The 144,179-nt window shown below is 34.4% G+C and overlaps 1 protein-coding gene and 1 long non-coding RNA gene across 4 annotated transcripts; one reads left to right on the plus strand and one right to left on the minus strand.

Moving 5' to 3' along the window:
* Positions 1-2,146: 2,146 nt before the first annotated feature.
* Positions 2,147-60,412, minus strand: LOC139841763 (uncharacterized). The gene is made up of 3 exons (XM_071831968.1): positions 59,479-60,412; positions 3,488-3,700; positions 2,147-2,811 (listed from the first exon to the last, which is right to left on the minus strand). Exons 1-3 carry the CDS (start codon positions 60,410-60,412, stop codon positions 2,147-2,149), a joined length of 1,812 nt encoding a protein of 603 aa, XP_071688069.1.
* Positions 60,413-81,936: 21,524 nt separating this feature from the next.
* LOC139844069 (uncharacterized) lies at positions 81,937-86,330 on the plus strand. 3 transcript variants are annotated; one of them, XR_011757811.1, is made up of 4 exons: positions 81,937-82,130; positions 82,658-82,686; positions 84,473-84,560; positions 85,949-86,330. It is a non-coding gene; the product is annotated as an uncharacterized lncRNA (long non-coding RNA). The 3 variants fall into 3 exon arrangements; XR_011757812.1 differs by lacking the exon at positions 85,949-86,330 and adding an exon at positions 85,377-85,542; XR_011757810.1 differs by lacking the exon at positions 85,949-86,330 and having other exon boundaries at positions 84,473-84,629.
* Positions 86,331-144,179: the final 57,849 nt, after the last annotated feature.

The raw sequence follows: 144,179 nt of genomic DNA on the forward strand, positions 1-144,179 counted from the left end.
TACTTTGACTTTCAGTTGTCTGGAAGTGCATCTAGTTCCATGTACATAACCAATCTTCCTTTAGGTTGTAAGTTGTGGTATGAGTTCATGCGTCACTCCATAATATGAATTTACTCCATGTGAGTGGTTTTACTTTCCAAAACTTGAAGACCATCATATGAACTAAACTTTTATATGTCAATATACCTTCACTGACACAAACCTGCATTGTGAAACAAAATTCTTTCCTAAAATTAATAAAAGTCTAAATTAATAAATGGGTCAAGCTTACTACATGTAACAAATTATGTAGAGTCTACAATAGTACTTATCAATTGAATATTTCAAGTTACTATGTTGACATAGCTGATAGCCTATACACAATATTAGACAGTTGTAAGTTACAGGTATTCAAAAAGTATTCAACACAACTTAGCCTGATGTGTAACTTTTTATGCAATCTTATTATGAATAGGTATAGCAGTAAATAAAGTTAAGTCAAAATAGTAACAAATATCGATCCCACGAAAATGAAAAGCAACGCGATAACAAATATCAAATCCAAAGACTAAATGAATTATAAAATCCAAAGTTATGAGACAAAAGATATATAATAAAATCCATAAATATTACATTTTATAAGTCATAAAAGGTACAAAAGTTATATAACAGATATCATATTGGACTATATTTACACAGAAATATGATTCATCTATACAAAGATGAGATTAACACATATTTTGCTACCTCTAACTTCATACATTAGTAGGCTAATGTTGTTCATCAGGAGTCTGAACAGTGATTCCATATGGTAGTTTCTTTTATGTGTTGGTAACATATCCTGAAATTATGGTACCCAAAGTTAAAACCATAAAAGGAAACATTATATAACTGAAGTGGGGAAAAAACTAAAAAAAAGCATAAAATGAAATAGCATATAACTAAAGTTGGTAAAAAAAATTAATAGTTTAAGATCCAGTATATCAATATTGATAAATAGTTGGTATGAACAATCATATAAAAGTGCATATATATCATATATTTTATTAAGAGAAATAAAATGATTTCAAACCTATAATTCTCTAATCTTGGGGAGAAAATCTTTGTAAACAACATTTTTGGTACAGTGTTCTTCTCTATTTTTTTTTTTTGCTTTATCAATAGTTTTAGGCCCTCAGGGGATGTTGATCTTGAAAGGGCTACATATAATTGGTCATGACCAAAGACAGGATTTGGAAGATAGATGCCAATTTTGTTTAAAGATTGGCCTTGACTTTTGTTTATTGTCATGGCATACGATAACTTGATTGGAAATTGTTTTCTTTTTAGTTCAAACGGTAGGACTGGATCTTTATAAATCATATTTATTCTTGGAATTTATACCTTTTCTCCAACTCTTGTTCCTGTAATTATTTCTGCTTGTATAACTTTTGTACGCATTTGAACAATAATCATTTGAGTACCATTGCATAAGCCACCTGCGAGGTTGATATTTCTTAACAGGACTATTGGAGCTCCAAGTTTTAGCTGAAGTATATGAGGAGGTAAAGATGGATAATTTAGGTTATTTAGGTAATCGATAGGGTATAGTAATTTAGTTTCACCTCCATCATTAGCTCGTGGAGTTGCCAAATCTGAACTAAGGTAGGTTGTCTGTTGACATCTGAACATACATAAGATAGAATCGTTAATCTCATCTGCATCACTATTTTTAGGGCATACAATCACTTGTTGTTTCAAGAGTGATGCAGTTGGATTTTGTAATAATACATCATCGTATATGAATGATATAAGATTAGACATTCCATTTTCATTGTCTTTGATACAGTATTCGGGTGGAATATTTATCCAAGATGTGTTAGAAGGATCTTCTTCATCTGGGATACCTAGATTTCCATTACCTATGTCTAATATCCAAGATGAAAATGCCTGAATTTTGTTTTTCTCTTCGTCATTCAATCTAGGTCTATTTAATCGCATATTATGTGTTAAAACATATACCTTAAAGTAGGACCATAAATATGAGTTAACAATGGAGCTGTTGATTGTGTCTTCTTTTGATGCATTTCTTTTCACGGGCAACGTTTGTCTGAAATCGCCTCCAAAAATTATCAGATTTCCACTAAATGGAGTCTCATTATCATTCATTATATCTCGTAAAGTTCGGTTAACGTCGGTCATTCATAAGCGCTTCGTCCCATACAATGAGGCTAGTTTGTAACAACAAAGAACTGAGATGTGTTTTTTTCTTTATATTGCACATAGACTCGTCAGTTAAAACAATAGGAATTTTAAAGCGTGAATGTGTTGTTTGGTCTAAAGGTAGAAGTAGAGAAGCTATGCTGGAGGAGGCGACTGCAAGAACAATTTTTCCTTGTGATCTGATAGATGTAATGATTGATTTCCAAAGAAATGTTTTACCTATTCCTCCATGTCCGTATATGAATAATAAGATCTCTAATTCGTACAAAACATACGAATGCATTTCTGGATCATTTATGTGCAATTTTTCAATTCCAAAATAGGAAGCTATTTTAAGTGGAATGTCGTCGGACATTGATTTCCAATGGGTTTTAAAGAGTTTTGCAGGATTTATGACATCACAATACATAAGTATGTTTGAAAATCGATTACGTATTTGTGAAGACGTACCTGAAACGATAGCTTCTTGAAGGGCAATATCCCATTCACGGTCATTACCCAACAAACCTAACATTTCACACGCAGTTCTATAGCTTCTACAGATTCTGCCATTTACGCTTTTTATATCGAGGAATGAAGTACAACCGTGTTGATGACATAATAACATCCTTAAATAGAATAGCTCGCTAGCTGCAGGATGCACATATAATAACCTTCCAATAACTGTATCATTAGATCTCTGTCTACGGCTCCAAAACTTATTGGAGGCATACCAAACAAATTGTGAAGGAAATTCTTTGTAAGTAAGGTGGTAACCATTTGATGAATCTTTGTTATATGTTAACTACTCTGTTAAAGTAGTTTTCTTCTTTCCAGGATTATTAGCTATTGATTTCAATGATTCTCTTGCTCGAAAAGTTATTGATTGTAAGTTTTCTAAGTGTACTGCAAGTGTTAAGACCGCAGGTTCTCTATTGTGAATAGGGAAGTTAAATATGCGCCAACATGCTTCGAAAGGACATATAAATCTTGAGTCAATAAAATTCTTAATTTCATCTATCATTGGTTTGGGCAATAACTCGATCTGTGCCCTTTGAGATGTATTTGAACAAATATTTGATAAGCATCGTCCATCCACAAAATTCAATATTAATATGGGCGTTGAAGATTAGACATAAATGGCGATTATATGGTACTACATAGCTGTTGTCAAGAATAGTTCCAGATTTATTGACATTTATACCAGTATTACGCCTTCGATAATGAACGTATCCATCTTTATCAAAGAAAGTCTATTGATTAAAAGGTTTTGGGAATTTTTTTGAACATTTTAGTTCCATTACAGATGAGTTGGATTCTTTCATACATGGTGCATCTAGTTTGTCTAGGCCACATGGACCATGAATCATCAAGTCTGATACAACTTTATAACCCCAAGGATCAATATGTGGATCAGGTATTTCGGCAGATATGTACCTGTCAATATCATTTGGAGAAAGATTCGCCAATGGTAAATCTTTCCATATTAGTGTATGGCAATGAGGAAGGCCTCTTTTTTGAAATTCAACTGTGTAAAGAACTGCATATAAGTAAGTTAAAGGTTAGATGTAATAAAAATCAAATAAATATATATTAAAAATAATAAAAGTTAGATATTTTCCTGATATAGTTTAATATCAGTTCCAAAATATATTACATAAATGATTAATAAATTAGTAAATATATTTTAGAATTTCCACATGTGTAACAAATAATATATATATATATATATATATATATATATATATAGTGGTAGGATCAAGAGGGAAGTAACCATTCGGGGGGAAGCGGGGGGAAGTAAAAACTTTTTTTTTTTCGTTTTTTGAAAAAACTTTGTTCACGAACATTATAGATGAGATGAAAATATAAACATTTAGTAGAGACACTTTGTGATAAATGTTTTTATTTGGGCGGGAAAACGCTCGAAGAAGTAATATATAACAATTATTGTGTTTTTCGAGCGTATTTTGAGGTTTTAGCTATTGGGGTTTAGATATTAGGGTTTAGATGTTAGGGTTTATAGGGTTTAGATATTAGGGTTTAGATTAAGGGTTTAGATTTAGGATTTAGATTTAGGGTTTAGATTTAGAATTTAGATTGAGTTTTTAACATGAACGGTTTAGAGTTTAGGGTTTAGGGTTTAGGATTTAGGGTTTGGTGTTTTGGGTTTATGGAATAAACCCAAAACACCAAACCCTAAACCCTAAACCCTAAACTCTAAATCGGGCTAAATTTTACTTCACAAAACATGAAGAAAAAAAACGTTCATATTCTTCATGAACAATATTATCTTGAATGTTATTTTTGTCGATCGTTTTCCCGCCTAAATAATAACATTCATCACGAAGTGTGTCTCTTTTAAATGTTCATATTTTTGTGTGATCTTGATGCCGGAAAAAAAAAATGAAAAAATAATGAAAAAAAATAAAAATTTTGCTTCCCCCCGCTTCCCCCCGATTGGTTACTTCCTCATTGATCCTGCCCCTATATATATATATATATATATATATATATATATATATATATATATATATATATATATATATATATATATATATATATATATGATAATGCTAAAAACGAACATATATTTCATAGTATTATCCCTCAAGAAAGACAAGATTTTAGTTGCAACTGTTCTATTTACAAGTGATATTCGTTTAAATAATAAAAGGTGAAGACAAAAGACAGATTCGACGAATTGAAGACGCAAACGACCAAAAAGCTCAAAAGTACAAAGTACAATCAAAGAGGTTCCAATTAGTGATAAGAAACGTCTCAAAATTACAAGAGTACAAGAAGCAAAACGCAAAGTACAAGATATTAAATTATACGCAAGGACGTTCGAAAATCTGGAACCGGGACCAGAGTCAACTCTCAACGCTCGACGCAACGAACTAAAAATTACAAGTCAACTATGCACATGAATATAATATAATATATAATTAGTTCTTAAAATTAATATATATATTATATTATATTATAAAAACCGTCGGCAGAAGAAAACAACAACATGTGAGCCTCCCCCGCTGGCCATGCGATCGCATGACCTGGAGGAGCAAAACTCATGCGATCGCATGAGCCCCTTTTCCAGCCCACATTGCCTACAAAACTCGCATTTTTGGTGAACATCAAACACATCTTTTTCTCCTCATTCATCATACGATATATATATATATATATATATATATATATATATATATATATATATATATATATATATATATATATATATATATATTATATTTTTATTTTAATTTTTATTTTAATTTCTAATAATAAGGGTATGTTAGCGAATATTGTAAGGGTGTAAGTCGAAATTCTGTCCGTGTAAAGCTACGCTATTTTTAATCATTGTAAGTTATGTTCAACCTTTTTAATTTAATTTCTCGTAGCTAAGTTATTATTATGCTTATTTAATACCGAAGTGATCATGATGTTGGGCTAAAAATATTAAAATTGAGTAATTGGGCTTTGTACCATAATTGAGGTTTGGACAAAAGAACGACACTTGTGGAAATTAGACTATGGGCTATTAATGGGCTTTATATTTGTTTAACTAAATGATAGTTTGTTAATTTTAATATAAAGATTTACAATTGGACGTCCCTATAAATAACCATATACACTCGATCGGACACGATGGGCGGGATATTTGTATGTACGAATAATCGTTCATTTAACCGGACACGGGAATGGATTAATAGTCTATGTAATTATTAAAACAGGGGTGAAATTATGTACAAGGACACTTGGCATAATTGATAACAAAGTATTAAAACCTTGGGTTACACGCAGTCGATATTCTGGTGTAATTATTAAACAAAGTATTAAGACCTTGTTACAGTTTAAGTCCCCAATTAGTTGGAATATTTGACTTCGGATATAAGAATAATTTGGCGAGAACACTCGCACTTTATATTTATGACTGAAGGACTGTTATGGACAAAAACAGATGGACATATTAAATAATCCAGGACAAAGGACAATTAACCCATGGGAATAAACTAAAATCAACACGTCAAACATCATGATTATGGAAGTTTAAATAAGCATAATTCCTTTATTTTCATATTTAATTGCACTTCTAATTATTGCACTTTTATTTATTGTCATTGTATTTAATTGCACTTTTAATTTTCGTACTCTTTAATTATCGCAATTTTATTTCATCGCACTTTTATTTATTGCAATTTCATTATCGTTATTTATTTTACACTTTAAATTAAGTCTTTTATTTATTTAATATTTTACATTAGGTTTTAACTGCGACTAAAGTTTTAAAAATCGACAAACCGGTCATTAAACGGTAAAAAACCCCTTTTTTATAATAATAATATTACTTATATATATATATATATATATATATATATATATATATATATATATATATATATATATATATATATATATATATATATATATATATATATATATATATATATTTGTATTTTTATAAATTAAAACTAATATAGCGTTAAGCTTTGTTTAAAAGATTTCCCTGTGGAACGAACCGAACTTACTAAAAACTACACTACTGTACGATTAGGTACACTGCCTATAAGTGTTGTAGCAAGGTTTAGGTATATCCATTCTATAAATAAATAAATATCTTGTATAAAATTGTATCGTATTTAATAGTTTTTCCTAGTAAAATATATGCTATTTCATATACACCTCGCATAACATCAAGTATTTTTGGCGCCGCTGCCGGGGATCATTCTTGCTTAAACGCCGGAAGCGCAACGCTAATTTTATATAAAAAAAAGGATTTTTATTAATTTTTAGTTTACTTTTATAAAAATAAATTTTTTGTAAAAATACGTTTTAAATATTCAAAAATATAAAAAGAAAAACAAAAATATAAATATTTTTAAAAGTTTGTTAAATATATAAGTTCTATAAAAGTTTCTTTATCTTTATTTTATAAAAATATAAGTTTTATTTAATTTATATAAATATATTATAAATATATAAATTTAAAACAGAAAATTGAAGAAAAAAAATATTAAAACTCGAGGCCCGTACTGTAGCAGCCCGTAACCTGGCCCAAAACCCTGGCTCATGCGATCGCATGAGCCCGAAGGCAATTTCTCATGCGATCGCATAAGTGTGTCTGACACGCCAACAGTCAACCCTAATCAGCATTAATTACGGTGTATTATTTATTATTATTATTTAAACCCTAATTAGGTTTTTAGTTATTTATTATTTAGTTTAGTTTTTAGATTTAATTTATATATTTAGTTTAATTAGTTTTAATAAATTACAAAATTAATAGTTTTATAAAATAAATAATATAAAAATAATATTTTTATAAAAATTGTACTTTTTACAACTTTTAGTATATTTTTATATTTTGTCCCTTTTTATTCTTTTTAGCGTAATTTTTGTATTTTTCGCTCGTATTTAGTTTTAAGATATAGTTTTTACCATAGTTATTTTTACTTCTAGATTTTTAAGATTTGCCGTAAAATCCCTTAAGTGCTTTTTCTTTAGACTAAGATTTAGGTGCTTTAGAATTTTGCGACGCCTTTTTAAGTTTTAGTACCTTTTTAAGTTATTGCCATTTGGGATATAGTATTTCTTTTAAGCTTTAATATTTTTAGACTCAACTTTTAAGTTTTAGTTTTTAGTTTCTTTTTAAGTTTCGACGCGCTACTTTCTTATTTTTATTTTTCGACGCCTATTATTTTTCAATCTTTTATTTTTCGACGTTTTTCGACGCGCTCTTCTTTTTCTTTCTTATTTCTCGCCATTCTAGTTTTTAGGACATAGAATTTTCTATCTTCTTCTCTAAATTTCTTTAAATTACGAAAATTTATTTTAAGTGGTTAAATTGATAGACATCAAAATTTTTTGGTTCGTAGTAATAGTTGGATTTGTACGTGGACCGAGTTATTGGAGCCAAACAGTACTCAATTATATTGAGACCAAACGAATCCTGCCCCTCTGCTGCATCTTTTGGCTATTCGAAACGTGGGCAAAATCGGAAAAGTCTATTAATTTGATAACTTATATAATTTTTCTTATTTTTATAACTAATAGGATATTCAGTGAATGCACCGAGCAAAACGTTCACCACCTTTTGTACGTTCACCACCTGTAACTCGATCAAGACATCTAGCAAATATTGTAACGTTGATTTTTCTTTAGAATCGTCATCCAGCCGACCAAGTACTCCAATTCAAATTTCCGATAATCCATTTTTTGAAAACGACCTCACAATTGAGAATCCGGAGAATATTCAGGGACAATTCGTAGATCCTGAACCACTAATCTTTCCTCCGGAACCACCAATTATTCAAACAGAGATTGTTGAGGAACCTACCATTAAATCAGAATCCTATAGTGATTCAGATTCAACAAATTCAATCATGGAGAATCTAGAACCTCTAAGTATGGAAGACCGAATGAGAGCTAAACGCACTGGCCAAGGTCACGCAATTACTCAACCTGACATAAATGCGCCAGATTATGAAATCAAAGGACAAATTCTACACATGGTAACTAATCAATGCCAATTTAGTGGTGCACCGAAGGAAGATCCAAATGAACATCTTCGTACCTTTAATAGGATCTGCACACTATTTAAAATAAGAGAAGTGGAGGATGAACAGATATATCTCATGTTATTTCCCTGGACTATAAAGGGAGAAACCAAAGATTGGTTAGAATCGTTACCTGAAGGGGCGATTGATACATGAGACGTTTTAGTTGAAAAATTTCTTAAACAATTCTTTCCGGCATCTAAAGCCGTAAGACTTCAAGGAGAAATTGTTACGTTCACACAAAAGCCAAATGAAACTCTATATGAGGCATGGACCAGATTTGGAAAGTTATTGAGAGGATGTCGGCAACATGGTTTAGACACTTGTCAAATAGTACAAATATTCTACCAAGGATGCGACATCACTACAAGGAAAGACATAGACATAGCATCTGGTGGTTCCATTATGAAGAAAACAGAAACTGATGCTTATAAAATTATTGATAACACTGCTTCCCACTCACATGAGTGGCACCAAGAAAAAGATATCGTTAGATCATCTAAAGCAGCTAGATCCGATTCTAGCCATGACTTAGATTCTATTTTCGCAAAGATAGATGCTGTCGATAGACGAATGGAAAAGATGACTAAAGATATTCACTCAATACGAATTATTTGTGAGCAGTGTGGAGGACCACATTTGACAAAAGATTGTCTCAGTATTGAACTAACAATGGAACAAAGAGAGAATATTTCATACATAAACCAAAGGCCTGGAAATAATTATCAGAATAATTATCAACCGCCAAGACCGATTTACAACCAAAACCAGAATTATAACCGAAATGTTCCATACAACAACCAACAAGGTCCTAGCAATCAACAAGTATCCAATAATACTTACAATCAGCAAAGACCTAATTTTCAAAACAAACTACCACAAACCGATGATAAAAAGCCAAATTTAGAAGATATGATGACGAAGCTAGTTGAATCTCAAACTCAGTTTTTCACATCTCAGAAACAAACAAATGAAAAAAATGCTCAAGCATTTAGAAATCAACAAGCTTCTATTCAAAATTTGGAACAAGAAGTGAGCAACCTAGCAAGGTTAATAGGTGAAATAAAATCGGGAAGTTTACCTAGTGATACAAATGCTAACCCCCGGAATGAAACAGCTAAAGCCATTACCACAAGAAGTGGTATTACACTTAAACCACCTGAAATACCTGTATTTTCTGATGAAGCTATTCCTACTACACAAGAACCACAACCTGAACAAGATAAGAAAAAAGAACCGGTAGTTGAAAAGGTTAATGAAGATAACACAGTTAAGGCTAAACCTTATGTTAAACCATACCAACCACCACTTCCTTACCCGAGTAAAATGAGAAAAGAGAGACTTGAAGCCTAGAATCTAAATTCTTGGATATGTTTAAACAGATAAATGTAAATCTTCCTTTCATTGATGTGATTTCAGGAATGCCTAGATATGCTAAATTTCTGAAAGATCTAATCTCGAATAGAAAGAAAATGGAAGAACTCTCGGCTGTTACTATGAATGCTAATTGTTCTGCAGTGCTGTTGAATAAGATACCAGAAAAATTATCTGATCCAGGAAGTTTCACAATTCCATGTTTTCTGGGTAGTCTTAGTTCAATAGAAGCATTGGCAGACTTAGGTGCTAGTAAAAATTTAATGCCGTATTCACTATACGCTAAACTAGACCTTGGAGAATTGAAACCAACACGAATAAGCATACAACTAGCCTATAGATCAGTAAAATATCCTAGAGGGATAATGGAGAACATGCTAGTTAAAGTTGGTACTTTAGTATTTCTAGTAGATTTTGTTATCCTGGACATGGAAGAAGATTCTCAAGTACCTCACATATTAGGAAGACCATTCTTAAACTCGGCTAAAGCAATAATAGACGTGTTTGGTAAGAAATTGACCCTAAGTATAGAGGACGAGAGTGTTACCTTTTCAGTTGATAGAGCCATGCAACAACCGCAATCTGCATATGATACATGTTATTATATTCAAACTATAGAATCACATGCAGAATTGTTAGAAGAATTTCCAGAATTACAAGGAACAGGAGAATGTTCTTTAGGAGAAGGTACTGAACCAATTGATGAAACTGAAATGTTAGCTACACTTATGGCTAATGGATATGAACCAACAACAGAAGAAATTCAAATGCTAAAAGAAAAAGACAGATATCGATATAAATCATCGATAGAAGAACCACCGACATTAGAGTTAAAGCCACTTCCAAACCATTTGGAATATGCTTATTTACATGGTGAATCTGAATTACCTGTAATAATATCGTCTTCTCTTACTGAAAATGAAAAATCTCAACTCATTTCTGTGTTAAAAGCTCATAAACCAGCTATTGCATGGAAGATTCATGATATTAAAGGAATAAGTCCTTCGTATTGCACACATAAAATCCTTATGGAAGAAGGTCATAAAACGTATGTGCAACGCCAACGAAGACTAAATCCTAATATGCAAGATGTTGTTAAGAAAGAAATTATTAAACTGCTAGATGCAGGTTTAATTTATCCAATTTCTGATAGTCCATGGGTAAGCCCAGTTCAATGCGTACCTAAGAAGGGTAGCATGACTGTCATCACAAATGAGAATAATGAGCTTATTCCTACTAGGACTGTAACAGGATGGCGTGTTTGTATTGATTATAGAAAATTAAATGACGCCACCAGAAAAGATCACTATCCCTTACCTTTTATTGATCAAATGTTGGAAAGATTAGCCGAAAATAGTTACTATTGTTTCCTTGATGGTTTTTCCGGATATTTTCAAATTCCAATAGCACCCGAAGACCAAGAGAAAACCACGTTCATGTGCCCTTATGGTACTTTTGCTTACAAACGCATGCCATTTGGACTTTGCAATGCCCCTGCAACCTTTCAAAGGTGCATGATGGCGATTTTTCACGACATGATAGAAGAATGCATGGAAGTTTTCATGGATGACTTTTCAGTCTTCGGTGATACATTTGAATCATGTTTAGTTAATCTTGAACGAATGCTTATTAGATGCGAACAATCAAATCTAGTTCTTAATTGGGAGAAATGCCATTTCATGGTTAAAGAAGGCATCGTTCTTGGACATAAAATCTCAAAGGAAGGAATTGAAGTGGATAGAGCTAAAGTAGATGTAATTGCTAAACTTCCACATCCCACCAATGTTAGAGGAGTTAGGAGTTTTCTAGGGCATGCCGGTTTTTACCGACGTTTCATAAAAGATTTTTCTAAAATTGCCACTCCTATGAATAAACTCCTAGAAAAGGATGCTCCATTCATCTTTTCAGATGAATGTATCAAATCTTTTAATATTCTTAAAGAGAAACTCACTAATGCGCCGATTATGATAACTCCAAATTGGAATCTACCGTTTGAACTAATGTGCGATGCAAGTGATTTTGCAATGGGAGCCGTTTTAGGACAAAGGATTAAAAAACGATTTCAACCTATATACTATGCTAGTAAGATGTTACAAGAAGCACAAACAAATTACACAACTACTGAAAAAGAACTCCTTGCTATTGTCTTTGCTTTTGACAAATTTCGTTCATATCTCGTTCTAGCTAAAACAGTGGTCTATACTGACCATTCTGCTCTTAGATACCTATTTTCGAAACAAGATGCCAAACCACGATTAATCCGTTGGATCTTACTCTTACAAGAGTTTGATATTGAAATCCGAGATAAAAGAGGAGCAGAAAATCTCGCCGCTGATCATCTTTCTCGTCTTGAAAATCCCAAATTAGAAGTTCTAAATGAATTGGGCATACAAGACAACTTTCCTGATGAATATCTATTGAAGATAGATTATAGTGAAATTCCATGGTTTTCAGACTATGCAAACTACTTAGTATGTGGATTCCTTGAAAAAGGATTATCGTACCAAAAACGAAAGAAATTCTTTAGTGATATAAAACACTATTTCTGGGAGGATCCACATTTGTTTAAAAGTTGTCCCGATGGAATAATACGTCGATGTGTATTCGGAAATGAAGCTAGTCAAATCTTAAACCATTGTCACACAGGACCAACAGGAGGGCATTATGGGCCTCAACTAACAGCAAGAAAAGTTTACGATGCTGGATTCTATTAGCCTACAAATTTCAAAGACGCACACCTTCTTTGCAAATCCTATGATGCTTGTCAAAGGGCCGGAAAAATAAGTCAACGTGATGAAATGCCACAAAATGTCATTCAAGTATGTGAAGTATTTGACATTTGGGGTATTGACTTTATGGGTCCATTTCCAAAATCTCATAATAATCTCTACATTCTCGTAGCCATTGATTATGTATCTAAATGGCCGGAAGCACAAGATCTCCCAACTAAAGATGCACGAGTTGTAGTCAACTTTTTAAAACGTCTTTTTGCTAGGTTTGGAACACCGAAAGCTTTAATAAGTGATCGGGGAACTCATTTTTGTAATAATCAACTTGAGAAAGTTCTCAAAAGATATGGAGTAATTCATAAAATCTCCACCGCATATCATCCACAAACAAGTGAACAATTTGAAAATACCAACCGAGCTTTAAAACACATTCTGGAGAAAACCGTAGGATCAAATCCGAAGGAATGGTCCATAAAATTGGAGGATGCACTCTGGGCTTTTAGAACAGCCTACAAAACTCTAATTGGAACCACACCTTTTAGACTCGTTTACGGAAAAGTATGTCATCTTCCAGTAGAAATTGAACACAAAGCATTTTGGGCTTTGAAGACATGTAATCTTGATTTACATGAAGCTGGACGTCTACGGTTAAGTCAATTAAACGAATTAGAAGAATTAAGATATGAAGCATACAAAAATTCATTAATCTATAAAGAAAGAACGAAGAAATGGCATGATAAAAGAATCAGAAGTTCAAAAGAATTTAAAGAAGGAGACAGAGTTCTTCTTTTCAATTCACGATTTAAGCTATTTCCTGGAAAATTGAAATCAAGATGGCCTGGACCATTCATAGTCAAAAGAGTTTTCCCGCACGGAACAGTAGAATTAATAAATTCAAATGGGATTGAATTTAAGGTTAATGGTCACAGAGTTAAACATTACATAGATAGTCCGATGGAAGTTGACAACGAAGTTAATCACAATTTCGACACCACAGCTAACTAAGTGTGGGGAGAATCAAGTCTTTAAAGGATAATATGTATTTATGTTAGAGTTAGATTTTCTGTTTTCGTGTAGTTCTCGAAAATGGAACCCGAATGGTCTTTCCCTAGCAGACCCTAAAGAACTAGTCTTCTCCCCCCATTCTGAATTTTTATTTTTTTTAGGTTTTATGAAATGAAGACTTCCTGTGAACTAAACCATGGTCTAATGCAACACGCTTTGATCACTAAACGTAATAATGACACCCTTCCAAGTGAAATAGTATCATTAATCAGAAGTAAATTGGACGGAGTAAGAAAAGAATCCAGATGCGAAAATAATAAGTTACAATTTGGTAAAGGAAAATCAAAATCCGCAGCGAAAAGAAGAGCACGACACCTAGAAAGATGTTACAAATGCGGAAAATGGTCACACGAAGGAAAATGCTCGACGAATCAGATATATTCCAATACCGAGTTCGTTACTTTATGCAGAGATGGACCGTTTATATGTTTAGAAGAAAAAACGTTGAATGCTCGAGGTTACGCCTATGTAGCCATGAAAAATCAATTAGTCCGACAATCTTATGAGTGGGCTAGAGCATATCACTAAGAAATCTATTTCACAGGTGAAATGTCCCGTTCTTATTGATTAAAAACGTTCCATATTAATTGATTTCGTTGCGAGGTTTTGACCTCTATATGAGACGTTTTTCAAAGACTGCATTCATTTTAAAACAAACCATAACCTTTATTTCATCAATAAAGGTTTAAAAAGCTTTACGTAATTATCAAATAATGATAATCTAAAATATCCTGTTTACACACGACCATTACATAATGGTTTACAATACAAATATGTTACAACAAAATAAGTTTCTTGAATGCAGTTTTTACAAAATATCATACAAGCATGGACTCCAAATCTCGTCCTTATTTAAGTATGCGACAGCGGAAGCTCTTAATAATCACCTGAGAATAAACATGCTTAAAACGTCAATAAAAATGTTGGTGAGTTATAGGTTTAACCTATATATATCAAATCGTAACAATAGATCACAAGATTTCATATTTCAATACACATCCCATACATAGAGATAAAAATCATTCATATGGTGAACACCTGGTAACCGACATTAACAAGATGCATATATATAAGAATATCCCCATCATTCCGGGACACCCTTCGGATATGATATAAATTTCGAAGTACTAAAGCATCCGGTACTTTGGATGGGGTTTGTTAGGCCCAATAGATCTATCTTTAGGATTCGCGTCAATTAGGGTGTCTGTTCCCTAATTCTTAGATTACCAGACTTAATAAAAAGGGGCATATTCGATTTCGATAATTCAACCATAGAATGTAGTTTCACGTACTTGTGTCTATTTTGTAAATCATTTATAAAACCTGCATGTATTCTCATCCCAAAAATATTAGATTTTAAAAGTGGGACTATAACTCACATTCACAGATTTTTACTTCGTCGGGAAGTAAGACTTGGCCACTGGTTGATTCACGAACCTATAACAATATATACATATATATCAAAGTATGTTCAAAATATATTTACAACACTTTTAATATATTTTGATGTTTTAAGTTTATTAAGTCAGCTGTCCTCGTTAGTAACCTACAACTAGTTGTCCACAGTTAGATATACAGAAATAAATCGATAAATATTATCTTGAATCAATCCACGACCCAGTGTATACGTATCTCAGTATTGATCACAACTCAAACTATACATATTTTGGAATCAACCTCAACCCTGTATAGCTAACTCCAACATTCACATATAGAGTGTCTATGGTTGTTCCGAAATATATATAGATGTGTCGACATGATAGGTCGAAATATTGTATACGTGTCTATAGTATCTCAAGATTACATAATATACAATACAAGTTGATTAAGTTATGGTTGGAATATATTTGTTACCAATTTTCACGTAGCTAAAATGAGAAAAATTATCCAATCTTGTTTTACCCATAACTTCTTCATTTTAAATCCGTTTTGAGTGAATCAAATTGCTATGGTTTCATATTGAACTCTATTTTATGAATCTAAATAGAAAAAGTATAGGTTTATTGTCGGAAAAATAAGTTACAAGTTGTTTTTGTAAAGGTAGTCGTTTCAGTCGAAAGAACGACGTCTAGATGACCATTTTAGAAAACATACTTCCACTTTGAGTTTAACCATAATTTTTGGATATAGTTTCATGTTCATAATAAAAATCATTTTCTCAGAATAACAACTTTTAAATCAAAGTTTATCATAGTTTTTAATTAACTAACCCAAAACAGCCCGCGGTGTTACTACGACGGCGTAAATCCGGTTTTACGGTGTTTTTCGTGTTTCCGGGTTTTAAATCATTAAGTTAGCATATCATATAGATATAGAACATGTGTTTAGTTGATTTTAAAAGTCAAGTTAGAAGGATTAACTTTTGTTTGCGAACAAGTTTAGAATTAACTAAACTATGTTATAGTGATTACAAGTTTAAACCTTCGAATAAGATAGCTTTATATGTATGAATTGAATGATGTTATGAACATCATTACTACCTTAAGTTCCTTGGATAAACCTACTGGAAAAGAGAAAAATGGATCTAGCTTCAACGGATCCTTGGATGGCTCGAAGTTCTTGAAGCAGAATCATGACACGAAAACAAGTTCAAGTAAGATCATCACTTGAAATAAGATTGTTATAGTTATAGAAATTGAACCAAAGTTTGAATATGATTATTACCTTGTATTAGAATGATAACCTACTGTAAGAAACAAAGATTTCTTGAGGTTGGATGATCACCTTACAAGATTGGAAGTGAGCTAGCAAACTTGAAAGTATTCTTGATTTTATGTAACTAGAACTTGTAGAATATATGAAGAACACTTAGAACTTGAAGATAGAACTTGAGAGAGATCAATTAGATGAAGAAAATTGAAGAATGAAAGTGTTTGTAGGTGTTTTTGGTCGTTGGTGTATGGATTAGATATTAAGGATATGTAATTTTGTTTTCATGTAAATAAGTCATGAATGATTACTCATATTTTTGTAATTTTATGAGATATTTCATGCTAGTTGCCAAATGATGGTTCCCACATGTGTTAGGTGACTCACATGGGCTGCTAAGAGCTGATCATTGGAGTGTATATACCAATAGTACCTACATCTAAAAGCTGTGTATTGTACGAGTACGAATACGGATGCATACGAGTAGAATTGTTGATGAAACTGAACGAGGATGTAATTGTAAGCATTTTTGTTAAGTAGAAGTATTTTGATAAGTGTATTGAAGTCTTTCAAAAGTGTATAAATACATATTAAAACACTACATGTATATACATTTTAACTGAGTCGTTAAGTCATCGTTAGTCGTTACATGTAAGTGTTGTTTTGAAACTTTTAGGTTAACGATCTTGTTAAATGTTGTTAACCCAATGTTTATAATATCAAATGAGATTTTAAATTATTATATTATCATGATATTATCATGTATGAATATCTCTTAATATGATATATATACATTAAATGTCTTTACAACGATAATCGTTACATATATGTCTCGTTTAAAAATCATTAAGTTAGTAGTCTTGTTTTTACATATGTAGTTCATTGTTAATATACTTAATGATATGTTTACTTATCATAGTATCATGTTAACTATATATATATCCATATATATGTCATCATATAGTTTTTACAAGTTTTAACGTTCGTGAATCACCGGTCAACTTGGTGGTCAATTGTCTATATGAAACATATTTCAATTAATCAAGTCTTAACAAGTTTGATTGCTTAACATGTTGAAAACATTTAATCATGTAAATATCAATCTCAATTAATATATATAAACATGGAAAAGTTCGGGTCACTACAACAGGTAAGTATGTACAGTTTTTATTTTTATTTTTATTTTTAACCTTTTGATAATAAACGCTAAATTGTTCGCTATAAAGTATTAAATTGGTATTCAATAAAATTAGGTCTTGCGACCAAAATTATTGATATCATACAAAAATTTATTACATCACTGTGAAATTTACCGTTTATTCTTAAGGTATAAATATCTTTAATCAATCAACCAAAATATTTCAAAAATTCGTCATGAGTTAAATTAGGTCGTTGAACCGAAATTACTTTACCAAAAAGAGGGGCGTATATTTTTGATAATATTTGATTGATTAAAGTGGGATAAAAGACCAAAAAGATTTTTAATTTTATTTTTACTTTGTTTTTAAAATTAATATTAAAATAATATTGTAAACTTTTTAAATCAATATATTTAAAATTGTAAATATTTGAAAAATTAATATTTTTAATATAAGTTTGTATGTATAAAAACAAAAATATAATTTAAGTTTGGTGTAAATTTTTAATATGAATTTTTAATTTTATGCATTTTAAATTTAAGTTTGATGTGAATTTAAAAACAAAAATTTACTTTATTTCGCTAAGTTAAAAATATGATTCTTAAAATTCGTCGTGAGTTGAAGACTAGGTCGTTGAACCGAAATTGCTCTACCCAAGGGAGGGACGAGAACTTTTACTATCATTATTTTTAATCTTATTGAATTAAAGTATGCCAAAAACATTAAAAAACCCAAAAATCTTTACTTTTAAAATCGCGATTAAAAAGTGACAAATTTTAAAATTTTGTCGAGGGACGGACTAAAACATCGATCCGAAACGCCCTCATCCTAAAAAGAAACAAATTTTTAAAATTTTATTAATTTTATGTTTTATAAAGTGTAAGGTTTTATATATATATATAAAAAAAAAAGCCAAAATTACTGTACCCGGACCCTCATGCGATCGCATGGGGTTTACACTTCAACTCCATGCGATCGCATGGAGCTGAAAATCAGGCCAGGATCAAAAGGCAGTCTGTTCTGTTCTTCACACCACAACACACACACATACCCGAAAATACTATCAAATCTTCACAAAATTTCACCAAAATTCACCGTAATTTGTCAAATTTCTTGCTCTAATCATGCCTAGATTCGCATTCTTCGGCAAAAAGGTAAAAATTACACCCCTAAACATTTAAATTCTCTAGTTTTTGTGATAATTACCAATATTTTACCTAATGCAATTTTGTTAATTTCTAGTGTAATTAGTGTTAAATTGATAGTATTTTATGCATGTATAACCTAGATTGATGCTATTTAACATGATTTGAAGCCAAAAACTTAAAAAAATTTAGAAATCTAGGGTTTGTGTTCTTGAGCAATTTGGGGCTTTTTGATATAAACAGGTTATGGCCGATTTTTGTCATGAATTATTGCTAAATTGAGTAGTGTAACATGTTTAGGTAGTTAAATGATCCAAACATTGATCCTAAACATGATTTTTGGAGATTAAAGTGGACTTTTTAAGTCCAAAATTAAAGAACTTGATTAATTTGATATATTTGCCATTTGAGACTTGTTTAATTGTTAGTAATGACTATTTTGACATGTTATTTGAGTTAAATGCTTATGAACTTTGTCTACATTTCCATATGTGCTTATTTTAAAAAGTATAGAATTGTAAAAATTGTGAAAATGTGTATAAGTTTAATTTTGATTTAACATGTTAGTGTGATTGTTTTAAGTTGATATTTTGCTAACACTAATGCATATTTGGATGCACAAATTTTGTGTTTAATATGTTTTGCAAAAAGCCGATACTGGAGGTTCATCATCGTCATCATCTAGACGACGTGCTCCAGCTCCAGAACCAGAACCAGAAATGCAATATGAACCTGAACAAGTACCACAACAGGAACCACAACAACAGCCTGATCATCACGTACCTTATTATGACCCGCTACATTTACCTAATGAATTCATAGTATTTCCGCCACATCCACCTGTAGAATACCCAACGATTCCTGAACACACATTGCATCCTAATTTGAGATTCGATAGACGATGGAGAGATTACCCATCATATCAAAGTAATAAATTCAAATTAGTAACAAAAGAGGTAGAGGTACCGAGGGTAATTGATTGGAATTCTTTAGAAACGGTCCATCTAGCTGACCGTGTTAGACAGCATTTGATTCAAAGGTATGGCAGTTCTTCTTTTACAGATTGGGAACGTATTTTCACCATTCGTAGACCTGTATATAAGGAATGGTGTGTTGAGCTGATGAGTACTATAGCGTTAAATGTAGATGTAGATAGGTTAGATGGTAGAAGTTTTCTTAAATTTATCCTTGGCGGTAGGATGTACAGAATGTCTATGATGGACATGGCCAGGGCATTACAGATGTACACTCCTAGTGAATTGCTACTACCTGACTGTATGAGTTTGATTTATCGTGGTAAAAGGGTAGATAGGAATTTTGACGCGAACGCCGCTTGGAGGCGTATGTCAAACTATAATGTTTTTACACTAGGAGGAAAACACTCCTACTTACATATTAACAAAGCCGAGCTCCGTGTAATTCATAGATTTTTGGCTAACTCGATTACACAGAGAGGTCACAATAAGGAGAAAATGACCTTACATGATTTATTTTACCTAAAGTGTATTCGAGACGCGAGAAGCTTTGTTAATATCCCTTACTGTGTTGGTTTTTATTTATCTAAAATAGTAGAAGGAATGCAGGACGGGAGTATAATAGGAGGAGGTATTTTTATTACTCTCATTGGAGAGTATTTAGGTGTTGATAGGAACCAAGGGGGTCAATTACAGGTTTGTAGAGAACAGGATGAGACCATAGGATTGCGGGTTTATACGAGTGCTAAGGTATTGAAGAGTAGACGCAACCAGGCAATTTCCTATGAAGGTAATCATCCTCAAGTAGAGAGAGGCTCAGACAAGGAAATGAAGGAAGTGGAAGACATTAGGGATGTCTTTCGAGATGCTATTCTTGACGTCCACGTTTGTATAGATGAGGAAGCAATGACGAGCTCAGCCAGACATAGTATGTACGAGTAGTGGAACTCCGAGCGAGTATATGAGGATTATAGGTGACGCCAACACGATAGCTGGTTAGTTCATTAGCACCAAATCATGAGCCAGCTATCATATCAGGTACCAAATAATTACGTGCCTACTCGACCTGCTCATTTTTCGCCACACAACCCCGACATCCGACCACCCTTTAACCGGTATGACTATAACCAAGCCTATCAGAACACCTATAACCAACAATGGAACCCACCTGATGAGATGAACTGGAACCCCTATCCAGACTGATTTGGTTCCATTGGTTATTTTTATGATTTTTATGTTTTTATCTTTTTACTTATTCATGTTTAAACTTATGTTATTGGATATATTTGTGTAATTTTTATCATTTTATTAATATTGTGTACTAATATTTCCCATTTAGGATTTGAAAGTTTGAAAGTGAAATTTTAAGTCCCATTTCAAATTACCATGCATGTTTATATTTGTATTGTATGTATATTGTCGATTGTACAAAACAGGGTAAAACAGCGCATTTTCAAAGACTGGCATTAAGTTCAGCAAAAGCTAGTACTTTTGACGACAAAACGAAAAATAAATGTGATGTAACAACAAGACGGAATGAACAAATGATGTGCACCATTTATCATTCAGCAAACAAACGCCAATATGTTTGGAAACTTTGGTAAAATTTAATTATTTTTCTACGCTAATCACCCTCAATAATTTAAATTGTTACTGATTTCTTGCAAATGAGGGCATTGCAAGATCTTAAGTGTGGGAAGGGGTTAAATTCTTTCGGATTTTTAAAATTTTTAACTTATACACTTGGTTACCATTAAAAATACTAGTAACGCAGTAGTTGTATTAGAATCTAGTGCCCTCTGATAATAAAGAACAACCCTAGTCTTATATACTGACTACCCAATTCTAGTAAAATTTTTCAAAATTTTCAATTAAATGAATTCAAAATCATGTTTATACATATTTATGAACGATAAAACTAGGTGTTAACACCGAAATTATTGTTACCTCGGAAAGGACATAAATTGAGAAATAACTCAAAATGTTAGAATTCATTTAAAATAGAATAGAGGACAATAAAAAGGAAAATAAAAGCCAAGTGTGGGAAAATTTACCAAGTTATTTAAAACATATATCACACATATTTTTGTAACAAATAACTGAAGATACTTTTGTTTTGGACGATTTTAATCAGTTTTACCCGATTTACTGTAATATATTTGAAAGAAAGATGGATCTACACGATGAATCAATTCCATCATTAAAAGGAAGTAAAGTCTTCCGAAAAAGAAACGCGCTTCTTGATTTAGGTCATGAAGTTGTCGTCTAGACCAGCTGTAGGTTGACAAAAAATCTAGAAAAGTCATCACTAAAATCAGCAGGAAATCCACGGACCTCAGCATCAAACAGGGTCGCCAAGTGGTCAGACTTATCTTAACTATGAGAGGATCTGTCTCGTAAAATGGGGAGGATGCCGTGCAAATTAGCTTGATAAGACTAATGAGTCAGATCCCCAGAAAAGGATAATCTCCTTAAAGATCAAAAATCCGCTTTTAAGCCTGATATTACTCAATCCTAAAGATTGACCTTAAAGATTGAGAATTACAAACTCATGGAATTCGATGATATCTAAACTCGAGCTTGAACGAGAAAATATTTTGATCAAAATTGCAAACCGATTTGTTTTCTGAAAACCCATTTTCAATGCGTTCATTACCATTGAACGTAAAATCCTAGGAATTCACCTGGAATTCATTAGGTCACCTGAACCAAATCGGGTGTCAACCGTAAGAACGGTGGTTGCAGAGCATGGTCAAAGACAGGACCTTGTGCCAGACCGATAAAAATTACAAGGGTGAGCTTTACTATTGCTCCTACAAAGGATAGTAATTGCATCCGACACGTTATAGACCATAATTAAAAGCATGTCATGGGACATTGCCTTAACAGTTGCTTGTTCAACGCTTTCCTTTACAACCAGACGGTAGTTTACCGAAAGGTAATATACGGAACAAGTATACTAGACGTGTTGCTTTCCCAATACAAGGTTAGCAAGTGAGTGACACAAAACCGCAAGTTTTGAACTAAAATTTTCAAATCTGAAACCCACCAAACCTACAAAAACAATTAGCAAACACCGGTGAAGGGTTATCCCGGAAAACTTATCTAGGGTAAAAGCTAGATTTAATTTTCAAAAGATCAAATGTTTTCATAAAGATCCAATTTCCTTAAAGGATCTAAAATTTTTATAGTCATGTGGGACTGTAAACCATAACGTTACTACCATTGTTCATACCGCCATATAAAAATCACTGATGTACAAAGTGTAAAGAATAAAGAAGTGATTCTAGTATATTTCAGGACTATATTGCTTGAGGACAAGTGTAACGACCCTACTCTTTCCGTTATCTTTTACCGTTAATTATTTAACGACCGTTAACTGTTATTCGTTCCACGTCATTTCTATGATATATATTATTATTTTTGTAATAATATATTAATTATTATGTGTCATATGAATATTTGTATTCATATTTTAAGTTGTACGTTTCTACGTGTCATGGATTTCTATCCGGCGAATCTTTTCGGTTTTCAAACCAACGGTCAAACTTTTGAGATTTTTAAATCCAAATTATTTTAAATATGATATTTTAATGTCATATGATTATATATAGTGTTTATATATTTTATTCGTCGCGTATTTGTTATCTCTCCGAAAAATCAATCGCGTAGCGGTGTTTTCGCGTTTCGGGCTTCGTTCGGACATTCGGGCCACAAGCTATTGAACATTTATCAAATTTAGGCCACAAGGGGCCCACCCTAGTCAATATTCAGCCGAAATTTTGAAGGGGAGGGGGTGATGTGTCAATCTGGAAACTTGGTGTTTTGTTGAACAAAAAGGAACAATACTTCTCATTTTAACCTAGCACCTTATTTTTTTCTTTCTCTCCTCTCCATGAACGACCCAAACCTCCATCTTCATCATCATAATCGGCCAACATCATCATAGCATGGATTCTTCATCATCTCTCAAGGGCTTTTAGTATAATCGGATTCATCTCTTCGTACTCTACGCGACTACATCATTTGATTCTTGATTAGGGTATAAACCCTAACCCTAGATTTTAAATTTTTCTTTATTTTTCTGTATTTTGATTATATTTTAATGGTATGATGATTACTTGTTATTGTAATGGTGTTTGTGTGCATAGAATTACTCATAAACACATGTTTTCGGTTTGATAAAATTGGGACAGCAGCTATTTCGTGTATTTCTGATATTGTGACTATTATAAAAGTTAAAATAAAGTATCTAGATGAGTTCCTCTCATCAAGACATTAATTTTAGACTCCGGATTCATGTCTTTTCGATTCCCGGAGCCCTAGATATGATCAAAGTGGTATTTTGTTAAGATTGAAATGTGATATTGGTATGAACCAGGTTTGGTCCTACTTTGAGACCATATTTGGTGACTTTAGGGTGTGTTAGTGTGTTAGGATCAATGATGGGATGGACTTTCATGTTCGGGTCATCTAAATCCGAGCCACGAATCACCCGCTGCGTCTAAAACACGATTTTGATTGAATTAAAGTTTCAAGTGATGTCTTGGCTGATCACCACGACTTATGGGCTGTTCTTAGTGTGTTCTTGAGTGTACAGAAGTTTCGGGTGGTTTGATTAGGAGGAGATATATGTAAGGCTCGCCGAAAACCGACCCACGGGGCTCAAGATACGACCCGATGAACTTTTGATTTAAAACTTGTGATTAATTATTAACCTTATGATATAAATAGTGAATTTCATTATCATTTAATTACTTATGATATAAAAAGTAATTATTATAATTTAAGACTTATGATATATATTTATTATATCATTTAATTATTACTTATGATTTAATTAACATTTTAATTAAACTTATGATTAATAATACTTTTATTATTAATGGAAAATACTTATGATAAGTATTAAACTTATATTATAAGATTATTATTATAAGACTTAAAATAAAGATTAATTAATTATTTAATTATTATAAGGCTTAGTTATTATTTAATTATAATTTAATTATTAAATACTTATGATTTAATAATTATAATTAGAAACTTATGATATGATTAATAATTCATTATTAATTAATAATACTTATGATATGATTTAAAATTTATTATTAATTAATAATACTTATATTATGACTAATATTTAATTAATTAATTAAATACTTATGTTATATTAATTATATCATTTAAACTTATGTTAACTTTAATAATTCATTTTAATTTAATTAAACTTATGTTATGACATAATTATACATATTTAACTTTAATTAACATTACAACTTATATTATTATTATAACTTATACTTTTAAAATTAATGTTGACTATGTTTGACCGAGGTTGAGTTTTGAGTTGACTTCCGGTTGACTTTGACTTTTAGTTGACTTTTGTTGACTTTCTAAATAAGAAAACTTTCCTAACTTAAAACTTTCTAAAAATAGAAACTTTCTAAATTTGGAAACTTTCCAAAAATAGAAACTTTTCAAAAATAGAAACTTTCCTAAAATAGAAACTTTCCAAAAATAGAAACTTTCCAAAATGGAAACCTGCTAAAAAGAGAAACTTTCTAAAAATAGAAAGTGTGTGTCCGTACGCTGTTCTGATCAAACCGATGCATGTTGAATATTGTTCTATGACTACTTGCAACATGTACAATAGCTATCATACTAAGACTTGACCTAAGTTAGTTATTTATATCGACCTTCTTTATTTATAGGTTGGCGTTGTGATCATTCCTGATCACTTTACTTCATTTGCTGTTCGCATATTTGTGTGGTTACTTCGTTTGCTATTAAGGTGAGTTATAGTCCCATTTTTCTATTTTAAATCTTTTGGGATGAGAATACATGCAATTTATTTATATTTTGGACACAAGTGGAAGTTGGTTTAAATTATTCATTGTGAGTTGAACAAAAATATTCCCTAGTCTGGTAACAGTAATCACTGGTTTTTACTGGTGAACGCGAATCCTATGGATAGATCTATCGGGTTTGACAACCCCATTTCGAGCTAGTCGCGCTAGCAATTTATAATCGGAATGTTTAGTACTTCGTAATTTGTTGTAGATACACTTGTTCGGTGTATATTATTTATTGTGTTTGGCAAGGGTAAATAAATGGTTAAGTGGTTACCAGGTGGCTCACGGTAAATGGAATAATGTTTTTATATGTTTTCTAGCATATAATTTTGTGGTCCAAAAAGGAGTTTTTATGTTTTCAAACATAAATTTTTTACGGTTTAAATTAAATATTGTTTGCAATATTAAACCTATAATTCACTCAACATTTTTTTGTTGACAGTTACTCGCATGTTTTATTCTCAGGTTCATGATTGATTGCTTCCGCTGTGCTTAGAGAGTCTGCATATTTATGATGGCAGCTTTTGTTAAATAATAACTTGCATTCTATTTTGATACATTTAATAGTGGATGCTGTTGACTTTGTTTTGGTCAACTTTTAGTTAAGTAATAATGTATGGTTTTTCTAAACTTACATATTTTGATAGGTTTCCTTTATAGAAAATCATTTTTAAATAAAGAATGCAAGGTTATTTATTAAATTCATATAGAGTTATGATCAAGCTGTGGGACCAAGATAACGATGGTCGTCAAGTGTACTTTGACGGGTCGTTAAAGTTGGTATCAGAGCTCTGGTTGTAGGGAATTAGGCTGCATTGATGTCGTTACCTGAGTCAATAGGGTGCATTAGTGAGTCTAGTCTACAGCCCGGCCTATAAAATATTATTATATGTGATTATTTGTATCGTATTGGTATGTATATTGTTATCATACATACATCTCTATTATGTTCTGAATCTGGGAGGAACTCCCATTCCAATTTAAACGTATTCTTCGACTCATGCGAACTTATCCTTATAAGAACACCTCGGGTGGTGAAACCGAGGGATGTCATTCTTGACTTCTGAAATTCTCGACATTTCTATGTCATCTATTATGGTTATGTATATAACATTTGAGTTATCTTACGCGAGATGTCATTCTTGACTTCTAAATGCTCGACATTTCAATGTCAACTATTATGTTTAGGTATATAACATTCTTGTTATATTACGTGCCTTTGTGCCGTTGTGCCTATGTGCTTTGGTTTTTGAACCGGAGGACGTCATTCTTGACTTTTAGATATTCTTGGTACTTCGAAGACATTTTTATGTCATCGTTACTTGAAATGTCCCGTTCTTATTGATTAAAAACGTTCCATATTAATTGATTTCGTTGCGAGGTTTTGACCTCTATATGAGACGTTTTTCAAAGACTGCATTCATTTTTAAACAAACCATAACCTTTATTTCATCAATAAAGGTTTAAAAAGCTTTACGTAGATTATCAAATAATGATAATCTAAAATATCCTGTTTACACACGACCATTACATAATGGTTTACAATACAAATATGTTACAACAAAATAAGTTTCTTGAATGCAGTTTTTACACAATATCATACAAGCATGGACTCCAAATCTTGTCCTTATTTAAGTATGTGACAGCGGAAGCTCTTAATAATCACCTGAGAATAAACATGCTTAAAACGTCAACAAAAATGTTGGTGAGTTATAGGTTTAACCTATATATATCAAATCGTAACAATAGACCACAAGATTTCATATTTCAATACACATCCCATACATAGAGATAAAAATCATTCATATGGTGAACACCTGGTAACCGACATTAACAAAATGCATATATAAGAATATCCCCATCATTCCGGGACACCCTTCGGATATGATATAAATTTCGAAGTACTAAAGCATCCGGTACTTTGGATGGGGTTTGTTAGGCCCAATAGATCTATCTTTAGGATTCGCGTCAATTAGGGTGTCTGTTCCCTAATTCTTAGATTACCAGACTTAATAAAAAGGGGCATATTCGATTTCGATAATTCAACCATAGAATGTAGTTTCACGTACTTGTGTCTATTTTGTAAATCATTTATAAAACCTGCATGTATTCTCATCCCAAAAATATTAGATTTTAAAAGTGGGACTATAACTCACTTTCACAGATTTTTACTTCGTCGGGAAGTAAGACTTGGCCACTGGTTGATTCATGAACCTATAACAATATATACATATATATCAAAGTATGTTCAAAATATATTTACAACACTTTTAATATATTTTGATGTTTTAAGTTTATTAAGTCAGCTGTCCTCGTTAGTAACCTACAACTAGTTGTCCACAGTTAGATGTACAGAAATAAATCGATAAATATTATCTTGAATCAATCCACGACCCAGTGTATACGTATCTCAGTATTGATCACAACTCAAACTAAATATATTTTGGAATCAACCTCAACCCTGTATAGCTAACTCCAACATTCACATATAGAGTGTCTATGGTTGTTCCGAAATATATATAGATGTGTCGACATGATAGGTCGAAACATTGTATACGTGTCTATGGTATCTCAAGATTACATAATATACAATACAAGTTGATTAAGTTATGGTTGGAATAGATTTGTTACCAATTTTCACGTAGCTAAAATGAGAAAAATTATCCAATCTTGTTTTACCCATAACTTCTTCATTTTAAATCCGTTTTGAGTGAATCAAATTGCTATGGTTTCATATTGAACTCTATTTTATGAATCTAAACAGAAAAAGTATAGGTTTATAGTCGGAAAAATAAGTTACAAGTCGTTTTTGTAAAGGTAGTCATTTCAGTCGAAAGAACGACGTCTAGATGACCATTTTAGAAAACATACTTCCACTTTGAGTTTAATCATAATTTTTGGATATAGTTTCATGTTCATAAAAAAAATCATTTTCTCAGAATAACAACTTTAAAATCAAAGTTTATCATAGTTTTTAATTAACTAACCCAAAACAGCCCGCGGTGTTACTACGACGGCGTAAATCCGGTTTTACGGTGTTTTTCGTGTTTCCAGGTTTTAAATCATTAAGTTAGCATATCATATAGATATAGAACATGTGTTTAGTTGATTTTAAAAGTCAAGTTAGAAGGATTAACTTTTGTTTGCGAACAAGTTTAGAATTAACTAAACTATGTTCTAGTGATTACAAGTTTAAACCTTCGAATAAGATAGCTTTATATGTATGAATTGAATGATGTTATGAACATCATTACTACCTTAAGTTCCTTGGATAAACCTACTGGAAAAGAGAAAAATGAATCTAGCTTCAATGGATCCTTGGATGGCTCGAAGTTCTTGAAGCAGAATCATGACACGAAAACAAGTTCAAGTAAGATCATCACTTGAAATAAGATTGTTATAGTTATAGAAATTGAACCAAAGTTTGAATATGATTATTACCTTGTATTAGAATGATAACCTACTGTAAGAAACAAAGATTTCTTGAGGTTGGATGATCACCTTACAAGATTGGAAGTGAGCTAGCAAACTTGAAAGTATTCTTGATTTTATGAAACTAGAACTTTTGGAATTTATGAAGAACACTTAGAACTTGAAGATAGAACTTGAGAGAGATCAATTAGATGAAGAAAATTGAAGAATGAAAGTGTTTGTAGGTGTTTTTGGTCGTTGGTGTATGGATTAGATATAAAGGATATGTAATTTTGTTTTCATGTAAATAAGTCATGAATGATTACTCATATTTTTGTAATTTTATGAGATATTTCATGCTAGTTGCCAAATGATGGTTCCCACATGTGTTAGGTGACTCACATGGGCTGCTAAGAGTTGATCATTGGAGTGTATATACCAATAGTACATACATCTAAAAGCTGTGTATTGTACGAGTACGAATACGGGTGCATACGAGTAGAATTGTTGATGAAACTGAACGAGGATGTAATTGTAAGCATTTTTGTTAAGTAGAAGTATTTTGATAAGTGTCTTGAAGTCTTTCAAAAGTGTATGAATACATATTAAAATACTACATGTATATACATTTTAACTGAGTCGTTAAGTCATCGTTAGTCGTTACATGTAAATGTTGTTTTGAAACCTTTAGGTTAACGATCTTGTTAAATGTTGTTAACCCAATGTTGATAATATCAAAAGTGATTTTAAATTATTATATTATCATGATATTATGATGTACGAATATCTCTTAATATGATATATATACATTAAATGTCGTTACAACGATAATCGTTACATATATGTCTCGTTTCAAAATCATTAAATTAGTAGTCTTGTTTTTACATATGTAGTTCATTGTTAATATACTTAATGATATGTTTACTTATCAATATATCATGTTAACTATATATATAACCATATATATGTCATCATATAGTTTTTACAAGTTTTAACGTTCGTGAATCACCGGTCAACTTGGGTGGTCAATTGTCTACATGAAACCTATTTCAATTAATCAAGTCTTAACAAGTTTGATTGCTTAACATGTTGGAAACATTTAATCATGTAAATATCAATCTCAATTAATATATATAAACATGGAAAAGTTCGGGTCACTACAGTACCTACCCGTTAAATAAATTTCGTCCCGAAATTTTAAGCTGTTGAAGGTGTTGACGAATCTTCTGGAAATAGATGCGGGTATTTCTTCTTCATCTGACCTTCACACTCCCAGGTGAACTCGGGTCCTCTACGAGCATTCCATCGAACCTTAACAATTGGTATCTTGTTTTGCTTAAGTCTTTTAACCTCACGATCCATTATTTCGACGGGTTCTTCGATGAATTGAAGTTTTTCGTTGATTTGGATTTCATCTAACGGAATAGTGAGATCTTCTTTAGCAAAACATTTCTTCAAATTCAAGACGTGGAAAGTGTTATGTACAGCCGCGAGTTGTTGAGGTAACTCAAGTCGGTAAGCTACTGGTCCGACACGATCAATAATCTTGAATGGTCCAATATACCTTGGATTTAATTTCCCTCGTTTACCAAATCGAACAACGCCTTTCCAAGGTGCAACTTTAAGCATGACCATCTCTCCAATTTCAAATTCTATATCTTTTCTTTTAATGTCAGCGTAGCTCTTTTGTCGACTTTGGGCGGTTTTCAACCGTTGTTGAATTTGGATGATCTTCTCGGTAGTTTCTTGTATAATCTCCGGACCCGTAATCTGTCTATCCCCCACTTCACTCCAACAAATCGGAGACCTGCACTTTCTACCATAAAGTGCTTCAAACGGCGCCATCTCAATGCTTGAATGGTAGCTGTTGTTGTAGGAAAATTCTGCTAACGGTAGATGTCGATCCCAACTCTTTCCGAAATCAATAACACATGCTCGTAGCATGTCTTCAAGCGTTTGTATCGTCCTTTCGCTCTGCCCATCAGTTTGTGGATGATAGGCAGTACTCATGTCTAGACGAGTTCCTAATGCTTGCTGTAATGTCTGCCAGAATCTTGAAATAAATCTGCCATCCCTATCAGAGATAATAGAGATTGGTATTCCATGTCTGGAGATGACTTCCTTCAAATAAAGTTGTGCTAACTTCTCCATCTTGTCATCTTCTCTTATTGGCAAGAAGTGTGCTGATTTGGTGAGACGGTCAACTATTACCCAAATAGTATCAAAACCACTTGCAGTCCTTGGCAATTTAGTGATGAAATCCATGGTAATGTTTTCCCATTTCCATTCCGGGATTTCGGGTTGTTGAAGTAGACCTGATGGTTTCTGATGCTCAGCTTTGACCTTAGAACACGTCAAACATTCTCCTACGTATTTAGCAACATCGGCTTTCATACCCGGCCACCAAAAATGTTTCTTGAGATCCTTGTACATCTTCCCCGTTCCAGGATGTATTGAGTATCTGGTTTTATGAGCTTCTCTAAGTACCATTTCTCTCATATCTCCAAATTTTGGTACCCAAATCCTTTCAGCCCTATACCGGGTTCCGTCTTCCCGAATATTAAGATGCTTCTCCGATCCTTTGGGTATTTCATCCTTTAAATTTCCCTCTTTTAAAACTCCTTGTTGCGCCTCCTTTATTTGAGTAGTAAGGTTATTATGAATCATTATATTCATAGATTTTACTCGAATGGGTTCTCTGTCCTTCCTGCTCAAGGCATCGGCTACCACATTTGCCTTCCCCGGGTGGTAACGAATCTCAAAGTCGTAATCATTCAATAATTCAATCCACCTACGCTGCCTCATATTCAGTTGTTTCTGATTAAATATGTGTTGAAGACTTTTGTGGTCGGTATATATAATACTTTTGACCCCATATAAGTAGTGCCTCCAAGTCTTTAATGCAAAAACAACCGCGCCTAATTCCAAATCATGCGTCGTATAATTTTGTTCGTGAATCTTCAATTGTCTAGACGCATAAGCAATCACCTTCGTTCGTTGCATTAATACACAACCGAGACCTTGCTTTGATGCATCACAATAAATCACAAAATCATCATTCCCTTCAGGCAATGACAATATAGGTGCCGTAGTTAGCTTTTTCTTCAATAACTGAAACGCTTTCTCTTGTTCATCATTCCATTCAAATTTCTTCCCTTTATGCGTTAATGCAGTCAAGGGTTTTGCTATTCTGGAAAAGTCTTGGATGAACCTTCTGTAGTAACCAGCTAGTCCTAAAAACTGGCGTATGTGTTTCGGAGTTTTCGGGGTTTCCCACTTTTCAACAGTTTCTATCTTTGCCGGATCCACCTTAATACCTTCTTTGTTCACTATGTGACCGAGGAATTGAACTTCTTCCAACCAAAATGCACACTTTGAAAACTTAGCGTACAATTCTTCCTTTCTCAATACTTCTAACACCTTTCTCAAATGTTCACCGTGTTCTTGGTCATTCTTTGAGTAAATAAGTATGTCATCAATGAAAACAATGACAAACTTGTCAAGGTATGGTCCACACACTCGGTTCATAAGGTCCATGAACACAGCTGGTGCATTAGTTAAACCAAATGGCATGACCATAAACTCGTAATGACCGTAACGTGTTCTGAAAGCAGTCTTTGGAATATCATCTTCTTTCACCCTCATTTGATGATACCCGGAACGTAAGTCAATCTTTGAATAAACAGACGAGCCTTGTAGTTGATCAAATAAGTCATCGATTCTCGGTAGTGGGTAGCGGTTCTTGATGGTAAGTTTGTTCAACTCTCGGTAGTCGATACACAACCTGAATGTACCATCTTTCTTCTTAACAAACAAAACAGGAGCTCCCCACGGTGATGTGCTTGGTCGAATGAAACCACGCTCTAAAAGTTCTTGTAATTGGCTTTGCAGTTCTTTCATCTCGCTGGGTGCGAGTCTGTAAGGAGCACGAGCTATTGGTGCAGCTCCTGGTACAAGATTTATTTGAAATTCAACGGATCGATGTGGGGGTAATCCCGGTAATTCTTTCGGAAATACATCGGGAAATTCTTTTGCAATGGGAACATCATTGATGCTCTTTTCTTCAGTTTGTACTTTCTCGACGTGTGCTAGAACAGCATAGCAACCTTTTCTTATTAGTTTTTGTGCCTTCAAATTACTAATAAGATGTAGCTTCGTGTTGCCCTTTTCTCCGTACACCATTAAGGGTTTTCCTTTTTCTCGTATAATGCGAATTGCATTTTTGTAACAAACGATCTCTGCTTTCACTTCTTTCAACCAGTCCATACCGATTATCACATCAAAACTCCCTAACTCTACTGGTATTAAATCAATCTTAAATGTTTCGCTAACCAGTTTAATTTCTCGATTCCGACATATATTATCTGCTGAAATTAATTTACCATTTGCTAATTCGAGTAAAAATTTACTATCCAAAGGCGTCAATGGGCAACTTAATTTAGTACAAAAATCTCTACTCATATAGCTTCTATCCGCACCCGAATCAAATAAAACGTAAGCAGATTTATTGTCAATAAGAAACGTACCCGTAACAAGCTCCGGGTCTTCCTGTGCCTCTGCCGCATTAATATTGAAAACTCTTCCGCGGCCTTGTCCATTCGTGTTCTCCTGGTTCGGGCAATTTCTAATAATGTGGCCCGGTTTTCCACATTTATAACAAACTACATTGGCATAGCTTGCTCCGACACTACTTGCTCCGCCATTACTCGTTCCGACACCATTTGTTCCTTTCGTTCTATTAACCCCTGGTCTGTAGACCTCACACTTCGCCGCGCTATGACCATTTCTTTTACACTTGTTGCAAAATTTGGTGCAGAACCCCGAGTGATACTTTTCACACCTTTGGCATAGCTGCTTCTGATTGTTGTTGTTGTTGCGGTTATTATTGTTGTTGGGATGATTGTTGTAGTTGCTGTTGTTGTTGTTGTTGTTGTTGTTGGGCCGTTTGTTGTAGTTGCGATTGATGTTGCGATTGTTGGGATAATTGTTGCGATTGCTGTTGTTGTTGTATTGGTGATTCTTATCACCATTTTCCTCCCACTTTCTTTTGACTTGCTTCACATTGGCCTCTTCAGCAGTCTGTTCTTTAATTCTTTCTTCAATCTGGTTCACTAGTTTGTGAGCCATTCTACATGCCTGTTGTATGGAGGCGGGCTCGTGTGAACTTATATCTTCTTGGATTCTTTCCGGTAATCCTTTCACAAACGCGTCGATCTTCTCTTCCTCATCTTCGAATGCTCCCGGACACAATAGGCACAATTCTGTGAATCGTCTTTCATACGTGGTAATATCAAATCCTTGGGTTCGTAACCCTCTAAGTTCTGTCTTGAGCTTATTGACCTCGGTTCTGGGACGGTACTTATCGTTCATCAAGTGCTTGAATGCTGACATCGGTAGTGCGTACGCATCGTCTTGTCCCACTTGCTCTAGATAGGTATTCCACCATGTTAACGCAGAACCTGTGAAGGTATGCGTAGCGTACTTTACTTTGTCCTCTTCAGTACACTTACTTATGGCAAACACCGATTCGACCTTCTCGGTCCACCGTTTCAATCCGATCGGTCATTCGGTTCCATCAAATTCCAAAGGTTTGCAGGCAGTGAATTCTTTGTAGGTGCATCCTACACGATTTCCTGTACTGCTAGATCCAAGGTTATTGTTGGTATGTAGCGCAGCCTGTACTGCGGCTATGTTTGAAGCTAGAAAAGTACGGAATTCCTCTTCATTCATATTCACGGTGTGTCGAGTAGTCGGTGTCATTTCCTTCAAAATAGTTAAATGGAACAAGTTAATCATACAGAATATTAAGAGTAGTTAATAGTATTTCGTAGCATAATATGAACTCATTTATAAAAGCTTTTTCTTCATATTAGCGTTTTATAAGTTTAAATTCGGGTAGTACCTACCCGTTAAGTTCATACTTAGTAGCTAATATACAATTCAACTACTACAATTCTATATGAAAAACTGATTATAATAATATTTCGTGTTCAAACTTTTATACAATATTTTACAAAATTACAATACCGCTTATTTTACATAAAGCATGAAATATAGCACACAATAACTTTGATACAAGATAGTTGTGAAGATAATTCTAGCTAGTACACAAGTCGTTCAGCAAAGGCAATAAAGACACGTAATTCATACGTCCAGAAACAAGTCATGCATTCTGGTTTTACTAGGACTACTTCCCATCCTTGGTCTTGTGCAACATAACCGTTATGGCCGTTGATAAGACAGCGTGTTGTAACGTCGTCAAAGGGACGAGGGTTACGTAATGTCCAACAGTCCCGTAATAATCTAAAAACCTCATTTCTTACCCCAATTACCGACTCCGTCACTTGTGGAAACGTTTTGTTTAATAGTTGTAGCCCGATGTTCTTGTTCTCACTTTGGTGAGAAGCGAACATTACTAATCCGTAAGCATAACATGCTTCTTTATGTTGCATGTTAGCCGCTTTTTCTAAATCACGAAGTCCAATATTCGAATATATTGAGTCAAAATAATTTCTTAACCCGTTGCGTAAAATAGCATTTGGGTTCCCCGCAATATATGCGTCAAAGTAAACACATCGTAACTTATGGGTTTCCCAATGTGATATCCCCCATCTTTCAAACGAAAGTCTCTTATAAACCAAGACATTCTTGGAACGTTCTTCGAATGTCTTACAAACTGATCTCGCCTTAAATAGTTGTGCCGAGGAATTCTGGCCGACTCTAGACAAGATTTCATCAATCATGTCTCCGGGTAGGTCTCTTAAAATATTGGGTTGTCTATCCATTTTGTGTTTTTATACTGTAAAATAGACAAGAGTTAGATTCATAAAAAAAATACTTATTAATACAAGCAATTTTTACATATATCATAAAGCATAAGCACACTATATTACATATATTACACCACATGAATACAACTATCTTATTCCGACTCGCTTGTTTCTTCTTCTTCGGTTTTGGTTCGTTTTGCCAAGTTTCTAGGGATATATGATTTTCCCCTAATACGAGCCGTCGTTATCCACATTGGTTTAGAAAAACCTGGTGGTTTAGAGGTTCCCGGGTCATTGTTACAACTTAAGGACTTCGGGGGTTGACGATACATATAAAGTTCATCGGGGTTGGAATTAGATTTCTCTATTTTTATGCCCTTTCCTTTATTATTTTCTTTTGCCTTTTTAAATTCAGTTGGGGTAATTTCTATAACATCATCGGAATTCTCGTCGGAATCCGATTCATCGGAGAATTGGTAATCCTCCCAATATTTTGCTTCCTTGGCGGAAACACCATTGACCATAATTAACCTTGGTCGGTTGGTTGAGGATTTTCTTTTACTTAACCGTTTTATTATTTCCCCCACCGGTTCTATTTCTTCATCCGGTTCCGATTCTTCTTCCGGTTCCGATTCTTCTTCCGGTTCCGACTCTTCTTCCGGTTCCTCTTCGGGAACTTGTGAATCAGTCCACGAATCATTCCAATTTACATTTGACTCTTCATTATTATTAGGTAAGTCAATGGGACTTGTTCTAGAGGTAGACATCTATCACATAATATCAAACGCGTTAAGAGATTAATATATCACATAATATTCACATGTTAAAAATATATAGTTTCCAACAAAATTTGTTAAGCAATCATTTTTCAAGTAAACACGGTCGAAGTCCAGACTCACTAATGCATCCTAACAAACTCGATAAGACACACTAATGCAAAATTCTGGTTCTCTAAGACCAACGCTCGGATACCAACTGAAATGTCCCGTTCTTATTGATTAAAAACGTTCCATATTAATTGATTTCGTTGCGAGGTTTTGACCTCTATATGAGACGTTTTTCAAAGACTGCATTCATTTTTAAACAAACCATAACCTTTATTTCATCAATAAAGGTTTAAAAAGCTTTACGTAGATTATCAAATAATGATAATCTAAAATATCCTGTTTACACACGACCATTACATAATGGTTTACAATACAAATATGTTACAACAAAATAAGTTTCTTGAATGCAGTTTTTACACAATATCATACAAGCATGGACTCCAAATCTTGTCCTTATTTAAGTATGTGACAGCGGAAGCTCTTAATAATCACCTGAGAATAAACATGCTTAAAACGTCAACAAAAATGTTGGTGAGTTATAGGTTTAACCTATATATATCAAATCGTAACAATAGACCACAAGATTTCATATTTCAATACACATCCCATACATAGAGATAAAAATCATTCATATGGTGAACACCTGGTAACCGACATTAACAAAATGCATATATAAGAATATCCCCATCATTCCGGGACACCCTTCGGATATGATATAAATTTCGAAGTACTAAAGCATCCGGTACTTTGGATGGGGTTTGTTAGGCCCAATAGATCTATCTTTAGGATTCGCGTCAATTAGGGTGTCTGTTCCCTAATTCTTAGATTACCAGACTTAATAAAAAGGGGCATATTCGATTTCGATAATTCAACCATAGAATGTAGTTTCACGTACTTGTGTCTATTTTGTAAATCATTTATAAAACCTGCATGTATTCTCATCCCAAAAATATTAGATTTTAAAAGTGGGACTATAACTCACTTTCACAGATTTTTACTTCGTCGGGAAGTAAGACTTGGCCACTGGTTGATTCACGAACCTATAACAATATATACATATATATCAAAGTATGTTCAAAATATATTTACAACACTTTTAATATATTTTGATGTTTTAAGTTTATTAAGTCAGCTGTCCTCGTTAGTAACCTACAACTAATTGTCCACAGTTAGATGTACAGAAATAAATTGATAAATATTATCTTGAATCAATCCACGACCCAGTGTATACGTATCTCAGTATTGATCACAACTCAAACTAAATATATTTTGGAATCAACCTCAACCCTGTATAGCTAACTCCAACATTCACATATAGTGTAGCGACCCGACCAAATCATGTTTGACGGCGCCGTCTACTTAGGTCCCGTTACGTGGTCATAAGTCTTTAAGACAAAGTTTGACCAAAATATGTCGCCTTCATTTCAAAATAAAGATTGTTCCCAAAGTTTACAAGAATTGTTCAACCAATAGTTAAGTTACAACGTTACAATACGAATGAAATCTAGGCGACACGGTTTAAGGTAAAGTCAAAAGACGCTCCATGAAATGCACATATACTCGACATCCAATGCAAGTATCAAATAATGAGCGGAAGCATGTATCATGTATCGTTCAAGGACCTGAGAAAAACATAGAAATCTGTCAACGAAAATGTTGGTGAAATCATAGGTTTAAGTAAGTAAGTACAAGTGAACCACAAGATTTGCATCAATGAAATAATAGTAATACATTCCAAAAGTTTGTTTCACGAGCACCCAATTATCAAAGCTTAACATTCCTTCCATTGTATACCCCATCACTTAGTGCTAGAACAAACACTGATTCTCGAAAATATATTTCATCCGTAGACGGTAGCGAACCGTCAGAGATGAGGGTTGTCAACCCATATGGCCATATAACATAAGTTCTCGCTTACACCCGGCAAGTGTAACTAATGATAATCGAATTGAGGATTTTTGTTCTAAACTCGTATGTAGAATGTTTGTTTTCCCGTTCTTGTGTTCACTTAGTTCAAAAGAATCGTTTATGTTTTCTCATCCCAATATAAGTTCAAAAAGAGTAAAAGTGGGACTATGATCTCACCTTGAATGCACGAGTAGTAAAGTACTTCAACAAGTAAATGTGTGCAAAGAACAATGCTAGTCTTGACCTAAACAAATAGGTGGTATCAATAACGGTAAACACAAACGGTCAAAGATGTTCAATTAGTCCTATGGCTCGTTACGACTCGATTAATATAGCATGCGAATCAATTAGTCAAGTTTCATGCACGATAGAAGTAACTAAGCATGTTAGAACGATCGTATAATTGTTTGGTTAAGTTTGACTAAAAGTCAAACTTGGTCAAAGTCAAAGTCAACGGGGTCGGGTCGGGTATCCGACAATTTTCCCATGATGAGAAATCATTTACGAGCAGAATGGCCAAGTTTCATGTTAATCGGAGTTACGGTTAAGCGGGAAACATTTTGTGAAAGGAAAAATAAAACAAAAAAATGAGCTGGGCATATGCGCGGCGCGCAATGGGTTGCGCGGCGCGCACCCAGTGCAATTTCTGGTCAGAACTTAACCAAAGGGGGTAAATATCTGGGATTTCTGTTTTGCGCGGCGCGCGGGTATATGCGCGGCGCGCAATACCTGGGAAACATGCAGTTGCAGAAAAATGGTCCAAGTCTCGAACCAAAATGCAAACAATCACATTTTATGATCCGCAAACAATTAGAACATGTATCTTACATCATCGGAAAGGTATTTTTACAAGGAATACAACTAAACACAATTCATCAATCACAAACATCATTTACAATAGCCGAAATCTCATCAAGTGATCAATAAAAGTCCATTTTCAAAGTTTCAAGTTCGTAAAACGTATTTTATGATTCGGGAATCCAATTTACACATACGATATGCCGTTCCGAAGGTAATTAAGCATACAATGTGTCTAAACACTTACTAACAACATTAACAAGCATTCAACGCAACAAAAGTTCATTTCAAAGTCTATCAAACCCTAACCAAAATTCACAAAAATCAATAATCATGTGTTTGAAGTTTTCTTAATCAACCTACGCATCAAAACGAAGCTAGTGATACTAGTAACACAATTAAAACATCAACTTTTAACATCTAACAACATATGATCATCCAAAATTCAAGAACAACACACCAAAATTCAAGTTCATGCTAGTTACACTAAAACAACGAGATCGAGCTTATAAATCATATATTCATGTTAGACTTGAGCCATAGACACTAATTAACACTTTTATAAGTTAAAAACATCAAGAACACAAAATCTAGTGATTTTAGAAAGTTACCCAAATGAGATGAAGTTGGTACCAAAACGAAGAGGATGAAGAGAGGATCACGAATATGTAATTTATTTTGTTGTAAGCCTCCTAGATCGAATTTAGATGATGATTGAATGAATATGGTTTTGGGTGTGTGTGTTCTTGCTAGAGAGAAAGAGAGAGAGAGATGAAGATGAAATGAATGGGTGAAAGGGGTTTGACCCTTTGACCTAGTCAAGGGTTTGATCCCTTGTCAAGTTTAGTCCCTCAACTTTCGTTCGGGTGCGGGAATTACCTAAACGAGATAATTTAAAACGCGTATCAACGGGAGATGTTATAAACATATAACGGACTTTATATTAGTATAACGGAAAAGAAAACGGAAAAAGGTGGGATGTTACATTACCTACTCCTTAAAAGAAATTTCGTCCCGAAATTTAAGTAGGCGTAGTAGTCGTTGTTTCTTCCTCGAGATCTTGCGTTTCTGAATTCACAAAAAGATGAGGATACTTCCTTTGCATTTGATCTTGTCTTTCCCAAGTAAACTCGGGTCCTCTTTTGGCATCCCAACGAACCTTGACAATCGGGATTCGGCTTTGTTTCAATGTCTTGACGGAGGTGTCCACAATTTCAACCGGTTCCTCCACAAAATGAAGTTTGTCATCAATAGTAAGTTCCTCGAGAGGGATGACGATATCGGGTTCGGCAAGACACTTTTTCAAGTTAGATACATGGAAGGTAGGATGAACGGAGTTCAATTGAGGCGGAAGATCTAAACGATAAGCAACGGTTCCAATACGCTCCAAGATTTCGAAAGGACCAATATACCGCGGATTTAGCTTCCCGCGTTTCCCAAAACGGATTACACCCTTCCAAGGTGCGACTTTTAACATTACTCGGTCACCGACTTGAAATTCAAGATCGTTGCGTCGTTTGTCGGTATAGCTCTTTTGACGACTTCGGGCCGTCCTAAGCCTTTCTCGGATTTGAACGATTTTCTCGGTGGTTTCGTGAATGAGTTCGGGTCCGGTGATTTGCACGTCGCCTACCTCGGCCCAACAAAGAGGTGAACGACATTTGCGGCCATATAGCGCTTCAAAAGGTGCGGCTTTAATACTCGCGTGATAACTATTGTTGTAAGAGAACTCGGCGAGAGGTAAGTGCTTGTCCCAAGCTTTTCCGAAATCAACCACGCAAGCTCGTAACATGTCCTCTAAGGTTTGAATTGTACGTTCGCTTTGTCCATCGGTTTGAGGATGATATGCGGTGCTCATGTCTAAACGCGTTCCCAACGCTTCTTGCAATGTACGCCAAAATCTAGAAACGAAACGGCCATCTCGGTCGGAGATAATCGATAAAGGTACACCGTGTCGGGCTATGATCTCCTTAATGTAAAGTTGTGCAAGTTTCTCCATTTTGTCCGTTTCTTTCATGGCCAGGAAGTGTGCGGATTTGGTGAGACGGTCAACAATAACCCAAATGGTATCATAACCGCCCGTCGTTTTTGGTAGTTTGGTGATAAAATCCATCGTTATCCTTTCCCACTTCCATTGCGGGATCTCGGGTTGTCGAAGTAGTCCGGACGGTCTTTGGTGTTCGGCTTTGACTTTGGAACATGTCAAACACTTGGAAACATAAGTAGCTACGTCCCTTTTGATGTTCGGCCACCAATATAGCTGTTTAAGGTCGTGGTACATCTTATTGGCACCGGGGTGAATCGAGTATCGTGACTTATGGGCTTCATCTAAAATAAGGCTTCGTAGGTCCCCATAACTAGGCACCCAAATCCTTCCGGCGAAATATCGGAGTCCGGTTTCTTTAACTTCGAATCGAGAGGTGAGGACGTTTAAGTGTTCGAGAGGGATGTTTTCATCCTTGAGAGCCTCATCTTGGGCTACCCGAATTTGGCTATTAAGGTTTGTGTGGATGGTGATGTTTAAAGCTCGGACACGGAGAGGCACCGCTCTTTCTTTTCGACTTAAGGCATCGGCCACTACATTTGCCTTCCCGGGATGGTAACGAAGCTCGCAATCGTAATCGTTTAAGGTTTCAATCCACCTTCGTTGTCTCATGTTTAGTTGCTTTTGATCGAAAATGTGTTGAAGGCTTTTGTGATCGGTGAAGATAGTACTCTTGGTTCCATAAAGATAGTGTCTCCACATTTTAAGTGCAAAGACAACGGCTCCGAGTTCGAGATCATGTGTCGTATAGTTTCGTTCATGAATTTTGAGTTGTCGAGAAGCATAAGCAATGACTTTCGTTCGTTGCATCAATACACATCCAAAACCATGTTTTGAGGCATCGCAATATACAACAAAGTCATCATTGCCTTCGGGAAGTGACAAGATAGGAGCGGTGGTTAGCTTCGTTTTCAAGATTTGGAATGCGGATTCATGTTCGGTCGCCCAAATGAATTTCTTTCCCTTGTGAGTCAATGCGGTTAGAGGACGTGCAACCAAAGAGAAATTTTCGATGAATCTACGATAGTACCCGGCGAGACCCAAAAATTGACGAATGTGAGTAGGAGTAGTAGGAGTCTCCCATTTGCTAATGGCTTCGATTTTCGTTGGATCGACTTTAATACCTTGGTCACTTACAACATGACCAAGAAATTGAACTTCCTTTAACCAAAATTCACACTTGGAGAATTTGGCATAGAGTTGTTCTTGTCTTAAAAGTTCAAGCACAAGTCGGAGGTGTCCCTCGTGTTCTTCTTCGCTTTTTGAATAGACTAAAATATCATCGATGAACACGATAACGAATTTGTCAAGATACGGTTTGCACACGCGGTTCATAAGATCCATGAACACCGCCGGTGCGTTAGTGAGACCAAATGGCATTACAAGAAATTCATAACTACCATAACGAGTTCGGAAAGCGGTTTTGGAGACATCTTCCCCCTTAACCCTTAATTGATGATAACCCGAGCGGAGATCGATTTTCGAATATACACAAGACCCTTGTAGTTGATCAAAGAGGTCATCGATGCGAGGAAGAGGATATCGGTTCTTAACCGTCAATTTATTTAGTTCACGATAATCAATGCACATTCGTAGGGATCCGTCTTTCTTTTTAACAAACAAAATCGGAGCGCCCCAAGGTGAATGGCTAGGTTGGATAAAACCACGGTCAAGTAGTTCTTGGATTTGACTTTGCAATTCTTGCATTTCGGATGGAGCAAGTCTATACGGTGCACGTGCTACGGGTGCGGCTCCCGGAATAAGATCGATTTGGAATTCAACCGGTCGATGAGGCGGAAGACCCGGCAATTCGTCGGGAAATACATCGGAATAGTCACTAACAATTGGCACATCATCGATATGCTTATCATCGGACTCGACTTTCTTAACGTGGGCAAGGATCGCAAAACAACCCTTACGGAGCAGTTTTCTAACTTTAAGGCACGAAACGAGGTTGAGTCTGGTGCAACTCTTATCGCCATAAACAATCAAAGGTTCACCATTCTCGATAGGAATTCGGATTGCGTTAAGATCACAAAGGATGTGAGATTTCGTTTTGACTAACCAATTCATACCGATTATTACATCAAAGCTTCCTAGTTCCATGGGTATCAAGTCAATTTCAAATTCCTTACCCAAAATGTTTAACGTACACCCCCGGTAATATGTGTCGGCACTTAATAGTTTCCCGTTAGCCACTTCAATGGTATAAATGGTATCTAATGGAAGAGGTGGAGTGCTAAAAGAATGAGTCAAAGTCTTGGATACAAAGCATTTATCGGCACCCGAATCGAATAAGCAAGAGACATAAGAATTGTTGAGAAGAAACGTACCCGTGACTAGTTCAGTGTCATCCCGGGCTTCCTCGGTGTTTATGTTGAAAGCTCGGCCGCGCGTATTGGGGTTATCTTTCTTCTTTGGGCATGCATTTCTATAATGACCCGTTTGGCCACATTCGTAACAAGTGCCCGTCTTTGGTGCATTGGGCCACTTTCGAGCGACGGGAGTGGCACTTTTACAATCGTTGGCCTTATGACCAACTCCTTGGCACCGGTGGCAAATTAACTTACTACATTCGCCAAAGTGATGTTTGTTGCATTTGTTGCAAAGAGGTAGATTCCCGGCATAACCCTTCTTGCCGTCGAAAGTGAAAGATTTCTTGGCAAAGTTGTTGTTGCTTGATTGGGAGGGTTCCCACTTTCTTTTGTTGCCGCCCGATTTATCCTCGGCCTTAGGTGCCGGAACTACGATTTCGTCAACCGTTTCAATTAGTTGGCGAGCCATGTTCATAGCGGCTTGATGAGTAGTGGGTTTGGATGACATCACCCCTTGTTTGATGCTTTTTGGAAGACCGAGCATGTAGAGCTCAATCCTTTGAGATTCGAGGTTAACAAGATTAGGACACATCAAGGATAGTTCGGCGAAGCGTTGATTATAAGCTTTAAGATCGTTTCCGACCGCTTTCAAAGCTCTTAGTTCTTCCTCAAGCTTTCGGGTTTCTTCGCGCGGAAAATACTCAACAATCATCTTTTCTTTTAGATCGGCCCAAGAGAGGGCATGAGCTTCATCGGTACCCACCGATTGAACATAGGTGTTCCACCATGTTAGAGCAATTCCGGAGAAAGTGTGAGTGGAGTATTTGACCTTGTCTTGGTCCCGACAACCGCTTATGCTAAAGACGGCTTCCGTTTGCTCAAACCATCGGGTGAGCACGACCGGTCCCCCGGTTCCATCAAAAGTGTGAGGTTTGCACCCCATGAAAGCTTTATAGGAGCATCCCTCGTTTGAGTTTCCGGCTCCATTGTTGTTGTTGTTGTTGTGGTTGTTGTTGTTATTATTATTGTTGTTGGATGAGTGACCGGCCATGGCCGCATCTACGGCGGTAGCTATCATCCGTTCGAGAGCTTGTTCGGGAGTTTCATTGCGGCGTACACGACGAGGAGCCATTGTTCCTTCAAGACACAAGAATATCATTGATTAGTATTCTCAATAATACTAACCGTGATATAGAATAAAGATAAAGAGAAGTTTTTCCTCGACTCGCCTTAAATTCTTTATGTCATAATGTCGGAACGTTCATATGAGTCACCGTAATATAATCCCGGAAATTATATTACCCTGATTCATATGTGCATTCGACATCGTTTCATATAGTCAAGGTGGCGCGTCAATCAAATTAAACAACGTGAGATTAAGATGAACTAAGAGTAGATATGAGTAGAAGCGTTCGAGTATAAATGCACAAGTAGTCAAGTAATTCCTACTTCAAGTCTATATGCCGGTTGTAGTCTAGACTCATCAATGTACCCTATGACTCGGGGTTGACACTAATGAACTCTAAATCCCTACAACCAACGCTCTGATACCATCTGTAGCGACCCGACCAAATCATGTTTGACGGCGCCGTCTACTTAGGTCCCGTTACGTGGTCATAAGTCTTTAAGACAAAGTTTGACCAAAATATGTCGCCTTCATTTCAAAATAAAGATTGTTCCCAAAGTTTACAAGAATTGTTCAACCAATAGTTAAGTTACAACGTTACAATACGAATGAAATCTAGGCGACACGGTTTAAGGTAAAGTCAAAAGACGCTCCATGAAATGCACATATACTCGACATCCAATGCAAGTATCAAATAATGAGCGGAAGCATGTATCATGTATCGTTCAAGGACCTGAGAAAAACATAGAAATCTGTCAACGAAAACGTTGGTGAAATCATAGGTTTAAGTAAGTAAGTACAAGTGAACCACAAGATTTGCATCAATGAAATAATAGTAATACATTCCAAAAGTTTGTTTCACGAGCACCCAATTATCAAAGCTTAACATTCCTTCCATTGTATACCCCATCACTTAGTGCTAGAACAAACACTGATTCTCGAAAATATATTTCATCCGTAGACGGTAGCGAACCGTCAGAGATGAGGGTTGTCAACCCATATGGCCATATAACATAAGTTCTCGCTTACACCCGGCAAGTGTAACTAATGATAATCGAATTGAGGATTTTTGTTCTAAACTCGTATGTAGAATGTTTGTTTTCCCGTTCTTGTGTTCACTTAGTTCAAAAGAATCGTTTATGTTTTCTCATCCCAATATAAGTTCAAAAAGAGTAAAAGTGGGACTATGATCTCACCTTGAATGCACGAGTAGTAAAGTACTTCAACAAGTAAATGTGTGCAAAGAACAATGCTAGTCTTGACCTAAACAAATAGGTGGTATCAATAACGGTAAACACAAACGGTCAAAGATGTTCAATTAGTCCTATGGCTCGTTACGACTCGATTAATATAGCATGCGAATCAATTAGTCAAGTTTCATGCACGATAGAAGTAACTAAGCATGTTAGAACGATCGTATAATTGTTTGGTTAAGTTTGACTAAAAGTCAAACTTGGTCAAAGTCAAAGTCAACGGGGTCGGGTCGGGTATCCGACAATTTTCCCATGATGAGAAATCATTTACGAGCAGAATGGCCAAGTTTCATGTTAATCGGAGTTACGGTTAAGCGGGAAACATTTTGTGAAAGGAAAAATAAAACAAAAAAATGAGCTGGGCATATGCGCGGCGCGCAATGGGTTGCGCGGCGCGCACCCAGTGCAATTTCTGGTCAGAACTTAACCAAAGGGGGTAAATATCTGGGATTTCTGTTTTGCGCGGCGCGCGGGTATATGCGCGGCGCGCAATACCTGGGAAACATGCAGTTGCAGAAAAATGGTCCAAGTCTCGAACCAAAATGCAAACAATCACATTTTATGATCCGCAAACAATTAGAACATGTATCTTACATCATCGGAAAGGTATTTTTACAAGGAATACAACTAAACACAATTCATCAATCACAAACATCATTTACAATAGCCGAAATCTCATCAAGTGATCAATAAAAGTCCATTTTCAAAGTTTCAAGTTCGTAAAACGTATTTTATGATTCGGGAATCCAATTTACACATACGATATGCCGTTCCGAAGGTAATTAAGCATACAATGTGTCTAAACACTTACTAACAACATTAACAAGCATTCAACGCAACAAAAGTTCATTTCAAAGTCTATCAAACCCTAACCAAAATTCACAAAAATCAATAATCATGTGTTTGAAGTTTTCTTAATCAACCTACGCATCAAAACGAAGCTAGTGATACTAGTAACACAATTAAAACATCAACTTTTAACATCTAACAACATATGATCATCCAAAATTCAAGAACAACACACCAAAATTCAAGTTCATGCTAGTTACACTAAAACAACGAGATCGAGCTTATAAATCATATATTCATGTTAGACTTGAGCCATAGACACTAATTAACACTTTTATAAGTTAAAAACATCAAGAACACAAAATTTAGTGATTTTAGAAAGTTACCCAAATGAGATGAAGTTGGTACCAAAACGAAGAGGATGAAGAGAGGATCACGAATATGTAATTTATTTTGTTGTAAGCCTCCTAGATCGAATTTAGATGATGATTGAATGAATATGGTTTTGGGTGTGTGTGTTCTTGCTAGAGAGAAAGAGAGAGAGAGATGAAGATGAAATGAATGGGTGAAAGGGGTTTGACCCTTTGACCTAGTCAAGGGTTTGATCCCTTGTCAAGTTTAGTCCCTCAACTTTCGTTCGGGTGTGGGAATTACCTAAACGAGATAATTTAAAACGCGTATCAACGGGAGATGTTATAAACATATAACGGACTTTATATTAGTATAACGGAAAAGAAAACGGAAAAAGGTGGGATGTTACATATAGAGTGTCTATGGTTGTTTCGAAATATATATAGATGTGTCGACATGATAGGTCGAAACATTGTATACGTGTCTATGGTATCTCAAGATTACATAATATACAATACAAGTTGATTAAGTTATGGTTGGAATAGATTTGTTACCAATTTTCACGTAGCTAAAATGAGAAAAATTATCCAATCTTGTTTTACCCATAACTTCTTCATTTTAAATCCGTTTTGAGTGAATCAAATTGCTATGGTTTCATATTGAACTCTATTTTATGAATCTAAACAGAAAAAGTATAGGTTTATAGTCGGAAAAATAAGTTACAAGTCGTTTTTGTAAAGGTAGTCATTTCAGTCGAAAGAACGACGTCTAGATGACCATTTTAGAAAACATACTTCCACTTTGAGTTTAATCATAATTTTTGGATATAGTTTCATGTTCATAATAAAAATCATTTTCTCAGAATAACAACTTTAAAATCAAAGTTTATCATAGTTTTTAATTAACTAACCCAAAACAGCCCGCGGTGTTACTACGACGGCGTAAATCCGGTTTTACGGTGTTTTTCGTGTTTCTAGGTTTTAAATCATTAAGTTAGCATATCATATAGATATATAACATGTGTTTAGTTGATTTTAAAAGTCAAGTTAGAAGGATTAACTTTTGTTTGCGAACAAGTTTAGAATTAACTAAACTATGTTCTAGTGATTACAAGTTTAAACCTTCGAATAAGATAGCTTTATATGTATGAATTGAATGATGTTATGAACATCATTACTACCTTAAGTTCCTTGGATAAACCTACTGGAAAAGAGAAAAATGGATCTAGCTTCAATGGATCCTTGGATGGCTCGAAGTTCTTGAAGCAGAATCATGACACGAAAACAAGTTCAAGTAAGATCATCACTTGAAATAAGATTGTTATAGTTATAGAAATTGAACCAAAGTTTGAATATGATTATTACCTTGTATTAGAATGATAACCTACTGTAAGAAACAAAGATTTCTTGAGGTTGGATGATCACCTTACAAGATTGGAAGTGAGCTAGCAAACTTGAAAGTATTCTTGATTTTATGAAACTAGAACTTTTGGAATTTATGAAGAACACTTAGAACTTGAAGATAGAACTTGAGAGAGATCAATTAGATGAAGAAAATTGAAGAATGAAAGTGTTTGTAGGTGTTTTTGGTCGTTGGTGTATGGATTAGATATAAAGGATATGTAATTTTGTTTTCATGTAAATAAGTCATGAATGATTACTCATATTTTTGTAATTTTATGAGATATTTCATGCTAGTTGCCAAATGATGGTTCCCACATGTGTTAGGTGACTCACATAGGCTGCTAAAAGTTGATCATTGGAGTGTATATACCAATAGTACATACATCTAAAAGCTGTGTATTGTACGAGTACGAATACGGGTGCATACGAGTAGAATTGTTGATGAAACTGAACGAGGATGTAATTGTAAGCATTTTTGTTAAGTAGAAGTATTTTGATAAGTGTCTTGAAGTCTTTCAAAAGTGTATGAATACATATTAAAACACTACATGTATATACATTTTAACTGAGTCGTTAAGTCATCGTTAGTCGTTACATGTAAATGTTGTTTTGAAACCTTTAGGTTAACGATCTTGTTAAATGTTGTTAACCCAATGTTTATAATATCAAAAGTGATTTTAAATTATTATATTATCATGATATTATGATGTACGAATATCTCTTAATATGATATATATACATTAAATATCGTTACAACGATAATCGTTACATATATGTCTCGTTTCAAAATCATTAAGTTAGTAGTCTTGTTTTTACATATGTAGTTCATTGTTAATATACTTAATGATATGTTTACTTATCAATATATCATTTTAACTATATATATAACCATATATATGTCATCATATAGTTTTTACAAGTTTTAACGTTCGTGAATCACCGGTCAACTTGGGTGGTCAATTGTCTACATGAAACCTATTTCAATTAATCAAGTCTTAACAAGTTTGATTGCTTAACATGTTGGAAACATTTAATCATGTAAATATCAATCTCAATTAATATATATAAACATGGAAAAGTTCGGGTCACTACATTACTCCTATTCATTACTTTCGATGTTTTTGTCTCTTGTGCTATCCTTAGCACATTATTTAAGAAATTGTTTTAGAGAAATTGTGTGGAAATTCGAGGCTGATCGCGTGTCCTGACCTCTTGTAGTGCTATTGGAATGGAACTATGAATTAGTGAAATATAATGGCGTCAGGCCAACGTGATTATATTACGTTAATTCATAAAGAAATCCCAATATTGTGACATGAGGAATAGAAATCGAGTCAAAGAAAAATTTTTACACCACTCATTCAGAAATTCTGATGTATTACATGGGTAGGGAAAATATTCATTATCTTATTTGTTGATATGCGAGGAGCTCGTTTTAACCAGATTATCTATCTCATGCTCTATCCTTCATAACTCGCTTGATAGCAACAGCTTCGCTCGGGAATAGTTTTGGCCCAAGGACTTCTGTCCTGATAACAGTCAAAACAACATTTAACTCATTGGTTTTCATGACCTCGTAACATTTTTTGGTCAAATGTCGCACGACGATTCAAGTCATTTACTCGATCTTTCACGATCTTACTTCAACTTGTAACCTCTGAAATACAGATACTCTATTTATCATCGGGAGTTTTACACATTTGTTTAATTGGGCGGTTCTCACGAGGTTTATGGGCGAATAGAAGTAATGAAATATTTTGTCCTGTATACAATTTATAAAATCATATATGTACGTATGGATTCAAATGAATAAATTTACCCTTACCTATTTTGGCTAGTATATACTAAATCATACCTCCTAAATTAATTTAAAACCACTCCTTTATTGAGCTATTTGATTAAGTCAATTTGATTTATATAAAATAGTACACGTTGTACATACTTCTAAATTTACTAAGAACTTCGTTCCATTTATGTTGTCACATCAAACGTTTAAAACTTTTTCAAAACTCCTTTGATTGATTTTATCAAATTTTCGCATTACCCTACAGATTGTTTGGATCACAGTTCTTCTCATCCTCCGTTTAAGGATGAAACTTACCATTAAGTTCATTGATAGAAACTCTTACACCACTTTGGATGCCGGTTTTATAAAATTTGTTGGAAAGTCTTTGCGCTCATAAAATTTTCCCTCTTATGGTTGGACATGGCCGAAATGTGGATCGATAAATCAATTTTCTGGGGTACACTCGGTGGTCACCCTATTATAGAAAAGGCACTAGGTGGGTTTCTACCCCAACTGTTGTATAGTGGGTATCATGGATATATATTACACTAGACCGTTTGAGGATTCTCTACTCTCAAAATTCGTTGTTAACCACAACACCCTCGTAAACATCAATCCTAGGATTCAATACTTTGAGGTACACGAAATTATTTTTGGAGATTCATCTCACCTGGAGTCGACCATTCTTTATAACCCATGATTGGCGTTCTTTTCATCCGCACATAAATTTAAGAATATGGATGAATCCTAGATTTCCTCGCTCATTGTTCAAGGAAGTTCACTCTCGTTGAAATATCACACCTTTCGTACATCTTCCTATCGGAAATGTAATGAAAATTTACTTTGAAGTCCATGATCCTCGTTATCTCCTTTGAGAGAATTGCCTTAAATATATATGCCACCGATGTGACTACTCCATATATTTCTTCCTTCATTGTTGCAACTATATTTCATTCGTCCCAGTTCATCCCCTTGGGGAGCTCCTGTTTTGTTTATTAAGAAGAAAGATGGTTCGTTCCGGATGTGCATTGATTATCGTGAATTGTACAAGCTTACGGTTAAGAATCGTTACCTTCTTCCGAGAATTGATGATCTGTTCGATCAACTTCAAGGTTCGTCCGTTTATTCTAAGATTGATCTTCGTTCCGGTTATCACCAACTGCGGGCTAAAGAAACTGATATTCCGAAAGCCGCTTTTCGTACCTGTTATGGTCACTATGAATTTCTTGTTATGTCATTCGGATTAACCAACGCACCTGCTGTGTTCATGGACCTCATGAACCGTGTGTGCAGACCCTATCTGGACAAATTCGTTATCATTTTCATCGATGATATCCTTATCTATTCCAAGAAGTGATCAAGAGCACGAAGATAAGTGCTTGATTTGTTAAGAAAAGATGAGATGTATGCTGAATTTTTCTAAATGTGCGTTCTGGTTGAAAGAAGTTCAATTTCTTGGGCACCTTGTTATTAAACAGGGAATTCAAGTTGATCCTGCTAAGATTGAGGCAATTGGGAAATGGGAAATTTCCGAAAACTCCTACTCAAATTCGCCAGTTTCTAGGATTAGCAGGCTATTATAGAAGGTTCATTCAAGATTTTTCACGAGTAGCGAAACCTCTGACTGCTTTAACGCATAAGGGGAAGAAGTACGAGTGGAAGAGTGAACAAGAGTCTGCTTTCCAAACTCTGAAGAAGAAGTTAACTTCTGCACCGACATTATCACCACCTGAGGGTAGTGATGATCTTGTTATCTATTGTGATGCTCCGTGTCAAAACTTTGGTTGTGTTTTGATGCAACGAAAGAAAGTCATTGTTTACGCGTCATGTCAGTTGAAGATTTATGAACAGAATTATATAACCCATGATGTAGAATTGGGAGCTGTTGTGTTCGCACTCAAGAATCAGAGACATTACTTATATGGGGTCAAAAGTACTGTGTACACTGATCACAAAAGTCTTCAACATATCCTTGATCAGAAACAGTTGAATATGAGGCAACGAAGATGGATTGAGACGTTGAATGATTATGATTGTGAACTTTTATATCATCCGAGAAAGGCCAACGTTGTGGCCGATGCATTAATTCGTAAAGAAAGGGCTGAACCTCGCAGGTTTAGAGCCTTGAATATGACAATTCGAACAAACCTCGCAAGGCAGATTCTTGAGACACAACAAGAAGCCTTGAATGAGGAGAATTTTGTAACGGGAAGGCCCAAGGCTTGAGTAAACAGTTAGAGGTACGAACCGATGGTACTTGGTATTTTACGGGACGCCTTTGGGTTTCGAAGTTTGGTGATCTGCGACAACTTGTTTTAGATGAGGCTCATAAATCTAGGTACTCTATTCATCCTGGTTCAGGAAAGATGTATCATGATCTTAAGGAGCTGTATTGGTGGCCTAACTTGAAAGCTGATGTGGCTACTTATGTGGCTAAGTGCTTGACCGGTGCTAAGGTTAAAGCTAAACATCAGAAACCATCTGGACTTTTGGTGCAACCTGAGATTCTTGAGTGGAAGTGGGAAGGTATTACGATGGATTTTATTACGAAGTTACCGAGAGTTGTGGGTGGTTATGATACCATTTGGGTGATTGTTGACCAGCTCACAAAGTTAGCTCATTTCTTGCCGATTAAGGAAATAGATTCGATGGAGAAGCTTACTCGTTTGTATTTGAAGGTAATTGTTTCAAGACATGGTGTTCCTGTATCTATTAGTTCAAACCGAGACAGTCGATTTATATCGAGGTTTTGGCGATCCTTACAGGAAACTTTGGGAACTAAGTTGGATATGAGCATCGCTTATCATCCTCAGACGGATGGTCAGAGTGAAAGGACCATTCAGACGTTAGAAGACATGTTACGAGCATGTGTTATTGATTTTGGTAATGGGTGGGATAGATATTTGCCGCTAGCTGAATTTTCTTATAATAACAGCTATCATGCAAGTATTAAAGCTGCACCGTTTGAAGCTCTGTATGGTAGAAAGTGTAGGTCTCCTGTCTGTTGGAATGAGGTTGGGGATGCTCAACTCACAGGCCCAGAAATTATTCATGAGACTACCGAGAAGATCATACAGATTAAGGAAAGATTGAGAACTGCCAGAAGTCGTCAAAAGAGCTATACCAATAAGAGAAGGAACGGTATTGAATTTTAGGTCGGTGATCGTGTTATGTTGAAGGTATCACCTTGGAAGGGCGTGATACGTTTTGGTAAAAGAGGAAAGTTAAATCCTAGTTTTGTTGGACCTTTTGAGATCATTCAGAGAGTTGGACCCGTGGCTTATCGTTTGAAATTGCCACAAGAACTTAGTGCTATTCATAACGTTTTTCATGTATCGAATTTAAAGAAGTGTTTGACCGAGGCCGATAAGACTATTCCTCTGGAGGAACTTCATGTTGATAAGCAACTACATTTTATTGAGGAGCCTGTTAATTATGGACCGAGAGGTTAAGACTCTTAAACAGATTAGAATTCCTATTGTTCGGGTTAGATGGAACGCCAGACGCGGTCCCGAGTTCACTTGGGAGCTTGATGATCAGATGAAGCAGAGGTACCCGCATTTGTTCCCAGATGCTGAGTCAACCCCTGCACCTGCTTAAATTTCGGGACGAAATTTCCGTAACGGGAAAGTACTGTAACGACCATACTCTTTCCGTTATCTTTTACCGTTAATTATTTAACGACCGTTAACTGTTATTCGTGCCACGTCATTTCTATGATATATATTATTATTTTTGTAATAATATATTAATTATTATGTGTCATATGAATATTTGTATTCATATTTTAAGTTGTACGTTTCTACGTGTCGTGGATTTCTATCCGGCGAATCTTTTCGGTTTTCAAACCAATGGTCAAACTTTTGTGATTTTTAAATCCAAATTATTTTAAATATGATATTTTAATATCATATGATTATATATAGTGTTTATATATTTTATTCGTCACGTATTTGTTATCTCTCCGAAAAATCAATCGTGTAGCGGTGTTTTCGCGTTTCGGGCTTCGTTCGGACATTCGGGCCACAAGCTATTGAACATTTATCAAATTTGGGCCACAAGGGGCCCACCCTAGTCAATATTCAGCCGAAATTTTGAAGGGGAGGGGGGTGATGTGTCAATCTTGGAAACTTGGTGTTTTGTTGAACAAAAAGGAACAATACTTCTCATTTTAACCTAGCACCTTATTTTTTTCTTTCTCTCCTCTCCATGAACGAACCAAACCTCTATCTTCATCATCATAATAGGCCAACATCATCATAGCATGGATTCTTCATCATCTCTCAAGGGCTTTTAGTATAATCGGATTCATCTCTTCGTACTCTACGCGACTACATCATTTGATTCTTGATTAGGGTATAAACCCTAACCCTAGATTTTTAATTTTTCTTTATTTTTCTGTATTTTTATTATATTTTAATAGTATGATGATTACTTGTTGTTGTAATGGTGTTTGTATGCATAGAATTACTCATAAACACATGTTTTCGGTTTGATAAAATTGGGACAGCAGCTATTTCGTGTATTTCTGATATTGTGACTATTATAAAAGTTAAAATAAAGTATCTAGATGAGTTCCTCTCATCAATACATTAATTTTAGACTCATGATTCATGTCGTTTCGATTCCCGGAGCCCTAGATATGATCAAAGTGGTATTTTGTTAAGATTGAAATGTGATATTGGTATGAACCAGGTTTGGTCTGACTTTGTGACCATATTTGGTGACTTTAGGGTGTGTTAGTGTGTTAGGATCAATGATGGGACGGACTTTCATGTTCGGGTCATCTAAATCCGAGCCACGAATCACCCGTTGCGTCTAAAACACGATTTTGATTGAATTAAAGTTTCAAGTGATGTCTTGGCTGATCACCATGACTTATGGGCTGTTCTTGGTGTTTTCTTGAGTGTACCAAAGTGTCGGGTGGTTTGATTAGGCGGAGATATATGTAAGGCTCGCCGAAAACCGACCCACGGGGCTCAAGATACGACCCGATGAACTTTTGATTTAAAACTTGTGATTAATTATTAAACTTATGATATAAATAATGAATTTCATTATCATTTAATTACTTATGATATAAAAAGTAATTATTATAATTTAAGACTTATGATATATATTTATTATATCATTTAATTATTACTTATGATTTAATTAACATTTTAATTAAACTTATGATTAATAATACTTTTATTATTAATGGAAAATACTTATGATAAGTATTAAACTTATATTATAAGATTATTATTATAAGACTTATAATAAAGATTAATTAATTATTTAATTATTATAAGGCTTAGTTATTATTAAATTATAATTTAATTATTAAATACTTATGATTTAATAATTATAATTAGAAACTTATGATATGATTAATAATTCATTATTAATTAATAATACTTATGATATGATTTAAAATTTATTATTAATTAATAATACTTATATTATGACTAATATTTAATTAATTAATTAAATACTTATGTTATATTAATTATATCATTTAAACTTATGTTAACTTTAATAATTCATTTTAATTTAATTAAACTTATGTTATGACATAATTATACATATTTAACTTTAATTAACATTACAACTTATATTATTATTATAACTTATACTTTTAAAATTAATGTTGACTATGTTTGACCGAGGTTGAGTTTTGAGTTGACTTCCGGTTGACTTTGACTTTTAGTTGACTTTTGTTGACTTTCTAAATAAGGAAACTTTCCTAACTTAAAACTTTCTAAAAATAGAAACTTTCTAAATTTGGAAACTTTTCAAAAATAGAAACTTTCCTAAAATAGAAACTTTCCAAAAATAGAAACTTTCCAAAAATAGAAACTTTCCAAAATGGAAACCTGCTAAAAATATAAACTTTCTAAAAATAGAAAGTGTGTGTCCGTACGCTGTTCCGATCAAACCGATGCATGTTAAGTATTGTTCTATGACTACTTGCAACATGTACAATAGCTATCATACTAAGACTTGACCTAAGTTAGTTATTTATATCGACCTTCTTTATTTATATGTTGGCGTTGTGATCATTTCTGATCACTTTACTTCATTTGCTGTTCGCATATTTGTGTGGTTACTTCGTTTGCTATTAAGGTGAGTTATAGTCCCATTTTTCTATTTTAAATCTTTTGGGATGAGAATACATGCAATTTATTTATATTTTGGACACAAGTGGAAGTTGGTTTAAATTATTCATTGTGAGTTGAACAAAAATATTCCCTAGTCTGGTAACTGTAATCACTGGTTTCTATTGGTGAACGCGAATCCTATGGATAGATCTATCGGGTTTGACAACCCCATTTCGAGCTAGTCGCGCTAGCAATTTATAATCGGAATGTTTAGTACTTCGTAATTTATTGTAGATACACTTGCTCGGTGTATTTTATTTATTGTGTTTGGCAAGGGTAAATAAATGGTTAAGTGGTTACTAGGTGGCTCACGGTAAATGGAATAATGTTTTTATATGTTTTCTAGCATATAATTTTGTGGTCCAAAAAGGAGTTTTTATGTTTTCAAACATAAATTTTTTACGGTTTAAATTAAATATTGTTTGCAATATTAAACCTATAATTCACTCAACATTTTTTGTTGACAGTTACTCGCATGTTTTATTCTCAGGTTCATGATTGATTGCTTCCGCTGTGCTTAGAGAGTCTGCATATTTATGATGGCAGCTTTTATTAAACAATAACTTGCATTCTATTTTGATACATTTAATAGTGGATGCTGTTGACTTTGTTTTGATCAACTTTTAATTAAGTAATAATGTATGGTTTTTCTAAACTTACATATTTTGATAGGTTTCCTTTATAGGAAATCATTTTTAAATAAAGAATGCAAGGTTATTTATTAAATTCATATAGAGTTATGATCAAGCTGACGGGTTGTTAAAACAAGCAACGCTCAAGTGTGGGAATATTTGATAATGCTAAAAACGAACATATATTTCATAGCATTATCCCTCAAGAAAGACAAGATTTTAGTTGCAACTGTTCTATTTACAAGTGATATTCGTTTAAATAATAAAAGGTGAAGACAAAAGACAGATTCGACAAATTGAAGACGCAAATGACCAAAAAGCTCAAAAGTACAAAGTACAATCAAAGAGGTTCCAATTAGTGATAAGAAACGTCTCAAAATTACAAGAGTATAAGAAGCAAAACGCAAAGTACAAGATATTAAATTATACGCAAGGACGTTCGAAAATCCGAAACCGGGACCAGAGTCAACTCTCAACGCTCGACGCAACGGACTAAAAATTACAAGTCAACTATGCACATGAATATAATATAATATATAATTAATTCTTAAAATTAATATATATATTATATTATATTATAAAAACCGTCGGCAGAAGAAAACAACAACATGTGAGCCTCCCAAGCTGGCCATGCGATCGCATGACCTAGAGGAGCAAAACTCGTGCGATCGCATGAGCCCCTTTTCCAGCCCACATTGCCTATAAAACTCGCGTTTTTGGTGAACATCAAACACATCTTTTTCTCCTCATTCATCATACGATATATATATATATATATATATATATATATATATATATATATATATATATATATATATATATATATATATTATATTTTAATTTTAATTTTAATTTCTAATAATAAAGGTATGTTAGCGAATGTTGTAAGGGTGTAAGTCGAAATTCTGTCCGTGTAACGCTACGCTATTTTTAATCATTGTAAGTTATGTTCAACCTTTTTAATTTAATGTCTCGTAGCTAAATTATTATTATGCTTATTTAATACCGAAGTAATCATGATGTTGGGATAAAAAAATTAAAATTGGGTAATTGGGCTTTGTACCATAATTGGGGTTTGGACAAAAGAACGACACTTGTGGAAATTAGACTATGGGCTATTAATGGGCTTTATATTTGTTTAACTAAATGATAGTTTGTTAATTTTAATATAAAGATTTACAATTGGACGTCCCTATAAATAACCATATACACTCGATCGGACACGATGGGCGGGATATTTATATGTACGAATAATCGTTCATTTAACCGGACACGGGAATGGATTAATAGTCTATGGAATTATTAAAACAGGGGTGAAATTATGTACAAGGACACTTGGCATAATTGATAACAAAGTATTAAAACCTTGGGTTACACGCAGTCGATATCCTGGTGTAATTATTAAACAAAGTATTAAGACCTTGTTACAGTTTAAGTCCCCAATTAGTTGAAATATTTGACTTCGGATATAAGGATAATTTGACGAGGACACTCGCACTTTATATTTATGACTGAAGGACTGTTATGGACAAAAACCAGACTGACATATTAAATAATCCAGGACAAAGGACAATTAACCCATGGGAATAAACTAAAATCAACACGTCAAACATCATGATTATGGAAGTTTAAATAAGCGTAATTCCTTTATTTTCATATTTAATTGCACTTCTAATTATTGCACTTTTATTTATTGTCATTGTATTTAATTGCACTTTTAATTTTCGTACTCTTTAATTATCGCAATTTTATTTCATCGCACTTTTATTTATTGCAATTTCATTATCGTTATTTATTTTACGCTTTAAATTAAGTCTTTTATTTATTTAATATTTTACATTAGGTTTTAACTGAGACTAAAGTTTTAAAAATCGACAAACCGGTCATTAAACGGTAAAAAACCCCCTTTTTATAATAATAATATTACTTATATATATATTTGTATTTTTATAAATTAAAACTAATATAGCGTTAAGCTTTGTTTAAAAGATTTCTCTGTGGAACGAACCGGACTTACTAAAAACTACACTACTGTACGATTAGGTACACTGCCTATAAGTGTTGTAGCAAGGTTTAGGTATATCCATTCTATAAATAAATAAATATCTTGTGTAAAATTGTATCGTATTTAATAGTTTTTCCTAGTAAAATATAAGCTACTTCATATACACCTCGCATAACATCAATATATATATATATATATATATATATATATATATATATATATATATATATATATATATATATATATATATATATATATATATATATATATATAAACCGGCTTTTACGTTGCCAAAAGGTTCATCTTCTTTAATAAGTGAAATAAATTGTTTAAGCTTTTGCTGAAATATTCGAACAACAATATCAGGCCGATCACTTGGTGTTAAATGTGGAAAAGGAGACAAAAAATATTGGATCTCTAGCCATTTTGAATTGCAGGTGAACATGATGAAAAATTTTGGATTTCCATGAGCTTGACATATAGCTAGCGCGTTCAAATAATGGCTATACATATATCTTGGACCACCTGTAAATGATGCAGGAAGTATCAATCTAGAACCAATATCTAATCCATTTTTATCCCCTCTGTTAATACCATCATATATACCAGCTAAGTAATCATTTCTTATATCCTGCTGCTTATTTCTTATATAATCTATTCTACTTAATTCTATACTGCAGTATGCTGTAACCACATATTGCTGAAACAACCTTCCTGTTCTAAGCAATAAATCATAAAGGCCCATTCTACTATGTAGTTGATAACTATAGTACCTATTCATGGTAACTTTTTTCCTTTTTCTTCTATTGTTTGTAGAGCGATCTATTAGAGTCATTGACGGATCGAAACCTTGTTCGCCATAGACAAAAGCCAGTGGATATTGAAGAGACATATAGCGTGGATGAAGTTCGTTTACCCTTTGAGGAAATCCACCTCTTTGCTCAATTAAAATATCATAATCACCAATACTTTTCGGCCCACTATCAAATGCTATAGCGCCGATTGACTGTGATGTTGGTAGATCATATTGACGCAACCCGGAAATGCTAAATAATCTGATACGAAATGGTGGAACGTCATTGTCTAATAATTTATCTCTCGCAGTTCTAAACAATTTCACTAATTCATTGTGTGTGTCAAGCATTTCTATCAATTTTACAACTATATCAGCTGATAACTTTCCACCTTCATGTCCCCCAAAATGAGCCATCCTATTAGTAATTGGACCACTGGCGTGCATTTTTAAAACTACAAGAACTACTAGTATAATTAATTAACCCATTAACCCACATATAAATGTGGTGGAAATGTTTGTAGTTTTAGTTATATTAAATTGTAGTTTTGAGTTTGCGTTCACATTACAAACGGCCTCTCAACTTCTGTTATATTTACACAATGACCCCTTAAATTTACACATTCTCAGAGGTTAAAAATGTAAATATATAATTTTATTAAAATAAAAGACACTAATTCCATCCGAATTTATAACGGGCCCTATCTTCTCGCTCGGTGCAAGTTAAATTTTTTCGAGACCACTGTTCAATTACAAAAAATCTTACGAACCCAACGGGACTAACTATACGCGAAACGGAAATTTTTTTTTAAAAAAACGCTAAACACAACGACAATCCGTATCTTCCCGCTCGCCACGAGTTAAATTTTTTCGACGACAGCGTCTGACTCGAAATAATTTTATGAACAAAACAAAACTAACCACGTTCGAAACTGACACTTTTTAAAAAACGCTTAACACAACGACAACCCGTATCTTTCTGCTCGCCGCGAGTTAAATTTTTCCGACAACACCTTTACACTCGAAAAAATTTATTGAGCAAAACAAAACTAACTACGTTCGAAACGGATACTTTTTAAAAAACTCTTAACACAACGACATCTAAAATGACGCTTAACACATGGGCCGCGTTCCCCTCTGTAAATAGACAACGCTACGTTAAATATGAATACGCAGCCCGAAAGCCCCAGCCGCAACGCGCGGACCGGTCCGGACTAGTTTTTAAAAAATAAGGATGGCGTGCATTTGTAAAACCATAAGGATGATGGGTATAATTTTAGATAAATTCCAGGAACCACCAATAAAATTAATTCTTCCTAATAATTTATAGGGAGTATCATTTTGTCAATTTATATAACCACCACACAATGAAAAAATAAATAGTTGATGATAAACATTGAATAACAACATGCCTAACAATTAATAAATTAAATGAATACGTGTTTTTATATATTTTACTACTATATTTTATCTTTATTATTAGCAAATTATGTTAAGACTGATCATAACTCTTAACAATTTTGATAACATCCGATGCATATTCATTATCATCATTAACTTACTTCATATGAAAATAAATATGATTTTGAGTTAACTAGATTAGATGACAAATAATATTAAATTTTAATATGGATGGTGGTCAATTCAATTCCCATACGATTGAAGGTATTTCGTATGCCCGAGAGACATATTAAATTAATGTGGCTAATATGTTTTGATCCAAGTCGGGTCATACCCAATAACAAGCTTACCGACACCTTATTCGTATTTGATCTTAACGATTGGATCATTGATTAAATACGCGACACTTGAATTTTAAGAAAAAGGTTTCTTAAATAATATTACTTGATATGTTTATATAAGTTATGGAACAACTTATATAACAAGGATTTAATTATTCATAGGTTAAATAATTAATTAAGTTATGATACATTTTATAAAATTGGTTTTATAAAATATACATAACAAATAATATATATACAAGTTTATAAAATGTATTTTATGAAATCAAGTTTTATAAAAACTGATTTTGTAAAATCAGTTTTTTTTTTATAAAAGTATATTATATTATGGCAATGTGAGTGGCATGGGAGTTAGAATAAGCATGCATTTGTTTAATACTTGCTACCCATGCTTAACTAAGACCAAGGGGACTTAGTATTCTACACACACATGCATTCAAACATATCAAAAGAGCTAGAAAACTGCACAAAAATTCTGCTGTAGCTGTGCTGAAGGCCGTGGCCTTTTATTGACAAAAGGGAAGTCTTAATTTGGTTTTTACAAGCTCATAACTTGTGTCATTCAAATCCTAACTAATTACAAAGGTGTTGGGGTTATTGCTTGTGGGTATTACTTGCTTGAGGCTTCAAGTTAGAAGCTCTATTGTTCATCATCTTCATCATCATCTTGTAACTTTGAAAACAACCCTCAACTAGCTTGAGGAGGTATATATATCTTTTCATCTTGTTCTTATATGTAAGTATGTATTATAGACTTGATATTAACATGGAATTTAACTTAATGATTAAACAAATTAACATGAACTTATATTCATGCTTCCGCTTTCTTTAAATCATAAAAATGGTTTTATGAACATGTATATTTTAAGAACATGTTGTTTATTAAAGTTGTTAAATTCCATCAATGGTATCAGGAGCCGAAGTCTATGGATTATGCTTCTTATATGGCCTTTAAACCCACTATATTTGCATTCTAAGTACATGCATGAATATGGAATGCAAAAACTTTCGAGTTTGGGAGGGTTGGTATAGTTGGCCGATTTTAGGAAGAGTTCCAAATGGGTTTGGAACTTGCAAATTGGTCAAATTTGTTGTATGTTGAAGTTCACAATCAAGCCTTGACCTTTTGTTTGAATGGTTGCATGTTTGGATGATTATTAATAATTCATTTGGTATGTAATATTAATTCATTCATGTGGTTGTAATATTCATTCAAGTTGGTTTGTAATATTGTTATTTTGGTTATGTAATTTATTATATATTTGGTATGTAAAATAGATTAGGTTGTATTTTCATTTTCTAGAAAAATGTATTAGGATATGTTTTTTGTAAAAATGAAGATACAAGATGAAGACTTGGAAGATGCATTTGAATGCAAGATTAAGTGGGAGATTTTGAAATCTCCTACTTAGTGTTATAACCCTTAACCGGTGACATTTGTTTTTGGCTAAACAAATGTCTACCAAATTGGCTTGATTGTGAACACATTTGTTTGCATGCGTGGTTGTTATATTTCTTGTATTATTGTGGATTGTGTATGTTACTACAACAAGTTATCACTCAAGTTAACAACAAGCATAACTACAATTTAATTGGTTAAATTATTAACGACATACAAAACGTCAATTTAAATGGCTAAATTAAAAACGGCTAAAAGGACATTAATAAACGGTTATTAAGAACATGATAAGGATCATATATATAAAATGGTTTATATCAAGTAATTGGCTAAAATTACAAGACTTGAAAATGGATTTCAAATGAACCATACACTAAATGCATGTTGGTGTATGGCATAAATGTTTTCTTAAACTAGAATTAACGAAAACTTAAAATCCCTTAATCAACAAGGTAAACAAGTTTAACGCCATCCTTTTGTGGGACGCTTAAACATAGTAGGGAACTCATAATGGGATAAAGGTCACCTAACCGTTATGAGCTAACTAATATGGTTAAGGTAAAATTCGCATGCTTGTGGGATAAAGGTCACCTAACCACTTGTATGTTAATTTTACATGTTTACACAAGTAGGACGACTTGATTTGGGAATCATGAACTTAGGGTCACCGAAGCATGAGGAACAAATAGGCGTTGATGGGATAAATATGCCATGCAAAAGGATTGCATGATCCCATAATTTAGAAGTTGCAAAATGATTGCAATTGTCATATAAATGACTACCTAGCTAAATCAAATAACGGGATAAAGGTCACCTAACCGAAATTTGATTTACCGTTGGATTCTAATATTTAATAAGTCAATTAAAATTTAAAAGGGTATTGATTATTAAATTTAAAATCGATACTTAAATGAACTTTGTTAAATTTTGTAGATGGCCGCCAATAACAACAACATGCAAAACGCACCTATTAACTTGATGTAACGACCCTACTTTTTCCGTTATCTTTTACCGTTAACTATTTAACGACCGTTAATTGTTATTCGTGCCACGTCATTTCTATGACCTATATTATTATTTTTGTAATAATATATTAATTATTATGTGTTATATGAATATTTGTATTCATATTTTAAATTATACGTTCCTACGAGTCGCGGATTTCTATCCGGCGAATCTTTTCGGTTTTTAAACCAACGGTCGAGTTTTCTGGATTTTTAAATCCTAAATATTTTAAATATGATATTTTAAGGTCATATTATTAATAGGTGTATTTATATTTATTTTTCGTCGCGCGTTTGTTATCTTTCCGGGTTTTTAATCGCGTAAGCGTGTTTTCGCGTTTCGGGTTTCGTTCGGGCTTTCGGGCCATCAGGAAATTACATTTAAGTGAGATGGACCAAGTGGGGCCCACCCCACTAAAGAATTCGGCTGAATTAGGGAGGGGGAGCACTCCCTTGCTTTTCCATTTTTCTTGTTTTATTTTTATTTCACAAATTAAGAAGCCTAAACCTAAAATCCAATTTTTGCTCTCACCCTCTCCTCTCCCCTCTCCTTTGTGCCGCCACCATCACCACCATAAACCACCATCTTCATCAAAAAGCTAGCTTGGATCATTAAATCGTTTGCATAATCGTGTTCCTCTCTCCGTTCTCTACGCGATCATCTACTTTGTTTCTCGATTAGGGTATAAACCCTAACCCTAGCTATTTGATTTTTCAATTATATTACTGATTTTATATGTTATATGATTAGTATGATATGTATAGGTTGTTGTAATGTTGTTGGAATGCGTAGAATTACTCGTTTGTTCATGTTTTCGGTTTGTAAATTTTGGACAGCAGTTTGATTCGTATATTCTGACTATATAACTGATATGAATGTTAAAATAAAGTACATAAATGAGTTCCTCTCATCAAGACATTAATTTTAGACTCCGGATTCATGTCGTTTCGATTCCCGGAGCCCTAGATACGCTTAATTTGGTTTTTGTTAAAGATTGAAAGGTGTTCTTGGCATGAACAAGGTTGGGTCCGACTTTGTGACCATCCTTGGTGTCTTTAGGGTGTCTCATTTGGTTAGGACTGATGGTGGGACGAATATTCATGTTCGGGTCACCTAAATCCGAGCCACGGTTCACCCGTTGTGCCCGAATTACCGTTTTGAGTAAAATGATTTTCCCAATTGAAGTCATGGCTGATATGCACGACTTAGGGACTGTTCTTGGAGTGTTCTTGAGTTCATAAATGTGTCGGGTGGTTTGAGTAGGTGAAGTTACATATGTGGCTTGCCCGAAACTGACACCCGGGGCTCAAGATACGACCCGGCGAACTTTTAAATTTATACTTATGGTTAATGATTTAACTTATGATAAAAATTTATGGATTTCATTATTAAATAAATTACTTATGTTAAAGAAGTAATTATTTTATTTTAAGACTTTTAATATAATTATTTATTATATTATTTAATTATTAATTATAATTTAATTAACATTTTAATTAAACTTATGATTAGTAATACTTTTTTTTTATTAAAGGAAAATACTTATGATAAGTATTAAATTTAATTATGAGAAATTATTATAAGACTTATAATAAAGATTAAATAATTATTTAATTATTATAAGACTTAATTATTATTTAATTATGATTTAATTATTAAATACTTATGATTTAATAATTTTAATTAGAAACTTATGATATGATTAATAATTCATTATTAATTAATAATACTTATGATATGATTTAAAATTTATTATAAATTAATAATATTTATATTATGATTGATATTTAATTAATTAATTAAATACTTATGTTATACTAATTATAACATTTCAACTTATATTAACTTTAATAATTCATTTTATTTAATTAAACCTATGTTAAGACAGTATTATACACTTTTGACTTTAAATAACATTATAACCTATGTTATTATTATAACTTACACTTTTAAAATTAATGTTGACTATGTTTGACCAAGGTTGACTTTTGAGTTGACTTTCGGTTGACTTTGACTTTCAGTTGACTTCTGTTGACTTTCTAAATAAGGAAACTTTCCTAACTTCAAAACTTTCTAAAAATAGAACTTTCTAAATTTGGAAACTTTCCAAAAATAGAAACTTTCCAAAAATAGAAACTTTCCAAAAATAGAAACTTTCCAAAAATAGAAACTTTCCAAAAATAGAAACTTTCCTAAAATAGAAAACTTTCCAAAAATGGAAACCTGCTAAAAATAGAAACTTTCTAAAAATAAAAAGTGTGTGTCCTTATGCTGTTCCAATCAAACCGATGCTTGCTGAGTAATGTTCTATGCCTACTTGCAACATGTACAATAGCTATCATACTAAGACTTGGCCTAAGTTAGTTATTTATTTCGACCTGCTTTATTTATAGGTCGGCGTTGTGATCTTTCTTGATCACTTTACTTTACGTGCTGTTCGCTTGTTTGTGAGATTTCTTCAGTTGCTATTTAAGGTGAGTTATAGTCCCATTTTTCTATTTTAACTCTTTTGGGATGAGAATACATGCAATTTATTTTATATTTTGGACACAAGTGGAAGTTGATTTAAATTATTCATTGTGAGTTGAACAAAAATATTCCCTAGTCTGGTAACTGTAATCACTGGTTTCTACTGGTGAACGCGAATCCTATGGATAGATCTATCGGGTTTGACAACCCCATTTCGAGCTAGTCGCGCTAGCAATTTATAATCGGAATGTTTAGTACTTCGTATTTTGTTGTAGATACACTTGTTCGGTGTATATTATTTATTGTGTTTGGCAAGGGTAAATAAATGGTTAAGTGGTTACCAGGTGGCTCACGGAAAATGGAATAATGTTTTATTATATGTTTTCTAGCATATAATTTGGTGGTTTAAAAGGAGTTTTATGTTTTCAAACATAAATTTTTATTGTTTAAATTAAATATTGTTTGCAATATTAAACCTATAATTCACTCAACATTTTTGTTGACAGTTACTCGCATGTTTTATTCTCAGGTTCATGATTGATTGCTTCCGCTGTGCTTAGAGAGTCTGCATATTTATGATGGCAGCTTTTGTTAAACATTAACTTGCATTCTATTTTGTTACATTAAAAAGTGGTTGTTTGTTGACTTTATTTTGGTCAACTTTTGGTTAAAGTATTATTGTATAGTTTTTCTAAACTTATACATTTTAGTAGATTTCCTTTATAGGAAATCATTTTTAAATAAAGAATGCAAGGTTGTTTTATTAAATTCATATAGAGTTTCGATCAAGCTGTGGGACCAAGTGACGGAGCCGTTAAGTGTTTTGACGGAGTCGCCACAGTTGGTATCAGAGCTCTGGTTGTAGGGAATTAGGCTGCATTGATGTCGTTACCCGGGCCAATAGGGTGCATTAGTGAGTCTAGTCTACAGCCCGGCCTATTATATATTATTATATGTGATTATTTGTGTCGTTTTGGTATGTATATTGTTATCATACATACATTTCTATTATGTTCTGAATCCGGGAGGAACTCCCATTCCGATTTAAACGTATTCTCCGACTCATGTGAGTTCATCTTTTAAAGGAACACCTCGGTTAGTGAAACCGAGGGGGTGTCATTCTTGACTTCTGGAATTCTCGACATTTCTATGTCATAATTAGTGTTTATTGATATAACGTTTAAGTTACATTACGTGTTCTAGAATTCTCGGCATTTCTATGTCATCTATTATGGTTATGTATATAACGTTTGAGTTATATTACGCGAGATGTCATTCTTGACTTCTAAATGCTCGGCATTTCAATGTCAGCTATTATGTTTAGGTATATAACATTTTTGTTATATTACGTGCATTTGTGCCGTTGTGCCTATGTGCTTTGGTTGTTGAAACGGAAAACGTCATTCTTACTTTTAGAGATTCTTGGTACTTCGAAGACATTTTTATGTCATCGTTACTCCTATTCATTACTTTCGATGTCTTTGTCTCTTGTGCTATCCTTAGCACATTGTTAAGAAATTGTTTTAGGGAAATTGTGTTGAAATTCGAGGTTGACCACGTGTCCTGACCTTATGTAGTGATATTGGAATGGAACTATGAGTTAGTGAAATATAATGGCGTCAGGCCAACGTGATTATATTACGTTAATTCATAAAAAGTCCCAATATTGTGACATGAGGAATAGAAAGCGAGTCAAAGAAAATTTGTACACCACTCATTCGGAAATTCTAACGTTGTTACATGAGTAAGGAAGATACTCATTATCTTATTTGTTGATATACGAGAGACTCGTCTTAACCGAACTACTTACCCCATGTTTTATCATTCATAACTCGCTTGTTAGTGACAGCTTCGCACGTGAATAGTTTTGACCCAAGGACTTGTGTCCTGATAAAGGTCAAAACAATATTTAACTCACTGGTTTTCATAACCTCGTAGCATTTATTGATTGGATGTCATAAGACGATTCAAGTCCTTTACCCGAGCTTCAACGATCTTACTTCAACTCGTAACCTCTGTAATGCGGATACCCTGCTTTTCATTAAAATTTTTACACATTGGGGTAATTGGGCGGTTCTCACGAGATTTATGGGTGAATAGAAGTAATGAAATATTTTGTCGTGTATACTATTTATAAAATCATATATGTACGTATGAATTCAAATGGACAAATTTACCCTTACCTATTTTGGCTAGTATACACTAATTTATACCTTCAAAATTATTTTAAAACCACTCTTATTGAGTTGTCTAGTTAACTCAAATTGATTTACGTAAAATGGTACACGTTGTACATACTTCTAAATTTACTAAGAGCTTCGTTCCATTTATGGGGTTACATTAGACGTTTAAAGCTTTTTCAAAACTTCTTTGATTGATTACATTAGAATGTTCGCATTACTCTACAGAGTGTTTGGATCACATTTCTTCTCATCCTCCGTTCAAGGATGAAAATTTACCATTAAGTCCATTGATAGAAATTCTTACACCAGTTTGGATGCCGGTTTTATAAAATTTGTTGGAAAGTCTTTGCGCTCATAGAATTTTCCCTCTTATGGTTGGACATGGCCGAAACGCAGACCGATAAATCAAGTTTCTGGGGTACACTAGATGGTCACCTTATTGTAGAAAAGGCGCTAGGTGGGTTTCTACCCTAACTGTTGTTATAATGGGTATCATGGATATATATTACTCTAGACCGTTTGAGGAGTTTCTACTCTCAATTTTCGCTGTCAACCGCAACACCCTCGTAAACATCAATCCTAGGATTCGATACTTTAGGGTGCACGAAATTATTTTTGGAGATTCATCTCACCTGGAGTCGACCATTCTTTATAACCCATGATTCGCGTTCTTTTCATCCGCACATAAATTTAAGAATATGGATTAATCCTAGACTTCCTCGCTCATTGTACAAGGAAGTTCACTCTCGTTGAATTATCACACCTTTCATACATCTTCCTTTCGGAAATATAATGAAAATTTACTTTGGAGTCCATGATCCTCGTTAACTCCTTTGAGAGAATTGCCTTAAATATCTATGCCACCGATGTGACTACTCCATATTTATTTCTTCCTTCATTATTGCAACTTTATTTCATCCGGCCCAGTTCGTCCCCTTGGGGAGCTCCCGTTTTGTTCGTTGAGAAGAAAGATGGTTCATTTCGTTTGTGTATTGATTATCGTGAATTGAACGAGCTTACTGTTAAAAACCGTTACCCTCTTCCGAGAATTGATGATCTGTTCGATCAACTTCAAGGTTCGTCCGTTTATTATAAGATTGATCTTCGTTCCGGTTATCACCAATTACGCGCTAAAGAAACTGATATTCTGAAAACTGCTTTCCGCACCCGTTACGGTCACTTTGAATTTCTTGTTATGCCGTTCGGATTGACAAATGCACCTGCTGTGTTTATGGACCTCATGAACCGTGTGTGCAGACCCTATCTGGACATATTCGTTATTGTTTTTATCGACGACATCCTTATTTATTCTAAGAGTGATGAAGAACACGAAGAATATTTGAAGTTGGTGCTTGATTTATTGAGAAAAGAAGAGTTGTACGCTAAGTTCTCTAAGTGTAATTTCTGATTAAGAGAAGTTCAATTCCTTGGATATATTGTTAGTAAACAAGGAATACTAGTTGATCCCGCCAAGATTGAGGCAATTGAAAAGTGGAAAATTCCGAAAACTCCTACTCAGATTCGCCAGTTTCTAGGATTAGCAGGCTATTATAGAAGGTTCATTCAAGATTTTTCACGAGTAGCGAAACCTCTGACTGCTTTAACGCATAAGGGGAAGAAGTACGAGTGGAAGAGTGAACAAGAGTCTGCTTTCCAAACTCTGAAGAAGAAGTTAACTTCTGCACCGATATTATCACTACCTGAGGGTAATGATGATTTTGTTATCTATTGTGATGCTTCGTGTCAAGACTTTGGTTGTGTTTTGATGCAACGAAAGAAAGTTATTGCGTACGCGTCACGTCAGTTGAAGATTCACGAGCAGAATTACGTAACCCATGATTTAGAGTTGAGAGCTATTGTGTTTGCGCTTAAGATTTGCAGACATTATCTATATGGGGTCAAAGGTACATTGTACACTGATCACAAAAGTCTTCAACATATTCTTGATCAGAAACAGTTAAATATGAGGCAACGAAGATGGGTTGAGACGTTAAATGATTATGATTGCGAACTTTTATATCATCCGGGAAAGGCCAATGATGTGGCTGATGCATTAAGTCGTAAAGAAAGGGCTGAACCTCGCAGGTTTAGGGCCTTGAATATGACAATTCAAACAAACCTCGCTAGGCAGATCCTTGAGGCACAATAAGAAGCCTTGAAGGAGGAAAATTTTGTAACGGGAAGGTCCGAGGCTTGAGTAAACAGTTAGAGGTACAAACCGATGGTACTCGGTATTTTGCGGGATGCCTTTGGGTTCCGAAGTTTGGTGATCTACGAAAACTTGTTTTAGATGAGGCTCATAAGTCTAGGTACTCTATTCATCCTGGTTCAGGAAAGATGTATCATGATCTTAAGGAGCTGTATTGGTGGCCTAATTTGAAAGCTGATGTGGCTACGTATGTGGCTAAGTGTTTGACCTGCGCTAAGGTTAAAACTGAACATCAGAAACCGTCTGGACTTTTGGTGCAACCTGAAATTCCCGAGTGGAAGTGGGAAGGTATTAAGATGGACTTTATTACGAAGTTACCGGGAGTTGTGGGTGGTTATGATACCATTTGGGTGATTGTTACCGACTCGCTAAGTCAACTCTTTTCTTGCCAATTAAGGAAACATATTCAATGAAGAAGTTTACTCGTTTGTATTTGAAGGAGATTATTTCGAGACATGGTGTTCCCGTATCGATTATGTTGGACTGAGGCAGTCCTAACAAGGTGCTCTAGGAACTAAATTGGATATGAGCACCGCTTATCATCCACAGACGGATGGTCAGAGTGAAAGGACCATTCAAACTTAGAAAACATGTTAAGAGCGTGTGTTATTGATTTTGGAAATGGGTGGGATAAATATTTGCCGCTGGATGAGTTTTCTTATAACAGCAGTTATCATGCAAGTATTAAAGCCGCACCATTTGAAGCTCTGTATGGTAGAAAGTGTAGGTCTCCTGTCTGTTGGAATGAGGTTGGGGATGCTCAACTCACATGACCAGAGATCATTCACGAGACTACCGAGAAGATTGCACAGATTAAGGAAAGATTGAGAACTGCCAGGAGTAGGCAAAAGAGTTATGCTGATAAGAGAAGGAACGATATCGACTTTCAGGTCGGTGATCGTGTTATGTTGAAAGTTTCACCTTGGAAGGGTGTGGTACGTTTTGGTAAAAGGGGAAAGTTGAATCCTCGATTTGTTGGACCTTTTAGGATTATTGAGAGAGTTGGACCAGTGGCTTATCGTTTGAAATTGCCACAAGAACTCAGTGCTATTCGTGACGTTTTTCATGTATCGAATTTAAAGAAGTGTTTGGCCGAGGCCAATGAAACTATTCTTTTTGATGAACTTCATGTTGATAAGCAACTTTATTTTATTGAAGAACCTGTTGAAATTATGGACCGAGAGGTAAAGACTCTTAAGCAGAGTAAAATTCCTATTGTTCGAGTTAGATGGAACACCGGACGCGGTCCCGAGTTCACTTGGGAGCGTGAAGGTCAGATGAAGCAGAAGTAACCGCATTTGTTCCCAGATGCCGAGGAAACCCCTGCACCTGCTTAAATTTCGGGACGAAATTTCCGTAACGGGAAGGTACTGTAACGACCCTACTTTTTCCGTTATCTTTTACCGTTAACTATTTAACGACCGTTAATTGTTATTCGTGCCACGTCATTTCTATGACCTATATTATTATTTTTGTAATAATATATTAATTATTATGTGTTATATGAATATTTGTATTCATATTTTAAATTATACGTTCCTACGAGTCGCGGATTTCTATCCGGCGAATCTTTTCGGTTTTTAAACCAACGGTCGAGTTTTCTGGATTTTTAAATCCTAAATATTTTAAATATGATATTTTAAGGTCATATTATTAATAGGTGTATTTATATTTATTTTTCGTCGCGCGTTTGTTATCTTTCCGGGTTTTTAATCGCGTAAGCGTGTTTTCGCGTTTCGGGTTTCGTTCGGGCTTTCGGGCCATCAGGAAATTACATTTAAGTGAGATGGACCAAGTGGGGCCCACCCCACTAAAGAATTCGGCTGAATTAGGGAGGGGGAGCACTCCCTTGCTTTTCCATTTTTCTTGTTTTATTTTTATTTCACAAATTAAGAAGCCTAAACCTAAAATCCAATTTTTGCTCTCACCCTCTCCTCTCCCCTCTCCTTTGTGCCGCCACCATCACCACCATAAACCACCATCTTCATCAAAAAGCTAGCTTGGATCATTAAATCGTTTGCATAATCGTGTTCCTCTCTCCGTTCTCTACGCGATCATCTACTTTGTTTCTCGATTAGGGTATAAACCCTAACCCTAGCTATTTGATTTTTCAATTATATTACTGATTTTATATGTTATATGATTAGTATGATATGTATAGGTTGTTGTAATGTTGTTGGAATGCGTAGAATTACTCGTTTGTTCATGTTTTCGGTTTGTAAATTTTGGACAGCAGTTTGATTCGTATATTCTGACTATATAACTGATATGAATGTTAAAATAAAGTACATAAATGAGTTCCTCTCATCAAGACATTAATTTTAGACTCCGGATTCATGTCGTTTCGATTCCCGGAGCCCTAGATACGCTTAATTTGGTTTTTGTTAAAGATTGAAAGGTGTTCTTGGCATGAACAAGGTTGGGTCCGACTTTGTGACCATCCTTGGTGTCTTTAGGGTGTCTCATTTGGTTAGGACTGATGGTGGGACGAATATTCATGTTCGGGTCACCTAAATCCGAGCCACGGTTCACCCGTTGTGCCCGAATTACCGTTTTGAGTAAAATGATTTTCCCAATTGAAGTCATGGCTGATATGCACGACTTAGGGACTGTTCTTGGAGTGTTCTTGAGTTCATAAATGTGTCGGGTGGTTTGAGTAGGTGAAGTTACATATGTGGCTTGCCCGAAACTGACACCCGGGGCTCAAGATACGACCCGGCGAACTTTTAAATTTATACTTATGGTTAATGATTTAACTTATGATAAAAATTTATGGATTTCATTATTAAATAAATTACTTATGTTAAAGAAGTAATTATTTTATTTTAAGACTTTTAATATAATTATTTATTATATTATTTAATTATTAATTATAATTTAATTAACATTTTAATTAAACTTATGATTAGTAATACTTTTTTTTTATTAAAGGAAAATACTTATGATAAGTATTAAATTTAATTATGAGAAATTATTATAAGACTTATAATAAAGATTAAATAATTATTTAATTATTATAAGACTTAATTATTATTTAATTATGATTTAATTATTAAATACTTATGATTTAATAATTTTAATTAGAAACTTATGATATGATTAATAATTCATTATTAATTAATAATACTTATGATATGATTTAAAATTTATTATAAATTAATAATATTTATATTATGATTGATATTTAATTAATTAATTAAATACTTATGTTATACTAATTATAACATTTCAACTTATATTAACTTTAATAATTCATTTTATTTAATTAAACCTATGTTAAGACAGTATTATACACTTTTGACTTTAAATAACATTATAACCTATGTTATTATTATAACTTACACTTTTAAAATTAATGTTGACTATGTTTGACCAAGGTTGACTTTTGAGTTGACTTTCGGTTGACTTTGACTTTCAGTTGACTTCTGTTGACTTTCTAAATAAGGAAACTTTCCTAACTTCAAAACTTTCTAAAAATAGAACTTTCTAAATTTGGAAACTTTCCAAAAATAGAAACTTTCCAAAAATAGAAACTTTCCAAAAATAGAAACTTTCCAAAAATAGAAACTTTCCAAAAATAGAAACTTTCCAAAAATAGAAACTTTCCTAAAATAGAAAACTTTCCAAAAATGGAAACCTGCTAAAAATAGAAACTTTCTAAAAATAGAAAGTGTGTGTCCTTATGCTGTTCCAATCAAACCGATGCTTGCTGAGTAATGTTCTATGCCTACTTGCAACATGTACAATAGCTATCATACTAAGACTTGGCCTAAGTTAGTTATTTATTTCGACCTGCTTTATTTATAGGTCGGCGTTGTGATCTTTCTTGATCACTTTACTTTACGTGCTGTTCGCTTGTTTGTGAGATTTCTTCAGTTGCTATTTAAGGTGAGTTATAGTCCCATTTTTCTATTTTAACTCTTTTGGGATGAGAATACATGCAATTTATTTTATATTTTGGACACAAGTGGAAGTTGATTTAAATTATTCATTGTGAGTTGAACAAAAATATTCCCTAGTCTGGTAACTGTAATCACTGGTTTCTACTGGTGAACGCGAATCCTATGGATAGATCTATCGGGTTTGACAACCCCATTTCGAGCTAGTCGCGCTAGCAATTTATAATCGGAATGTTTAGTACTTCGTATTTTGTTGTAGATACACTTGTTCGGTGTATATTATTTATTGTGTTTGGCAAGGGTAAATAAATGGTTAAGTGGTTACCAGGTGGCTCACGGAAAATGGAATAATGTTTTATTATATGTTTTCTAGCATATAATTTGGTGGTTTAAAAGGAGTTTTATGTTTTCAAACATAAATTTTTATTGTTTAAATTAAATATTGTTTGCAATATTAAACCTATAATTCACTCAACATTTTTGTTGACAGTTACTCGCATGTTTTATTCTCAGGTTCATGATTGATTGCTTCCGCTGTGCTTAGAGAGTCTGCATATTTATGATGGCAGCTTTTGTTAAACATTAACTTGCATTCTATTTTGTTACATTAAAAAGTGGTTGTTTGTTGACTTTATTTTGGTCAACTTTTGGTTAAAGTATTATTGTATAGTTTTTCTAAACTTATACATTTTAGTAGATTTCCTTTATAGGAAATCATTTTTAAATAAAGAATGCAAGGTTGTTTTATTAAATTCATATAGAGTTTCGATCAAGCTGTGGGACCAAGTGACGGAGCCGTTAAGTGTTTTGACGGAGTCGCCACACTTGAACAACCTATCGTTAAGGTCTCTCCTCGAGAAAGACAAACTCAACCATATGAACTTTATGGATTGGTTCCGCAATCTTAGGATTGTCCTCAAACTTGAGGATAAGGCGTATGTGTTGGAAGACCCCATTCCCGATCAACCCGACGAGGATGATACGGAAGGCATGGCTTATTGGGATAAGTATTGCGCCGATTCAGTGCAAGTCGCTTGCCTAATGCTTGGGACTATGATACCCGAACTCCAAAAGGATTTCGAGCATCATACTGCATACGACATGATCACGCAATTGAAGGAGATGTTCCTTCAACGAGCATGTGTCGAGCTCTTCGAGACCGTTTGAACGCTTCATGCATGTCATATGGACGACTCCCAATCCGTTTCATCTTATGTCCTTAAGATGAAAAGCCTCATTGATCGCGCAAAACGTCTTAATCTCAACATATCTAATGAGCTAGCCACGGATCTTATCCTAAACTCCTTGTCAAAGATGTTGGACCAATTTGTAATTAATTACAATATGAATGGGATGGATAAGACCATTGGCGAACTTCATGGCATGCTTAGGACGGCAGAAACTAGCATGGGTAAGAGGGCTTCACCCATGCTAATGATCAATGATGGTGGGTCCAAAGGTAACAACACCTCTAAGCCAAAGGCGGCTAAGAGGAAAGGACTCGCCCATCAAGGTAAGGGAAAGGGGAGGATGGTTACCCCAACCAAAAACAAGAACAAGAAGCAAAAGGTTGCCGGATAAGCAAACCCCAAGGAAGACCCGTGCTTCGGTTGCGGTGAAATGGATCACTGGAAATGCAACTGCCCGGTCTACCTTAAGGAGTTGAAGGAAAAGAGGGATGCGGGGCAAACCTCAGGGGTTCAAAAGAAGTAGCAAGAAAACGGGAACATCAAGTCTCTTTATGGGTAATGGAGCTAAAGTGCAAGTGAAGGCTCAAGGAGACTTTGTATTAAAGCTTCCAAGTGGTTTGGAACTTATTTTGAACAATGTTTTGTATGCACCGGATTTATGTCGAAACATTATTTCAGTTTCCCGTTTAAAACAATGTGGCTTTTATCTTAATTTTGTTAATGATGATATCCACGTTTATTTAGATAATGTATTCTATTTTAAGGCTTCGCCTTCAAATGGAATTTATGAATTGGTTCATGATGACACATCATCTAGTAGCTCAATATACCATACTAGCACCAAGAAACTCAAAAGGGATTTGAGTGATTCCTACTTATGGCATTGTCGCCTTGGTCACATAAACAAGAATCGAATGCATACACTTCAAAAGAATGGCCTTTTGAAATCAAATGAACTAGACTCGTTTGATGTATGTGAATCTTGTTTAAAAGGAAAAATGACTAAAGCACCTTTCAAAGGGACCTACGAAAGGGCTAAGGACTTATTGGGATTAATACATTCGGATGTATGTAGACCCTTTAAGCCCATAACTCGGAATGGTGAAAGATACTTCGTTACTTTCATTAATGACTTCAGTCGTTTCGGATATGTCTACTTGTTAAGACATAAGGACGAAACTTTTGAAGCATTCAAAGAGTATCAAAACGAAGTACAAAATCAACTCAATAAGACAATCAAGATACTTCGTACCGATAGATGAGGTGAATACCTAAGCGATGCTTTCCAAGATCATCTTAAAAGTTGTGGGATTATCTCGCAGCTCACTCCTCCTGGAACACCCCAACTAAATGGAGTTTCCGAAAGGAGGAACCGAACCCTAATGGATATGGTTCGATCTATGATGGCTAGAAGCTCGTTACCTCTATCATTTTGGGGTTATTGTCTATGCTCCGCAGCTCGTATTTTAAATATGGCCCCAACCAAGAAAGTGGAACGAACTCCTCATGAGATGTGGTTTGGAAAACCTCCATCTCTATCATACTTAAAGGTATGGGGATGTGAAGCTTATCCTAAGCGTTACGTCCCTAATAAGTTGGATGCTCGATCCACGAAGTGTATCTTCATAGGATATCCCAAGGATGATATGAGATATTATTTCTATGATCCTTCCGAGCAGAATGTATTTGTTGCTCGAAAGGCAGAATTCCTTGAGACTAAGTTCCTAATGGAAGGCGATAGTGAAAGGAAGATAGATCTTGAAGAGGTTCGAGATCAAGTAGATGATACACAATTGGTTGACACTAGCACTCAACATGAAAATGTTGAGAATGATCAAATGGATGATCAAAATACACAAGACGTTCGCAGATCTGGTAGAATTAGTAATCCTCCTGAGAGATATGGGTTTCTCATGGATGGTTGCTATGTGGTTGATTTGGATGAATCAGCAAACTACCAAGATGCTTTATCAAGGATTGATAAGGATAAATGGCAGGAAGCCATGAACGCTGAGATGCAATCCATGTATGACAACCAAGTTTGGGAACTTGTTGCACAACCTGCTGGCTCTAGGCTAGTTGATTGTAAATGGCTTTTCAAAATGAAAATCAACATACATGGAAACTTGGATACATATAAAGCTAGACTTGTCGCAAAAGGTTTCACTCAAACTCAAGGGGTTGACTATGATGAAACTTTTTCGCCTGTGGCAATGCTAAAGTCTATTAGGATATTATTTGCCATTGCTGCTCATTATGATTATGAAATATGGCAAATGGATGTCAAGACCGCTTTCCTAAATGGATATCTTGTGGAAGATGTCTATATGGTTCAGCCTGAAGGTTTTGTTGATCCGAAATATCCTAAAAAGGTATGCAAGTTAAAGAAGTCAATCTACGGATTGAAACAAGCATCTAGAATGTGGAATCATCGTTTTAATAAGGAGGCCGAGAAATTTGGCTTCATAAAAAATGGTGATGAAGCTTGTGTATACAAGAAAGCTAGTGGGAGCACTATCATGTTCCTTGTACTGTATGTGGATGATATATTGTTATTTGGAAATGATATTCCGGCAATGCAAGGAGTTAAAACTTGGCTAAGTAAATGCTTCTCCATTAAGGATCTTGGAGAAGCACAATACGTTTTGGGGATTGGGATCTACAGGAATAGATCCAAGAAACTGATAGGTTTGAATCAAAGTGCATACATTGAAAAGGTCTTGAAAAGGTTCAAGATGGAGAACTCTAAGAGTGGTTTGGTACCTATTCAAAGAGGGACGCCTCTCAGTTCATCTCAGTGCCCTACCACGAAAGATGAACAAGAGAGAATGAAGAGAGTCCCTTATGCATCTGCTATTGGGTCAATCATGTATGCAATGATATGCACTAGACCGGATGTGTCATGCGCCCTAAGCTTGACAAGTAGATACCAGAATAACTCAGGAAACAATCATTGGATTGCGGTTAAAAGTATATTAAAATACCTTAGGAGGACTAAGGATATGTTTCTAATATATGGATCCGGTGAGGAGGAACTTGCTGTAAAGGGTTACGTGGACGCGAGTTTCCAAACTGATCGAGATGATTCTCGATCACAATCCGGTTATGTCTTCACGTTAAATGGAGGTGCGGTCTCTTGGAAGAGTTCAAAACAGGATGTTGTTGCATTATCCACTACAGAGTCGGAGTACATCGCCGCATCATTGGCAGCTCAGGAAGCTGCATGGATGAAAAAATTCATCGACGACTTAGGAGTAGTCCCTTCCATTCAGGACCCTCTTGAGATCTTTTGTGACAACGAGGGTGCGATTGCTCAAATCAAAGAACCTCGTGCTCACCAAAAGACCCGTCACATTGAGCGGAGATTCAACTACATAAGGGATGAAGTTGAAAAGGGAAAGATATGTATTCGCAAAGTTCACACAGATCTTAATATAGCGGATCCTCTCACGAAGCTCTTACATGGATCAAAACATACAGGACATGTTTGTGCATTAGGGCTTCGATATTCTAGTGATTGGTCATGATCTGTTTTAAGTATTGTAACGGAACGAAATTGTTCAAACTCATTAATATAATTATGGCATTAATTTATTTTGAGTTATGTTCCTATTTTGCATATTTTATCCATGAATAAGTAATTATTCTAAATTCCGTAGTCGATCACATTTGTGGGAGCAAATGTGAGGTTTAGACTATTATGAACTTGGATTGGTATACATTCACGGGATGAATGTGGGGCAAGGTTGCAACCAAGGTTCATAGATACTTGTGGGATACAAATATTGGAAGACCCGCCCTCAAGTTTTACTAAATGGAGCCTTTGTGGTTGATCACATGTAATCTTGAGTAAAGGCGAATATCATTGTATCCTCTGACCTGAGATGCATATTGGGTTCGGATATTTACCAAGTATTGTGCCTTGATTCTTTCCTTCGCTATTCTGAAATATGGTAGTTCACAAGGAAAAGCTCAGGTATAATGCAAGGTATATATTTTGGACGTATGTAGTCAAGATGAAATTTGTCCCTCTTATTCGTTGAGAGTCAGATGTCTAAGGCCTGATAAAGTTAAATCTAGAAGAGAGTGATCATTCTGTGTCACTTGGATTTAACATGACATCTAGGACGAAAGGATATAATGAAAAGATTCACCTATTCATATTCGAGATGGGAACTCGAAAGGGATGATGTTATTGAATGGCACAAAGTCATAACATATTGGGGGTGATAGACGGTCGTTAGGTGGTATCCATCGCTTGCATTAATTTCTTATGTTTCTCGTGCAAGTGGGAGATTGAAGGTATTTCGTATGCCCGAGAGACATATTAAATTAATGTGGCTAATATGTTTTGATCCAAGTCGGGTCATACCCAATAACAAGCTTACCGACACCTTATTCGTATTTGATCTTAACGATTGGATCATTGATTAAATACGCGACACTTGAATTTTAAGGAAAAGGTTTCTTAAATAATATTACTTGATATGTTTATATAAGTTATGGAACAACTTATATAACAAGGATTTAATTATTCATAGGTTAAATAATTAATTAAGTTATGATACATTTTATAAAATTGGTTTTATAAAATATACATAACAAATAATATATATACAAGTTTATAAAATGTATTTTATGAAATCAAGTTTTATAAAAACTGATTTTGTAAAATCAGTTTTTTTTTATAAAAGTATATTATATTATGGCAATGTGAGTGGCATGGGAGTTAGAATAAGCATGCATTTGTTTAATACTTGCTACCCATGCTTAACTAAGACCAAGGGGACTTAGTATTCTACACACACATGCATTCAAACATATCAAAAGAGCTAGAAAACTGCACAAAAATTCTGCTGTAGCTGTGCTGAAGGCCGTGGCCTTTTATTGACAAAAGGGAAGTCTTAATTTGGTTTTTACAAGCTCATAACTTGTGTCATTCAAATCCTAACTAATTACAAAGGTGTTGAGGTTATTGCTTCTGGGTATTACTTGCTTGAGGCTTCAAGTTAGAAGCTCTATTGTTCATCATCATCATCTTGCAACTTTGAAAACAACCCTCAACTAGCTTGAGGAGGTATATATATCTTCTCATCATGTTCTTATATGTAAGTATGTATTCTAGACTTGATATTAACATGGAATTTAACTTAATGATTAAACAAATTAACATGAACTTATATTCATGCTTCCGCTTTCTTTAAATCATAAAAATGGTTTTATGAACATGTATATTTTAAGAACATGTTGTTTATTAAAGTTGTTAAATTCCATCAACGATATTGTCATTTTAACAATCAACATATAAATTGTTTGTTGCATTTAATAAAAATAGAAAATTAAATGTATTACATCTATCTATTATTATTACATTACATATTACATATACTCCATAATATAAAGCAAAGGATTATGCCATGTGTCAATCAGCTAATCACTCCATAATTTAGTTAATCCACATGTTAAGATGTGATTAGTGGAATTAATTAACCTAAACAATCCTCAAATGGTAATAACATATTACATATACTCCGTAATATAAAGCAAAGGATTATGCTATGTGTCAATCAGCTAATCACTCCATAATTTAGTTAATCCACATGTTAAGATGTGATTAGTGGAATTAATTAACCTAAACAATCCTCAAATGCGCCACGTGTCACATTTTAACATTTGAGTTAGAGAATTCAAAATTATAATCCGGAGAATTAGGGTAACAGTTTCATTTTAACATTTGAGTTAGAGAACTCCACACTACAACTAAATATTTCGCTACAATTTTACGAACCATATGGTATAAATTTTGGGTAAAACACCAATTATCTGAAAAACACCACGAAATCGAAACCGAATCAATTATTAATTTTTGAATCTATGACGATCTACTGCTCAATTCGTTAATCTATGGAACCGATTTAATTACATTCAACCTTCTTCATCAATCAATAATTGGTGTCGTGTTTACTCAGCCACATTGGAGCAGATATCATTTAATACATATGTTGTTTTCTACCATCCTCGCGCTTAAACGTTAATAAGGTATGTCGATTACAAGCACACCTGCCTTTGATTTGAATCCTAAACGCAAAAATTTCGAAATAACGTGGTTGATTTTTATCCAATGATTATGGTTTATGTAAAGAAAACACTTGCTGGATTTGAGTTGTTGATATTTTTGAATATAATTATGGTTTATACGATTTGATGTTCATTAAGGTATGTTAGATTAATACAAATGTAATTATAATTTTGTTTTTTGTTTTTTTGCACTCCAAGTGTATGATAAAATGCTTCAATGAAATATAAAAGCTTAAAGTATGTTTGAATTCATCTCCTATCAGGTTTCAGTTTGAATTCAGAGTTTAATTGATGTTCTATTAACCAATTCATTGAAAAATTGATATATTGCTTCATTAACTTAACTTATATGATAGTTGTGTTTACAGATCTTAGTTGATTTAATTGATATATTGCTTCATTAACTTAACTGATATTATTTGTTCCAACTTTATCTTGATCCATGGTTTTGCCTGTGTCACAACGTTGATCAACAATTCGGAGTAAAGCTGGTTGGATTCAAAGTTTGTAAGTCGAGGTATTTTCTAAGCACAACCTTCAAATGTCATCAAAAAACCAATATCTCTGTTCATATTTACATTGCATCGACTAAGAAAGAATTTTAAAAAATTAATTGTAGAAAATTAACCTAGAAAAATTATAAAAGATTCATTGTTTCTATTTCAGTTGCCCATCAATTTTCTTTAGAAACGATTCAGTTTAGCACGGGTCAGACTCCATCAAGTCAGATTGACCCACCCACTTTGAATTCCTTTTTAAAAATATATTTATTGCTAATGCTTTACGCACGGTCACAAAGGTTTATTCTTATTTTTAGTTTATGGTGTTGGTGTAATTGTATTGATTAAAACGAATTCTATTCTTATACTAAACTCAGTGCAACAACTTATAAAATTAGGTTTCGAAATTTTAAACATCAGGTTCGAGCTTATTTGGTTAAGGTGGGAAGGTGTGATCCATTTGAGTCATAATTGTCTATTTTGACCCGGTTGTATTTTTTTTTAAAATTTGAAGCTTTCAACATGTTTAGAATGTCATTTTAGAGTTAAGAACTGATTTTTGGGTCACTCGAGTACTTTGGATAAGAATTTAGGTTGTTAACTAAATTTCGTGTCATTTTGGTCTAAAATATTTATCAATTGTTGGAGTACATTCATCTTATATGTAAAATTATATGAGTATAGTGGTCTTAATTTTAAGTTATGTATCATTGACTTACTCGGGTCAGACAAATACTAACTACATAGGCATTGTAGGTTTTATATGTAGTTATTATTATTGAGGATTGTGCAGTTTAATGAGATGAATAATATGACTTGGATTTTTATAACTTCTGGAAATTTCATAGATGGAATATAGTTATAATTGTACATTACGATGTTGATTCTTGCATCTGCTCATGCTAATGAGTTGCCTCATTGTGGACTTAAAGTTGACTTACAAACTTAGATGTAGATAATGATGTGTTTAAGTTGTATTGCAGTAGGTTTTGATGTGTTTTTCTCATATCATCGGGTCTTAGGTGCAGTAGGTTTGGATGTGCTCAAATGTCATATTATGTAAAAAGAAGTATCTGTCATGGGCTCTTACTAATCCCTTATCATCTGACTCTATATTGTTAATTATATATTATTTTTCAATTAATTATATGAAACGAATGTGGAAGGATGTATGTATTGGTGTTGCATCCTAATTGCAAACGAATGTAGAGAGATGCATGTATAATTAAATTATCATATAGATTCTTACCTAAGTTAAATGCTTGAGATAGACAAATGTGATTGTATTCAAAAAATTTAGTGTTCTTTTTTTTAATAATTATATAAGAACACTTTTATGTCAGTAATACTTTACATATAAAATTTTGATTTAAGAATGATATAAGTAATTATATACCAACCAATCAGTTTCATGTAAAAAGGTGAACTGATGTATTTCAGTTTTGATTTCGAATCTGGTTGAACAACGATTGTACAAATCGTATCAAAGTAACTGTCATACTAGGTATTTTTGGTTTTCAACTGAATTGTTGCTTTATTTTCTCGGCTCAGTTTTGGGTTTCGCATTATATATTCGTCCTCTATATAGATTGCTATTTTGTTTTTTTGTGTCAAATTCGTTTTAAATGATACAGACCATTTCAGGTATACATTGCGGTTTGAAAGTAAACTAGATATCTATCTCTTTACTTCAACAGGGTCTCAATTGATATTTATGTTGTTTCATCTAGAATATCTTCAATACTTAATTCAAAAGGGTGTGAATTGGCTCTCCTTATGTCAGCAAATGTGTTCTGATTGCAGGTAGATAGAGTATCGTATATGCATTTTCAGAAGATGGAAAGTAGGCTCGTGCAGCGGGTGGTTGACCCATCTTGGGTGATTGGCGCAGGTAATTAGAATTCCTTTTTAAGAATTTTTTTATATGCATATCTTTTGTTGTTAAACCTCCGTTTCCATTGATGGCTAATATAACCTTATTGAAGGTATATAAACTCTAAATTGATTTAGTGATTCATGCTAAAATAATGAAGTTTGGAACATCACAGTTCAAGATAAGTGATTTCGAATTTACAAGCTTTTTAACTTTTGAATGTGGTTCCATTTAGGTTTATGTAAAGTAAAGATTTGCCTAATCGAACCATACACTTAAATGCGATAGTTTTTGAAATGCTACTATGTGAATTAGTAATACCTATCACTGAACCAAAGAAATTTGTCTTAATGTATGAATTAAATTTAAATTGCGTACCTAAACTTTATAACTTAGATAATTCATCATGTCTATTCTTATAAGGATATCTTTAATTTACAACTACTTGAGCAAATATTCGAAACATCAAGGATTTAGGATTGTTTATGAAGTTTTTTAAAGTAGGCAGTTATGGAATTATAAAGAAAATTGATAACTTCCGTGGATTCGATAGAAACATGACTATTACTTGTATGGTGTAGAAACCAAATACTATTTGTTTAGGTATAATGACAAAACCAAATATATTACATGTGTTGTTGAAATTAGCATTACATTGCTTTGATTCCTACGCTGGTTATAAAGATTCTCATGTGAAAGCTATTAACTTTAATACTCAGTATTTATATTTATTTATGGCCTATATACTGCTGCTTGTGCTTTTTGGGTTATAAAGTGATGACTTTTGGTATTTTGGGTCAACATTACTACTACTTTTTGTTTTTTTGTCAACAGTATACCTGCATATTCATATTGGGTTTTTGTTGCTGCAATTATTGGAGTATGGGTCAATTCCATCATGATTATATTATCATGGGTAAATGTTGGTCTTATTTTTTGGAAATGGGTAAGTTTTGGTATGTTGTTACTTATATGGGTCTTTATGAATTATGTGATGCTGATATGGGTCTTTATGAATTCTGTGATTTGGATCAACATTGTTGCTACACATTGTTAATGGATTTTTTTTTTTTTTTTTTTGTGCTACCATACCAGTGTTTTGGCTAGGGTTTCCCACTATGTGTATGATATGGGTCATTATAGTTACTGGCAAGGATCCCTGGGTCATAATATACTTCTGTAGTAGTGTTTTGGGTCACTATTATCACCTTTGCTTCTATATTGATGATATGGGCCAAAGTTATTTATATAAGAATAATCTGGGTCAACAATGGTCATGGTTTGAGCTTTTTTACTCCTTGGTCAATATTAGATGTTAATTTGAAGTATGATGGTTATAGTGATAAATTTATGATTTTGGTGCTACTTGGATTGATCATGGAAAAATACGGATTGTTAAATTGCAGTGAGAATGAGTTGAGGCTTCAAAAATGTGTTATTTGGAGTCTTTTGATACTACCGGACTTATTTACTTTATATAGGTTTGGGTTTAAACTTGGTTTATCAACAGAATAGGTCTTATATGTGTCATAATTATACTGTATTATTGTGATTTAGTGTATTGTTTTTCTTATTTGTAACTTTTACACTAAATTACATATGGCTCATGTAAAACTATTTTTTTACACTGATTACATATGGCACATGTAACTTTGTGATTTGGTAAGTAGTCATACGCATAGTTACGTAACTAAAAAGGGTATGATAAAGCTGAAAATAAGATTGATTGGGTGTTTGGCACATTCTATTCTATGGTTTATGAGTGAAGGATATTATTTTAGCTTTATATAGGTGCTGTTTGTTTTTTAAGATGTTTTTGTCTGAAGATCTGCAGACCACATCTGTAGAAAAGATGTGATCTAAAAGTCTGCAAACTAAATACATAAGACTGTTTGTTTTTTTGGTTTGTAAAATTTTGTCAAATATAATTTTGACAAATAAAAACTGATCAAGTAACATAAAATATTAATTAGTCTCCATCTATTGATTTATTTTCCAAAACTTCTAAACGTTGCACACAAATACAGAAATTACAAGAAATTTATTGCTTGTCTTTAATGAGTAAACAAATAAAACAGATTACATGACTATAAGAACAAATTGAAGGTCAGGCACTTTTAAATCAATATCCTTGACCAACAAATTGATTGGTGCTTTGTCTTGATGTAACTGAAGAGATAAACTATCAGATAGTCACGATTCTATAATTGAACCACAAAGGAAACGAATAAAGTATTTGCGGAGGATATTAACATCGGCAGAACCACCGGCGCCTTCACGTGCCATGATTCCGATTGGGGTTTCTTAAATTGACGATGAACGAGTGGACTTTCATGAATAAATCGTTGTGCAGCTTTTATGTTGAGGAACGATTTTTGTTTCTTTCAATTCAGGGGTTTTGTTCTTGAAGGAAAAAATTTAGAAACAGCCCCTAATCTCATGAGGTGGTGTGTAGAAGAAAGTAGTTAGGTAGATGGGGAGAAGATTGAAAGATAAGGAGAAAAGAAAAAGATTAGAATCAGGTTAATTGGGTTAAAATGTCTTCATATAGGTTGCTTGATTTGCTTGATTTTATATTTCATAGGAGTATGGTGTCGTCAGAGGTGGTGCCGTCGGAGATGGAGATGGTGGTGAATGGAGATGGTCTGCTGTATGTGTGAAGTAGGAGGGGAAGGATTGAATGGGATAGGGTTACAAAAGAGTTGGAACAAAATGTCTGCACAAGTGAGAAGCTATATGTTAGAGCTTCAAATTTGAAGACCTTTGAAGTTCTTTTTTTGTCTTATGTCTTCGAAAAAACAAACCGTCTTCGATTAAAACATCTGCCCGCCCGCAGACATAAGATAAAATAAGGTCTACAAGGGAGAAAACAAACAACACCATAGTTTAAATCATAGATTGATTGGAAGTTTGGAACTGTAATTTTAAGGTTAACTTGATTTTTGGGACACTGAAGCTTTCACACATATGTATTGTGAATGTATGAGCATAAATTTTTAATTACATATATCGATAGGTAGTATTATAGTTGATCAATATCAATATTAACGCGCTTTCTATCTATATTGATGTTTTGCACAATGATCCAAAAACTTCAATGCATTTGATAGATTGAAAAACATTGTTAGTTTGATTATATACCATGATGTTTTATTTTCAAGGTTCATTTGATATTGTCATCATTATCTTCTATTTTAATAATTAGTGTAAATAAAGTCATCCATGCAACGCACGGGCTCTTAAAGTCTAGTGTTTTATAATACGTGTTTGTGTCAATTTATTTGAGCGGGCAAACTGCCACGTATATGAAAACACAAGAAACCAAGCTAACTTGTTGAAGTAGGCTTACAACTAACGTACTTTTACAAATATTTACACCATACTATTCTACTTAGATTTAAGAGCTCGTGCGTTATACGGAGACCCTAAATCAAAGAAATCAAAATCATTAAAATTGATAGCAAACAAGGTATGATAAAAGTATAATCCGAAACACCTCCGTTAGTGTTACTATATGTTTTGCAACATATGATATAAAAAAATAGTTTTGCAAATCACTATGGGATACTATACGATTTTTTTTTTTTTTTTGTAGAACGGCTTGTTAGTTGTTAGACCCACTCACACATCCACACAGGAGGAAACCGCGGACCCTTAACTGGCATCCAAGGGCAGACAGCCAGGAATTCCACAGAAAACCCCCTGGTGGGACTCGAACCTGAGACCTCCCACAGAGGTTCGGTCCTAGCACCCGGTACCGTTGAAGCAATGCTACGTTTTAATATTATACTATACGTGTTGCATTTAAGTATAATTAATATTATAAAATTATATTTACAACTGTTATCTATGAGTCCATGCGTTGCACGGAGGCTATAATAACCCCCAAAAAAAAAGGTTTACTTATAGCGTTATAATAATATTAATTACATTTTAATAAACTTAATAAGTTAAATATAAATAACTAAATTAATGAATGATGAAAAAAAATAATAATATGAATAAACTAAATATAAGAAGTCTGGAAGGTTTTTATAAGCTAGCTTCAAACAGAGAATTAAAAATCCAAACAAAACACCCTTAAACATCCTACCATCCACCATCCTATAAACCTAGATTCCAAATCCCTCATAACCTTCCACCTATCTTTATGTTCTATCTTATATTTATGCTATTATAAGACCATTCCCAACGGTATCTGTCATCAAGCTTCCTCAACTCCGCCCTCGAGGACTCCATTGGCAATCACCCCGCCCTCACTCTTCCTCAAGCGCCCTCAACCACCCCGCCCTCCTTTCTTTCTTCACCATGCAGATTTGAGGACGGGTATTTTTTTCTCTCTCCTACTTTTTGTGCTTTATTTACTTGTACCAATATTATTAACAACTTGTACATTAATTAATTAATTAATTTTGTGGGTATGTGATGGGGAGGAAGTTTGTCATGGTTGGTAATGGTGTGTGATCAGAAGGAAGTGAAAAATAAATGGAGAGAGAAAGCTGATGTGGCGCTGATGTGGCGGTGTGTCCTGGGGAGGAAGTGCGTCATGGTTGGGAGTGGTCTAAATAACCACATCTTCCATTCACAACCCACGTTCTATAACCAATTTGTAGTGACCCGAACTTTTCCATGTTTATATATATTAAATGAAATTGATAATTACATGATTAAGTGTTTCCAACATGTTAAGCAATCAAACTTGTTAAGACTTGATTAATTGAAATAGGTTTCATATAGACAATTGACCACCCAAGTTGACCGGTGATTCACGAACGTTAAAATTTGTAAAAACTATATGATGACATATATGTGATTATATATATAGTTAACATGATAAGTAAGTATCTCATTAGGTATTTTAACAATGAGTTATATACATAAAATTGAGTTTATTGAATTAAGAAACTCGAAACGGTATATATAACGATTATCGTTATAACAACGTCTTACTAAATACATATGAATCATATTAAGATATTGATACACTATGTTTAATCATGATAAATGATAAGTAAACATGTCATTAAGTGTATTAACAATGAACTACATATGTAAAAACAAGACTACTAACTTAATGATTTCGAAACGAGACATATATGTAACGATTATCGTTGTAACAACATTTAACTGTATATATATCATACTAAGATATATTAATATATCATAATATCATGATAATGTAATAATTTAACATCTCTTTAGATATAATAAACAATGGGTTAACAACATTTAACAAGATCGTTAACCTAAAGGTTTCAAAACAACATTTACATGTAACGACTAACGATGATTTAACGACTCAGTTAAAATGTATATACATGTAGTGTTTTAATATGTATTCATACACTTTTGAAAGACTTCAAGACACTTATCAAAATACTTCTACTTAACAAAAATGCTTACAATTACATCCTCGTTCAGTTTCATCAACAATTCTACTCGTATGCACCCGTATTCGTACTCGTACAATACACAGCTTTTAGATGTATGTACTATTGATATATACACTCCAATGATCAGCTCTTAGCAGCCCATGTGAGTCACCTAACACATATGAGAACCATCATTTGGAAACTAGCATGAAATATCTCATAAAATTACAAAAATATTAGTAATCATTCATGACTTATTTACAAGTAAACAAAATTACACATCCTTTATATCTAATCCATATACCAACGACCAAAAATACCTACAAACACTTTCATTCTTCAATTTTCTTCATCTAATTGATCTCTCTCAAGTTCTATCTTCAAGTTCTAAGTGTTCTTCATAAATTCTATAAGTTCTAGTTTCATAAAATCAAGAATACTTCCAAGTTTGATAGCTTACTTCCAATCTTGTAAGGTGATCATCTAACCTCAATAAATCTTTCTTATTTATAGTAAGATATCTTTCTAATACAAGGTAATACTCATATTCAAACTTTGATTCAATTTCTATAACTATAACAATCTTATTTCGAGTGGAAATCTTACTTGAACTTGTTTTCGTGTCATGATTCTGCTTCAAGAACTTTCAAGCCATCCAAGGATCCTTTGAAGCTAGACCTATTTTTCTCATTTTCAGTAGGTTTACCTACTAAAATTAAGGTAGTAATGATGTTCATAACATCATTCGATTCATACATATAAAACTATCTTATTCGAAGATTTAAACTTATAATCACTAGAACATAGTTTAGTTAATTCTAAACTTGTTCGCAAATAAAGTTAATCCTTCTAACTTGACTTTTAAAATCAACTAAACACATGTTCTATATCTATATGATATGCTAACTTAATGATTTAAAACCTGAAAACACGAAAAACACCGTAAAACCGGACATACGCTGTCGTAGTAACACCGCGAGCCAGTGTTGTAAATCTCCCGAGATCTCCCCGAGATCTCCTCCGAGATCTCCCCGAGATCTCCTCCGAGATCTCGTTTTTAGAAGGAAACCGAGACGAGATGTTCATCTCCCGAGATTTCTTGTGATGCCCCGTACAAAACCATCGTGTACGAATCATCAACAACAGGATCATTACAAGGTTAAGTACTATATGCTGTAATAAAAGAAGTTGCATTCACGATAAAAAGGTGACGTCATAACCGACGTCAATTGTTTTACACCAACAGTATGCTTCTACGAATAGCAAGTATGAATAAATGTATGTGACCCTTAGGTCGTTACAAAACATAGTCTCAAATGTATTAAAGTTTGAATGCAAGGTAAACAGTTCATGCGGTGATAACACTAGAGCAGCGGATGTCTACGGCAAGACTAGTGAAATGTGCCGTTCTTATTGATTAAAAACGTTCCATATTAATTGATTTCGTTGCGAGGTTTTGACCTCTATATGAGACGTTTTTCAAAGACTGCATTCATTTTTAAAACAAACCATAACCTTTATTTCATAGATAAAGGTTTTAAAAAGCTTTACGTAGATTATCAAATAATGATAATCTAAAATATCCTGTTTACACACGACCATTACATAATGGTTTACAATACAAATATGTTACAACAAAATAAGTTTCTTGGATGCAGTTTTTACACAATATCATACAAGCATGGACTCCAAATCTCGTCCTTATTTAAGTATGCGACAGCGAAAGCTCTTAATAATCACCTGAGAATAAACATGCTTAAAACGTCAACAAAAATGTTGGTGAGTTATAGGTTTAACCTATATATATCAAATCATAATAATAGACCACAAGATTTCATATTTCAATACACATCCCATACATAGAGATAAAAATCATTCATATGGTGAACACCTGGTAACCGACATTAACAAGATGCATATATAAGAATATCCCCATCATTCCGGGACACCCTTCGGATATGATATAAATTTCGAAGTACTAAAGCATCCGGTACTTTGGATGGGGTTTGTTAGGCCCAATAGATCTATCTTTAGGATTCGCGTCAATTAGGGTGTCTGTTCCCTAATTCTTAGATTACCAGACTTAATAAAAAGGGGCATATTCGATTTCGATAATTCAACCATAGAATGTAGTTTCACGTACTTGTGTCTATTTTGTAAATCATTTATAAAACCTGCATGTATTCTCATCCCAAAAATATTAGATTTTAAAAGTGGGACTATAACTCACTTTCACAGATTTTTTACTTCGTCGGGAAGTAAGACTTGGCCACTGGTTGATTCACGAACCTATAACAATATATACATATATATCAAAGTATGTTTAAAATATATTTACAACACTTTTAATATATTTTGATGTTTTAAGTTTATTAAGTCAGCTGTCCTCGTTAGTAACCTACAACTAGTTGTCCACAGTTAGATGTACAGAAATAAATCGATAAATATTATCTTGAATCAATCCACGACCCAGTGTATACGTATCTCAGTATTGATCACAACTCAAACTATATATATTTTGGAATCAACCTCAACCCTGTATAGCTAACTCCAACATTCACATATAGAGTGTCTATGGTTGTTCCGAAATATATATAGATGTGTCGACATGATAGGTCGAAACATTGTATACGTGTCTATGGTATCTCAAGATTACATAATATACAATACAAGTTGATTAAGTTATGGTTGGAATAGATTTGTTACCAATTTTAACGTAGCTAAAATGAGAAAAATTATCCAATCTTGTTTTACCCATAACTTCTTCATTTTAAATCCGTTTTGAGTGAATCAAATTGCTATGGTTTCATATTGAACTCTATTTTATGAATCTAAATAGAAAAAGTATAGGTTTATAGTCGGAAAAATAAGTTACAAGTCGTTTTTGTAAAGGTAGTCATTTCAGTCGAAAGAACGACGTCTAGATGACCATTTTAGAAAACATACTTCCACTTTGAGTTTAACCATAATTTTTGGATATAGTTTCATGTTCATAATAAAAATCATTTTCTCAGAATAACAACTTTTAAATCAAAGTTTATCATAGTTTTTAATTAACTAATCCAAAACAGCCCGCGGTGTTACTACGACGGCGTAAATCCGGTTTTACGGTGTTTTTCGTGTTTCCAGGTTTTAAATCATTAAGTTAGCATATCATATAGATATAGAACATGTGTGTAGTTAATTTTAAAAGTCAAGTTAGAAGGATTAACTTTTGTTTGCGAACAAGTTTAGAATTAACTAAACTATGTTCTAGTGATTACGAGTTTAAACCTTCGAATAAGATAGTTTTATATATATGAATCGAATGATGTTATGAACATCATTACTACCTCAAGTTTAGTAGGTAAACCTACTGGAAGTGACAAGAAATGATCTAGCTTCAAAGGATCTTGGATGGCTTGAAAGTTCTTGAAGTAGGATCATGACACAAAAACAAGTTCAAGTAAGATTTTTACTCGAATTAAGATAGTTTATAGTTATAGAAATTGAATCAAAGTTTGAATATGAATATTACCTTGAATAAGAAAGATAACCTACTGTATATAACAAAAGTTTCTTGATCTTAGATGATTACTTGGAATGGATTAGAAAGCTTGGAAGTAAATTAGTAAACTTGAAGGGATTTTTGAAGTGTTCTTGAAGTGTTCTTGAAGTGTTCTTCCTATGATGATTATAGCTTGATTCTTGAAGTGATTTTTGATGAAGATGATGATTAACTACTGGAAAAATACGTTCATAATAGTGTGGATGTGTTGAGAGAGAATTAGAAAGAGAATTGGAAGTGAAATGGAGTGAATGATGAGTGGTAATTGGTGAGTGATGAGTGGGGTTAAAAGGAGTTCTAATTAGTTGACTAGCTCATGGTAGAAGTTAAAATTTATTAGTCATACATGACATAATCAAGAGTGGAATCCCATGCTAGTTCCTATTGGTATATACCCATAGTAAGTACGTTTTGAAGCTGTGTATAATACGGGTAAGAATACGACTAGAATTCTTGATGAAAGAAAAGAATGGGAAAGTAACTGTAACCATTTTCGTTAAGTATGAGTGTTTTGATATATGTCTTGAAGTCTTCCAAAAGTATTTTAATACATCTAAATACACTACATGTATATACATTTTAACTGAGTCGTTAATTCATCGTTAGTCGTTACATGTAAGTGTTGTTTTGAAACATTTAAGTTAACGATCTCAATTAATGTTGTTAACCCATTGTTTATTATATCTAATGAGATGTTAAATTATTATATTATCATGATATTATGATATATTAATATATCTTAATAAGATATATATACATTTAAATGTCGTTACAACGATAATCGTTACATATATGTCTCGTTTCGAAATCCTTAAGTTAGTAGTCTTGTTTATATGTATATAACTCATTGTTAATATACTTATGGAGATACTTACTTATCATAATCTCATGTTAACCATATGTATATCCATATATATATCGTCATGTCGTTTTTACAAGTTTTAACGTTCGTGAATCGCCGGTCAACTTGGGTGGTCAATTGTCTATATGAAACATATTTTAATTAATCAAGTCTTAACAAGTTTGATTGCTTAACATGTTGGAAACATTTAATCATGTAAATATCAATCTCAATTAATATATATAAACATGGAAAAGTTCGGGTCACTACAGTACCTACCCGTTAAATAAATTTCGTCCCGAAATTTTAAGCTGTTGAAGGTGTTGACGAATCTTCTGGAAATAGATGCGGGTATTTCTTCTTCATCCGATCTTCACGCTCCCAGGTGAACTCGGGTCCTCTACGAGCATTCCATCGAACCTTAACAATTGGTATCTTGTTTTGCTTAAGTCTTTTAACCTCACGATCCATTATTTCGACGGGTTCTTCGATGAATTGAAGTTTTTCGTTGATTTGGATTTCATCTAACGGAATAGTGAGATCTTCTTTAGCAAAACATTTCTTCAAATTCGAGACGTGGAAAGTGTTATGTACAGCCGCGAGTTGTTGAGGTAACTCAAGTCGGTAAGCTACTGGTCCGACACGATCAATAATCTTGAATGGTCCAATATACCTTGAATTTAATTTCCCTCGTTTACCAAATCGAACAACGCCTTTCCAAGGTGCAACTTTAAGCATGACCATCTCTCCAATTTCAAATTCTATATCTTTTCTTTTAATGTCAGCGTAGCTCTTTTGTCGACTTTGGGCGGTTTTCAACCGTTGTTGAATTTGGATGATCTTCTCGGTAGTTTCTTGTATAATCTCCGGACCCGTAATCTGTCTATCCCCCACTTCACTCCAACAAATCGGAGACCTGCACTTTCTACCATAAAGTGCTTCAAACGGCGCCATCTCAATGCTTGAATGGTAGCTGTTGTTGTAGGAAAATTCTGCTAACGGTATATGTCGATCCCAACTGTTTCCAAAATCAATAACACATGCTCGTAGCATGTCTTCAAGCGTTTGTATCGTCCTTTCGCTCTGCCCATCAGTTTGTGGATGATAGGCAGTACTCATGTCTAGACGAGTTCCTAATGCTTGCTGTAATGTCTGCCAGAATCTTGAAATAAATCTGCCATCCCTATCAGAGATAATAGAGATTGGTATTCCATGTCTGGAGACGACTTCCTTCAAATACAATCGTGCTAACTTCTCCATCTTGTCATATTCTCTTATTGGCAGGAAGTGTGCTGATTTGGTGAGACGATCAAATATTACCCAAATAGTATCAAAACCACTTGCAGTCCTTGGCAATTTAGTGATGAAATCCATGGTAATGTTTTCCCATTTCCATTCTGGGATTTCGGGTTGTTGAAGTAGACCTGATGGTTTCTGATGCTCAGCTTTGACCTTAGAACACGTCAAACATTCTCCTACGTATTTAGCAACATCGGCTTTCATACCCGGCCACCAAAAATATTTCCTGAGATCCTTGTACATCTTCCCCGTTCCAGGATGTATTGAGTATCTGGTTTTATGAGCTTCTCTAAGTACCATTTCTCTCATATCTCTAAATTTTGGTACCCAAATCCTTTCAGCCCTATACCGGGTTCCGTCTTCCCGAATATTAAGATGTTTCTCCGATCCTTTGGGTATTTCTTCCTTTAAATTTACCTCTTTTAAAACTCCTTGTTGCGCCTCCTTTATTTGAGTAGTAAGGTTATTATGAATCATTATATTCATAGATTTTACTCGAATGGGTTCTCTATCCTTCCTGCTCAAGGCATCGGCTACCACATTTGCCTTCCCCGGGTGGTAACGAATCTCAAAGTCGTAATCATTCAATAATTCAATCCACCTACGCTGTCTCATATTCAGTTGTTTCTGATTAAATATGTGTTGAAGACTTTTGTGGTCGGTATATATAATACTTTTGACCCCATATAAGTAGTGCCTCCAAGTCTTTAATGCAAAAACAACCGCGCCTAATTCCAAATCATGCGTCGTATAATTTTGTTCGTGAATCTTCAATTGTCTAGACGCATAAGCAATCACCTTCGTTCGTTGCATTAATACACAACCGAGACCTTGCTTTGATGCGTCACAATAAATCACAAAATCATCATTCCCTTCAGGCAATGACAATATAGGTGCCGTAGTTAGCTTTTTCTTCAATAACTGAAACGCTTTCTCTTGTTCATCATTCCATTCAAATTTCTTCCCTTTATGCGTTAATGCAGTCAAGGGTTTTGCTATTCTGGAAAAGTCTTGGATGAACCTTCTGTAGTAACCAGCTAGTCCTAAAAACTGGTGTATGTGTTTCGGAGTTTTCGGGGTTTCCCACTTTTCAACAGTTTCTATCTTTGCCGGATCCACCTTAATACCTTCTTTGTTCACTATGTGACCGAGGAATTGAACTTCTTCCAACCAAAATGCACACTTTGAAAACTTAGCGTACAATTCTTCCTTCCTCAATACTTCTAACACATTTCTCAAATGTTCACCGTGTTCTTGATCATTCTTTGAGTAAATAAGTATGTCATCAATGAAAACAATGACAAACTTGTCAAGGTATGGTCCACACACTCGGTTCATAAGGTCCATGAACACAGCTGGTGCATTAGTTAAACCAAACGGCATGACCATAAACTCGTAATGACCGTAACGTGTTCTGAAAGCAGTCTTTGGAATATCATCTTCTTTCACCCGCATTTGATGATACCCGGAACGTAAGTCAATCTTTGAATAAACAGACGAGCCTTGTAGTTGATCAAATAAGTCGTCGATTCTCGGTAGTGGGTAGCGGTTCTTGATGGTAAGTTTGTTCAACTCTCGGTAGTCGATACACAACCTGAATGTACCATCTTTCTTCTTGACAAACAAAACAGGAGCTCCCCACGGTGATGTGCTTGGTCGAATGAAACCATGCTCTAAAAGTTCTTGTAATTGGCTTTGCAGTTCTTTCATCTCGCTGGGTGTGAGTCTGTAAGGAGCACGAGCTATTGGTGCAGCTCCTGGTACAAGATCTATTTGAAATTCAACGGATCGCTGTGGGGGTAATCCCCGTAATTCTTTAGGAAATACATCGGGAAATTCTTTTGCAATGGGAACATCATTGATGCTCTTTTCTTCAGTTTGTACTTTCTCGACGTGTGCTAGAACAGCATAGCAACCTTTTCTTATTAGTTTTTGTGCCTTCAAATTACTAATAATATGTAGCTTCGTGTTGCCCTTTTCTCCGTACACCATTAAGGGTTTTCCTTTTTCTCGTATAATGCAAATTGCATTTTTGTAACAAACGATCTCTGCTTTCACTTCTTTCAACCAGTCCATACCGATTATCACATCAAAACTCCCTAACTCTACTGGTATCAAATCAATCTTAAATGTTTCGCTAACCAGTTTAATTTCTCGATTCCGACATATATTATCTGCTGAAATTAATTTACCATTTGCTAATTCGAGTAAAAATTTACTATCCAAAGGCGTCAATGGACAACTTAATTTAGTACAAAAATCTCTACTCATATAGCTTCTATCCGCACCTGAATCAAATAAAACGTAAGCAGATTTATTGTCAATAAGAAACGTACCCGTAACAAGCTCCGGGTCTTCCTGTGCCTCTGCCGCATTAATATTGAAAACTCTTCCGCGGCCTTGTCCATTCGTGTTCTCCTGGTTCGGGCAATTTCTAATAATGTGGCCCAGTTTTTCCACATTTATAACAAACTACATTGGCATAACTTGCTCCGACACTACTTGCTCCGCCATTACTCATTCCGAAACCATTTGTTCCTTTCGTTATATTAACCCCTGGTCCGTAGACCTCACACTTCGCCGCGCTATGACCATTTCTTTTACACTTTTTGCAAAATTTGGTGCAGAACCCCGAGTGATACTTTTCACACCTTTGGCATAGCTGCTTCTGATTGTTGTTGTTGTTGCGGTTATTATTGTTGTTGGGATGATTGTTGTAGTTGCTGTTGTTGTTGTTGTTGTTGTTGTTGTTGTTATTGTTGTTGTTGTTGTTGTTGTTGTTGGGCCGTTTGTTGTAGTTGCGATTGCTATTGCGATTGTTAGGATAATTGTTGCGATTATTGTTGTAATTGCTGTTGTTGTTGTATTGGTGATTCTTATCACCGTTTTCCTCCCACTTTCTTTTGACTTGCTTCACATTGGCCTCTTCAGCAGTCTGTTCTTTAATTCTTTCTTTAATTTGGTTCACTAGTTTGTGAGCCATTCTACATGCCTGTTGTATGGAGGCGGGCTCGTGTGAACTTATATCTTCTTGGATTCTTTCCGGTTATCCTTTCACAAACGCGTCGATCTTCTCTTCCTCATTTTCGAATGCTCCCGGACACAATAGGCACAATTCTGTGAATCGTCTTTCATACGTGGTAATATCAAATCCTTGGGTTCGTAACCCTCTAAGTTCTGTCTTGAGCTTATTGACCTCGGTTCTGGGACGGTACTTCTCGTTCATCAAGTGCTTGAATGCTGACCACGGTAGTGCGTACGCACCATCTTGTCCCACTTGCTCTAGATAGGTATTCCACCATGTTAACGCAGAACCTGTGAAGGTATGCGTAGCGTACTTCACCTTGTCCTCTTCAGTACACTTACTTATGGCAAACACCGATTCGACCTTCTCGGTCCACCGTTTCAATCCGATCGGTCCTTCGGTTCCATCAAATTCCAAAGGTTTGCAGGCAGTGAATTCTTTGTAGGTGCATCCTACACGATTTCCTGTACTGCCAGATCCAAGGTTATTGTTGGTATGTAGCGCAGCCTGTACTGCGGCTATGTTTGAAGCTAGAAAAGTACGGAATTCCTCTTCATTCATATTCACGGTGTGTCGAGTAGTCGGTGCCATTTCCTTCAAAATAGTTAAATGGAACAAGTTAATCATACAGAATATTAAGAGTAGTTAATAGTATTTCGTAGCATAATATGAACTCATTTATAAAAGCTTTTTCTTCATATTAGCGTTTTATAAGTTTAAATTCGGGTAGTACCTACCCGTTAAGTTCATACTTAGTAGCTAATATACAATTCAACTACTACAATTCTATATGAAAAACTGATTGTAATAATATTTCGCGTTCAAACTTTTATACAATATTTTACAAACTTACAATACCGCTTATTTTACATAAAGCATGAAATATAGCACACAATAACTTTGATACAAGATAGTTGTGAAGATAATTCTAGCTAGTACACAAGTCGTTCAGCAAAGGCAATAAAGACACGTAATTCATACGTCCAGAAACAAGTCATGCATTCTGGTTTTACTAGGACTACTTCCCATCCTTGGTCTTGTGGAACATAACCGTTATGGCCGTTGATAAGATAGCGTGTTGTAACGTCGTCAAAGGGACGAGGGTTACGTAATGTCCAACAGTCCCGTAACAATCTAAAAACCTCATTTCTTACCCCAATTACTAATCCGTAAGCATAACATGCTTCTTTATGTTGCATGGTAGCCGCTTTTTCTAAATCACGAAGTCCAATATTCGGATATATTGAGTCAAAATAATTTCTTAACCCATTGCGTAGAATAGCATTTGGGTTCCCCGCAATATATGCGTCAAAGTAAACACATCGTAACTTATGGATTTCCCAATGTGATATCCCCCATCTTTCGAACGAAAGCCTTTTATAAACCAAGGCATTCTTGGAACGTTCTTCGAATGTCTTACAAACTGATCTCGCCTTAAATAGTTGTGCCGAAGAATTCTGACCGACTCTAGACAAGATTTCATCAATCATGTCTCCGGGTAGGTCTCTTAAAATATTGGGTTGTCTATCCATTTTGTGTTTTTATACTGTAAAATAGACAAGAGTTAGATTCATAAAAAAAAATACTTATTAATACAAGTAATTTTTACATATATCATAAAGCATAAGCACACTATATTACTTATATTACACCACACGAATACAACTATCTTATTCCGACTCGCTTGTTTCTTCTTCTTCGGTTTTGGTTCTTTTTGCCAAGTTTCTAGGGATATATGATGTTCCCCTAATACGAGCCGTCGTTATCCACATTGGTTTAGAAAAACCTGGTGGTTTAGAGGTTCCCGGGTCATTGTTACAACTTAAGGACTTCGGGGGTTGACGATACATATAAAGTTCATCGGGGTTGGAATTAGATTTCTCTATTTTTATGCCCTTTCCCTTATTATTTTCTTTTGCCTTTTTAAATTCAGTTGGGGTAATTTCTATAACATCATCGGAATTCTCGTCGGAATCCGATTCATCGGAGAATTGGTAATCCTCCCAATATTTTGCTTCCTTGGCGGAAACACCATTGACCATAATTAACCTTGGTCGGTTGGTTGAGTATTTTCTTTTACTTAACCGTTTTATTATTTCCCCCACCGGTTCTATTTCTTCATCCGGTTCCGATTCTTCTTCCGGTTCCGATTCTTCTTCCGGTTCCGACTCTTCTTCCGGTTCCTCTTCGGGAACTTGTGAATCAATCCACGAATCATTCCAATTTACATTTGACTCTTCATTATTATTAGGTGAGTCAATGGGACTTGTTCTAGAGGTAGACATCTATCACATAATATCAAACGCGTTAAGAGATTAATATATCACATAATATTCACATGTTAAAAATATATAGTTTCCAACAAAATTTGTTAAGCAAACATTTTTCAAGTAAACACGGTCGAAGTCCAGACTCACTAATGCATCCTAACAAACTCGATAAGATACACTAATGCAAAATTCTGGTTCTCTAAGACCAACGCTCGGATACCAACTGAAATGTCCCGTTCTTATTGATTAAAAACGTTCCATATTAATTGATTTCGTTGCGAGGTTTTGACCTCTATATGAGACGTTTTGTAAAGACTGCATTCATTTTTAAAACAAACCACAACCTTTATTTCATAGATAAAGGTTTTAAAAAGCTTTACGTAGATTATCAAATAATGATAATCTAAAATATCCTGTTTACACACGACCATTACATAATGGTTTACAATACAAATATGTTACAACAAAATAAGTTTATTGAATGCAGTTTTTACACAATATCATACAAGCATGGACTCCAAATCTCGTCCTTATTTAAGTATGCGACAGCGGAAGCTCTTAATAATCACCTGAGAATAAACATGCTTAAAACGTCAACAAAAATGTTGGTGAGTTATAGGTTTAACCTATATATATCAAATCATAATAATAGACCACAAGATTTTATATTTCAATACACATCCCATACATAGAGATAAAAATCATTCATATGGTGAACACCTGGTAATCGACATTAACAAGATGCATATATAAGAATATCCCCATCATTCCGGGACACCCTTCGGATATGATATAAATTTCGAAGTACTAAAGCATCCGGTACTTTGGATGGGGTTTGTTAGGCCCAATAGATCTATCTTTAGGATTCGCGTCAATTAGGGTGTCTGTTCCCTAATTCTTAGATTACCAGACTTAATAAAAAGGGGCATATTCGATTTCGATAATTCAACCATAGAATGTAGTTTCACGTACTTGTGTCTATTTTGTAAATCATTTATAAAACCTGCATGTATTCTCATCCCAAAAATATTAGATTTTAAAAGTGGGACTATAACTCACTTTCACAGATTTTTTACTTCGTCGGGAAGTAAGACTTGGCCACTGGTTGATTCACGAACCTATAACAATATATACATATATATCAAAGTATGTTTAAAATATATTTACAACACTTTTAATATATTTTGATGTTTTAAGTTTATTAAGTCAGCTGTCCTCGTTAGTAACCTACAACTAGTTGTCCACAGTTAGATGTACAGAAATAAATCGATAAATATTATCTTGAATCAATCCACGACCCAGTGTATACGTATCTCAGTATTGATCACAACTCAAACTATATATATTTTGGAATCAACCTCAACCCTGTATAGCTAACTCCAACATTCACATATAGAGTGTCTATGGTTGTTCCGAAATATATATAGATGTGTCGACATGATAGGTCGAAACATTGTATACGTGTCTATGGTATCTCAAGATTACATAATATACAATACAAGTTGATTAAGTTATGGTTGGAATAGATTTGTTACCAATTTTCACGTAGCTAAAATGAGAAAAATTATCCAATCTTGTTTTACCCATAACTTCTTCATTTTAAATCCGTTTTGAGTGAATCAAATTGCTATGGTTTCATATTGAACTCTATTTTATGAATCTAAACAGAAAAAGTATAGGTTTATAGTCGGAAAAATAAGTTACAAGTCGTTTTTGTAAAGGTAGTCATTTCAGTCGAAAGAACGACGTCTAGATGACCATTTTAGAAAACATACTTCCACTTTGAGTTTAACCATAATTTTTGGATATAGTTTCATGTTCATAATAAAAATCATTTTTTCAGAATAACAACTTTTAAATCAAAGTTTTTCATAGTTTTTAATTAACTAATCCAAAACAGCCCGCGGTGTTACTACGACGGCGTAAATCCGGTTTTACGGTGTTTTTCGTGTTTCCAGGTTTTAAATCATTAAGTTAGCATATCATATAGATATAGAACATGTGTGTAGTTAATTTTAAAAGTCAAGTTAGAAGGATTAACTTTTGTTTGCGAACAAGTTTAGAATTAACTAAACTATGTTCTAGTGATTACGAGTTTAAACCTTCGAATAAGATAGTTTTATATATATGAATCGAATGATGTTATGAACATCATTACTACCTCAAGTTTAGTAGGTAAACCTACTGGAAGTGACAAGAAATGATCTAGCTTCAAAGGATCTTGGATGGCTTGAAAGTTCTTGAAGTAGGATCATGACACAAAAACAAGTTCAAGTAAGATTTTTACTCGAATTAAGATAGTTTATAGTTATAGAAATTGAATCAAAGTTTGAATATGAATATTACCTTGAATAAGAAAGATAACCTACTGTATATAACAAAAGTTTCTTGATCTTAGATGATTACTTGGAATGGATTAGAAAGCTTGGAAGTAAATTAGTAAACTTGAAGGGATTTTTGAAGTGTTCTTGAAGTGTTCTTCCTATGATGATTATAGCTTGATTCTTGATGTGATTTTTGATGAAGATGATGATTAACTACTGGAAAAATACGTTCATAATAGTGTGGATGTGTTGAGAGAGAATTAGAAAGAGAATTGGAAGTGAAATGGAGTGAATGATGAGTGGTAATTGGTGAGTGATGAGTGGGGTTAAAAGGAGTTCTAATTAGTTGACTAGCTCATGGTAGAAGTTAAAATTGATTAGTCATATATGACATAATCAAGAGTGGAATCCCATGCTAGTTCCTATTGGTATATACCCATAGTAAGTACGTTTTGAAGCTGTGTATAATACGGGTAAGAATACGACTAGAATTCTTGATGAAAGAAAAGAATGGGAAAGTAACTGTAACCATTTTCGTTAAGTATGAGTGTTTTGATATATGTCTTGAAGTCTTCCAAAAGTATTTTAATACATCTAAATACACTACATGTATATACATTTTAACTGAGTCGTTAATTCATCGTTAGTCGTTACATGTAAGTGTTGTTTTGAAACCTTTAAGTTAACGATCTCAATTAATGTTGTTAACCCATTGTTTATTATATCTAATGAGATGTTAAATTATTATATTATCATGATATTATGATATATTAATATATCTTAATAAGATATATATACATTTAAATGTCGTTACAACGATAATCGTTACATATATGTCTCGTTTCGAAATCCTTAAGTTAGTAGTCTTGTTTATATGTATATAACTCATTGTTAATATACTTATGGAGATACTTACTTATCATAATCTCATGTTAACCATATGTATATCCATATATATATCGTCATGTCGTTTTTACAAGTTTTAACGTTCGTGAATCGCCGGTCAACTTGGGTGGTCAATTGTCTATATGAAACATATTTCAATTAATCAAGTCTTAACAAGTTTGATTGCTTAACATGTTGGAAACATTTAATCATGTAAATATCAATCTCAATTAATATATATAAACATGGAAAAGTTCGGGTCACTACAACTAGCACGACAGCGGAAGCAAATAACCTTAAGCACCTGAGAAAAACATGCTTAAAAACGTCAACACAAAGGTTGGTGAGCTATAGTTTAAGTATAACATTATGTAAGGTAGGCCACGAGATTTCAGTGCTACAAAGAGCGTTTCAAAACAGTATGATAAAATATATGTTAACCGTGGGCACTTGGTAACTAACTTAACGTTTATACCCCCTGAAAGTACACTTGGCAAGTGCGTATGTCTATGAAGTATTAAACACTCGTTAAATGCTAGCGCTACTAGCCCGAGTGGGGATGTCAAACCCTATGGATCCATATCTAAGATTCGCGTTCATGGTTCAAAAACCAATGATTAAACGTTACCGAGCTAATGAGAATGTTTATGCCGTTGTACAACCCACTCATATATAAGTTTAAGTACTCGTGCCTAGTATGTAAAACATAAAATCCGCATGTATTCTCAGTTCCCAAAATAAGTTAAAGTAAAAAGGGAATGCTATAACTCACAATGATAAAGTAGCTGTAAAGTATGACTCGGAAAGTAAGCAAGTAATGAAGGTTGTTCAAACGGGTCCTCAACCTAAGTCAAATAGTACTAAGTCAGTAAATCGTCCGAAAAGGTTTAAATGTATGTAAATAAGGTCTTAAGGGTCATCATCATTCATCATCAAACAAAAGGCCTAAAGTAAGTTTCGTTTATGAAAGTAGTTTAAAACAAAATCTGACTTCGATCAGTCACCATGGCCTCTAACCTTATTGAATTAAGGTGAGACCAGTGGATATGGCTCCGTATATGAGTCCTTTAAGTGTGGTAAAATTTACAGAAGCAAACTCATCTTCGTTTGACCGTGGAGATGGTCTAAGTGCGAGTAGGTCAGAAATTTCTGCACAACGTTAAAAGGACATAGTAACGATCGGAGGGCCATAAATCCTAAACCGTAACTCGGATTAAGACGAGTCCTATATGAAAAGTTATCTACTCGAACAGAGCTATTTGAAAACCATAATCACAACATCCCAGGTCTTACTGATCAGACCCAGAATACAGAAAACAGACAGGTCAGTAGGTTCCGGTGGTTCTTGGTGTTCGATGCTTATCACGGTTCTCATCCTTGATGCATGTAGCTTCAAGTGTACAACTCGTTTATGTGTTTGCATCATTTTCACCAAGGTTTGACCATAATAACCCAAGTGCAAGTCTAAGACATGAAGCACAACTTACTTAAGTGTTGCAAGTGTTTTGATGAACCAAGGTTACATCAAAGTCTTAGATCTAACACATACATGAACTTTAAAACTAATAATAAGTTACAAACTTGAAAGTAAACTCATGAAATCAAGATCTTAAGTTGTAGAGCATAGCTCTTAGTTTGATCTTGAAGATCCAAGACTCAAAAGTCTAGATCTAACATAAGTGTACCAAGTTATAATAATAGAAAGTTTACTTACATGTTCTTGAACTTTTAAAGTTAACTTTAGTTCAAGATTAATGAGATCAAAGTTAACTAGTAACATTTGACCAATAACAACCAACCACATGAAATTAAAGTGCATAAAATGAAGACATAAACTAAGTAAACAAGTAAATAAGTTCATGGGTTGCATACTTTAAAGATTCAAGCCTAAGTTTGATCTTTAAGAATGTAAACTTTAAAGTTTACAAACATGATTCACAAGTATGCTTTCAACACATGAACTTACAATCTTTTGAAACAATATATGTAGAACATAAACTAGTAAGTTTAGTTCGTGTGTGTTCTTGAAATTACAAGATAAATGAAGAATGAAACTAATGAGTTTGATTCTTGTATATGTAAGTAAGTAACAAAGTAACAACAACTAACAACTACAAACAAATAACAACAAAGAACAAAGATGATGATGATTTAAGGGTTGTATATATTCGGTTTTGTCAAGAGAAAAAGAGAAGAAGTTTGCTCAAATTACTTACAAGTATTAGGGAGAAAAAGAGAGAAAGTTTGAGAGGTAATGCAAGTAAAGAGTGTGTGTAGTGAATGAGAGAATGCAAGTGTATCAAGTAGTAAAAAAAAAGTTTTGAATCTCCCACATGGCCATATGGCCTTCGGTTTTCAGCAGAAAAAAAGGGGGGAGGGAAGAGTTCCTTGGTCACTAGCATGTAAAAGTCATAAAAGGTGGTTAATGGAGGTGTATGCATGGGGATTATATGTTAACTAGATTCCAAATGAACAAAACTAACTAGTTCCCATCTAAATTGATACTTACAAGTCTTAGTGGGCTAAGTAATCCATAAAAGAGGTAGGGTGGGCTTATAAGGTACAATAATACTAAAGAAAGCCCAAGTTCAAGTGATAACAAATTAAGTCCAACAAAAGCCCAAGTAATTAACCAACAACCTTAGTTAATTAAAATAATTAATAAAACTTAATCATGAATGTAAATAATACTTGAAAATATTATTCGTGTAAGTTCCGGGTGTCACAAAGACGTTTCGGGCAATTAAAGTCAAGTTCGGGCAATCATGGCAACATGTAAATGTAATAACATACATTCGTTTTATCACACGTATTAATAATAACAATTATTAATAAATAAACGTTGGAAAATCCAGGGTTGTTACATTGCCCACCTGTTAAAGAAAATTTCGTCCCGTAATTTAAGTTGAGGTAGATGGAGGAGTCGGGAAAAGGTGAGGATACTTCCGCATCATTTGATCCTCTCGCTCCCAGGTAAACTCAGGTCCTCGTTTGGCATTCCATCGCACTCGGACGATCGGAATCTTGTTGCGTTTCAAAGTCTTGATCTCACGATCCATAATTTCAACAGGCTCTTCCACAAAGTGGAGTTTGTCATCAATTGTAAGTTCTTCCAATGGTATGATAAGTTCGGGTGCAGCAAGACACTTCTTCAGGTTTTACATGTGGAAGGTAGGATGAACTGAGCTCAATTGTGCTGGTAGATCCAAACGGTAAGGGTCCAACATGCTCCAAGATTTCAAAAGGACCAATGTATCGTGGGTTTAACTTTCCACGTTTTTCAAAACGGATCACACCTTTCCAAGGTGCAGCCTTCAACATTACGCGGTCACCAACGTTGAATTCAAAGTCTTTACATTTGAGGTCTGCATAACTCTTTTGGCGATCGCGGGCAGTCTTAAGCCTAGCTTAAATCTGAGCAATCTTCTCCGTGGTTTCATGGACTACCTCAGGTCCGATGATTTGATTTTCGCCTACTTCGGCCCAACAAATAGGAGATCGGCACTTGCGGCCATACAATGCTTCAAAAGGTGCATCATTAATGCTCGAGTGATAACTGTTGTTGTAAGAAAATTCGGCGAGTGGCAAATGCCTTTCCCAGGCCTTTCCGAAATTGATGACACATGCACGCAACATGTCTTCCAAGGTCTGAATCGTTCGTTCACTTTGCCCGTCAGTCCGTGGGTGATATGCAGTACTCATGTCGAGACGGGTTCCCATGGCTTCTTGCAAAGAACGCCAAAATCTAGAAGCAAAACGGGGGTCGCGATCTGAGATGATCGATAAAGGTACACCATGACGAGATACAACCTCTTTGATGTATAATTGAGCAAGTCTCTCCATTGTATCCGTTTCCTTCATAGCTAGAAAGTGTGCAGATTTAGTAAGGCGGTCAACAATAACCCAAATGGTATCGTATCCGCTCACCGTCTTCGGTAGCTTAGTAATGAAATCCATTGTGATCCTTTCCCACTTCCATTGTGGGATTTCCAGTTGTTGAAGTAAACCAGAAGGTCTCTGATGCTCGGCTTTAACCTTCGAGCAAGTCAAACACTTACCAACATAAGTCGCAACGTCCTTTTTAATATTTGGCCACCAATACTGTTCTTTAAGGTCGTGGTACATTTTGCCCGCTCCAGGATGAATCGAATATCTCGATTTGTGTGCTTCATCAAGTATAAGGTTCCGTAGATCTCCATAAAGAGGTACCCAAATTCTTCTGGCATAACATCGGAGTCCAGACTCCCTAACCTCGAATCGAGAGACAAGTATGTTCAAATGTTCGTGAGATATATTCTCCTCCTTGAGAGACTCGTCTTGGGCTACTCTGATCTGGCTGTTGAGGTTCGAATGGATGGTGATTTTCAGAGCCCTAACACGAAGAGGTGCCGTCCTCTCCTTTCGGCTCAAAGCGTCAGCTACAACATTGGCCTTGCCAGGATGATAGCGAAGTTCACAATCGTAGTCGTTAAGCGTCTCGATCCATCGACGCTGTCTCATATTCAGTTGCTTCTGATAGAAGATGTGCTGGAGGCTCTTGTGATCGGTGAAGATAGTGCTCTTAGTCCCATACAAATAATGTCTCCACAATTTGAGTGCAAAGACAACGGCTCCAAGTTCAAGATCGTGAGTAGTGTAGTTCCGCTCGTGAATCTTCAATTGGCGGGAGGCATAGGCAATAAATTTTGATCGTTGCATCAATACACATCCAAAACCACTCTTCGATGCATCACAATAAACAACAAAGTCGTCACTGCCCTCAGGAAGTGATAGGATAGGTGCGGTGGTTAACTTCTTCTTCAAAGTTTGGAATGCTGATTCGTGTGCGGGTTCCCAAATGAACTTATTTCCCTTGTGAGTCAGTGCGGTCAAAGGACGCGCAATCAGAGAAAATCCTTCAATGAACCTTCGGTAGTAACCGGCGAGACCTAGGAATTGGCGAATATGAGTTGGAGTAGTGGGGGTCTCCCACTTGCTGATGGCTTCAATCTTGGCGGGATCAACTTTGATACCCTGGTCGCTCACAACATGACCCAGGAATTGAACTTCCTTCAACCAAAATTCACACTTGGAGAATTTGGCGTAAAGTTGCTCTTGTGTCAAGAGTTCAAGTACTAGTCGGAGGTGTTGCTCATGTTCTTCTTCGCTCTGAGAGTAGATGAGGATATCATCTATGAAGACGATAACAAACTTATCCAAGTACGGCTTGCAGACACAATTCATGAGGTCCATGAACACGGCAGGTGCATTTGTTAAACCGAATGGCATCACGAGAAACTCATAATGACCATAACGAGTTCTGAACACAGTTTTCATCACGTCACTTTCCTTCACTCTCAACTGGTGATAACCGGATCGTAAATCGATCTTTGAGTAAACGCTCGATCCTTGTAGTTGATAAAAAAGATCGTCAATTCTGGGAAGAGGATACCGATTCTTGATCGTCAATTTGTTGAGTTCACGATAGTCGATACACATACGGAAGGATCCATCCTTCTTTTTCACAAACAACACAGGTGCGGCCCAAGGCGAGAAACTTGGTTGGATAAACCCTCGATCTAACAGCTCTTGTAGTTGACTCTGTAATTCTTGCATCTCGGAAGGTGCGAGTCTATAAGGTGCGCGAGCTACAGGTGCAGGTCCTGGCACTAAATCAATCTGAAACTCTACTGCTCTTGGCGGTGGTAATCCAGGCAATTCTTCAGGGAAGACATTGGAAAATTCGTTCACTATTCGAACGTCGTTCACGCTCTTCACCTCAGTTTCTACTGTTTTCACATGCGCTAGGATAGCAAGACGTCCCTTCTTCATAATCTTTTATGCTTTCACACAACTAATGAGGTTCAACTTCGAGGTACATCTCTCTCCATAGATAACCAGTGGCTCGCCATCTCCTTGTGGTATACGAAGGGCTTTATCTCCACAAATAATATCAGCCTTTATCTTACTCAACCAATCCATACCGACGATCACGTCAAAACTTCCCAGTTTGATGGGTATCAAATCAATTTCGAAATCTACACCAGCTATGTTGATAATAGCTCCTCGACTAATATGGTCAACCTTTTCAAGTTTTCCATTGGCGACCTCGACAAGCATACTCTCTTTTAACGGGACTAATGACCAATTAATCTTATCGCAAAAATGTCTACATACATAACTTCTATCCGCACCAGTATCAAACAAGACAGAAGCTAAAAGATTGTTGATTTTGAATATACCTGTCACCAAGTCGGGGTTCTCGCGTGCGTCCCTTGCATTAACATTGAAAGCTCTAGCGCGGGGTGGTCCGCCATCTTTTCTTTTGTTTGGACACGCATTTCTGAAATGGCCTGTCTGTCTGCATTCGTAACACTTCCTTGGCCCTGTGGGGTTCGACTTCCCATTCAAAGTGGTGACCTTGCAGTCTTTTCCAACATGCCCAGACCGTTGGCACTTCTCGCAGACAACATTGCAATACACAGTGTGGTGTTTGTAACACCTCTTGCATTGAGGTAGGGTTCTCTTGTAGTTCGGGTTGGAGTTGGTGTTGTTGTTGGGGTTGGGGTTTCCACCGTAGTTGTTTCCTCTGAAACCCTCATGTCGTTTTGCCGGGTTCTGTTCATAGTTTCTTCCCCTGTTGTTGTTGTTGTTGTTGTTGTTGTTGTTGTGGTTATCTCATTTGCGCTTCTCACTAGTACCCTCTTCAGACTTAGTTTTCTCCGGTTCATCGATGGTTATCTGATTCATTAAAGTATGCGCCATGCACATTGCTTCGGGAACATTCGGTGGTTTGGATGAGGTGACGTTTCCCTTAATGCTCTTAGGGAGTCTCCAGAAGTACCTTTCCATTCGCTTGAATTCTGGGGTGACCATTGTCGGACACATCAGGGCTAGTTCCAAAAATCTCCTGTTGTAACCATCAAGGTCGTTCCCAACGGCCTTTAACTGCATGAATTCCATCTCCATCTTTTGAATTTCGGTTCTCGGACAATACTCCTCAATCATAGCATACTTAAATTCTTCCCATGGCGTAGCATAAGCCTCATCAATGCCTTGTGCCTGTGCCATTGTGTTCCACCACGTGAGCGCGCCGTCAGACAGCGTGCAAGAAGCAAATTTGGTTTTGTTGTCCTCCGAACAGTTGCTAACTCGGAATACTGATTCAAGTTTCTCGAACCATCTGGTGAGACCAACCGGTCCCTCAGTGCCGCTGAAGTTATGTGGTTTACAGCTCTGGAATTCCTTGTAAGTACACCCATTTCGAATGGGTTGAATAACCGGTGGTGGTGGCGGTGGCGGTGGGTGGGGTTGCATTTCCGCAATGGCTGCGGCTACACGTTCTTGGATCATCTCTTCAATTTGAGCAGCAGTAGGTGTGGATCGACCTTTAGCCATGGTGTTCTATACAAACATTTTGACTCAAGTCAAAATCCAGCATTCAATATGTAATAATATAGTATATAACAACCAACATGTAAACAGCACAACACATGTTAATTAAGTAACGCAAGTTGATACAAGTACCGCAAAACACCATACAGTAACGTAAATGGAACACTTGTGCAAAAAGTAACATCACAAAGTTTCCATTCATTAATAATAAGTTTCATACATCATGATAGATTCGTACAATACATAAGTGAAATATGAAACTACAACTAGTTTACATCATGAAATCTAATACAAAAGGTCCTACGGTGAAGGTGGGTGTAGGATGTCTAAAACCTGAGCCAACTGCTCCTCGAGCTCAGTAACCCGAGCTCGGAGGATTCCCACCTCCCTTGTAAATTCCTTGACAGTGGGAGATGGTGGGGCAGGTGGTGCTGGTGGTGCAGGTGGTGCGGGTGGTGCAGACCGCACGAAACGGGGTGCAGACGTTCCGGCTCCAGAAATAGTCAGTACGTAACGGGGTGTCTTACGCACTTGTGGGTCGGCAGGGTACGGCACCAGCCGCTTACGAGCAGTAACCCTACGACGCCGACCAAATGCGTCAGTGAAAGCATAACCTCCGTTGATCCCCGGAATGATGGTACCGTCGAAGCGATACCGCTTCTTCGGCGGGGTGGAGGGTGGCTGAATAGGTATATCGACAGAGTCCTCATCATCACTGGAGTCGTATGAGGAAGAGTCATCTGATGAAGAATCGGCGGATGAGGAGTCATCCGAATCATGTGGTGGTGGCACTGGTGGCTGAACTGGCAGTCCGTGGGCGGCCATCATCTGTCTGTATATGAATGGTGGAATCGGCACTAAACGTCTATTAGGAGCGCGTTGGCACGGCATACGCATATGGTTACGGAATGGCCCTTCCCCGAACTCCACGGGAATCACAACACCACCGATGCGGGGCTGTGGCCTCGACGATCTGGGAGCAGACGGAGCTGGAATCTCCGTAGGGTCCACGTGTTCGTCAATAGTAGCCACTGGTACAGGTACCTGGCTACTAGTCCCGGAAGATGAAGAGCCGGGGTCACTCGTGGGTAGCGGGATCGGTGTGTCGGCAGCAGCAGCAGCTGGGGTGGCTGACGAGTCTAAACTGCCCAAAACGATAGCAGGTGGAACATCCGACATCTGAACAAGGAAAAATAAATTTTCCATGTCAGTAAGTCATAAAGCAAGCACGTATTAAGCCAACAGTTTAAATCATGTATAACAATAAGTAGCATGACAATAATAACGAATCGTACAGAAGTAGCATGCAATCGAAAGCAAGTAATATCATACAGTAGTGAAAACATGTAGTAGCATACGGCATAGCAGTAAAAGTAAGCAGCAGCATGCAGTAAGTTCAGCGGAAACAAGTAAACTAGCAAGTTGTAGATTAGTCCTATTAGTGAATCCTACTCGGGTCGGTCTTAGACTCACTAATGCAACCTAATTCCCTACAACCAATGCTCTGATACCAAATGTGATGCCCCGTATAAAACTATCGTGTACGAATCATCAACAACATGATCATTATAAGGTTAAGTACTATATTGAAATGTCCCGTTCTTATTGATTAAAAACGTTCCATATTAATTGATTTCGTTGCGAGGTTTTGACGTCTATATGAGACGTTTTTCAAAGACTGCATTCATTTTTAAAACAAACCATAACCTTTATTTCATAAATAAAGGTTTAAAAAAAACTTTGCGTAGATTATCAAATAATGATAATCTAAAATATCCTGTTTACACACGACCATTACATAATGGTTTACAATACAAATATGTTACATCGAAATCAGTTTCTTGAATGCAGTTTTTACACAATATCATACAAACATGGACTCCAAATCTTGTCCTTATTTTAGTATGCAACAGCGGAAGCTCTTAGTATTCACCTGAGAATAAACATGCTTTAAACGTCAACAAAAATGTTGGTGAGTTATAGGTCTAACCTATATATATCAAATCATAATAATAATAGACCACAAGATTTCATATTTCAATACACATCCCATACATAGAGATAAAAATCATTCATATGGTGAACACCTGGTAACCGACATTAATAAGATGCATATATAAGAATATCCCCATCATTCCGGGACACCCTTCGGATATGATATAAATTTCGAAGTACTAAAGCATCCGGTACTTTGGATGGGGTTTGTTAGGCCCAATAGATCTATCTTTAGGATTCGCGTCAATTAGGGTGTCTGTTCCCTAATTCTTAGATTACCAGACTTAATAAAAAGGGGCATATTCGATTTCGATAATTCAACCATAGAATGTAGTTTCACGTACTTGTGTCTATTTTGTAAATCATTTATAAAACCTGCATGTATTCTCATCCCAAAAATATTAGATTTTAAAAGTGGGACTATAACTCACTTTCACAGATTTTTACTTCTTCGAGAAGTAAGACTTGGCCACTGGTTGATTCACGAACCTATAACAATATATACATATATATCAAAGTATGTTCAAAATATATTTACAACACTTTTAATATATTTTGATGCTTTAAGTTTATTAAGTCAGCTGTCCTCGTTAGTAACCTACAACTAGTTGTCCACAGTTAGATGTACAGAAATAAATCGATAAATATTATCTTGAATCAATCCACGACCCAGTGTATACGTATCTCAGTATTGATCACAACTCAAACTATATATATTTTGGAATCAACCTCAACCCTGTATAGCTAACTCCAACATTCACATATAGAGTGTCTATGGTTGTTCCGAAATATATATAGATGTGTCGACATGATAGGTCGAAACATTGTATACGTGTCTATGATATCTCAAGATTATATAATATACAATACAAGTTGATTAAGTCACGGTTGGAATAGATTTGTTACCAATTTTCACGTAGCTAAAATGAGAAAAATTATCCAATCTTGTTTTACCCATAACTTCTTCATTTTAAATCCGTTTTGAGTGAATCAAATTGCTATGGTTTCATATTGAACTATATTTTATGAATCTAAACAGAAAAAGTATAGGTTTATAGTCGGAAAAATAAGTTACAAGTCATTTTTGTAAAGGTAGTCATTTCAGTCGAAAGAACGATGTCTAGATGACCATTTTAGAAAACATACTTCCACTTTGAGTTTGACCATAATTTTTGGATATAGTTTCATGTTCATAATAAAAATCATTTTCCCAGAATAACAACTTTTAAATCAAATTTTATGATAGTTTTTATTTAACTAGCCCAAAACAGCCCGCGGTGTTACTACGACGGCGTAAATCCGGTTTTACGGTGTTTTTCGTGTTTCCAGGTTTTAAATCATTAAGTTAGCATATCATATAGATATAGAACATGTGTTTAGTTGATTTTAAAAGTCAAGTTAGAAGGATTAACTTTTATTTGCGAACAAGTTTAGAATTAACTAAACTATGTTCTAGTGATTACAAGTTTACCACTTCGAATATGATAGCTTTTTATGTATGAATCGAATGATGTTATAAAAATCATTACTGCCTTAAGTTCCTTGGATAAACCTACTGGAAAATAGAAAAATGGATCTAGCTTCAACGGATCCTTGGATGGCTCGAAGTTCTTGAAGCAAAATCATGACACGAAAACAAGTTCAAGTACGATCATCACTTGAAATAAGATTGTTATAGTTATAGAAATTGAACCAAAGTTTGAATATGATTATTACCTTGTATTAGAATGATAACCTACTGTAAGAAACAAAGATTTCTTGAGGTTGGATGATCACCTTACAAGATTGGAAGTGAGCTAGCAAACTTGAAAGTATTCTTGATTTTATGAAACTAGAACTTTTGGAATTTATGAAGAACACTTAGAACTTGAAGATAGAACTTGAGAGAGATCAATTAGATGAAGAAAATTGAAGAATGAAAGTGTTTGTAGGTGTTTTTGTTCGTTGGTGTATGGATTAGATATAAAGGATATGAAATTTTGTTTTCATGTAAATAAGTCATGAATGATTACTCATATTTTTGTAATTTTATGAGATATTTCATGCTAGTTGCCAAATGATGGTTCCCACATGTGTTAGGTGACTCACATGGGCTACTAAGTGCTGATCATTGGAGTGTATATACCAATAGTACATACATCTAAAAGCTGTGTATTGTACGAGTACGAATACGGGTGCATACGAGTAGAATTGTTGATGAAACTGAACGAGGATGTAATTGTAAGCATTTTTGTTAAGTAGAAGTATTTTGATAAGTGTATTGAAGTCTTTCAAAAGTGTATAAATACATATTAAAACACTACATGTATATACATTTTAACTGAGTCGTTAAGTCATCGTTAGTCGTTACATGTAAGTGTTGTTTTTAAACCTTTAGGTTAACGGTCTTGTTAAATGTTGTTAACCCAATGTTTATAATATCAAATGAGATTTTAAATTATTATATTATCATGATATTATCATGTATGAATATCTCTTAATATGATATATATACATTAAATGTCATTACAATGATAATCGTTACATATATGTCTCGTTTAAAAATCATTAAGTTAGTAGTCTTGTTTTTACATATGTAGTTCATTGTTAATATACTTAATGATATATTTACTTATCATAGTATCATGTTAACTATATATATATATCCATATATATGTCATCATATAGTTTTTACAAGTTTTAACGTTCGTGAATCACCGGTCAACTTGGGTGGTCAATTGTCTATATGAAACATATTTCAATTAATCAAGTCTTAACAAGTTTGATTGTTTAACATGTTGGAAACACTTAATCATGTAAATAACAATTTCATTTAATATATATATAAACATGGAAAAGTTCGGGTCACTACAGTACCTACCCGTTAAATAAATTTCGTCCCGAAATTTTAAGCAGTTGGAGGTGTTGACGTATCTTATGGAAATAAACGCGGGTATTTCTTCTTCATCTGATCTTCACGCTCCCAGGTGAACTCGGGTCCTCTACGAGCATTCCATCGAACCTTAACAATCGGTATCTTGTTTTGTTTAAGTCTCTTAACCTCACGATCCATTATTTCGACGGGTTCTTCAATGAATTGAAGTTTTTCATTGATTTGGATTTCGTCTAACGGAATAGTGAGATCTTCTTTAGCAAAACATTTCTTCAAATTTGAGACGTGGAAAGTGTTATGTACAGCCACGAGTTGTTGAGGTAGCTCCAGTTGGTAAGCTACTGGTCCGACACGATCTATAATCTTGAATGGTCCAATGTACCTTGGATTTAGTTTCCCCCGTTTACCAAATCGAACAACGCATTTCCAAGGTGAAACCTTAAGCATGACCATTTCTCCAATTTCAAACTCTATATCTTTTCTTTTACTGTCCGCGTAGCTCTTTTGTCGACTCTGGGCGGTTTTCAATCTTTGTTGAATTTGGATGATTTTCTCGGTAGTTTCTTGTATTATCTCCGGACCTGTAATCTGTCTATCCCCCACTTCACTCCAACAAATTGGAGACCTGCACTTTCTACCATAAAGTGCTTCAAATGGAGCCATCTCAAAGCTTGAATGGTAGCTGTTGTTGTAGGAAAATTCCGCTAACGGTAGATGTCGATCCCAACTGTTTCCGAAATCAATAACACATGCTCGTAGCATGTCTTCAAGCGTTTGTATCGTCCTTTCGCTCTGTCCATCAGTTTGTGGATGATAGGAAGTACTCATGTCTAGACGAGTTCCTAATGCTTGCTGTAATGTCTGCCAGAATCTTGAAATAAATCTGCCATCCCTATCAGAGATAATAGAGATTGGTATTCCATGTCTGGAGACGACTTCCTTCAAATACAGTCGTGCTAACTTCTCTATCTTGTCATCTTCTCTTATTGGCAGGAAGTGTGCTGACTTGGTGAGACGATCAACTATTACCCAAATAGTATCATAACCACTTGCAGTCCTTGGCAATTTAGTAATGAAATCCATGGTAATGTTTTCCCATTTCCATTCCGGGATTTCAGGTTGTTGTAGTAGACCTGATGGTTTCTGATGTTCAGCTTTGACCTTAGAACACGTCAAACATTCTCCTACATATTTAGCAATATCGGCTTTCATACCTGGCCACCAAAAATGTTTCTTAAGATCCTTGTACATCTTCCTCGTTCCAGGATGTATTGAGTATCTGGTTTTATGAGCTTCTCTAAGTACCATTTCTCTCATATCTCCGAATTTTGGTACCCAAATTCTTTCAGCCCTATACCGGGATCCGTCTTCCCGAATATTAAGATGCTTCTCCGATCCCTTGGGTATTTCATCCTTTAAATTTCTCTCTTTTAAAACTCCTTGTTGCGCCTCCTTTATTTGAGTAGTAAGGTTAGTGTGAATCATTATATTCATAGATTTTACTCGAATGGGTTCTCTGTCCTTTCTGCTCAAGGCATCGGCTACCACATTTGCCTTCCCCGGGTGGTAACGAATCTCAAAGTCGTAATCATTCAACAATTCAATCCACCTACGCTGCCTCATATTCAGTTGTTTCTGATTAAATATGTGTTGAAGACTTTTGTGGTCGGTATATATAATACTTTTGACCCCATATAAGTAGTGCCTCCAAGTCTTTAATGCAAAAACAACCGCGCCTAATTTCAAATCATGCGTCGTATAATTTTTCTCGTGAATCTTCAATTATCTAGACGCATAAGCAATCACCTTCGTCCGTTGCATTAATACACAACCGAGACCTTGCTTTGATGCGTCACAATAAATCACAAAATCATCATTCCCTTCAGGCAATGACAATATAGGTGCCGTAGTTAGCTTTTTCTTCAATAATTGAAACGCCTTCTCTTGTTCATCCTTCCATTCAAATTTCTTCCCTTTATGCGTTAATGCAGTCAAGGGTTTTGCTATTTTGGAGAAATCTTGGATGAATCTTCTGTAGTAACCAGCCAATCCTAAAAATTGATGTATATGCTTCGGAGTTTTTGGGGTTTCCCACTTTTCAACGGTTTCGATCTTTGCCGGGTCCACCTGGATACCTTCTTTGTTCACTATGTGACCGAGGAATTGAACTTCTTCCAACCAAAATGCACACTTTGAAAACTTAGCGTACAGTTTTTCTTTCCTCAATACTTCTAGCACTTTTCTCAAATGTTCTTCGTGCTCTTGATCATTCTTTGAGTAAATAAGTATGTCATCGATGAAACAATGACAAACTTGTCAAGATATGGCCCACACACTCAGTTCATAAGGTCCATGAACACAGCTGGTGCGTTAGTCAATCCAAACGGCATAACCATAAACTCGTAATGACCATAACGCGTCCTAAAAGCAGTTTTTGGAATATCATCCTCCTTTACTCGCATTTGATGATATCCAGAACGTAAATCGATCTTCGAATAAACCGACGAGCCTTGTAGTTGATCAAATAAGTCGTCAATTCTCGGCAGTGGATAACGGTTTTTGATGGTAAGTTTGTTCAACTCTCTATAGTCAATACACAACCTAAATGTACCATCCTTCTTCTTGACAAACAAAACAGGAGCTCCCCATGGTGATGTGCTTGGTCGAATGAAACTACGTTCTAATAGTTCTTGCAGTTGGCTTTGCAGTTCTTTCATCTCACTGGGTGCGAGTCTATAAGGAGCACGAGCTATTGGTGCAGCTCCTGGTACAAGATCTATTTGAAATTCAACAGATCGATGTGGAGGTAGTCCCGGTAATTCTTTCGAAAATACATCGGGAAATTCTTTTGCGACGGGAACATCATTGATGCTCTTTTCTTCAGTTTGTACTTTCTCGACGTGTGCTAGAACAGCATAGCAACCTTTTCTTATTAGTTTTTGTGCCTTCAAATTACTAATAAGATGTAGCTTCGTGTTGCCTTTTTCTCCGTACACCATTAAGGGTTTTCCTTTTTCTCGTATAATGCGAATTGCATTTTTGTAACAAACGATCTCTGCTTTCACTTCTTTCAACCAGTCCATACCGATTATCACATCAAAACTCCCTAACTCTACTGGTATCAAGTCAATCTTAAATGTTTCGCTAACCAGTTTAATTTCTCGATTCCGACATATATTATCTGCTGAAATTAATTTACCATTTGCTAATTCGAGTAAAAATTTACTATCCAAAGGCGTCAATGGACAACTTAATTTAGCATAAAAATCTCTACTCATATAGCTTCTATCCGCACCCGAATCAAATAAAACGTAAGCAGATTTATTGTCAATAAGAAACGTACCCGTAACAAGCTCCGGGTCTTCCTGTGCCTCTGCCGCATTAATATTGAAAACTCTTCCGCGGCTTTGTCCATTCGTGTTCTCCTGGTTTGGGCAATTTCTAATAATGTGGCCCGGTTTTCCACATTTATAACAAACTACATTGGCATAACTTGCTCCGACACTACTTGCTCCGCCATTACTCGTTCCGACACCATTTGTTCCTTTCGTTCTATTAACCCCTGGTCCGTAGACCTCACACTTCGCCGCGCTATGACCATTTCTTTTACACTTGTTGCAAAATTTGGTGCAGAACCCCGAGTGATACTTTTCACACCTTTGGCATAGCTGCTTCTGATTGTTGTTGTTGTTGCGGTTATTATTGTTGTTGGGATGATTGTTGTAGTTGCTGTTGTTGTTGTTGTTGTTGTTGGGCCGTTTGTTGTAGTTGCGATTGATGTTGCGATTGTTGGGATAACTGTTACGATTATTATTGTAATTGCTGTTGTTGTTGTATTGGTGATTCTTATCACCGTTTTCCTCCCACTTTCTTTTGACTTGCTTCACATTGGCCTCTTCAGCCATCTGTTCTTTAATTCTTTCCTCAATCTGGTTCACTAGTTTGCGAGCCATTCTACATGCCTGTTGTATGGAGGCGGGCTCGTGTGAACTTATATCTTCTTGGATTCTTTCCGGTAATCCTTTCACAAACGCGTCGATCTTCTCTTCCTCATCTTCGAACGCTCCCGGACACAATAGGCACAATTCTGTGAATCGTATTTCGTACGTGGTAATATCAAATCCTTAGGTTCGTAACCCTCTAAGTTCTGTCTTGAGCTTATTGACCTCGGTTCTGGGACGGTACTTCTCGTTCATCAAGTGCTTGAATGCTGACCACGGTAGTGCATAAGCATCATCTTGTCCCACTTGCTCTAGATAGGTATTCCACCATGTTAACGCAGAACCTGTGAAGGTATGCGTAGCATACTTCACTTTGTCCTCTTCAGTACACTTACTTATGGCAAACACCGATTCGACCTTCTCGGTCCACCGTTTCAATCCGATCGGTCCTTCGGTTCCATCAAATTCCAAAGGTTTGCAAGCAGTGAATTCTTTGTAGGTGCATCCTACACGATTTCCTGTACTGCTAGATCCAAGGTTATTGTTGGTATGTAGCGCAGCCTGTACTGCGGCTATGTTTGAAGCTAGAAAAGTACGAAATTCCTCTTCATTCATATTCACGGTGTGTCGAGTAGTCGGTGCCATTTCCTTCAAAATAGTCAAATGGAACAAGTTAATCATACAGAATATTAAGAGTAGTTAATAGTATTTCGTAGCATAATATGAACTCATTTATAAAAGCTTTTTCTTCATATTAGCGTTTTATAAGTTTAAATTCGGGTAGTACCTACCCGTTAAGTTCATACTTAATAGCTAATATACAATTCAACTACTACAATTCTATATGAAAAACTGATTATAATAATATTTCGCGTTCAAACTTTTATACAATATTTTACAAACTTACAATACCGCTTATTTTACATAAAGCATGAAATATAGCACACAATAACTTTGATACAAGATATAGTTGTGAAGATAATTCTAGCTAGTACACAAGTCGTTCAGCAAAGGCAATAAAGACACGTAATTCATACGTCCAGAAACAAGTCATGCATTCTGGTTTTACTAGGATTACTTCCCATCCTTGGTCTTGTGGAACATAACCGTTATGGCTGTTGATAAGACAGCGTGTTGTAACGTCGTCAAAGGGACGAGGGTTACGTAATGTCCAACAGTCCCGTAACAATCTAAAAACCTCATTTCTTACCCCAATTACCGACTCCGTCACTTGTGGGAACGTTTTGTTTAATAGTTGTAGCCCGATGTTCTTGTTCTCACTTTGGTGAGAAGCGAACATTACTAATCCGTAAGCATAACATGCTTCTTTATGTTGCATGTTAGCCGCTATTTCTAAATCACGAAGTCCAATATTCGGATATATTGAGTCAAAATAATTTCTTAACCCATTGCGTAAAATAGCATTTGGGTTCCCCGCAATATATGCGTCAAAGTAAACACATCGTAACTTATGGATTTCCCAATGTGATATCCCCCATCTTTCGAATGAAAGCCTTTTATAAACCAAGGCATTCTTGGAACGTTCTTCGAATGTCTTACAAACTGATCTCGCCTTAAATAGTTGTGCCGAAGAATTCTGACCGACTCTAGACAAAATTTCATCAATCATGTCTCCGGGTAGGTCTCTTAAAATATTGGGTTGTCTATCCATTTTGTGTTTTTATACTGTAAAATAGACAAGAGTTAGATTCATAAAAAAAATACTTATTAATACAAGCAATTTTTACATATATCATAAAGCATAAGCACACTATATTACATATATTACACCACACGAATACAACTATCTTATTCCGACTCGCTTGTTTCTTCTTCTTCGGTTTTGGTTCGTTTTGCCAAGTTTCTAGGGATATATGATGTTCCCCTAATACGAGCCGTCGTTATCCACATTGGTTTAGAAAAACCTTGTAGTTTAGAGGTTCCCGGGTCATTGTTACAACTTAAGGACTTCGAGGGTTGACGATACATATAAAGTTCATCGGGGTTGGAATTAGATTTCTCTATTTTTATGCCCTTTCCCTTATTATTTTCTTTTGCCTTTTTAAATTCAGTTGGGGTAATTTCTATAACATCATCAGAATTCTCTTCGGAATCCGATTCATCGGAGAATTGGTAATCCTCCCAATATTTTGCTTCCTTGGCGGAAACACCATTGACCATAATTAACCTTGGTCGGTTGGTTGAGGATTTTCTTTTACTTAACCGTTTTATTATTTCCCCCACCGATTCTATTTCTTCATCCGGTTCCAATTCTTCTTCCGGTTCCGATTCTTCTTCCGGTTCCGACTCTTCTTCCGGTTCCTCTTCGGGAACTTGTGAATCAGTCCACGAATCATTCCAATTTACATTTGACTCTTCATTATTATTAGGTGAGTCAATGGGACTTGTTCTAGAGGTAGACATCTATCACATAATATCAAACGCGTTAAGAGATTAATATATCACATAACATTCACATGTTAAAAATATATAGTTTCCAACAAAATTTGTTAAGCAATCATTTTTCAAGTAAACACGGTCGAAGTCCAGACTCACTAATGCATCCTAACAAACTAAATAAGACACACTAATGCAAAATTCTGGTTCTCTAAGACCAATGCTCGGATACCAACTGAAATGTCCCGTTCTTATTGATTAAAAACGTTCCATATTAATTGATTTCGTTGCGAGGTTTTGACCTCTATATGAGACGTTTTTCAAAGACTGCATTCATTTTTAAAACAAACCATAACCTTTATTTCATAAATAAAGGTTTAAAAAAAACTTTACGTAGATTATCAAATAATGATAATCTAAAATATCCTGTTTACACACGACCATTACATAATGGTTTACAATACAAATATGTTACATCGAAATCAGTTTCTTGAATGCAGTTTTTACACAATATCATACAAACATGGACTCCAAATCTTGTCCTTATTTTAGTATGCAACAGCGGAAGCTCTTAGTATTCACCTGAGAATAAACATGCTTTAAACGTCAACAAAAATGTTGGTGAGTTATAGGTTTAACCTATATATATCAAATCATAATAATAATAGACCACAAGATTTCATATTTCAATACACATCCCATACATAGAGATAAAAATCATTCATATGGTGAACACCTGGTAACCGACATTAACAAGATGCATATATAAGAATATCCCCATCATTCCGGGACACCCTTCGGATATGATATAAATTTCGAAGTACTAAAGCATCCGGTACTTTGGATGGGGTTTGTTAGGCCCAATAGATCTATCTTTAGGATTCACGTCAATTAGGGTGTCTGTTCCCTAATTCTTAGATTATCAGACTTAATAAAAAGGGGCATATTTGATTTCGATAATTCAACCATAGAATGTAGTTTCACGTACTTGTGTCTATTTTGTAAATCATTTATAAAACCTGGATGTATTCTCATCCCAAAAATATTAGATTTTAAAAGTGGGACTATAACTCACTTTCACAGATTTTTACTTCGTCGAGAAGTAAGACTTGGCCACTGGTTGATTCACGAACCTATAACAATATATACATATATATCAAAGTATGTTCAAAATATATTTACAACACTTTTAATATATTTTGATGTTTTAAGTTTATTAAGTCAGCTGTCCTCGTTAGTAACCTACAACTAGTTGTCCACAGTTAGATGTACAGAAATAAATCGATAAATATTATCTTGAATCAATCCACGACCCAGTGTATACGTATCTCAGTATTGATCACAACTCAAACTATATATATTTTGGAATCAACCTCAACCCTGTATAGCTAACTCCAACATTCACATATAGAGTGTCTATGGTTGTTCCGAAATATATATAGATGTGTCGACATGATAGGTCGAAATATTGTATACGTGTCTATGGTATCTCAAGATTACATAATATACAATACAAGTTGATTAAGTCATGGTTGGAATAGATTTGTTACCAATTTTCACGTAGCTAAAATGAGAAAAATTATCCAATCTTGTTTTACCCATAACTTCTTCATTTTAAATCCGTTTTGAGTGAATCAAATTGCTATGGTTTCATATTGAACTCTATTTTATGAATCTAAACAGAAAAAGTATAGGTTTATAGTCGGAAAAATAAGTTACAAGTCGTTTTTGTAAAGGTAGTCATTTCAGTCGAAAGAACGACGTCTAGATGACCATTTTAGAAAACATACTTCCACTTTGAGTTTGACCATTATTTTTGGATATAGTTTCATGTTCATAATAAAAATCATTTTCCCAGAATAACAACTTTTAAATCAAATTTTATCATAGTTTTTAATTAACTAGCCCAAAACAGCCCGCGGTGTTACTACGACGGCGTAAATCCGGTTTTACGGTGTTTTTCGTGTTTCCAGGTTTTAAATCATTAAGTTAGCATATCATATAGATATATAACATGTGTTTAGTTGATTTTAAAAGTCAAGTTAGAAGGATTAACTTTTATTTGCGAACAAGTTTAGAATTAACTAAACTATGTTCTAGTGATTACAAGTTTACCACTTCGAATATGATAGCTTTTTATGTATGAATCGAATGATGTTATGAAAATCATTACTACCTTAAGTTCCTTGGATAAACCTACTGGAAAATAGAAAAATGGATCTAGCTTCAACGGATCCTTGGATGGCTCGAAGTTCTTGAAGCAAAATCATGACACGAAAACAAGTTCAAGTAAGATCATCACTTGAAATAAGATTGTTATAGTTATAGAAATTGAACCAAAGTTTGAATATGATTATTACCTTATATTAGAATGATAACCTACTGTAAGAAACAAAGATTTCTTGAGGTTGGATGATCACCTTACAAGATTGGAAGTGAGCTAGCAAACTTGAAAGTATTCTTGATTTTATGAAACTAGAACTTTTGGAATTTATGAAGAACACTTAGAACTTGAAGATAGAACTTGAGAGAGATCAATTAGATGAAGAAAATTGAAGAATGAAAGTGTTTGTAGGTGTTTTTGGTCGTTGGTGTATGGATTAGATATAAAGGATATGAAATTTTGTTTTCATGTAAATAAGTCATGAATGATTACTCATATTTTTGTAATTTTATGAGATATTTCATGCTAGTTGCCAAATGATGGTTCCCACATGTGTTAGGTGACTCACATGGGCTGCTAAGAGCTGATCATTGGAGTGTCTATACCAATAGTACATACATCTAAAAGCTGTGTATTGTACGAGTACGAATACGGGTGCATACGAGTAGAATTGTTGATGAAACTGAACGAGGATGTAATTGTAAGCATTTTTGTTAAGTAGAAGTATTTTGATAAGTGTATTGAAGTCTTTCAAAAGTGTATAAATACATATTAAAACACTACATGTATATACATTTTAACTGAGTCGTTAAGTCATCGTTAGTCGTTACATGTAAGTGTTGTTTTTAAACCTTTAGGTTAACGGTCTTGTTAAATGTTGTTAACCCAATGTTTATAATATCAAATGAGATTTTAAATTATTATATTATCATGATATTATCATGTATGAATATCTCTTAATATGATATATATACATTAAATGTCTTTACAACGATAATCGTTACATATATGTCTCGTTTAAAAATCATTAAGTTAGTAGTCTTGTTTTTACATATGTAGTTCATTGTTAATATACTTAATGATATGTTTACTTATCATAGTATCATGTTAACTATATATATATCCATATATATGTCATCATATAGTTTTTACAAGTTTTAACGTTCGTGAATCACCGGTCAACTTGGGTGGTCAATTGTCTATATGAAACATATTTCAATTAATCAAGTCTTAACAAGTTTGATTGTTTAACATGTTGGAAACACTTAATCATGTAAATAACAATTTCATTTAATATATATATAAACATGGAAAAGTTCGGGTCACTACATATATGCTGTAATAAAAGAAGTTGCATTCACGATAAAAAGGTGACGTCATAACCGACGTCAATTGTTTTACACCAACAGTATGCTTCTACGAATAGCAAGCATGAATAAGTGTATGTGACCCTTAGGTCGTCACACAACATAGTCTCAAATGTATTAAAGTTTGAATGCAAGGTAAACAGTTCATGCGGTGATAACACTAGAGCAGCGGGTGTCTACGGCAAGACTAGCACGACAGCGGAAGAAAATAACCTTAAGCACCTGAGAAAAACATGCTTAAAAACGTCAACACAAAGGTTGGTGAGCTATAGTTTAAGTATAACAGTATGTAAGGTAGGCCACGAGATTTCAGTGCTACAAAGAGCGTTTCAAAACAGTATGATAAAGTATATGTTAACCGTGGGCACTTGGTAACTAACTTAACGTTTATACCCCCTGAAAGTACACTTAGCAAGTGCGTATGTCTACGAAGTATTAAACACTCATTAAATGCTAGCGCTACTAGCCCGAGTGGGGATGTCAAACCCTATGGATCCATATCTAAGATTCGCGTTCATGGTTCAAAAACCAATGACTAAACGTTACCGAGCTAAAGGGAATGTTTATGCCGTTGTATAACCCATACATATATAAGTTTAAGTACTCGTGCCTAGTATGTAAAACATAAAATCCGCATGTATTCTCATTTCCCAAAATAAGTTAAAGTAAAAAGGGAATGCTATAACTCACAATGATAAAGTAGCAGTAAAGTATGACTCGGAAAGTAAGCAAGTAATGAAGGTTGTCCAAACGGGTCCTCAACCTAAGTCAAATAGTACTAAGTCAGTAAATCGTTCGAAAAGGTTTAAATGTATGTAAATAAGGTCTTAAGGGTCATCATCATTCATCATCAAACAAAAGGCGTAAAGTAAGTTTCGTTTATGAAAGTAGCTTAAAACAAAAGCTGACTTCGATCAGTCACCACGGCCTCTACCCTTACTGAATTAAGGTGAGACCAGTGGCCATGGCTCCGTTTATGAGTCCTTTAAGTGTGGTAAAATTTACAGAAGCAAAATCATCTTCGTTTGACCGTGGCGATGGTCTAAGTGCGAGTAGGTCAGAAATTTCTACACAACGTTAAAAGGACATAGTAACGATCGGAGGGCCATAAATCCTAAACCGTAACTCGGATTAAGACGAGTCCTATATGAAAAGTTATCTACTCAAACAGATCTATTTGAAAATCATAATCACAACAGACCAGGTCTTACTGATCAGACCCAGAATACAGAAAACAGACAGGTCAGTAGGTTCCGGTGGTTCTTGGTGTTCGATGCTTATCACGGTTCTCATCCTTGATGAATGTAGCTTCAAGTGTACAACTCGTTGATGTGTTTGCATCATTTTCACCAAGGTTTGACCATCATAACCCAAGTGTAAGTCTAAGACATGAAGCACAACTCACTTAAGTGTTGCAAGTGTTTTGATGAACCAAGGTTACATCAAAGTCTTAGATCTAACACATACATGAACTTTAAAACTAATAATAAGTTACAAACTTGAAAGTAAACTCATGAAATCAAGATCTTAAGTTGTAGAGCATAGCTCTTAGTTTGATCTTGAAGATCCAAGACTCAAAAGTCTAGATCTAACATAAGTGTACCAAGTTATAATAATAGAAAGTTTACTTACATGTTCTTGAACTTTTAAAGTTAACTTTAGTTCAAGATTAATGAGATCAAAGTTAACTAGTAACATTTGACCAATAACAACCAACAACATGAAATTAAAGTGCATAAAATGAAGACATAAACTAAGTAAACAAGTAAATAAGTTCATGGGTTGCATACTTTAAAGATTCAAGCCTAAGTTTGATCTTTAAGAATGTAAACTTTAAAGTTTACAAACATGATTCACAAGTATGCTTTCAACACATGAACTTACAATCTTTTGAAACAATATATGTAGAACATAAACTAGTAAGTTTAGTTCTTGTGTGTTCTTGAAATTACAAGATAAATGAAGAATGAAACTAATGAGTTTGATTCTTGTATATGTAAGTAAGTAACAAAGTAACAACAACTAACAACTACAAACAAATAACAACAAAGAACAAAGATGATGATGATTTAAGGGTTGTATATATTCGGTTTTGTCAAGAGAAAAAGAGAAGAAGTTTGCTCAAATTACTTACAAGTATTAGGGAGAAAAAGAGAGAAAGTTTGAGAGGTAAATGCAAGTAAAGAGTGTGTGTAGTGAATGAGAGAATGCAAGTGTATCAAGTAGTAAAAAAAAAGTTTTGAATCTCCCACATGGCCATATGGCCTTCGGGTTTCAGCAGAAAAAAGGGGGGGAGGGAAGAGTTCCTTGGTCACTAGCATGTAAAAGTCATAAAAGGTGGTTAATGGAGGTGTATGCATGGGGATTATATGTTAACTAGATTCCAAATGAACAAAACTAACTAGTTCCCATCTAAATTGATACTTACAACTCTTAGTGGGCTAAGTAATCCATAAAAGAGGTAGGGTGGGCTTATAAGGTCCAATAATACTAAAGAAAGCCCAAGTTCAAGTGATAACAAATTAAGTCCAACAAAAGCCCAAGTAATTAACCAACAACCTTAGTTAATTAAAATGATTAATAAAACTTAATCATGAATGTAAATAATACTTGAAAATATTATTCGTGTAAGTTCCGGGTGTCACAAAGACGTTTCGGGCAATTAAAGTCAAGTTCGGGCAATCATGGCAACATGTAAATGTAATAACATACATTCGTTTTATCACACGTATTAATAATAACAATTATTAACAAATAAACGTTGGAAAATCCAGGGTTGTTACATTTCTCGATCAACGGGTTCAAACTTAGTCAAAGCCACGATTTCTCGAATTTTCTTGCTAATTTGTAAGATTTTATTATAAAATTAGTAATTTCTAAGATTTTCTCGCTCATTTTTCGGATATTTTTGTAAAATCTCGAAAAAACGTATATAAATATACATATATTTATGTTTTTATGTATATTTTTATTAAAAAAAACTATAATGTCAACGTAAGTCAACGTTCGAGATCTCCCTGAGATTATTCCGAGATGCCGAGATCTCATTAAAAAAGTCCAAACGAGATCTTCCCGAGATCCGAGTTCTCCAACCTTGCCGCGGGCTGTTTTGGGTTTGATAATTAAAAACTATGATAAACTTTAATTTAAAAGTTGTTCTTCTAGGAAAATAATTTTTCTTATGAACATGAAACTATATCCAAAAATCATGGTTAAACTTAAAGTGGAAGTATGTTTTTCAAAACGGTCATCAAGACGTCGTTCTTTCGACTGAAATGACTACCTCTTAAAAAACGACTTGTAACTTATATTTCCGACTATAAACCTATACTTTTTCTGTTTAGATTCATCATATAGAGTTCAATATGAAACCATAGCAATTTGATTCACTCAAAACGGATTTAAAACGAAGAAATTATGGGTAAATTGGATATTTTTGATTCTTGTAGCTACGGGAAATATTGTAACAATTCTATACAATTCATATCCTAGCTAACTTATATTGTATTATACATGTATTGTAATATATTATGTAATCTTGAGATACCATAGACACGTATGCAAATGTTTTGACATATCATATCGAGACATGTATATATATTATTTGGAACAACCATAGACACTTTATATGCAGTAATGTTGGAGTTAGCTATACAGGGTTGAGGTTGATTCCAAAAATATATATACTTTGAGTTGTGATCTAGCCTGAGACGTGTATACACTGGGTCGTGGATTGATTCAAGATAATATATATCGATTTATTTCTGTACATGTAATTGTGGACAACTTGTTGTAGGTTATTAACGAGGACAGCTGACTTAATAAACTTAAAACATTAAAATGTATTAAAAATGTTGTAAATATATTTTGAACATACTTTGATATATATGTACATATTTGTTATAGGTTCGTGAATCGATCAGTGGGCAAGTCTTACTTTCCGACGAAGTAAAAATCTGTGAAAGTGAGTTATAGTCCCACTTTTAAAATCTAATGTTTTACGAAATAGATACAAGTAAATGAAATTACATTATATGGGTGAATGTTCAAAAATATGCCCCTTTTTAGCTTGGTAGCCTAAGAATTTGAGAACAGACCCCCAAATTGACGCGAATCCTAAAGATAGATCTATCGGGCCCAACAAGCCCCATTCTGGAATTTGGAATGCTTTAGTACTTCGAAATTATCATGTCCGATGGGTGTCCCGGAATGATGGGGATATTCTATATGCATCTTGTTAATGTCGGTTACCAGGTGTTCACCATATGAATGAATTTTATCTCTATGTATGGGATGTATATTGAAATATGAAATCTTGTGGTCTATTATTATGATTTGATAATATATAGGTTAAACCTATAACTCACTGATAATGCTAAAAACGAACATATATTTCATAGCATTATTCCTCAAGAAAGACAAGCTTTTAGTTGCAATTGTTCTATTTACAAGTGATATTCGTTTAAATAATAAAATGTGAAGACAAAAGACAGATTCGACGAATTGAAGACGCAAACGACCAAAAAGCTCAAAAGTACAAAATACAATCAAAGAGGTTCCAATTATTGATAAGAAACGTCTCGAAATTACAAGAGTACAAGATTCAAAACGCAAAGTACAAGATATTAAATTGTACGCAAGGACGTTCGAAAATCCGGAACCGGGACCAGAGTCAACTCTCAACGCTCGACGCAACGGACTAAAAATTACGAGTCAACTATGCACATAAATATAATATAATATTTAAATAATTCTTATAATTATTTAAATATTATAATATATTAAAAATTCGTCGGCAAAGAAAGACTCCAAAGTTGGTGAGCTGGAAAATCAAACTCCGCGACTCGCGGAGTTTGAAGGCAAAAATTGCCGCGAGTCGTGGAGCCCCAAATTCTGAAACCGCCTATAAAAGCAAACGCAGTTTGATCGCAAAAATATCAATATATCCATCCATCTATCTATACGTAATATTTATATTTATAATTTATATTTTAATTTTAATTTTAATTTTAATCCTAATAATAAGGGTATGTTAGCGAATGTTGTAAGGGTGTAAGTCGAAATTCTGTCCGTTTAACGCTACGCTATTTTTAATCATTATAAGTTATGTTCAACCTTTTTAATTTAATGTCTCGTAGCTAAGTTATTATTATGCTTATTTAAAACGAAGTAATCATGATGTTGGGCTAATTACTAAAATTGGGTAATTGAGCTTTGTACCATAATTGGGGTTTGGACAAAAGAACGACACTTGTGGAAATTAGACTATGGGCTATTAATGGGCTTTATATTTGTTTAACTAAATGATAGTTTGTTAATGTTAATATAAAGATTTATAATTGGACGTACCCATAAATTACCATATACACTCGATCGGACACGATGGGCGGGGTATTTATATGTACGAATAATCGTTCATTTAACCGGACACGGGAATGGATTAATAGTCATTAGAATTATTAAAACAGGGGTGAAATTATGTACAAGGACACTTGGCATAATTGTTAACAAAGTATTAAAACCTTGGGTTACACTCAGTCGACATCCTGGTGTAATTATTAAACAAAGTATTAAAATCTTGTTACAGTTTAAGTCCCCAAATTAGTTGGAATATTTAACTTCGGGTATAAGGATAATTTGACGAGGACACTCGCACTTTATATTTATGACTGATGGACTGTTATGGACAAAAACCAGACGGATATATTAAATAATCCAGGACAAAGGACAATTAACCCATGGGCATAAAACTAAAATCAACACGTCAAACATCATGATTATGGAAGTTTAAATAAACATAATTATTTTATTTCATATTTAATTTAATTTATTTTATATTTAATTGCACTTCTAATTATCGCATTTTATTTTATTGTTATTGTATTTAATTGCACTTCTAATTATCGCATTTTATTTTATTGTTATTGTATTTAATTGCACTTTTAATTATCGTACTTTTTATTATCGCAGGTTTATTTTATCGTACTTTCATTTATTCATTATCGTTATTTACTTTACGCTTGTAATTAAGTCTTGTATTTATTTATTATTTTACATTTGGTTTTAACTGCGACTAAAGTTTTAAAATCGACAAACCGGTCATTAAACGGTAAAAATCCCCCTTTATAATAATAATATTACTTATATATATATATATATATATATTTGTATTTTTATAAAAGTAAACTAATATAGCGTTAAGCTTTGTTTAAAGATTTTCCCTGTGGAACGAACCTGACTTACTAAAAACTACACTACTGTACGATTAGGTACACTGCCTATAAGTATTGTAGCAAGGTTTAAGTATATCCATTCTCTAAATAAATAAATATCTTGTGTAAAATTATATCGTATTTAATAGTATTTCCTTGTAAAATTTAATAGCTATTTTATATACACCTCGCATAACATCACTCACCAACATTTTTGTTGACGTTTTAAGCATGTTTATTCTCAGGTGATTATTAAGAGCTTCAGCTGTTGCATACTAAAATAAGGACAAGATTTGGAGTCCATGCTTGTATGATATTGTGTAAAAACTGCATTCAAGAAACTTATTTTTGATGTAATATATTCTTATTGTAAACCATTATGTAATGGTCGTGTGTAAACGGTATATTTTAGATTATCATTATTTGATAATCTACGTAATGCTTTTTTAAACCTTTATCGATAAAATAAAGGTTATGGTTGTTTTAAAAATGAATGCAGTCTTTGAAAAACGTCTCATATAGAGGTCAAAACCTCGCGACGAAATCAATTAATATGGAACGTTTATAGTCAATATGAACGGGACATTTCACAATTTACTTTCAATCCTATAAACACACGTTCATACTCGATCAGTTACAACAAACACCACCTACATCATAAGTTAACGGTGAAACAGAGGGGGAACGATGGAGGGGTAGGACACAAACAAAAAGTCAAGTTGTGTTTAGTTCGATCGTCTTACGTCGCTTTTATTTGGAGGTAAACTTAATCATAAACTTGAATGTTAATTGATACTAGGCTTTAAAAACCATCTAGTACTCTTTGACTTTGATCGAAACGAACCGAAACCAACCGTTAACTCATCGTTCTGATGATTATACCGGAAAGTTTCGGGTCTTGGAACGGGTCTTGGAAATTAACTTATTGGAGCATATATAATTTAACGTCCTTAATATTTAAAATAGCAATATATATACTCAATTATGAGTACACATACAAGATACATGAACTAAGAAAAGACAAATTTCACAAAATGTTAATTTGGCTATTGTACTACAAGCACTGTTGTAAATGGCGTCCGTTGCTTCCGTTGCGACGTCCGTTGCGGTTTTTTGGTGACTGAACCGTTTCAACCTCATCCCGTTTTCTTATAAGCCAGTCAACGATCAAAAGTCAGGTTAAATGCAGGAAAAATTAGGTCAACGCCGGTCAAAAGTCAGAAATTCTGTTAAAATCGGTCATAAGTCGGTAAAATCAATCAAAATTGACTTAGTTTAGTATTCCATTTTGTATTATATTAATGCTAATAGCAATTATAGGTACAAACTTGTCAAAGAAGGTTTTTTAGCTCTAAAATATGTGTACATATATATTTAAATATATATAATTCAATATTAGTCAACATCCGTTTCGACCCCATTTCGGCCCCTTTTTTTCGTTGCGACGTTTTGAGGTCGCTACCGTTTCGGCTCCGTCTCGCGTCTTTTTCAACTTTGACTACAAGTCGAATGAAAAAGATGATGGTGAGTTGAATTTTCATTTTGGTCCCTGAAGTATATGGAATGTGACATTATAACATGTGTCATGTTACGTTTCTATTAATTTTCATTATATACCTATATCTAAAAGGTAGAGTGGAAATGAATAGTACTATTCATTTCTCCACTTTTCTCACACTTAGCCCCTTAACTTTCATTAACATACAAATCGAACCCCCTACTTTATACGTATATTTTTCTCAAAATTTCACAAGTTTAATCCCCTAACTTTTATTAAAATACAAATCGAACCCCCACTTTACTAACTTTTTTTTACTAATATTCAATTTTCACAAACTTAACCCCCTAACTTTTATTAAAATACAAATCGAACCCCCACTTTATACGTAAAGTTTTTTCAAATTTTACAAACTTAACCCACTAACTTTTATTAAAATACAAATCGAACCCCCACTTTACTAACTTTTTTTTAAATAAAACCCGAACGCTAAAAGCAGCAACTTTCACAAAAGGAACAACCCTTCAATGTTATGTCAAAAAAAATTCTTTTTTACAAAATAGATCAACACTTTATTTTTAACTCGCATTCAAAACGGAGCCCCCGACGCGAAGCGAGGGCTCCACAACTAGTTAGTACTATGATACGATGCTACATATAATAATATAGAAGTAAATATATATATATATATATATATATATATATATATATATATATATATATATATATATATATATATATATATATATAACACATTCAATGTCTTTAAACAAGTTAAAATGTTGTTATAACAACTTAACGCTAATAAAAATGATAAATATAATGCGACATGTATAGTAATTAAACCATCTTAGACATATAATAAAAGAGACCTAGGAATAAGATGGGTACAATATTAAGAAAAACGACTTAAAAAAAATCTTAATCTTAATTAGGAATTTGTTATAATGTAGACTTTTTCGGGGTTTATGGAGTACCATATCAATTTTGAGAGATCTAGAAATTTATTCAGGTACGGATGTCCGTACTCTTTCTTTCAGCGTTATGTTGAACTGCTTCTTTGATTATCACTTTCATTCATGCTTGCGTGTTTTGATTCTATATATCTATTTGACTTGAACTATTTGTTGAGCGAAACTATATTTTTAAGTTAAACTATATATTGATTTAAACTATCCATTTAAGCTGAATTGAGAAAAATGATATTTATAGATTGTAATAAATTTTAAGAAAAATATTTGTAAAAGAAATTATTTTGTGAAACTTTGCGGGGCCTGAATTATTGTGGAAACTTGTAAGAAAATATTTGTGGGAGAAATGATTTACGAGAACTTTAATCAAAATGGTTTTTGAGGAAACCTTTATGAGAAACTAATTAAGTTTTGGTAAACTTGATGAACTTATTTATTTCGAGCATTCTTAATTCATTTCATTAGGTTCCATATGTACGGTGAACATAATTCTGGTGTTGGTTGGTATGTTCACTGTGCTACCATAGAACCCTAGATTTTAGACAGGAGATAGGTATACCGAGTCAAGTACCTGTGGAGGTACCACAGGCTTGTCATTGTGGCAACCAGTGACTTGGCACTAACCGTGGCGGTGTGATTTGCCACGGCGTCTCTACTTTATATTATGCTCGTGGGAGAGCGTTTGATTTATTTGAGAGGTATATGGATGCATCCTAGGATATGTTATGATACGATATGTGTAGAGCGGTCGTGTGATGTAGTGCCATACACACCTTCTGATTAGGGGAACCACTTGGAGTCGCGACCAATGTGTTATTACGCGAGATATGATAATATTTTGCACCGTGGGTGCGATACTGATATTCTGCTTTATAGGTGTACTCGGTATGGATGACCCTTCCTTACTCTGACTTTATTTCATTACTCTGGTGTTGTGGTGTTAATCGAAGGAAAAATTTTATATAAAAAAAATTAATTTATTTTTCCGTTCCCTCTAATCTTTGAGATATTATTTCTATCATTATTATTATTATTGTTGATATCTGTCAACATCCACGCACTGAGCTAGTAGCTCAGCCGAATTTTCTTTTCTTGCGGCAGGTAATCAGGGTAAGATGGGATGAGCGTGAGAGCTTCAAGATATGAAGATGCCTTAGAGACCTAGCTATTAATTCCTTATTTTGGACTTATATATTTACAATTTAAAGCACTAAGTTATTACTGAAGACATATTGAAGGTTGTTTAAGAAATAAGTTATATATCATTAGAATGTAACATTATGACTTTAATTACTTAGCAATAAATGTGACTTTCCATTCCTTGTCTGGAGCGGGGGTGTTACAGCTAATGGTATCAGAGCTTAGGTTCCCTCTTGTAGTTGCCTTTAGGTTTGACCTGTGAGTTTGGGTAGATCATAAAATAGGATTTGGGTAGATCATCAAATTGGATTCTACTTCCTTCATATTATACTCTACCATCTCTCTCTCTCTCTCTCTCTCTCTCTCTCTCTCTCTCTCTCTGTTCTCTCTTCCTCTCCATTTCTATGTTTATGTTGAGAATGAAGTTTGACTACGTCTGTTATTATCCTAATGGTGATTTGTGACAATTTCAAGTGTTATGGTTACCGTCTAATATTAGTGAATAATAGCGTTGTTGACTTTACCATGCCTCATGGTGGTGCGTTAACTCTAAATTATTTTAATTAATAACTGAACATCACGAACTATATGTTTGAGCTAAACATAATTGATAAAAACAAATGCCATGTGTGAAGAAAATATGCTTGAAATTATTGCTCGTCGGTCCGAAACCTCGATCGTAAAATGAATTTGTACGTCAACATCATTGTGGAAGAACCATTCCAATGATAAGCATAATGAGAAGGTGATCGTCTACGCTTCAAGAGAACTTAAGCCTTACGAGAAGAACTACCCTAGACACGACTTGCAACTTGCCGCGGTCGTATTCGCTTTGAAGAATTTGAGACACTATTTGTACGGCAAGAGTTGTGATATCTTCATCGATCACAAAAGTCTTAAGTACATTTTCACACAGAAAGAGCTTAACATGAGATAGAGATGATGGTTGAACTTTTAAAGGATTATGATGCCAACATTCAGTATCATCCTGGCAAAAAGAACGTTGCAGCAGATGCCCTAAGCAAGAAGATTTTGGGAAAATTATCATGGCTTACTACTCTACAAGAAGTCATCTTTGACTTAGAGCGCCTGGAGGTAGACATATACACTAAGCAGATTGGTGGAAGCATCTCTCATTTAACTGTCGAACCGACCTTAGTGACAAGAATCAAAGAAGCTCAGAAGGAAGACGAAGAGTTGTGGGCATGATAAACAAAATAATTTCCTAGTTGATCAACATGAAGTTGTTTGGCAAGGTGACAGACTATGTGTTCCTGATAATGTAGAGATTCGAGATGCATTATTGACAGAGGCTCATAGTCCTCCATCTTCTATTCATCCTGGTTTTGCGAAGATGTACCGGGATTTGAAGAAACATTTTTGGTGGAGTGGAATGAAGAAAGATGTTGTAGAGTTCATAGCTAAATGCCTTACATGTTAGCAAGTGAAGATAGAGCATCAGAGAGCTAGTGGCCTATTATATGGAAGTGGGATGGCATTACTATGGATTTAGTGACGGGCTTACCAAAAACCTTGAGGAAGAATGATGCAATTTGGGTTGTAGTAGATCATCTTATAAAGTCTTCTCACTTATTAGCTATCCGTGAGACGTACTCTGCTGGTCAGTTGGCGGAGATTTTCCAGAAAGATATTGTCAGACTTCATGGCACCCTGATGTCAATCGTTTCAGACAGAGATCCTCGTTTTACCTCACAATTTTGGAAAGGGTTTCAGATAGCTTTTGGCACGAAGTTAAAATACAAAACTGCATTTCACCCACAGAAAGATGGTCAGTCAGAAAGGACTATTTAGACTTTATAAGATATGTTGAGGGCTTGTGCTTTAGAGTGAACAAGAAGTTGGGATGATTATCTTTGCTTAGTTGAATTTGCGTATAATAATAGTTGGCATGCAAGTATTGGTATGGCACATTTCTAGATGTTGTACGGAAGAAAATTTAGAGCCCCTATTTGTTGGAATGAACCCGGTGAAAAAGTAATCAAAGGACCAGAGTTAGTACGAGTTACTAATGAAAAGGTAGAAGTGGTGAAAGATAAGTTGAAAGAGGCTCGTACACGTCAGAAAAGTTATGCTGACAAGCATCGCCGAGCACTCGAGTTTAAATTCGGTGACCAAGTTTTTATTAAAGTTTCTCCTTGTAAAGGTGTTCTCATTTTGGCCTTAAAGGAAAACTCAGCACTAGTTTCATTAGTCCTTTTGAGGTGTTGGGAAGAGTTGGTGAAGTCTATATCATCTGACATTACCCCCCGCATTGTCTCATGTGCAAAACATGTTTCATGTGTCTACTTTACGAGGTTATATTCGCCACTTCATTCATTCAATAAGTTCCGAGAAGACTTGTCATGTGAAGAGGATATACAAGAAATTCTACCTCGTGAAGAGCGAAAACTCCGAAATAAAATAATTCCTTATGTTAAGGTGTTGTGGAGAAATTACCCGTAACGTGAAGCCACATGGGAACTTGAGGAGTCCATGTTACCCTTCTCTATTTACGTAAGGTTAGATTTAATGTCTCAAATTTAAACCGGTATATAAATAAGCTTCATAGTGATCGATTTCGGGGACGAAATCATTTTTAGGGGGATATGTTATAATAACCCCCCCCCCCCTACCCCCACCCCCCTCAAAAAAGTTGAATATAAAAATAGTGTTATAATAATATTAATTACATTTTAATAAACTTGAATAAGTTAAATATAAATAACTAATTGATGTTATGCGAGGTGTATACAAAATAGTTATATTTTTATTGCGAAATACTATTAAATACGATACAATTTTACACAAGTTATTTATTTATTTCTAGAGTGGATATACCTAAACCTTGCTACAACACTATAGGCAGTGTACCTATTCGTAAAGTAGTGTAGTTTTTAGTAAGTCCGGTTCGTTCCGCAGGGAGTTAGCTGAGTTTAACGCTATATTTATTTTAAACTATATTTGTATCAATATATATAAGTAATATTATTATTATTATAAAAGGGGGGGTTTTTACCATTTAGTTACCAGTTTGTCGATTTTATGTCTTAAGTCACAATTAAAACCTAATATAAAATATTAAATATAAATACAACTTAATTTAAAGCGTAAAGTAAATGACGATAAATAAAAGTGCGATAAATAAAATGACGATAAATAAAATTGCGATAATTAAAAGTACGATGAGATATAAAATAAAGGAATTATGCTTATTTAAACTTCCGTAATCATGATGTTCGACGTGTTGATTTTAGTTTATTACCACACGTGACAGGAACCCTAATCAGCATTAATTAAGGAGTAATTATTAATTATTATTATTATTATTAACCCTAAATTACTTATTATTATAATTAGTTTTAAGTTTCTTTTTATTTAATTTATATATTTAGTTAAATTAGTTTAATTAATGTAAAATTAATAGTTTTAATAAATAAATAATATAAAAATAATATTTTTATAAAAATTGTAATTTTTACAACTTTTTGTATATTTTTATATTTTGTCCCTTTTTAATTATTTTAGCGTAATATTTGTATTTTTTGCTCGTATTTAGTTTTAAGATATAGTTTTTGCCATAGTTATTTTTTACTTCTAGATTTTTAGACTTTGCCGTAAAATTCCTTAAGTGCTTTTTCTTTAGACTAAGATTTAGGTGCTTTAGAATTTTGCGACGCCTTTTTAAGTTTTAGTACCTTTTTAAGTTATTTCCATTTGGGATATAGTTTTACTTGTAAGCTTTAATATTTTTAGACGCCTTTTACCTATGTATCAATTATCATTCCAATTAGTAATCTCAATTTGCGATTATAATTTTAAGTTAGTGATAGTAATAAGGTTGGGTTAGTCGAGTGTTTTTAAGTTCTATAAGTCACTCTTTTTCTTTCTTATTTTTATTTTTCGATCTTTTTCCGACGTACTCTTTTTCTTTCTTATTTCTCTCTATTCTAGTTTTAGGACATAGATTTTTATTCTACTTTTTATCTAAATTTCTTAAAATTACGAAAATTTATTTTAAGTGGTTAAATTGATAGACATCAAAATTTTCTGGATTTGTACGTGGACCGGGTTATTGAAGCCAAACAGTCCTCAATTATATTGAGACCAAACGAATCCTGCCCCTCTGCTGCATCTTTTGGCTATTCGAAACGTGGGCAAAATCAGAAAAGTCTATTAATTGGATAACTTATATAATTTTTCTTTCCTTTTTAAAAACTAATAGGATATTCAGTGAATGCACCGAGCAAGATGTTCACCACCTTTTGTACGTTCACCACCTGTAACTAGATCAAGACATTTAGCAAATATTACCGCCGTTGATTTTTCTTTAGAATCGTCATCCAGTCGAACAAGTACTCCAGTTCAAATTTCCTATAATCCATTTTTTGAACCCGACCTCACAATTGAGAATCCGGAGAATATTCAGGGACGATTCATAGATCCTGAACCATTAAATTTTCCTCCGGAACCACCAATCATTCAAACAGAGATTGTTGAGGAACAAACCATTAAATCAGAATCCTCTAGTGATTCCGATTCAACAAATTCAATTATGGAGAATCTGGAACCTTTAAGTATGGAAGACCGAATGAGAGCTAAACGCACTGGCCAAGGTCACGCAATTACTCATCCAGACATTAATGCGCCAGATTATGAAATCAAAGGACAAATTCTACACATGGTGACTAATCAATGCCAACTTAGTGGTGCACCGAAGGAAGATCCAAATGAACATCTTCGTACCTTTAATAGGATCTGCACACTATTTAAAATAAGAGAAGTGGAGGATGAACAGATATATCTCATGTTATTTCCCTGGACTTTAAAGGGAGAAGCCAAAGATTGGTTGGAATCGTTACCTGAAGGGGCGATTGATACATGGGACGTTTTAGTTGAAAAATTTCTTAAACAATTCTTTCCGGCATCTAAAGCCGTAAGACTTTAAGCAGAAATTGTTACGTTTACACAGAAACCGAATGAAACTCTATATGAGGCGTGGACAAGATTTGGAAAGTTATTAAGAGGATGTCCGCAACATGGTTTAGACACCTGTCAAATAGTACAAATATTCTACCAAGGATGCGACATCACTACAAGAAAAGCCATCGATATAGTAGCTGGTGGTTCTATTATGAAGAAAACAGAAACTGATGCTTATAAAATTATTGATAACACTGCTTCCTACTCACATGAGTGGCATCAAGAAAAAGATATCGTTAGATCATCTAAAGCAGCTAGAGCCGATTCTAGCCATGACTTAGATTCCATTTCCGCAAAGATAGATGCTGTCGAGAGACGAATGGAAAAGATTGAAAGGACCCGTCCTAATCTATCCGGACAAAGTCCACATCGATTATAAACGATTTACAACAGTTGATTACATCGCGAGGTACTTGACCTCTATATGATACATTTTACAAACATTGCATTCATTTTTGAAAAGACAATCTTTCATTACATCAACGGTTGACGACATGCATACCATTTCATAATATATCTTACTATAATTGACTTAATAATAATCTTGATGAACTCAACGACTCGAATGCAACGTCTTTTGAAACATGTCATGAATGACTCCAAGTAATATCCCTAAAATGAGCAAATGCACAGCGGAAGATTTCTTTCGTACCTGAGAATAAACATGCTTTAAAGTGTCAACCAAAAGGTTGGTGAGTTCATTAGTTTAACATAAATAATCATTTCATAATTTTTAATAGACCACAAGATTTCATATTTTCATTTCTCATAAACATACGTCCCATGCATAGAGACAAAAATATCATTCATATGGATTGAACACCTGGTAACCGACATTCACAAGATGCATATAAGAATATCCCCATCATTTCGGGATCCTCCTTCAGACATGATATAAATTTCGAAGTACTAAAGCATCCGGTACTTTGGATGGGGCTTGTTGGGCCCGATAGATCTATCTTTAGAGTTCGCGTCAATTAGGGTTTCTGTTCCCTAATTCTTAGATTACCAGACTATATAAAAAGGGGCATATTCGATTTCGATCATTCAACCATATAATGTAGTTTCAAACACTTGTGTCCATTTCGTAAAGCATTTATAAAAAACAGCGCATGCATTCTCAGTCCCAAAAATATATATTGCAAAAGCATTTAAAAAGGGATTAATGAAACTCACCTAATGTATTTTGTAGTAAAAATACATATGACTATATTGAACAACAGAACAATACAGGGTTGGCCTCGGATTCATGAACCTATATCATTTGTATATTCATTAATACATATAATCGTAATCGAATAAATATATATATTATTAGTGATGTAATTTATATATTTAATAAATTATAAGTTTCATTATTTATATACTTTCATTATATATATATAATTGTTAATATAGAGTTAAGTTAAATATATTTTATATATAAGGATTACTTGTTTGTAGTTAATAATTATGATAATACTAATATTAGTAATAATGTTGGTACTTCTATAATAATGATGAAAGTAATAATAATAATGTTAATAATGATATTAATAATGATAATCATAATAATTATAATAATGATACTTGAGTTACATACATATATTTATATTTTTATCTTTGTCACTTATAACTTAATTAAAATTGTCAGTCATTTTTAATATACTATTCGTTTTCTTAAAACTAACTTTTACTATACTTATTTTTATTTTGTACAATAGATTTAGTCATACTTATGTTAAATTTACTTTCATATAGTCATAAAGATATATCCCTAATACTTCAATATTTAATTCATAATCATAATCATAGTTAGAATAATAATGTTTAAGGATAATACTAGTAATTCTAATAATAATAACAATAATAATCATAATAATAACAACAATAATAATAACAACAATAATAATAGTAATAATAATAATAATAAAACATTTGGTGCTGAAAACTACCTCTTAAAGTTTAAAGAGAAATAACTTGCCAAAGCCGAGACTCGAACCTGCAACCTCCCGCTTCCCCGTCAACACACTTAACCATCGAGCTGTTTTGTTATTTCTATCTAAATTCCTGTTTTAATCTATATAAACCGTAATTTGTCTTGGCCCATCAGGAACATGACAGCCCAACAGATTAAATATGGCGGCCCAATTACATAAGCTAGTTCACGGCCCAATCGTAATCCTAATTGAAATTCTCGGCCCAATGAAATAACTTAATTAAATCCAATGGGCTTGACTTGAGTCTGTTTGGTTAAATAGGGAAAAAAATGGAGGAGACCAGGATTGAACACATGACCTCTTGTTTAGACACAATACTCCTTAACCATGGCTCCATTTGTATTTTTCTGAAATTAAATCCCCTTCTATAATATGTATATATTTCCTCCTGTTTTCTACTTCATCCTCTTCTTATAAAAATTAAGATCGACCCAAAAATCAAACTTTAAAAAAATGAATTTACTACTAAATTTTAGGATCTAATATCTATCGTAATAACATATCTTAGTGATAAACTGGATTGACAAAAAAAAAAAAAAATATATATATATATATATATATATATATATATATATATATATATATATATATATATATATATATATATATATATATATAATAAGTAAAAGAGGCCTGTTGCCATATCACGATTGTAAAAAAAATATATATATAATTTCTAGTTGAAGACATTTTGAGACTTTGATGTCTAAATGAAATATCTTTTAAATCATTAGTAAAATGTACTTGAATCATCAATTAACCCAAAAATATTAACTAGAACCCGAATTTGATTGAAGAACAAATTTTGACTTTTTTAAAACCAAAGCTTTGACTCTCAAATTCTCACTTGATTTTAAGAGTTGAAATCTTTAGTTTTTCAAAAAGATCGTTTATAGTAATCCTAACACAACTACATTTATGAAACTTTAAATGAAATTCGAATTCTAGTTTTTATGTTTTCAAAGTTCAAGAACATGAACTCAAAATCAAATATCGAATTCGAGACTGTTTTGGACAAAATTTATAACATGAATTTGATAGTAAAACATACCTAAAAACTTTCTGGATCTTCAATTGATCCTAAAACATAAAAACAAACTCGAATTTTATTATGAACAAATCTGTTGACTTTTTGAACTAAATGTTTGACCTTGAAATTCGAATTCAATAGATGAAATTGGAGC

This window comes from Rutidosis leptorrhynchoides, chromosome 4 (genome assembly GCF_046630445.1).
Source record: "Rutidosis leptorrhynchoides isolate AG116_Rl617_1_P2 chromosome 4, CSIRO_AGI_Rlap_v1, whole genome shotgun sequence".
NCBI lineage: Eukaryota > Viridiplantae > Streptophyta > Magnoliopsida > Asterales > Asteraceae > Rutidosis > Rutidosis leptorrhynchoides.

Excerpts from the sequence above, each read along its gene's own strand:
- LOC139841763 (XM_071831968.1), bottom strand. The coding sequence starts at position 60,412 with ATGGCTCATTTTGGGGGACATGAAGGTGGAAAGTTATCAGCTGATATA. Across the intron at positions 3,701-59,478 it reads TTTTGGCAACGTAAAAGCCG|TTCTTTACACAGTTGAATTT; the intron begins GTTTATATATAT and ends ACTTATATGCAG. Across the intron at positions 2,812-3,487 it reads AGACAAACTAGATGCACCAT|CTAGCGAGCTATTCTATTTA; the intron begins GTATGAAAGAAT and ends TGCATCCTGCAG.